At 40.5% G+C, this 144,179-nt stretch overlaps 4 protein-coding genes across 5 annotated transcripts; all 4 read left to right on the top strand.

The window, feature by feature from the left end:
* The first annotated feature begins 12,287 nt into the window (after positions 1–12,287).
* LOC117376458 (transducin-like enhancer protein 4) lies at positions 12,288–36,841 on the top strand. 2 transcript variants are annotated; one of them, XM_033972952.2, is made up of 20 exons: positions 12,288–12,695; positions 13,345–13,442; positions 15,254–15,317; positions 15,408–15,452; positions 22,512–22,574; positions 25,688–25,762; positions 26,297–26,495; positions 28,062–28,078; positions 30,633–30,749; positions 30,836–30,889; positions 30,974–31,126; positions 31,195–31,327; positions 31,409–31,596; positions 32,490–32,566; positions 32,653–32,902; positions 33,287–33,534; positions 33,885–34,032; positions 34,789–34,939; positions 35,426–35,502; positions 36,219–36,841. In XM_033972952.2, exons 1-20 carry the CDS (start codon positions 12,651–12,653, stop codon positions 36,324–36,326), a joined length of 2,310 nt encoding a protein of 769 aa, XP_033828843.1. In that variant the 5' UTR covers positions 12,288–12,650; the 3' UTR covers positions 36,327–36,841. The 2 variants fall into 2 exon arrangements, with proteins under 2 accessions (XP_033828843.1, XP_033828842.1); XM_033972951.2 differs by having other exon boundaries at positions 26,294–26,495.
* Positions 36,842–44,314: 7,473 nt separating this feature from the next.
* Positions 44,315–50,191, top strand: mccc2 (methylcrotonyl-CoA carboxylase subunit 2). The gene is made up of 17 exons (XM_033973090.2): positions 44,315–44,778; positions 45,080–45,146; positions 45,266–45,350; positions 45,440–45,541; positions 45,623–45,750; positions 45,862–45,974; positions 46,047–46,160; positions 46,238–46,302; positions 46,401–46,500; positions 46,568–46,663; positions 46,920–46,992; positions 47,067–47,143; positions 48,130–48,196; positions 48,449–48,605; positions 48,680–48,794; positions 49,141–49,226; positions 49,866–50,191. The coding sequence occupies exons 1-17, from the start codon at positions 44,587–44,589 to the stop codon at positions 49,981–49,983; spliced, it is 1,755 nt and encodes a 584-aa protein (XP_033828981.1). The 5' UTR covers positions 44,315–44,586; the 3' UTR covers positions 49,984–50,191.
* A 2,425-nt stretch (positions 50,192–52,616) lies between these two features.
* tmem8b (transmembrane protein 8B) lies at positions 52,617–94,182 on the top strand. Its single transcript, XM_033973404.2, has 13 exons — positions 52,617–52,802; positions 57,330–57,519; positions 58,075–58,282; positions 63,435–63,568; positions 64,174–64,442; positions 67,855–68,237; positions 76,867–76,963; positions 77,085–77,208; positions 81,256–81,398; positions 83,317–83,495; positions 84,186–84,332; positions 90,143–90,259; positions 92,461–94,182. The coding sequence occupies exons 1-13, from the start codon at positions 52,718–52,720 to the stop codon at positions 92,794–92,796; spliced, it is 2,412 nt and encodes an 803-aa protein (XP_033829295.1). The 5' UTR covers positions 52,617–52,717; the 3' UTR covers positions 92,797–94,182.
* A 25,851-nt stretch (positions 94,183–120,033) lies between these two features.
* Positions 120,034–133,372, top strand: tars1 (threonyl-tRNA synthetase 1). Its single transcript, XM_033972693.2, has 19 exons — positions 120,034–120,212; positions 121,605–121,667; positions 122,088–122,278; positions 122,376–122,499; positions 122,862–122,983; positions 123,678–123,795; positions 123,868–123,932; positions 124,008–124,086; positions 124,281–124,427; positions 125,175–125,273; positions 125,957–126,123; positions 126,927–127,089; positions 128,123–128,260; positions 130,336–130,413; positions 130,490–130,590; positions 130,670–130,774; positions 130,906–130,978; positions 132,286–132,400; positions 132,492–133,372. Exons 1-19 carry the CDS (start codon positions 120,153–120,155, stop codon positions 132,638–132,640), a joined length of 2,157 nt encoding a protein of 718 aa, XP_033828584.1. The 5' UTR covers positions 120,034–120,152; the 3' UTR covers positions 132,641–133,372.
* The last annotated feature ends 10,807 nt before the right edge of the window (positions 133,373–144,179 follow it).

The raw sequence follows: 144,179 nt of genomic DNA, 5'->3' as shown, positions 1-144,179 counted from the left end.
AAGATGTTAAAACTGTGGAACATTCCTGACAAAGTGAGAACATCTACACAGAAACGAGAAAACTGCAAACCGCTCACGAAAAACCCTTAAAATCTTCGCGAAAAGGGTTAAAATCTAGCAACAAAAACAACATCAACTCACAAACCAGTTCCAATTTAGTTAAACAGGTTATATTTAATTGCGGTTCTTCCAATTGAAAATCAAATGAGAGACATTTGAGACTAATTACATAGATTCATGTGATGCAAAACATGAGTTGCTTGGTGCTGCTTCCATCAACGTGCCTTCTCATTTTACCACATGATAAACCGCAACATTTGGAGCAAAGAAAACTAAATAAATCTATTGACCGGTGCATGCTTGCTGTTATAATCACCATCACAATAGTTTACCCAATTAGTCACCGACTCACCGTTCTGCAAAACAGGCCAGAAATCGTCTGGAAGAGCGAAAGTAAATAGGGTTTTTCATGGCGTATTGTGTTATTAGGCGCTTGATTCAACATTTATGATCGAATGATACCAGAGTTGTTTAGACAGTTGCTATTGCTGGACGGGACGGGCCACACACAGGCAGCTGGTTGCATAAGTACAAAGCTGGCAGTGCGACTTACAAAGCCACCTTTATTCACACATGGAAATATACAGAACCAATTGAATACTGATTGGATGGAAAACCAACAACTTCCCATGAAAGTTGTAAAATAGGAAAAAAAAAAACTGAACTTTAGAGTTGGTAGAGCTGGATGGAAAAATATTGTCATTTTTCAGACACATAATTGCGATTACCGGTCGATTTGGAAGTTACGTCGTTAAAAAAAAATCAAGATTCACCACAAAGAGCACTTTTTAAACTTGGACAGGCGCAGTAAGATTTGAGAAAAGAGCGAAAAGAAACTGCTAAACTAATACAATAATCAGACGCTTGGAGATATATTTAGCTGTTTGCAGACGATATTATGTAACAGGAAAAATTGCAGCCTTAAAATAATTATCTTCAGACATTTATATTGTGTTGTGTTTGTGATTTTTTATTTTTTAGCATTTTTTATTCATTGTTGAGGGTGAAATTTCAGCATCGCGACAATATTAGCCGTAATTATTTAATAAAGAACTGTATAAATATTTTTAAAAATCTGTGTTTGACAATGTTTAAATACAGTTTTTTTTAGCTGTGCATGTGACTAAAACGTTTTTATTCTGCGCTTTTCTCTTTTAAAGTACATTTTATTATGATTATCTATGTTTTGATTTGTTGTATCATGGTTTTAATGTCTTTCTTATTCCGTGAACCACTTTGAATTACGAATATGCTCTAATTGCGCCTCCTTTGCCTTTCCTCTAAAACACTTTTACCTACATAACAAACAGCTCGAGTTATTTGTTATGGTCCACCTCTACTTCAAATCTATACTTGTAATTGACTAGAAAATGCATCTCTCTCTCCCCGACGGCATCTCAGGAAAAGTTAAAACATAAATAAAAATAGACAAGTTGAACAATTTCTCTACAAACCCTTTTTTCTATAGCTTACTTTGATCCAGTCCTTGAAGTCTGACTCAGGTGCACGCTGTGTCTATTCCCAGAGCACATCCCTTATAGGTGTCACAGCTGATATTAACCTCTCCCCGTCATCTTATTTCCTCATATTTTATCCCACCGCAGAATAATCACACGCCCGCATTTACACAGCGTCGCTCAACTTTGATTCACTTGAAATGATTCTGAAATGACATTACCGCTGACAGCCCAGGCAATAACAAAAGTACAAAAACTTCTTTGGAAAACAATAAATCAATAAGCCTTGCCAACACATCCTGTTACATTCCCGACTCCATGACACCTTGAAGCTCATTAAACACAGCCTAACGTCAACTTTCCACGAGCAGAGTACACACAACGCTCGCCTTCTCGCCACCTATCACAATAAGAGCTACTGAGCAACCTTGATATATTGTATATACTAGAAATAAATATGATTGTCCTTTAATCTGATTTTATTATACTGGGGAGTCCCGCCGGCAAATCTACTGAGGTCTGATAGGAGGTAATCTTATTGCAGGGGGCGCGCTGTGTTTCATATCCCCTTCCTGATGGTGTTTTATCATGTCACGGCTATTATTGTTCCTATTTGGTATATGTGTTTCTTCATTGATATGCACTGGTGTATATAACCTAATAATAAATCGAGTTATTGCACATGCAGCGTGGGGTGTGCTTGTCTGTGTTTGCATGGGCCTATGTGTGCTTTTGCGTTAGTGGAGCACCCTAAGGTCCTAACAGCTTGCTCTTGGGTGCTAATTCATCCCCATTCAAGGGATTTTCTGTGTTTATAAATCAGGTGCGTTGTCTCTATTCTGGCTTAGATTCACTGTAGTTTGAGCGTGTTGTGTGACTCATGGAGGATTTGTTTGATTAATATGTACGCTAATTGAGCAAAGGCTTTTCACTCTTCATGGATTTCAGCTTCAGCAACATTTTGAAGAATTTTTTCTGTTGAAAACATCATATTTTGCTTTAAATCATTGATCGTTATGAGAATTTTCCATCATTCTGAAACCCATGGATAGAATTCTTAACATTAAATCATGTTTTTACACAGAAATTAACTTTGATCGTACATTTCCGGGTTAAAATACTCTTTATGTCAGAGATATAAAAATGTAAAACTACTGGTTTCGTCAAAGGGAGTCAGTGTATTACTAAAAACTATAACATACTATATTTATCCCATTTATCTCCCACTTTCAGATCCGCTTGTTAAAGAGTTTTTTTCCGAGCTAAACACAGTGTGGACATATATATATTTGTCACTGTGTATTTTGTTTTAAATTTGATTTGATGCAGTTTCAAATAAAATCAATGTGTCTGTCTGAAGTATCATTGTATCAGTATACTTAAACCCTCCCACTCCTCTCTCCTCCGTCCTCTTCCAGACACATTACACCCCTCTTGAAAAGTGCTGCAGAAACTCCAGTCCAGTTTTGAGTTGGGTTTGTTCATGTGGACGTTGCGCTACTTACTGTTGTCCCTGTGATTGTATGTGATTTGTGTAGATGTGTCCCAGGTATTGCCTGGTTGTGCATTTTGTGCACACTAGTATCTGGCCAGTACAGATCTGGCTGTCCTGCTGAATGGTGGCTGATTGAGACACATGGACTGCCTTTGTGCGCTGATCTAGTTGCCATTGATTACCTATCAGGGTTTTTGATTGCATCCTGGAAGTAATTCTTTTAAACAGGCCCTAATGGCCTCCAATCTGGGCTGATGACGACCTCAGAGAGTCCAATCGCAGATCCATTTAGGCCCTTTCAGACCCCTACACGCACACTTGGAGACTGCCGCTCGTCACTCACCCCCCCCCCCCCACCCCCCTCCTTCACGTCTCCACCTCGCATTGTGTCAGATTACTGTGCTCTGGAACTGGGCAAAAAACACAATGACACAAAAAGTCTTCTTCAAAGTACAGGCTGAACAAGCACAGAGCTAAATACTCACAAATTGTTGGTATTAAGTCATAGGAGGAAGGACCCACAGTGATGGCCGGGTCAGAACAGGTCAATTTTTTATTGTCAATAGAATAAATACATATATTGAACTGAATAATTTTGTTCCCCTTCAGCTTTCTATTGAACAGCACCTTTTTTTTTTTAACCTTTGCTTGTAACTATTATTTTTGTACAAGCGCTAACGGTTTAGTAACAGCGGCGGCAGCAGAGATCGGCTAAATTTGTCGTTGTTAGGTCCTGGTTCGATGCCGGTTTAGTCCTGATGTAGATTCGGTTTGGTCCTGTTCTAGTCCTGGTCTAGTCCTTGTTTAGTTTAGTCACAGTATAGATATAATGTGTGTGTGCGGAGCTAATAAGGTTAGCGTGAGGTCAAAGCATCACGTTATCTCAAACGTGTAAACTCTATATTAAGTTATTCATACAAACTTCAAATGCTCCACTTTTCCCCCAAAAAATATAAAAAATAAATAAATAAAAAGACCTAATTATCACCTGAATTGTACGTGTTACAACTTCTTCCCATGGAGCTGTGTTTTTGTAAATTAATTAATTAGCAGAAAATGAAAATGAAGTAACAGGTGTCATTTTACGCATGCATTTATAACAAACTGCACATGTGGACACTGAAATGAGCAGTGATGAGCGTAATATTCGTAGTCTGCAACATGGATAGTACTGCAGTTACAAAGGATGCCTGTTCTTTTTTGGGATGGGGGTCGTCACTGTGTCAGTCTGTATTATTTGGTGAGCGCCGGACAGAAGCATGAGAAACAGGAACAGAACAGGGGAGGAGCACTGAAGTAGACAGGAAGAGGGCTAGCCGTCTAATCCTCCAATTTTCGTACATTACAACCCCCTCCACCCCCCCTTTCTCTTTTTCTCTCTCTCTGTCAATGAAACTAGAGATAAACAAGCTTCAGACACACCGACTGCACCGTAATGTGACTTTTACTAGAACCTCACCCACAAAACAACATCGTTATAACAGATGCATTGTTATATATCGTATATGTGTTCAAAATTGATACAAAAACACTTTATAATTAGACGTAGACAGGGCGCAGTGGTCTCATTTGACTTTATCGCATGAAACTAATTGGGTACAGCCCCTTTAAATCAATTTTATGAACGCAGACCTCTTAATTTACCAGGGTTTGGGACTGGGACAGTACAATAGCTGACCTCAAGTAAGCAAAACAATAATTAAATGATCAAATAAACTGATATACAAGCAAATATATATAAAAATGTATATATATTTTAACACGGGACCCCTATAAACTTGCACAGAGGACGTCATCACACCGAGATTAAGTGTTACACAGGGAAATCATATTAGCAACATGGATGAGACCCAATAACAGACCACGCAGCCTCGTCTATAGGTTTCTACACGTGTGTTTCACTAGTGTCAGCACGCTCATAAATCTCAGCTGTTTGGGAGAGCTGGGCCATGTAAATGCACAGATAAAATGCAGCCGTGCATGTTGTAAAAGCAGCCTCGAGCACAATCAATAACTTCCTGCTGATGAAGAAGAAAACCTGATGACAGAATATTAAATTAAAGAGATTGTTTTACACTGAGAATGTATTAACAGCTCACTTAGCAGAATTACTGAGCAATGATGACAAACAAGGCTTTCTCTGCCAGGCATTGCTGCTTGTTAGCATGAGAATCTGTATCAATAGATTTAGCTGAACACTTACTGTACCTGACCAGATTTGATTAAGGGTGGCGGTGGATTAAATAAAGCTAAAGGCAATAGACCCTACAGCTTTTAGGGGAATTAAAGTCGCAAATTCAAACAGCGTCTCCGCAGTTCACAGGCAATTTCCTCCCAGGGCTAATCAAAGTCATATGCTACAGCTACAGGCTCTGCCCTTGAAGGTTCGGTCTGTTGTGGGGACGTGACAACATATCATCACTGTTTACAAGCCAGAACCAAAGACTGCGTGTAGCATCATACTTAACATGCTCAGTAGGATGAAATAATATATATGCAATAGAGCGACTGGACAAACAGGACAATGGAACAGTGCAAAATGTATTTAAATGCATTTGTTTTACTTCTAGGGGTGATTCAGGTGCAGTCTGTGGGATAAAGGTTAGTTAGTTTGCTAGTTACGTAGTTAGCATTTACAATTATTCCCCATCAGTATGCAGGAATTTTAGCTAACCACTCTGCCACACACTGATTGATAGATTTTACATTCCCCAAAAAAATGAATAAAAACCACGTAAAAAATAAGGGGAAAATGTAAAAAAAAAAGCATTACATACCTAAGCCTATTCATGTGTCTCAGCACAGAACAATTAGCACAATTTCCATGGCAACTACCAATTTAAAACAAAAATATGGCATCTTTTGAATAGTGAAAGTCCTCAAAATGTCGCCTATAAACAGGATGCTGAAGCCCAATAAGATTTCATCTATTGTTTCGATTCACTGCCCATTGTGCATATAACCCACACATCCTCAAATTGGCTCAACGTTGCCCTTTCCCTGCCTTTGTGTTCAATTTTTTTGCACTAACAAGCACACTGTATTGTTATGAGCTCCAAAATAAAAGTTTATGCAATATAATTATTCCTCCCTCTTCAGCACAATGTAATGATTTTGATGTCCCCGCCCTCTTGATTGATTTGCATTCCAATCACTTTTTATTGGACGAGGCAGAACCCTGACTGAGTGGGACTAATTTGCCATGCTAATGAGATGGCTCCGACAACACAGCCAGCTGGAGACCAGAGTAAATGATCCTGTCATCAGTCAAGAACACAAACACGGCTAACAGCTAATTAGCTCGCGGCAGTTTGTAGAGGTGACATTCTATCTGATCTCTGCTGTGCGAGAAAAGAAGGAAGAAAGGAGCAGGGGACAATAATGGGCAAGAAAGCAACATTTGGCTTTCCGAAAATGCACACTTGTGGTATGTCTGCACACACACAGACACACACACACCGCCATCAATCCAGCCTTTCTGTTCCCTGTGCACAGCACCATGCAATAAAGATAAGAGTGAATACGTGCCATCTGAGGGGAAAGAATATGCTAAGCAGACAATCAGAGGTGTACCCCCCAGCGCTAAACAGCCAATCACGGCTGTCTCAGTGTGTGCCACCAGCCAGCAGGAGGCAGAATTAGTCCTGGTTAGCGGCCAGAGCCCTGCCGAGTGCTTGATTAGTCTTTTACACTGAAGAGGAGACAGAATGTTAAGTCCATCCGCCCATCCCACTATGGTCTGCACACCACACACTGAGAAGACTGTACCCAAAAAAGTTAGCTGCTCTATTGTAGACTAGAAACTGGGGCCCTGAATCCCTTTGAAAATGTGGCATTAACTTCACTATTACCACAGTTTGAACAGATTTGATTAAATTATTTGTACAGGACAAGTCAGGTGAAACAAAGGTCTTAGAAGAGTATGAGAAGTGTTCAACTCTCCAACCACCAGCAAACACACAGTCAAACTAGCAGGATGGGGATCATTTCTGTAACAGAATTTTAAATGGGTCTAGCAATGGAGCTAATGATGCAGGGAACGCATGTAATGCCATATGCCATATGAAAACACAATCCCCAAACAGACAGCCTAACAGACCGATGGCTAAAACATTGAATCCCTTCTGTGTTGTATAATGGTGAAGCAAATGTTTTTTGAGCTAAAGCAGAAACTCGTGTTATATTTAAAAGTCCTTGGACTACAAGTGCACGCTATAGTGAGAAGGTAGAGCGAATTAGTGTCATTTACTCGGCATTATCCTTTTTAGCTCTCTCCAGTCTCCAAACCCAGAGGAATACTTTTCTTGTACAGTTTCTGGATGTCACCACTTCACTGATAATTAATTGTTCCTCATAGGTCTGTCTGCCTCTTTTGTACTGTGAGGAATTGTCATTTGGTCGTTACATGCTGTTCTGGTTTTACCCGAGCAAATACTTCATGCTTCTCTCTCATTTGTAATCTAATATAGAAATGGCAGCAATTTGTACTTTCCATTTTTGGGCAGGGGGACTAGATGACTTTGAACACCAGATGCTGATGCTGTAGCCCTGAAGTCATTATGGTGACGGAGCCCATTCTTAACTGTCTCCCGTAATGCCACACACACAAACACACACATACACACACGCTGAGAGTCCACGCTTTGTGGGGACATTACATTGACTTTCATTCATTACCTGGAGACGGATCCTTAAACGATACAGGACTAAAGTCATACCACACTCACAATAACTCACCTTTATAATGTTACGCCGTGGCAAACCAACCATTTTAATCTTGCATTGTTTCTCCTTAACCCACCACTCTTTATAGATATATTTTATAATCATAATATCTATTTTTTTCTTCTTATACATACACAAATCCATATATTTGTGTCTTATTTGCATTTTTTACTACTTTATTTCGATTACCATTTATGTTTTGCTCTTTGTTGTTATATTACTAAGTGTGTTTAAGTATTTTCCCTTGTGGATCAATAAGGTTTGTCTAAGTCGCATGTGTCAAACTCAAGGCCCGTGGGCCAAATACAGCCCGCCATGTCATTTTATGTGGCCCGCGACAGAGTAAATTAAAAAGTTTGACTGTCTTAAAATGTCAGTTTTTCAGGAGATACACAGTTAAACAACAATTTTTTCATGTCTACGCAAATCCATACGCAATATTTGTAACTTGAGTAAGTAATAAATAGAAACTAGATTAAAACGTAGTATTGATGTGGCCCTTTGTGAAAATGAGTTTGACGCCCCTGGTCTAAGTCTAATCTTGCTTAACCTTAACCTAAAATCACAGTCTTAACCAATTTTAACCCACATCTGAAGTTTAAACCACGTCGTTGATCTAATACTGAAGCATTTACATCACGGGGGACCTGTTTTTCGTCCCATTAACGGAGCCAAGTCCCCGTGAACCGAGCGTACAGATTTTAGCCCCAGCGATGCGATAAATACCAGCTCACATAAACACACACAAACTGCCTCACGGTGCCTGGCCCAGCGTGAAGTCCGGATTAACCTGCTGCGAGCCGACTCAATCCAGCTGCCTTTGCCGTGTATTGCAGTGTGAGGAGGTTGCTTATCCCCTGATGCCGCTCCCCATTGAAAAAGGCCAGGCCGCTGGGGGATTAATGATGTGTTAAAGGGGAGATCACGGGGGATTGACGCGCCGCTTGCTGTAAGGACAGGAGATTTGAGGGAACACGGGCCAGTGGTTAGAGCTCAGTGGAGGATGATTAGTTAGACATCAAGATGACGGACAGGTGCTATATTGTTATCGCAGACAGGGGAAGAGGGGAATTCTCGTGTTAGATAAACAGTCTATGTGCGTGTCCATCCCCGGTTGACCAGCAGGACACGAGCACAAACAGGCTCCGTCATTGTCACTGGACTGGAGTTTGTGTCAGCGGCGACGGCAGTGAGTGACAAGGCGCGAAAGTCACATAAAATACTAGCTGTATATATTTTTACTTCTACTGCAGACAGGTACTCAGTGAACGCGTTGAAATGATTTGCCCTGCACTGAAATGTGAGTTTGCTCCTGGGCAGAAGTGCTAACTGCTTTAGCATCAGTCATGCACAGTTTTGTTTTATAAAATCTGTTTCAATATTGTTTTAATTAAGGGGTTCAATTAAAGATGCACTAGGTAACTTTCAGCAGAGGGTCTATACCACGTGTTTATAGAGATAGTTATTGATTTGTTGAAATGTTCCACAGTATGGCATTAAAATGATCTCTCTGTACAAATAAGTGACGCCATCAGGCCAAGTTACAGTTACAGGTCTGATCTGTGGAGCGGCACGCACACTTTCAGTAAAAATGCTTGTCTTATAAGGTATTTTAGGTGATAAACATCTGTAATTTGGAAAAAGAAAAATGCAAAGTAGATTAGGTTTAATGCCACACTGTGAAACATTCCAGGCAAAGTGGAAAAGTTCCACAGAGCACATTTAAAGAAGAGCTTTGTGACTTAGAATATGTTAAAAACAAACAAATATAAACATATATATTAGTTTCATCGTGATGTATGTTGTATTGCCTTTTTGTATTATTACACAGTAGATCACTGTGTGCTCTGAAAATACTATTATACTTTTACTAGTATGTTTTAGATTTTCTTGGACAGAGTCTGTATTTTCTGGGGCATTACAGTTACAGCCTTTATTAAGCCGCTTGTTTAACTTGTGCAGCAATGTGTGAGGCTGTTGAAAATAATGGATTTTGTTGTTGCTACAGTGTTACAATCTCATTAAAATCTAAAATGCTCCGGGTGTCTTGTTCAGACTGATGGGGGTTTTCTTGCTTGATCAAGACTGCTTTCAGGGTTTCACTGTTCAGATATGGACCAGCCAAGTCCAAATACTGTGCTACTGTGAATAATGGACTTGAAAAGAAGAGCAGGAGATGTGTAAGATGGAGAGAATATGGCGGAGAGTAGTGTGAAGGACAGACTGAGAATAGCAGAAGAGCGGTGGGCTGAGGTGAGATTAGGAGACATATGTACAGGTGATGGCTGCTCGGGATCAAATGTTAAGGCCGGCTCTGGTCCCTGCCTCCTCCCCTTAATCCCCCTCCCTTGATAAGCCACTCCACTCTTCATACTCACATCCAGCCAGCTACAATCTCCCATCAAAATCTGCTCGGGCGCAATCTCCTGTGCATCAGCTGCCAAATGAAGTTCCTCTCTAGGAAAGAAAAAAAGAACTTGGTTGTTGAATGGTGTGAGGCCTGGCGGGCAGCGAGCATCGGCGGGCGGCCCTTGTGTTGAAGCCAATAATCCGGCGTCGGGCTTCAGGTGCGCACGGGGCCATGATTGACAGCGCTTGATATGAGGCCCTCGCCTCACTTGACATTTGGGTTTCATAAGGTCTGGAACAAAAGGCAGGGGCAAAATAATCAGAGAGGGGCGCAGGCAAATAAATCTGTTTATTCCTCTTCACCTGCCCCCCTTCGCTACGCCCCGCTCGCCTACACCACTGCTCAACCCTTGGAGGCGAACGAGGGAGGGCACGATATTACCTTTTCGGAGCCTTAGTGGATTCACGCTCCACGACAGCAGGTCACTTTTGGCCCTGTGCTTACCTGAGATATTAGTTTGTATGTGTGCCTCACAGAAATGTGTATTTGGAAGGCTGGAGCTGTACGTGCAGTTCCTTGTATGTATGGGGTAGAAGCTGGGACAACAGTAAAGAGAGACAGACAAGCAGAGACGTGGAGCCGTATAGAGCAGAGATAACCATTTGTGTGTGTGCCGAGGTCTGAAGGAAAATATGAAAGATACATAAAACAAAGACAGAAGCGGCGTCGATGTACAGAAATACAATATAAGGGAAGAAAACAAAGGGACGGAAAATTGAGACGATCTATAGAGGGTAAAGTAGCACAAGCACATCATTAGTATTATAGGAGCAGTCAGTTAGAGCAGTAGATGACTGAATGTGGTGATTAGACCGACCAACAGTGTGTTTCATCTGCCCACACTAAACATGGCCACAGTGGTAGATACAGCCTGGCACACTTGCTCCCTTCAACTCCATCAGCGTGAGTCTGCAGGGACATAAAGAGAAAGCTGACTCCTAAACTGTGAGCTTAGTTTAATGACTGCTATCATTAAAATCAACAAAGAATATAACTTATTTAATCTGTGCAAATACAACAAAAATATGGATTGATCTGGATTCATTTGCTTGGGCTTTAAAATGTAACAAAAATTGATAAGAAAATCAACTTTCTGACCTGCTGTTTTGATGCAGAAGTAACTACCAGCCAAAGATAACAGTCTGTGCAAACAACGAATACAGAGCATATATAAAAAGTTTACTGCACTACATCCACTTCCAAGTTGCACTTTGAAAGCCCCTGATAATTGCTTCCTTCCTGCATCCTCATTTTGGTAATTGTCTATCCTACATACCAGGATATGGATACTTCCTGAAGTACTAAAAAGTATTCATTAATAATGTTAATGTGGATGTACTATGTTATACACACTTAAAGGGGAATCATGGGAATAAGAGTGTAACTTTACCTCACCGGCAGTAGATTGTCGATTCAATTATCGTCATGGTGTATCCTTGAGTAAAACTATTTAAACCCGTTGGCCGCTCCAGTCAGTGTGATGTGGACGGTGAGGAGCAGCATCTGGAGTAAATATCTGCCCTGTCACTACAACTAGTTTGCTACACCTGAAAAATAAGCAGCCAAATGATTCAAACATGTCACACAGTGTAGATATGAAAGACATTTATGAATTACTGACCAATCACACATTTAAACCTTTTCAGTCAATAAATGGAAGCAATTATGTCATCTCATTTGTAGGATACATGCTAACAATGTACAGCTGAATGAGCACATATCTTTGCACTATAAATGTAAATGTTTTCAAAGGTTTCAATTAAAAACGTGTAAACCCAGTGCACCTGGGAGCTGTGTAGTCTCTGGAAATCTCTATAAAACACGGGAGGCAACAGATATTACATTAATCCTGGTGACATCTTTTAGCAGCAGTCTCCTCTGGACCCCACGTGGGGCCAGTGCATAAATTGCATCCTGGCGTCAGTGATTGGACCAGGGGAACAGCGTTGGAGCGCACCTTGTCCCGTGCATTGGCTGCCTTTAATGGGCGCTCCTCCTCGAGACCACACTCCATTGGTTTCTGGGGGCATCGTGGGAGCAACCGGGAAGTTGTAGTTCTTTGGAGCAGACGCGAGTCGGCGGCGCTTATTATCGACTAATATGAATTAAACTACACGTCCCGACGTCACGCCAGCGCGCGCGTAATCGTCGTGGATGTGTAATTGCGTTCGCTCGACTGGTTGCTTCTAAATTTGGCGTAGCAGGGGCTGGACGCTCCAGTGTGCGAGGTGCTCTGCTGCTGCTGCTGGGATGTGCAGGAAAATGAGCAGAGTCACCTATGCATAAGGACGGAACTCACTGGAAAGGATCGAGAACAAGGCTGATGTGACAGGGGACACTCTTTTACATGGCATTTGCTGAAGATTATCGAGGAAAAATGAACTAACTCGCACTTCTATGAAGAATGGAGTTTGAGGATGTTTTTCCAAATGGCCACTGACTGACCCGCCGTCGCGTCTGGTGCTTTTGTTTCCACACAGAGGAACTTTGATATTGCTTTTTAATGATTCGAGATCTGAGTAAGATGTACCCCCCTGCGCGGCATCCGGTAAGTGCTCAGCTCGTGCCTCCCCAGACAGTGCGCAGATGAACAGCCGCGCGCATTATCACTTTGAGTCAGTTCTCGTGCCACCGCGCGCTCGCACGGACAATCGCGCCCATTGTCGCTGCTGCAGCTGTGTGTGTGCCGTCTGTGTGAGAGGAATCCAAGGCAAACCCAAAGGCCATCTGAAGCACAGGCGCGTATTGTCACCCTCGACTGTGCTCCGTGTGTGCGCGCTCTCTCCTGCGTAAAAAGGGCCAAAGAAGTGAGCGGCTGTTTCCCTCAGAGTGAAGTCATCTCTGAACCACGCACCTTTTTCTTCCTTTAAAATTGGATCAATACCAGCCTAGGGTCACGTCAGGGCTACAGTTTAGTTGCTCTTATTAGGAATCAAGGTTATTCACTGCTGAGGTATAACCAGAGGATGACCATGAACTTGGGGCAGGTGCAGGAGCTTTAAATCACGAGCTCATGTCTTGTAATTGCCTAAATTGTTTTATTTTGTATTCTGCCCAGTATCTAATTTACCAATTTTCCTCCTATAATGATATAAATCCTGCTGTATATGAAAGCTCCACAGCATGTATTGTGTCATAAATCCTCCAGTCTTACATTTCTCCTCTCTTCTCTCCTGTGGGTTGGGCTCATTGTGGAGGTCCCGCACCAGCCGGGTCAGCCGTTCAAATTCACTGTCACAGAGTCGTGTGACCGCATCAAGGAGGAGTTTCAGTTTCTGCAAGCCCAGTACCACAGGTAAGCACAGCCAGTATCAACAACAGCTCAGCAGTGAAGATGCTCTGTGTACAAAGGCCTGTGCGTTCAGATTGTTTAGGAGTGAGACTCAATGGCACATGATTATTATACATCCCGTTTGACCATGACTGGAGATACACAGGACAATGGTGGGCTGGAAATGCCGTTCAAGTCTCCTATGCACAGAGAAAATACTGATTCATGTCATTATACACCTCATTTTTACATATGATAATACAGTATTCTCTTACAGGCTAAATTCTCATTTTGAGTTTATTACACAATTACAAACAACACAGACATTGATCCTGTGTTGCCAGATTCCGACCAAAACCACTGCACATGAATCATCTTCTGTGACAATAATTTTCTGGGAAATGCGTGACACAGTGACACGAAATCAAAAGGCAAACACAGATGTTTGCCCAGAAATTAAATTTGCATACTGTGAATGAATTCCTTGAGGAAGACTGCGCTTGTTTGAGGTCATCTATCACCAGCGCACTGTCGGCAGGTGAACCCATCAACCTTGGTATTCACGTCTCTCTCCTAGTGCAAGTGCTGTGAAATACTTTTAGCCAACATGATGAAGTGTGAAATACATTGCTCAGGGCAGAACCAAAAACATGATACCAATGCATAATAATGGCCCACCTCTGGCCAACCCATAATTATAGCCCAATGGCCTTGTGAGATGAGGCAGGCTGGTGGTGTTCTCGCCTGTCCCGAGGATGAATGGACTCCATAGGGCAAGTTGATTTACAAGCAAACGTATGGAGGGAATGTGTGTCTTGACAAATGTGTGAAATCTCTTTATCTCAAAAACATATCTGGACAGGAAATAGGTTTATATTTTTTATGTTCCATATAGAGACGTGTTGGTCCCCACACAAACTCAGAACATTTTAGCTAATTAATTGTTTTGTATTTCCAAATATTTACAGTATATTTTTGAGTGAAATAACGATGTTCGCTACATAACAGCACAATTTATATTTAAAACAGATCCAGTATGAAACTATATAATACATTTGCAGTATTTTATCTCTGCCCAGAATATGTTGTCGTACCTAAAAACAACTGAGCCTCTAAGTCAGTGGGCTACATTTCTCCACATTGTCAAATATTTGATTGTGTTAAGGTTTTTATTTGTGTTTGTTGAATTTTCGCACCGTGATTTAAAAATAGACCACTCCAGCTTTAATTTTCCGAAATGACTTGCTCTTTTTGTTGTTTTGTTGATTTGTTTGGTTACAAAGGCTTCATCAGACTCATTTTTGTTTCATTCAAATCACTCCAGAGAGGGATAACGTTCTTGTGTGTGTCCTGACATCACCTGCATCGCCCACCTGGCCATTGTCCTAAGTAGCAGATGCTTAAGCTTTTTTCCTGTAATAAGCAACATTTGAAGCTTAAGTGTAACCACTGTTAAGATGGATCCTCATTATCCTCCTGCTTTTTGCCTATGGTGCAGTTTGTGTATCCTCTTCGCACTGTAAAAAATATATGATGAGGTTTGTGTGGTCACCTATTGATCCATTAATTACTGCTCCGTACCTGCTGAGTAAGTGTCTGCCTCTCAAGGGGAATCTGGTCTAGTTTTTTGTCTTTGTCTTAGTTGTAAGCAAATTTAGAAATGCAAATGTAAGGAAACAGGATGTTGCTCTGCCTACTTAGTTTTTTTTGTAGTCTGTTACTGCAAATGGCTTCAGAGATTTAGAGTCATGCCTTTGTGATATGTTGGTGTAATGATTTATAACACATTTTTCAAGGCTGGTGACAATGACTAAAATTTTCTTTTCGCCTCGCAGTCTCAAGCTGGAGTGTGAGAAGCTGGCCAGTGAGAAAACGGAGATGCAAAGACACTATGTCATGGTGAGTCTGCGCTCAGATGTTAAAATTATGCTAAAAAGGAACAAGACAGAATACATTTGCTTGATTTGGCTTTGATCTGTGCCTCCTCAGTACTACGAAATGTCGTACGGGCTCAACATAGAGATGCACAAGCAGGTAAGATGCACTGCCACATGTATCTGCATCAGCTTTTCCCTTACTTATTTTATAACAACATATTTTTCCTTTATCGAGCTGAAATTAAATTGACTTCTCTAACTTTATTGCCCCTTTTTTTTTTTTTTTTTTTAAAGTAATTTCATATATTTTGTGTGTGTTGAGTCACAAGCTGCAAAAAGTATTGTCAGTTTTGTTGCAAAGTGATTTTTTAGCACATTATTGCATTAGTACTATGTGTTAAAATGAGCAGTAGTGATGGTAATAGTCGTAGCAGAACAATAATAATAGTCTGTTACTTATCAGACCTATGTTCCCAGGTGTTATTTTTGACTCAGTCTAGTAACTGTTGAATTATATGTTAATTTCTGTCTTAATTATCCTTATAATACTATGTTCTGTTTTGTTCTATTGTGTTTTTGCATGTTTTATTCTATAAGATTGCGCTTTATATTGCATTTTTAAAGCATTTTGGGCAGCGGTGGATGTTTTTAAATGTGCTTTGACTTGACTACTATGTTAAAATTATAAAACACACATTTCCACCACTGTCTTTATACCTTTTTCAGTCTTATTCACACTGATTTAGTCTTTCCGTATTACAAGACTCATTGTTTTTCCCTGCTCATGTTTGTTTCCATTCGATATTCATCACCCATAAACACTTTCAGTCTCAAGGTTGTTTTATTCCAGCTAATCCATCCCACATTTATACTGTATTTCATATCTTGTACCGGGTCCAAAATGGCCACCCTGAAAAAGCCAGTGCCATTTGTCATCTCAACTGTTCTAGCTTAGCTCTGGTGTGAAGCTAAGGAGAAATTCATCAGTGTTAGCAAATGAGGAAATGGTGTGAAAAATGAGTGCAGTGAATGAGGATTTCACCTTTACATTACCGCTGCCTCCTTTAAACAGGGCCAGTCATTAGCATAAATGTCTCTGTTAACCACACATCAGCTGCCAGGTTAAATGGGCCAGGGAAACGGTGTGTGCGAGAGCGGTGATAAATGGCCCTCCTTGTCTTTGTTTCTTCTGCATGTGTGTCTTTGGCCTATATATATTCTACGCGTGTTTATTCAGATTGTATGCATAGGCCGTAGCAGACATTTACTCAGAGCTGTTTGCCGGTTGTCAGTGTGTGAAGGTAGCAGCTCCTCGCACTCGCACTAATCACACTTGTCTGGTGAATGTGGGAGTAGGCTATAAACGCACTGTCTAAGTGTTTGTGTTTGTGCTGCTGTTGTGGAGATTGTGGTTCCTCTGTCAAGCCTGTGTGGAAGACATTAAGGCGGCCAGTCTGCTTTAGTAACTGTTTACTATTTATGAGCGCGAGAGGAAATGCACCGTGGTTTATTTGGCACAACTTTGGTCTTGAGGTGGGAACAGTGGAGCTTGTATTCGTAATTTATCTCATGCATGCCATTTGTGGGACTTTTGACAGTTGCAAAGATCAATATTTGGTTTTGAATTGTTTATTCTATGGTGTTTGGAAGCTTTAGTACAGGGGGGTCAAACTCATTTTCACAAAGGGCCACATCAACAAAATGGTCGCTCCCAAAGGGCTAAATGTAACTTTAAAACAGTATAAATGCAACTAAATGTAACCAAATGTACTGCAAAATAAATGCAACTACTTTTTAGTCTCATTAATTAACCGTTTCTGTATTTATTTCACATTTGCACATGTATTTCTATTATTTATTACTTATTCAAGTTCCAAATATTGCATATGGATTTGCATACATATGAAAAAATGGCTGTGTAACTGTATTTATTGATAAACTGATATTTTAAGACAATCATACCTTTTAATTTACCTTGTCGCGGGCCACATAAAACGACGTGGCGGACCAGATTTGGCCCACACGCCTTGAGTTTGACACATAGCCTTAGCAGAACGATTGTCCGCTATTAACAGCGCACTGAGTAACTTTTCTAAGAGATGTCATCGCTTTGTCTACATAGTGCTGGGTCAAATCTGTGGAGCGGCAAGCTGTACGAATGCTAGCTTTTCAATGTATTTTGCACAATAAGTTGGAAGTAAGTTTAATGCCATAGGGTGGAACAATAAGTCTCTCCGTAGACACAACCAGGTGGTGAACCTCCCAGCCAGAAACATAACAAAGTGCAGAAACATTTAAGATGATTGTTTCACTAATGCAAGCAGATATTATAACGTGTGGGAGGAAAATTGGTAACACAAGACAAATATCGCCACGGCATCATGATCAAATCCACAATATTGTTGCTTAGAGGCACCGTACACTCTTTAAACTGCTGCATTTCACGTTTGGCTTTGGCTGGTCGTTTATAGCCGCACGTTTATGCCTGCTCTACAGTTGGGGGCAATTGAGATAAAAGTTTTATATAATCCCGACTTGACACTGTATATATATCAATAATGTAGAGATCAGGACAGTAACAGTATATGGCTATTGCAGAGTGCATGTGGAGACTGAAAGCACGGCAGATAGATCTACTGTGCCATTAGGAGCTGGGGCCTCCACTTCCAGGCGAATTGCTAATATTGCTTGTTTAGCATTTTCTGGGGGTAATAGGCCCATTGATTTCTGGCTCGGCTCTCTGTTTTATTTACACAGAAGGGCCCGGGTGCCTGGGGAGTGAAATGTAGCGCTCGTTAAAGAGAAATTGACTCGTCGACAGAGCAGGGGTGGGAGGAGAGAGGAGGCGAATGAGGGAGGAGGAGGGCAGAGGAGCGAGTTGCTGGAGGACAGATAATCAATTGCAAATTAGCAGGACGATGGGAGGAATAAGGCAAAGCGGGGATAGGGAGAGCGCGCAGCTGAAAGTGCTGAAAAAAGGAAGCAATAAGACAATGTGATACTGAAGAGTGGCAGTGGTTTCAATCAGGTCTGACAGCTCATTTTACTGCAGCAGACATGGGGCTGTTTGGCTGATTTGGCAGATTCGGTCCCACTATAATATATACAGTATAATCTATGGCCATATTCCTTGTCTAATAATGTGAACTACATGTTATGTGGGAATTCATGCATTAATTTTCCCAAAAAAGGTTAACACTGATCCCCAAAACACACTAGAGCTCATGTTCATAATTTATTTCATGCATGATATTTGATGTTTGACAATTGCAAAGATCAATATTTGGTTTTGAATTTTTTATTCTATGGCACTTGGAAGATTTACTACTATTATTATTACTATTGTCCACTATTAAGGGTGCACTAAGTAAGTTTTCTGGTCTCAGGGGATGCCACAAAGTTGAATGATGGGTCAAATCCGCACGTATTTTCTGTCACCAATAAAAGAAGCAGCAGTTAAGAAAATCGACTTGTTATGTTAAGATTAGGTCAATGTTTAACACACTGATCCAAGTGAACTGTCGTGATAAATACTATATCGACTTATCGTTCAATAAATAACAGATGGGATAATAATATTTGAGGTCAATATTTATCGTAGAGACTTTTTCTTTGCATTAGTAGCAAAATTGTCTGTTATTTTTCTGTTCTACGATGAGATTTAAGCTGCAGAAAGTTGAATTATGAACTTCTACGCCTCATTACAGACACAAACTAACTACTAAGTGTTGCATCCTGCTGTTTATTTATTTATTAATTTATTGCAGCTCATATTTTTAACAATACTGTACATGTAGAGTACCTTTTTGGGATATTTCTGCTTTATGTTTTGGTTTCAATATTATCGTTTATCGTCTGTATTTACTTCAGCGATATATCGTACTTCAGAATGCTGTAATTGTATTAAAGGTCTCACTGTGTTGTCGTGATACTGAAGTTTCACTCTTCATTTTGATCAAAACAAAACAAAAATACCTTGTAGATAATAGAATGTAATTTTCAATCAAAGTATTATAATAGTAGTAAATAACTCGGAAAAGCCCAATTCTGTCCTTTTTTTGGTATTTTTAAGTTTTCCAGTATGGTACTTTTCCAAGTTTTGACCCTAGTTTTAGTATTGGTTAGTATCTGGCTATTTTTGACAACCCTTAAACATAAATAAAATAAAATAACTAAAACATCACTGACAGCTGATTATTTACTCATCCAATGCTTTACACTTTGGTTCACTGTTTGTTTGTGTTCGTCTTTCTCATAATCCATCTTTTGTCTTTTAAACCAGCTCCGTCTGGGTGAACGTGGATGTGCGTCTCACACTTCCTGTCTAACCTCAGGTCTCAGGGGAGGGCAGCCTGTGTGCGCTGGGGTCCATTAGATGTATTAGCTGCTGGTGAAAAGTGGTGCTGCTGATGTGGTGCTTACAAAGCTCTGTGGGGGAGATGGACATTTGATCTTGTATCTGACCCAATCTGACTCCAGGGCCACAGTCTCACCTCACTTTAATGTGTGTGTATGTGTGTGTGTGTTTGTGTGTGTTTGTTGGGATGCGGGGGTAAGGGTGGGGTCTGTTCTTTCTCCCCTGGGCAACCTCTGATGGTAACCGCTTGGTACTTTAATGTTTCTGAACTTCTCAACATTATAATCAGTAGTCTGACTGAAGAGCCTAAAGCCTAAAGTGAGAGCAATAAGTACTCCTCTGACTGGTCTGTACTTCAAAGTATTGAATGTACAAAGTAGTACTAACACCGCGACCTCTGCAACTTCAAACACTGCCAAAAATACTCTTAAAACTAAACTATCCATGTTTTATTTACTCTAGTATCTATGTTATTTCTCATCACAAAAAAAACCTCAAAGCGACACGTGTACCTGGCATAAAAACTCCGTGATGGTGACGTCAAACTTAAATAATTAACATTTTAAAGATCCACTTCTAAATGAGCCGTAATACATCGTGACAACTAAGATTTGAAGTGATCTGATCCCTGCGACGATGCTATTTTGGCGACATCATTACGCCTCGATTCACAGTTTCACAGTTTGATGCAGCTCTTTGTACAAACACTCAGCGTACGTCAGGTTCTGAGTGAGTGACAGGTGGATTTAACCAATCACAGCGACATTTGACCTCCCAGGAGACGCAGACAGTTGTAGCTGCAATGAACTGGGATCAAATTGAAGTCTCGGCTTTAAAAAACGTCAAAGTGATATGAATTTTTTAGTGTTTCGCCCACCCATTTTCTCCATATTGTCCATGACTTAGATCTTCGGTCAAAGTTGAGTTCAGTCCGCTCTCGTGTCTCGGAGGTTACCTGGTATTTTGTGACCACACAGCGCTCACACCAAACCATCAAAACTCCACTATCGACTCACCAGCTTTTTTTTCTAACCTTGGAGTTTACTGGTGTGTCCCATTCCTATTATTTATCCACTGACAGGACGATGATATGTCTGGGTTAAAGACAGGGCTGGCTCACCAAAGAAACAAATCCCAGTTGCTCGCGGTTTGTACATAACCCAGGGCAATTTGACAGGACACAGAGAGGAGACTTTTCCTCTGGTCTTTGGTGTGAACAGACAGGTTGGTCAAACACACACAAAACACAGAGGCCAGTGTCAAAAGTTACCTGAAACTGTCAGTGCGACCTCAAGGAATGGAGTCTGGTTTACCAAAGCCTTTTTCTTTCAGCGTTGTATGTACTTCGTGATAACATTCTTTTTGACGTTATTAAGTTTGAGAATTGATTTGATTTCGGAACATTGTATACTGTGTACTGTTCAGAAACAAAAAAAGAGTTCAGTTTGACCAACATAAAACATTTGAAACAATAACTTCAACTCAGGTTTGGAATCTCAGGCTGTGAATCTAGACTTGATTTTGAATGAAACTTAAAATGCCAGATTTGTATTTCTTGCGTAGTGACCTTTAACAAGATGTTTCGTAGCTCTTTTACGTTGATTACATTCATTCCAGCACAATTAATTCTAATATTTGTACGTACATAGCATCAGATTGTGGTGTTTCCCCCAATCAGAGCGTTTCTTGTGTTGTTTGTGCGTGTTGTGGATTGAAGCTGCACTGCTAGCACTCCCTTTGGGCCAGTGGATCAGGAAATGTGGTGTTAAACCCCACCTGAAGGCAGCAGAGACAGGCCCGTATAATCTTTAAAGGCAGCCCAGGGGTGGTGGAGACATCAGATGAATACAGAGCAGGCTACCCAGATGTGTGTGTATGCATGTAGTTCGTGTGTTTGGCCTCCGGGGGCGTCTGTTAGCCCTGATATCGAGGGGAAGATCAGCCCTCACAAGGTTACATGAAACACCTCACCACTGGGACCTGCTACCAGTTCATTTGCCACAAATGAAATGCTTTGACTTCATGGTACGAGTCTCCTCTTGAAGATTTTATTCAAAACTCAAATTACTTTCTTCTGTTTTTATTGATTGATAGAAACATTTTTGGATGCCCCATAAATTACCACAGAGTAGAACCATAGAAACAACTTCCAAACTTAAAGAGGTCACTACTTGTGGATTCTCAGTGACTCTGTGTAGATTAATGGACAATGCATTACCCCAAACTTGAAATGCATTATTATCACATTAGCATAAACCAGATTGAGAAGTCTGTGCTTTGAGCTTTTACATTTTTATTGAATTGCTCTGGAAGAGGTTTATTATCCGAGAATGTAGTGGCAAATGACGTCTCAAAATCCATTATATCTTATCGTGCTTTCTCTTTTTAATTGATTTATAATTAGCAGAAACAATCTCTTCTTCTTACTGGATCATATCCTCATGGTGTTAATATCAGCAATAAAAGCTAGATGCTCATAATTTCCTGCAGATTTTTTATGTAACTTGTTATGGACAAAACCTCACCACCCACCACTATTTTACTTTGACATTAAACCAACATAATTAAAATAAATTAATTCATAGCTTAATGTTTTTCTGTTTTATTGACCAATCACAGTCCTCGTTACCATGATCGCCTGTTATATTTGACTTTATTTTATTAAAACAAACATGAACAGGTTGTACAAATGCCACGTTTGTTTATTTATCTCTGTCAGGACACATATGTACGCATGTATCAACAAAATGGATCCTAATGTAAAGACTAAACCTCATATCTACAAGCGCACACAGCTAAAGTACTGTAAATAGGTGTGTTGGTACTAATTGCACTTTCTCTCCTCTCTCTCTCTTACAGGCAGAGATTGTCAAACGTCTGAATGCAATCTGCGCCCAAGTCATCCCCTTCCTCTCTCAGGAGGTAAGCCCCCCATGGCTGTCAGTGCTGGTTAAACGCAGGTGGGAGGAGAGGGAGGACACGTACTGTAGAAAGAGCAGAAGAAGAAGAAGTGTGCTGCGGATTGTGCGCCCAAAAGCCTCACGCAGACATACACATCCCCAGAGATTATCCTGAGCTAATCCTCTCTGCGCGGGATAGCCAGATATGCAGTAAACTTATTAAATGTCTCCCACTAACATATGCACAGGCTGGCAGTGCGCGTGTGAGGAGGAGCTTTGAGTTTGTTTAGCACCACTGTTTGTCCACCTGCACAGGCATATTGTGCTAAGGCGCTGCAATATGTTGTGGTACAGTGGAAGGTGTGAGGCGCGTTTGATTTTTACACTTTGTTTATTGCAGACGGCAGAGCTGTGTGTTTGGGCCTGATAAATGGGTTCTCTGGAGGAGTGGAGCGTGTTTGTGTGAGGGGTCGGAACAGCAGGGAAAAGTGTGTGTGGGACTCCAAAGCTCTCCTCCAGATTAGCCATGGATTAGGAGGGTTTAGGGTGGATTAGGAATAATGGCATTAGACTGTAGTGCTGCTACACAGGCCCCGGGCCCACAGAGAGGGAGGCAGCTTCTCACCAAGCAGCTTTCACTGCATTGTTTTGATGCCTCAGACGCTGCAAGTCAATATAAGGCAGAACGCAGTTGTATTATTAAGCACCAAATTGAGTGTATGTGCGAATACGTGAGAGTGTGTTTATTTTTAGACTATTGTATGCAGATTAGACATGGTGGTTAGCATGGGTAGAGCTCTTAACTGTCAGTGAGGAGTTTGTGGGTTGGATTCTCCATTTATTATTACACTGTCCAATGACATTGAAATCCACCCACTATAGTGTATTATATTATCGTACAGTTATTCTATATCGCCCACCTGCATGCTAAATAGTGTGTATATGTTGATTAATGAATAAATTCTTGGTTTTGGCATGAAATTAGTCGACTTACAAAGTGTATAGGGGTTGAATCTGGTGGACATTTGGGACCTTGCACTAATTTAAAGGTGTTTCATGGATCCGTGTGAGAGTTTAGTGTATAGGAAGAGTAAATTCTCCTTATGAAGCGTTTGCTAATGTGAGTTTTTAGTTGGTGTGGTTTTCCTCTGTACCAGGCGTGTCTCTGAACCTGGTGGTCCGGTTCATTTCCACACCTGATAAGCTCTTTCATCTCGGGCCCACTTTGATGTGTGCTGCAGGTGAATCTTCTGCCTTCTGTGTACCCTCTGGATGACTTTGCCCTGTAACCGCCTGTCCCCGCGTATATTCATTTCTTTGTACTGGTGGGAAACAGTCCAGTGGTATTTTGGAGGAAGAGAATCGCTAAGGGAGAAGACACAAAGCAATAACAAGGGCTGGAGTTTTCTGTTGCATAGCCTTTTAGATCTCTCAAATTGGATTTTGAAATGGCCAATCAGACTGTCATTTTTTACATGCAGGTGCATAGAATGAGAACAACAAATATAATTATGTAAAAAAACACACAAAAATGCATACTCACTTTATGTAAACATATATGAAGACTGTGGATATCCAATTTTGGTTGTGATTTTTTCCGTTTATCCTTCATTTTTAGTGCATACGCTTTGAATAATCATGATTTCATTAAAACCCTGAGTCTTTTCTGTTATAATTCAGCTTTTTTTTCCTCAAATAAGGGACTCTAATGTGTTACGATCTGGATCTACAACAACAAATACATGTGAGAAAAGAACCCCCCTTGACCAATTACTAAGCACCAGTTTATAGTTTATTTAAAGTCTTATTAAAGCTCAGATGAATGTATTTTATCTTCTCTAGAACATTTGAACTGTGGTACACATAAAGTCTATCCCTTCTTTTAGTCACTGCATTTCTTTTAATAGCTTCATTGAAATATGCGTAATATAATTATTTTCTGCATTCCTTTCTGTTACTGCGCTGTGGCTAATGTTATCAGTGCTACGTGTGGCTGCTTTTACAAGACAAAGTGTGTGTAGAGGGAAAGGTCAGTGGTGAGTACATTGAGCGCGAGGGCATTTGTGTAAATGGTAAAGAGACAGAGATGACTCAGAGGTGTCTCCGGTGCCTTTTAAATCACACTTGCTCAGACTCAGGTGCACGGCTGTTTAAACTGGGGAGAAAAAAAGATTGGCCACTCATTTACTCATGATTTCTCAGCTCTTAAAATCAAGCTTTGAGAATAGTAGGTTGGGCTACGTTTGCTGAGGGTGTTATTGTTTTTTTAATTGGGAACGGTTCCATTTTTAAGCTTGTAATGCACGATTTAGTGATTTTACTTAACACAATTATAACGTAACAGGAGTTTATGAGAATTTTGAGAAGATTGTAGTGAATACGATTGTTTCAGGTCAGTTTTTTCTCATTTTACCAGTGGACATGCTGTCTGTCCAAACATGCCTTCTAAGGAAATTAGGACATTGACTAATATTTTATATAAGCATGACATGCCTTCATTATAATCCGCTGTCTCATATGACCTCGTCTGAGGACTCCCCGGGGACGAGGAGAATCATTTGGGAATTAAAATAGTAACTTACAGTCTAATAGGATTGTTTTATCTTAAATGATAACACACTACTATTGATTCAATGAGCATATGGAATGATATGTTTATGTTGTTTTGTTCATTATCGACATTGTCGTTTTGTTTCAGCACATTTCCAGAAATGTTTTTTTTCTGTAGTAGTTGAATAGTACGTGCAGCTACAGCGCGATCCATTTATTGTTGTCTTTGTGTCCCCCAAAGCTTGAAATACCCTTTTTCAAATCATTTTTAATATTTGTCCTCTGGTTGGTAAAAAAAAAAAAACTGAAGTTATCTAAAAGTACTGAGAAGTGAAGGAGTGCTCCTACTCCCATTAACTCAAAATACATTAAAATGCACAGCTTGTGATTCGCAGGTGTGCAGGACTTTTTTGATCGTGTCCTGTGGTCCTGCGGAGGAGGTGTGATGATGTTTCTGTAGTGTCCATGAGGTCGGGGGCATCTCGAGCCTCTCCCAAACCTCACACACGTGCGCTCTGTAGCAAGGACTAATATGTGCGTGTGTGTGTGTCTGTGTGTGTCTGTGTGTGTCTGTGTGTGTTTCAGCATCAGCAGCAGGTGGTGCAGGCAGTGGAGAGAGCCAAGCAGGTCACCATGGCTGAACTCAACGCCATCATCGGAGTGGGTGGACTGCACACACACACACACACACACACACACACATACACACGTAAAACAGAATCAAGACTCACGAGGACAAAATAACATGCAAAAAGTATTTATTAGCTAAATTAAATAAATATAAAATGCTATCTTTAATCTTTATGTCATTTATGTCACGTGTAATTCATTTATTACACGATACTTTATGATGTTTCTTATGGCAAACTGTAAACAACATGTAAAAAGGGAATCAGGACACCTCGTTTTATTTATGCAAAGATATTTACGTAAAGAAGAACAGCAGAACAGTTTGTTTATCACCACAAAATCAACATGATGGAATTCGTTTTGCCCATTTACGCTATATTTGCCTAAAAACCTGATTAATAATGTGTCTTTTAATAATGACATTGTGCTAATTATACCAATATTTCACTGTATTTCACTGTAGGGACGTGTTGAAAACTGTACAGAGTCAGATCTTAGTCTAGTCTCACCCTGCTTCACCACATTAAACTATCTCCTTAATGATGCGCTTGTGTGTTCTAGCAGCAGCAGCTCCAGGCACAGCACCTCTCCCACGGTCATGCCATCCCCGTTCCCCTGACACCCCACCCGGCCGGCCTGCAGCCCCCTTTACCCCCCGGGGCCAGCGCTGCCAGCCTGCTCGCCCTGTCCTCCGCCCTCAGCCACCAGCTGCCACTCAAAGACGAAAGGAAGCACCACGATAACAGCTCTGAGCACCAGAGAGGTACAGCCACCCAGAATTATGATATGACGCAGAGAAAAATCATTACAGACTCACCAATCCAGCTTTTTCAGTTCTCGTACAGATACAGATACATGTACTTTGACTTTAAGTATCTGCAGAAAGGCTACCTGATGAGTTGATACCAGTGCAGAGGCTGAAAACATCATTTATTTTCTTAAAACGCAAAGAACATACAACAAAACAGACCCAAATGTGTGACGATATTGTCCTAAACGATATCCTGTAAGTCTCGTACTACTTACTTCTTATTATTGATCAGAAAGTCAAATATAAACCTATTCTTAAATGAAATAACTTTATAATTTCACCTCTGACACATGAATTGTACTGGTGTTGTTCTGCACATTTCACATTTCTATATCAAAGTTTATTATATTTGCCTTATTTTAATGCATGCCCTTATTTTTATTTTTTTATTTTATATTATTATTACACCAGAACGTTGAAGCAAGTTAGTAGTTTGTTAATTTTTTGCACAGACAATGGCAAAAAAAAAAAAAAAAAAAATCAAATTAAAAATAGAAAAGTAGTTTGAAGTAAAACAAGGAAGAAGGAGTTGTAAAATGGTTATTAGCAAGTTAGAATCACACCAAAACCTCGGTATAATTTGCCATCTTACAAATTTACACTTAGTAAATATAAAAGGCACAACAGGGGTCACGCGTTTTATAGTCCCCAGTTCATTCATAGTTAAAGTAAATGATTTATTTATACAGGGGAACACGATGAACTCTCTGTTTTTATGGGTGTCCTGTTCAAAATACAATGCAAAACAAAACACAAACGAAACAAATAAGCGTGTAAGTCCATATAAAACATTTTAAAACAGTTGCAGGAGCGTGTTTAAAAGTTACAGGATTATTAAATTGCGATTGTGGCACTGGAGTATCCAATTTTGCGTCAGTAGAGGAACAAACACTCGAAAACTCATAGTACTCGAATGACCCGAAGTACAGGATTATTACACCGTGTACTGACAGGTGTCTAATTGTTGCTGCTCTGAATGAACAGTCTTCAAAGCAATTAACAGCTGATTTGTCATTATGCCGTTTTAATTGGCCTAATAGGGAGTGAGACAAGAGCTCCACATTGCCTCTTTTCTCTGGTAAACATGGACTGATCTTACTACAGCTGACTTTGAGCCGGTGTGTTTAATTAGCTTGTGGAGGTGTGTGTGTGTGCAGCAGAAACGCACTCCGCTCTTAATTACTGCGTGGAACTGCGGCTGGGACTGTTTCGTACAGTGCACCGGAGCAGTTAACCCTGCCCTTTAGCAACAGAAACGCGAGCTATTGATAATTCACATAAAACATACACAAGACCCATTAAGAGTGCAATCAATAACAATGAGATTTGCTCCCTCAGCTGACTTCCTTCCTGGGCTAAAAGTGGATTAGTTTGGGGTTATTTTTATATTTCCCAGCCTTCTCTATTTACAGTTTTCCTAGATTTTTCCTTTTATTGGCAGAATAAAGGTAGCGTTCACCTTGAATTAATAATACTTTACTTTAAATGTCTAACGATTGTGTTGCTGTGTTTTTACAGATCGAGATTCTGTGAAGGTATGTCACTTTAAAACATCTTTATGCCTCCAAAGAAAACACATTTTATATTGATTTTAATTGATTTCTGTCTGTCTCCATCTTTCAGTGTTGTTATCTCTAAACTAATAAGACGAGATCAGTGAAATGTATCTTTGTTGTGCGTTATTGTGTTGAAATAATTTAGTTTTAAGACATTTCTAACTTCCTAACTGCACCTGTTTGGGTCTGAATACTCCCAGTTGAAAGTAACTCAAGAGGAACAGTCTTTTTTTAGTAAATGCATTTATTTATTTATTAAAAACTCTGGCCATTTTGTCATTCGTGGCACCAAGTCTAGAAGATAATTGGTGAATGTTGTGTCTTGTAAAAAGTCAGATTTAAAAACAATCAATATTCAGCAGCCTGTTATTTAGTTTAAAACCACGTCTCCTTTACAGTTTTATTAACTGCGAGTAATATATAATAGTCCTGTGTCAATTTGAGATTATGTTCTTAAAAGTGTATAGCCTTAAGCAGCATATTGCAGTCATTTCCATTTACCAGTTTGCCTTTGATATGATGTATGTGAATGAAGACAAAGGGCTGATACAAAAAGCTTTGATAAGCAGAATAAACTGTGCGTCTATGGCAGGCAGCAGAGAGTGGAGTCAGGCGCTGCTCTACATCCCCTGCTTGTAGTAATTAGTCCCTTAAGCACAGCCTTTCTCCCAAGGCAAACATTTGGTTTGTTGAATACTCAATGAGGAGATTAGCATTTCTTTACTCCAGCAGCCTCAGCTCTGTGACACTCTGGCATCCGTTTAGCGGCTGGTGTTTTCTCTGCTGTTTCAGAGTCTGGGAGACAAGAGAGTGTTTAATATGTAATCTGCCGCCTCGTGCCTCGTGCGTATATATATGCTTGTGACGCGGTGATTAGCAGTTTGTGAGAGGTCAGAATGCAGAGGTTAAGATGGGGATGGATGATGAATGGTGTTCATTAGCACACATGCTGATGCCTGCCTGCGCACACACATTCAGAGCTGCTCTTTGACACAGCGGCCAACAGTCACTTCATGAAACCAATAAGCCCCTCGTCAGTGGTCCACAGTTGCCCTGGCAACAGTCCACTGGGTACAAGTGTGTGTGAATAGCATGAACATCTGTGCCTAATGTCCTTGGTGTTAGCACCTTGTGAGGGCTGAAGGTGTGGCGGTGTGGGACGGGGATGTGTGTCGGCTTCTTGTTGTCATGTTCAAGGTCTGCTGGAGGAATCAGTGCATCTGTTACAGTCATCATATCACTGCCGTTCATATCAAACCCAAGTTCACACCATGTCAAGACAATCTGCTGACATTTTCCAGAAAGGGCTTTTTTTGGCTATTAGATAATGTTCTTATGAACAACCACTAAAAGCAGAAAATGTGAACAGGATGCTTTTGATGGTTTAGACAAAGATAGAGAGGCTTAACAAGCACAGTGTGCCAGGAAACTAAGTAATGCACCAGAAAATATATTTTTTTCATTTTAAGAACTTGACATTCAAGAACATTCATCTAGTAGCTTCATTATCTAAAACAGGAACAGAAATATGTTGTTTGTTGTGCAAATCAAGATACTAGATGTCTCTATTTTTTATTAATAATATAAAAGGAAGGAACAATAAAACATTTAAAGAAATGTTCTACATTCACTTCACATCATGCGGCGGTGCTGGATTGTGTTATGTATGATGTGGTTGTGTCATCTTGGGGCAGATTTGTAGAAAGGGACAGAGATATCATTATTAGCACTTGTGAAATCAATTGAAATTAGAAGCAAATATAATTATATGTGGTAAATGAATAGTTTTATCCAGATGTGTTTAGTCATGCTCTCAATGCGCCCTGAGCCAACAGAGCCTCCGTTTGTCTCTGCAGCCAAATTAATTTGTCTTGATGTTTTTGAGAAAGCTAATTTTCAGGCTAATTAATCTAATCAGTGTGGGAAGAAGAGGAGACAAGGTGAGGCTGTGACCTGCTCTGTCTCTCTCACTCACTGTTTGTCCTGGCGCTACACTAAATGCAAACAGATACTAGTGACCTGAGCTGCAGACACACACGCACTGACTCCTCCCTCATACAATCTGTGTCATCAACACTTGCAGCACGCCAAAGGGCAGCCGAAAGGTTACAGGCGTGAGTTAGTAGAAAGGTCGACTTAAAGGTCCTGCTTTATTTTTCTTCTGTGAGCTGAGGAAGACAGGGACGCACTGCTCAGGAGGGACAGGCAGAGAGAGACGTGTTCTGATGACCTTATTTTGAAGATTAATCCCTCACTAATGGTATTTAAAAGAGGACATGTTTGATTACTGACTTCCTTTAGTGTGCTAATCTCCACTGCCCTCAAAGTAATTGTCATCAGACAAAGTCATGATGGTATAATTAACTGTAATGAATACAGCACTGGCGTTGCCTGGTTGAAAGTGAAATGATTTAATAGTCTTTTAATTGGCAAGTTTAAATGAGATAATCTTACTTCTTGAATGGTGAATCCATTGTGAGCTGTGACAATGGATCTATTGAATTTGCTGTAAAAGATATTTTATTTTTTTTAGAGCTCTTCCGTGTCACCATCAGCCAGTTTTCGGACTGGAGAGAAGCACCGGAGTTCTGCTGACTACAGCTCAGACTCCAAGAAACAAAAGACAGAAGACAAGGAGTCCACACGATATGTAGGTGTAGCACTGACGCTGGAGCTGTGACTTTTTCAAATGGTACATGCAGGGTCTCTATTAAAGTGTGTGTTTCCTGCTCTCAGGAAAGTGATGGAGAAAAAAGTGATGAAAACCTTGTAGTAGATGTCTCCAATGAGGTAAACAGTTCTTCATAGTTCTGTTCATTCTTTCAATGATTTCCTTTGGTGAAAGTAATAACTTTATCTGCATTTGTCCTACAGGAACCAGGCTCTCCAAGAGGAAGTCCAGCCCACTCTCCTCGGGAAAATGGGATTGACAAGAGCCGTCTTTTGAAAAAGGATGCCCCTCTCAGTCCTTCCTCTATTGCTTCGTCAAGCAGCACACCTTCATCCAAATCCAAAGAAATCACTTTGGTGAGCCCTTATGCTGTGGTATACACTTTATACATGAATCATTGTACTTATGTTGTTTTGTGTTTTAGAATGAAAAGTCCACAACACCAGTGTCTAAGTCCAGTAGTCCAGTATCTCGCACAGATGCCCCGACCCCGAGCAGCACCTCCACTCCCGGTCTGAGAACAGCAGCTGGCAAACCTACAGGCATCGAAACTCTCGGTGCTTATACTTTTAATTGTTTATTCTTAAATCTAAAGACTAAATACATAAATGAAGCCTTTTATTCTTTTCACTGTATAGCCCCTGGCCTGCGGACCCCCCTGGCAGTGCCCTGCTCTTATCCTGGCCCATTCGGGATGGTTCCTCACCCGGGCATGAACGGAGAACTGAGCGGAGCGGGAGCGGCCTACCCCGGCCTGCACAACATCTCTCCTCAGATGAGCGCGGTGGCGGCTGCAGCTGTAGCTGCCTATGGACGCACTCAAGTGGTATGGAAACACTCATGTATTTATCATGTACTACGCTAAATAATTAAACTGATTACAACAAAGGCTAGTAATCAGTGAAAACACATCAACCTTACACATTTCTCAATTCCAGTACATTTACAGACACTCACTATATGAGTCACATACAATACAGTCAATGGAGGACTTGAAATACAAAAGGTATAAGAGATGTTTTATTTTTTGGCTCTCACGCCTACAGCACAATTTTGAGTGGCGGAGGTATTTTATGTGAAAAAAAGTATTTCTTCTGTAGTAGTGTTTTAACCACACAATGTTTATGCAGTGAACTTCTCCACAGCTAAAAACTCTTTCATGTTTGTTATGTCCATTCACCCGACTCACACTGATCATTTCAACCCTCAGTTTGAATAAATTAATGAGATGGATAAGCTGCATCTGGGTTTTGAAGGTAGCAGCTCCTGTTTAAGTCTAATTTAAATCTTATATGGTCAGATTTATATTGCACTTTTCTACACTGGGGCGAGGGGGGGTTAAGTGTCTTGACCAAGGACACAATACCAACGATGTTTATGGGATTTGAATGGCCAACCTTCAAATCAGAGGGTGAACACTCTACCAACTGAGCCACTCCTGCCTCAAACCCTTATAGCACAAGAAGATGGCAACAGTGGTGTTCTACTTTTACCAATTATTAAATTCTTAAGACTTTTTGTACCTAACTGACACAGATGCCACGCACAGCTGTTGTTTACCAAAAAAAACCCCAAAACAAACAATATTTCTCCTTATGTTTTATTAATTCCTTACATGCCTACATGATTACGTTTGGGAGTGTGTCAAAAACATCACAAATAGAATCTGCTTTTAGGCTCATATATGATGTTTTTATGCTTCAAATGTCTTTTCTGCAGGTGGGATTCGACCCTCATCATCACATACGAGTTCCAGGCCTTCCTCCAAACCTGTCAGGCATCCCTGGAGGAAAACCGTAAGTGTCTACAAATAGAACGATTACTGTACAGTTAAAATGTACATGAAATCATAATGCCTTTAATATCTCCATGTGTTGTTTAGGGCCTACTCCTTCCACGTGAGCGCCGATGGACAGATGCAGCCTGTTCCTTTCCCTCCGGACGCTCTGATTGGTCCCGGAATCCCGCGTCACGCTCGACAGATAAATACCCTCAGCCACGGAGAGGTGGTGTGCGCTGTCACCATCAGTAACCCCACCCGTCATGTCTACACTGGGGGGAAGGGCTGCGTCAAGGTGTGGGACATCAGTCATCCAGGAAACAAAACCCCAGTGTCTCAACTCGACTGCCTTGTAAGTACACACCAGTTTGATGTGAGGTGCGTTTGGAAACATTTAGAGGAAAACACTTGATGCACAAATGCCATTTCACTGAGTTTTATCATCAAAATGACAATGTGTAAAGCAAATGACCTCTCAATCTATGCAGCGTAAGTGTTTTTATGCAGTGTTGCTTGAGATCCAGGCAATAATTAGAATAATACAGCTCATATATCTTCAGCTAAAATGCTTCTTTCTTAAGTTAATGCCAAATGCACCTCCTACTCAGCTTCATTTGTTTGAATTTAAAGGTTGTTTGGTTTATTGTGACAAAATATGATGCTATTTTTATTTCATTTTATACAGCAGTACCAGTATTTTTGTGTTGGTATGTGAGTGAGTTGCGTGTTGTAACAGAACAGGGATAACTACATCCGCTCCTGTCGCCTCCTCCCTGATGGACGGACTCTGATTGTGGGGGGCGAGGCCAGTACTTTGTCCATCTGGGATCTGGCTGCTCCCACTCCGCGCATCAAGGCAGAGCTGACCTCGTCTGCACCTGCCTGCTACGCTCTGGCCATCAGCCCAGACTCCAAGGTCTGTTTCTCCTGCTGCTCCGACGGGAACATCGCAGTGTGGGATCTGCACAACCAGACACTGGTCAGGTATGAAGCATCAGGTCACAGTATGGCCCCTTCTGCCAATTATGAGTTGGATTTGCTCCACTGAACAAAGTTACAACTCTCCATTAAATGTTTTACTCAAATGAACTCACAAATGATTGATGATATAGTTGGTTATGTTCATAGTAAAGTTCATAGTTTTGTTCTTTTGTATTTATATCAATTTAAAGCTCAAATTATTCTTTGAGACAATTAGTTTAAAAAGACAATCATCACTTTATTAGTCTCATACATTTTTACTTAATTACAGACCAAAATCTCGGCTCTATAAACATTGTTATATGACTTTTCAGTCTGTTTCTCTTTATGTGAATCACCTGTTTTTTGTACAGGCAGTTTCAAGGTCACACTGACGGGGCCAGTTGTATAGACATCTCTAATGATGGCACTAAGCTGTGGACCGGCGGTCTGGACAACACTGTACGCTCCTGGGACCTGAGAGAAGGTCGACAACTCCAGCAGCACGACTTCACCTCACAGGTGAATACGACAAATACAAGCTCCTAACGTACGCCTTTGTCTCAGAGCATCCTGCTCTAGTTTAAGATAGTTAAATATCAGATTTACTCCCTCTTTATGGCTGTTACATTTACAAGTCTGTTCTCACAAATGTTCCCTTTGCGACATTTGTGATGGAAAGTAAAATGGCCCAGATTGGGGTAAATGGTGCATTGCGAGACCAGTCACACACTTTTGTGATTACACACGCCTGGGCTGTGATTTATTGCAGTCATTCAGTGGCTCAGCTCACAGCGTTTAGCTGACAATAAAGGCCGAGCTCAACACTGGCTTTCCAGCTTCAACTCACATACCATAATAATAGTGAATTTTGATTTTTTTTTTCTCGATAAGGAGAAGAGCAGCAATAATAGACTATTATAGCAATTTTCCTGAAAAGCCCATTTCGTAAGCTCAATGTGCACAGGAGGAGGCCAGTGTGTACTGTATTTAAGAAAGCTTACAGTGCCAAGGTCTCTGAGAACAACTCATCAAATGGAATATCAGCTATTTACCGCGGCTCTGCATTCTGTTGTATAACATCTTACTAAATGTCTGTTTTTTTAAGTAACTTGCTGTGTTTTATAGTAGGTAAATATAGATCAATTCTGCTCACGTTTATAATTAGATGAATAGAGTTAGATATTTGTCAGTAATAATTGAAGTGAGTATTTGGGTTACATAAAGTAAATATTTTGGACCGTGTATTTACTGTAATGTTTCCATATTGTGCCGCAGATCTTTTCCCTGGGCTACTGTCCGACTGGAGAGTGGCTGGCTGTGGGGATGGAGAACAGTAATGTGGAGGTTCTACACGTGACCAAACCCGACAAGTACCAGCTCCACCTGCACGAGAGCTGCGTGCTGTCTCTGCGATTCGCTCACTGCGGTAAGAACAGACAAGATGTTGGTATTTTTTTACTGCTTTTAGATATTTTATTGCAGCTGAGGATCTTTGCGGTTTAATACTGTGTCTGATGCTACTACATACTTGGTGGTATGACCTCTACCTACTACTGCTACTATTAATATTTTAATTTGTGCCATTCAACATGCAATTAAATCTCATTTCTTTCTCCAAAATGTGACCTCTGCTCCAAACTCTATACTTTTACTGACAGAGGAACGGTTCTAGACTTCTTAAATTAAATGAAATGCCCAACTTTAATTATTTAAGTTTTGTTTTATAAAAGAGCGTTATTGTCCTGGGTACCTAAGTATTTTTATGTAGTTAGTATTGATCATTTCGCCTTTTAAAATGAACATATTATTGCAGTATTAGTAATGCAGTGATTATATAACCTCACTCATAACAATAGATGGTTTATGGCACTTAATGGTAGATTATAGATCATGACCTTTTTATCTCCTTCAGGAAAATGGTTCGTGAGCACCGGAAAGGACAATCTTCTCAACGCCTGGAGAACACCTTATGGGGCCAGCATTTTTCAGGTAAAACTTGAAGAAAAATAGGTTTGTATTTATATTTATCGCTGTCCAGAAGCATTTTGCGGTGCGTGGGCTGCAGCTTCCTGATATATGCAACGTTTTGAGGATTTTTTCCATTCAAAAGGACATATACGATTTTGTTTTAATTGGTTAATCGCTCTGGCAATGGTCCTACTTCTTCATCATCCTGAAACCCATGGACAGACTTTCATTTTACCGGTAGAATGTGCATAAACGTCATTGTCCATTAAGAAAAATAAGTCTTGTCGCATAACACATAAGACAACATGCATTCAGTAACAGCAAAGAGTCTTTAAAAATAGATTAAGATGCAATAAAAGTATAGAATCTGTATGAAACAACAAAAGAGGAAACACAAAAGGACTGCACTACATTATTTAACTCAATAGCTGACGTACAATAGCAGACGTACTCACAAACATAATGGATTCAGTGTTTGGTTGAGGGTTTTTTTTTGTCTTTTTAACCAAGGACAAATAAAAACAAAACAAAACAAAAACCCTGCTGCGTTTTGTCTTTGTTATTACATATGAAATAAGCAGAAAATCGATTAATAGAAAGAAGCAGGTCATTACAAACAGGTCTAGTACCCGCGCATCTATCTGAGACTAACAGCCTTCGCTCCTCGTGTGGGTTTCGTGTTCGTGCGAGCGAAGAGTGCTCCAGTCATTGTTAACCACCTTTTATTCTCATTGCAGTCAAAGGAGTCTTCATCAGTGCTGAGCTGCGACATCTCCATAGACGATAAGTACATTGTGACAGGATCCGGAGATAAGAAAGCCACTGTCTACGAGGTCATTTATTAGGAGCCAATGTATGACACGTCCTCCCCCGCCCCCTGTACAGTTTACAATGTGTTTCAGTGGACGTGAACGCGCTGGGACAAAGTGGACCTTCACGTGTAAACTCCTGTTGTATGATGGACTAAAACCGGAAAGCAGATCTAAGCACAGACTTCTTCTTTTCCATTCTTTACTTTGAGTGTTTGTAATGATGACTGAATGTTCAAATGCACTGAGAAGAGGATACTTATCTCATAGCACTACCCAGTATTTCTTCAGTTTTATTCTAAGGCAAAGCTACATTTTGTACAATGTTTAATAAGTTGTGCTTTATTTTTTAAGTGTGTCATATTGCCTTTGTATGTTGTACCTCACACCGAGATTGTCTTATCTGTTTACACTTAAGGTTTTTGATTATTCGTTTGATCGCTTCTTGGGCAGGTCGGGTTAATATTACAAAATGACAGCTACATATTGGATCAACTGCCTCTATAGAGTAAAATGCACTTGCTCTTACTACAGTAGCTTAGGTTTTTACCGTAAAGCTGTAGTTTTCACATCAAGTATCGTCTAAAGGAATATTTAGGCCCGTAAGTACCACCAAATCTAAAACAGGTTTAAAACAGGATCATTCTACGTCTGATCTAACATAGAATTAACGTATTTTCTGGACTATACATTGCTCTGGAGTATAAGTCGCACCAAAAAAATGCAAAATAATGAAGAAAAAAACATATAAGCCGCATTTTTTGGGAAATTTCTTTTACAAAATCCAAGACGCAGACCAGACATTTTATCTTTAAAGGAAAGTTATAATAAAAAGAATAAAATAGAGAACAACAGGCTGAATATCAGTACATCACGCAAACGTAACACATTTATATTTATTCAGCTCCATGAAGCACAGACAGAACTGAACACGTGTCTGGTTTGTTAACGTAAGATATTAACAGTTAATCAGATAAATAAAGCAGAAAAAACAAGCAATAGGTTTACTCTGGATCTCACTCCAAATCAATAAATCCATTGAATAACCAAGATGTGAAATTATATATCTTAATAATTTCACATAGAAGTTGCATCTGAGTATAAGTCGCACCCCCAGACAAACTAAAAGTGCCACGTATAGTCTGGAAAATACGGTAAACTATTTCTCTAAGAGTTCTAAACAACCCAAACTAACCCAAAAAAGACAAAAAATGTGGATTAAAACACTGCAGTGGAGTGCGTGCACCATCTAAAATAAATCTTATACCACCTAAAGAAGCTCATGAACCACATTTTGAGAAACACTGCCTTAAAAACCATTAATGAATCAACCTTTTATTCAGGCCTTGGACCAAGAGTAAACACACGAGTGAACAGTGGCCCGGTATTATTTTTTAAAAAGCCATGTAAACATTTCGTGAATGATCAAATATAAGGTATTAAGTCGACTGTGGACTTCATAAAACTCAAATTACCAACCAGCTAAGTTTGTTTATGTCAAAATATTCTGTAGAAAGGTACAAAAATAGCCTTTATCTCCCATTACACAAGAACATTCCAAGCATTGCTATATTTTAACAATGCAAAACTTAACCTGAACTTAACTTAACTCCAAGCAAATTATTATAACTTTATTTTGCACTTACACTTGTCAATTAATTTGTGTGTGTTTTTTTTAAAGTTGTGTCTTTTACCTGCTTGTCTGTTTTTGTATTTATTGTAGAGGTTTTTTAACTGCTCTGTTGACGTGTACAAACTGAACCTGGACTACCTTCTGAACGACGACTACTGATTGATTCAACATTGCTCTGCCCACAGTTTTTATTGTCGATGCTTTCTCTACACGACTGTCAGACTGGCTTTGAGAGGTCAACCATTCCTCCCTTTCTGAAATTTCAGTTGAAAAGACAAAAAATGGACTCTCGGATTTCCTGGTGTTGTACAAGTAACACAGTGCCTTTTATTCTGCGCGCTTCTGCCTCCATTTTAGCCACACAAACAGGAAATGCGTTGGACTTTGTTGTCGAAATGGTTTTACAATTACCGTTTTCAGTGTACATTTTGAAACTTTGGGAATGGATTCATTGAATAGCCCCATTATGAGCAGATGAACATAAAACAGTGTCACATTTTCTGGTCCGGTTTGTAACTATCTCTGTGGTCCACTTTGATGTTAGCAGGACCAAAGCGCTCTTTGTTTTGCTGTGTTCTACACTTGCACGTTAATCCTCATGGCTACAGTTATGCTGTAAGATGCATGGCACTGGTAAAACTGTATTTTCTTTACTGTGCTATTTTTACATGAAAAACTATCATCTAGAGCTGCACAATAATTGACAATACATTTTATTTTGCAATAGTTGTGTTGAATTTTCACTCTGCTGCAGGAAATTAATTGGCATAATGATGTGTTTATTTAAAAAAAAACAGTTTAAAATATTGTTTATAGGCTTCAACACTATTGCAAAATGTCTGTTTTTGCACCACATTACGGTGTCATTTAGTTTTTTTAAAATTCTGTCCCTGTGTTGTAGAATAAGTCGCCCTCGCTGGATGGATTCAGCGAGTCCTGGTGATCTAACGTCTCTACTGAGTTCACGTGAGACTGAATATTTGGCTGTGCTGTTGCTATTAAACAATGAGATATTGTGTTTCCCTTATATAACAAAAACGTACATTTTCAATATATTGTGCAGTCCTACATCATTATCATCCATTCGAAAGGACACTTCCATTTGACACAGATCTAGAAGAGTGTATTTGAGTTGCTTCGCTGTCTCTTATAATTGGCTCCCGTCAGCTTTAATGCGTTTTCATTTAAAAGCGGTCGTTGACTCCGCTCCCATTGACGCTGTGCAATCTGCTTGTACATGATCAACTCACCCTGACACCACCTTTTGTATGTAATAGAATCTCTGCAACCTTCAGCCATAGTAATATGAAGTACACGATGGTATTAATGTTAAGAGTCTCTCAATCAGATAGTTGACAAGAGCAGATATACATGATGTGAATAACATTACCTTACCTGGCTCATAAGGTGTAACAAACATGTGATATTTGGAGCTTACAGTCAAAGACACTTCCTGTTGCTATAGTTGAGCTTCAATACAAATGCCTCTGCTACCTTTTCTAGTCTGTGGTGATTTTATTAAATGATCATGCAAAAGATTTGGGCTGAGACTCTTGTCATTGCTTGGACAAAAGTGGTTTGGAAGTAAATATTTAGGCAGAAGATGTAAAGAAGATGAAAAAATGTACAATGCATCGGACAAAACACAGACTTAATGATGCAATTTGAGGAATATTTAAAAAACTATATAATGTCTACTACTATTTTAACATTTGATTATTACTAAAAATGGAAAATAACAACCCAGGGACGGCAGTTAACTTGTCACTCGCAGAATTGTGAATGCATTGTGCAGTTTTAACATTTTATTTAAGCCCTTATCGTCATTTCTATGGCAGTTTCACTCTAATTATTACACCAAATATAAAACTAAACTGCATTCAAAGGCAACTATTAACAGTGTGCATAGTATCAATGTGAGAAAACTATATTTACAAAGGATAATAAGTAAAACAACTGTAAAAATATGCAATTAGCTGCAAAAAGACACATTTCCACTGTACTGGTGAGTAGTACTGCGTGGTACTTCAGTTCAACTTATTGTGCTGTATCCAGGACTGCACTGGACTGGTGAAGATGAAGAGATCCAAGTGAGAGTTGTGGAGGAGTCTAGTGAATGATAGTGCACATAGACACTGCGGAGAGGAGGTGATGCAAAGAGGGACCCTACTTCAACATTTTATATGAAGTGCACTTAGCTCTTGCAAATTACCCACTTTTCAGCTAGACGTGGTTTAAACAAACAGACCGCACAATAGCAGTGAGGTGTGTGCGACTCGGTGCATTGCTTTAATGAGAATAATGTTGGCAGTTTGTTTGTCCTTGGCCACCGCTGCCACATGAAATTTTAATGGGAGGACCTGTGTGGCTGTGTCAGTGACCCGGGAGCTGGCTGACGCTGTATCTGTGAAGAGCCACTTTGTAGAGCCATTACCACTCTGTGCCAACACAAGAGCACTTTGGAGACTGTTCTGAAATTATTCTGCAAAGATTTTTTACATAGTTTAGGCAGGTTAACATTTAGAAAACATAGATCATAAATATAAACTCATTTTTTTTCTTTAAATGCTTTTCGAGAGTGGAGAAACTATACATTTTGCTTTATTAACATGCAAATTAAACATCTTTTTATAATGTTACTGAAGCTAAAGTTGCTCTTCTCATTGCAGGAAAAACTAAACAGACCAACTTCTTAAAATGGCTCAAACTTAGGCTTCAATGAGAAAGATGGGATTTGAAGTTTCCATTTCTTTTTCTGCTTTTTAAACCGAGAAAGTGTCAGTCAAATGAGTTTATAAAGCAGGAAACTTCTATCTCTTTAGGAAATCCCTTGTTTCTTAAAGTTTGGCAACTGCAAATATCGGCAGTGCTGCTTATCCAAAATACAGAAGCGATAATAATAAATTGAAGCATTGAGTTTCCTGAAGCAGAAGCAGTAGAATTAGCTCAGTTTAGTCTCAAGTGTAAAGTATAGATGTATGCGACTTCACTATAACACAACACAAAACTGGACATGTACGCTTGAATCTGACTGGTTTGCCATCTGTTTCCTTTGTGGGACTTTTATGCATAACTTCAAATCATATGGGGCAGTGGGGGTGCAGGCTTTATGGCAGCTCCAGCACTTTGAGTACTAAAGTTCAAACAGACTTAAATGATGGACCGTTCTTTTGATGGGAAACATGGAAACAGAGAAGACCATGGCTGAAACAGTATACGCTGCTGTGCATGTAAAGAAAGACAGAACCTTTGATGAATACTGCACAGAGTGAACAATTACTGACTATGTTACGATCTCTCAGTTATATAAGACTGCAATTTTGTCATTTTGAGCTGTGTTTATTGTTTATTAGTGACAAAAATGAAGGTGCAGTATGTATTTTTTCTGTCTCTTGTCTCCATAGAGATGTTATTGCCTGGTTATACGTTGGTTATACATTATTATCTCGCCCAAATACAGTGTAAACTGTGCACGATCTGACACGTTAGCATGGCCTGGATGACAAAACCACCTTGTATTCATGGGGATAGATAAGTTTAATGCCATAGTGTGGGATATTCTCGACTTACAGTAGCATTAAACACTGGAAAACTGCACAATGACGGACGGTCCATCACAAAAGCTGCATATTTCCTTTAATAATTTTGAATTTCCTTATTTCTTATGTGTTATTTGATTCAAGAGTGAGTAAATAAATGCAGAAACATTAAATGAAATGCTGAAAGCTGCAAGAATCCTGTCATGTAACCTGCATAAACAACAAACAATGGGTCCTGGGCTGCACATTGGACATATTTGATCTTTTACCTTTTGCAGCAGTGCAGTTCTGTTAACCGACCTGTTGCTAAGATCAAACCTTACGAACCATTATCAGAGCGATGATAGTGTGAAGGCAATATTTCTTTTTGAATCTGAGGATCAAAACAAGGGGACAGCTGCAGCTTATATTGTTATTATTGTGAAGGATTGCGAAGGCAGCCGACGTGATTGTACAATAGGCTATATGAGTCCTCTCTTTTCATAATTTCTATTGTACTTGACCTCACACGACGCGCCCTCGTTCATTTTGCTTATCACATCTGCCTCTGTGATATCCATCTCCTCCCATTTTTCACCTTGCCACTCTCATCATATCCGTGCAAGAGATTGGGAGATTGGGCGAGGGCGCGTGGGGAGGCGGCGTGTCCGTCATTTTATCTGCCGGAGTAAATTTGGCACTGATCCTACAACGAGATGAAAGATTTGTAAGGATTTTTTTTTTTTTTATACAGTCTGAAGGGATTCAAAAGCAACATTTTTTTTTCCTTCCCAACATCTGATGCCTCTGCTGCTGACAGTCTGGCGGCGAGTTACAGGTCGACCATGATGTTTAATTCATGTTTGTCTTAACAAGGCGGTGCAGTTAGTGGGCGGGACGGGGGCGCACTCGCAAAAGCTTTGATATGCTACATTCAAGGCTGTGTCACACATTAATGACTTCTTTGAGCCTGGAAACGAGGATCATTATCTCCATCCAAAAAAAGAGGATGAGAGATTTTTTCCTCCTTTTTTTTAGCACAGCTGGCATGAAAACATTTAGATGCGCTGGAATGTGTCTGAGCAGTTAGTGGTATTTTTTAAAAAGGGCTATTTTCGATGTTTGGACCCGTAAATGAACAGATAAAACTTGAAAGTGAAAGCATTTTTGTTTGGAGTGGTAAAGGATAGGATGCAGTATGTGGAGTGCACAGATCTATGTTGTATTTATTCTGTTATGAGTGTTTTAATTGCCTTGAAAAGCATAACTAGTAACTTCATTTGCTTGTCTATGTGGAGGTAGAAGTTTAATACGACGCTGTGTAAAGCATCAAATCCATGGAGACAAGCAGGTGACGGACTTTTGCACCAGAAAAGTTATTTATTGCACCTTTAAATAGCTTATACATCACTACAACCATCTTAACAGACATTCTACCTCACATTACTACTACTGCTGCTGCTACTATCACTACAAAAGAGGGCCAGACACAGCACATTTATAGTTTAGATGCCATGTTGCAGGACTAGTCTAACAAACTAGGGTACATTTTGATCTATCTCTGAATTACCATCATCACCACTCATCACTACTTTAGGTATAAACAAGTGACACTGAGCCCAACACATATAAATAAATGCATTAAGGATAAAAATACAAATCAACAATAGACTCTCTCCATTCTGCAGCCTCACCTGGTCCATTTTTTATTTAATTCATTTCTTTTTTTTCCCTCTCCACTAAGAGGCTTTTCATGCCTCTACATTTATTCCCTCTCTTCACGGCAGCCGCAGTGAGAAGGTCAGGGGCCACGCTAAAGTAGAGAGAGCGCTATGAGTGAGAGGGGGCAGGTTCAGCACAGAGTGGAGGATTGTATATTTCCTAAGAAAACAGGAGCAGTCATTTGAGTGGGGGGTCATGGCTGCCTCTGTGTATGCTGATAGAATCGGTGGGAGTGTTGGAGGAGAAAAGGCCTCTTACAACTAAATGAACTAAAAGCTCTTGGTTTGAATGCTCTTCAGTTTGGACTCTGCCCAATGCACCTGGAATAAAGCGTGCAGGTCAGAAGGTGTGGATTTTTAAAGCTTTTAGGCTAACTCTTTAAAACAGATCCACATACTCTTCAAAAGCGTTTATCAACAATTTTGGCTTTATTATATTATAAAGTGGAAGAGAGATATAGCTGCCAGAGGTGCTACACAAGTATCAAGAAAATACATATTCTGTGCAGCCTATTATAGTCGCAGGTAATGCTCTTGGCTTCTAAATTAACTATAAACCTGACATTGTTTAGCTACGCTCTGTGTCTATACCCCTCATTAATATCATCATTTATTGCCACACGAGGTCAAGAGACAGTGCTCGTAATGAGCGGCTGGTGCCAGGGGCATTTTAGTATCCTCAGGAGTCTGTGTCATACACTGTGTTGAAGTAAATAAGTCTATTTGGTAAATCAGATCAAACCTAAATATGAGGTGACCTCTGACTGAGGGAAGCTGTGGGTTTATGCTGTTGGTTAATATCAGTTTAATCCACTAGATGGCAGTCTAGAGCTTCAACCATATCCAAAATGGGCTCTTTTAAAAACATGTAGGATGCATTTTTACTTCAGTTATTAATATCTTACAATGACACTGTTGGTGGAACCTTCAAAGATAAATTTTGAGCTAGAACATGTCTTATCATGAATCACTGGAATGTAAATGTTTATAATATGATAAAGACACACAGCAGCAAGATTAAACAGGAATACAAATAATATGTGGGTCTTAAAGGCTGAAGTTGCACATTTGTCCTGTTAGACCTGTGGAAAACGGTAATGTTTGTGTCCAGTGTGAGATTCATAATTTCTGTAATGCACTAACGTGACCAACAGGTGGCGCTGTGGTACAAGGCGTCCTGTTTGACTTTAACAATAACCCGTCTCTGCCAGAAGGACTTTGTTTTTAAGACAAAAACCTCTCAGATTCATATTTAATGAAAGCAGCGGGCTCGTACTGCGTCCAGCTTTACCCAGGAGCTGTAAACTGAAGTCCAGACTCCACAAATCTTTATTTAAATGTGTGTTTTTAATGTGTTGTCAATGCTACTTTAGCCTGTAAGCTAGCCGCTCGCACTCACCTCACGCGGACACGTTTACGTTAAAATGTTGGTCCGCGCGCTCAGGCCGTGGGTCAGACCCGGACTGCTCCACTGCAGGACACTGTCCGTGACTCTGTCTGTGTGTCCCGTGTCTCCTGTGTCTCTTGTGTCTCCTGTGTCTTCTGTCCGGCCTTATCACGCAGATCAAGTGGCTCGACTGGGATCACAGCCTGATAAACAGTCCTCTGACTATCAGGTAAGTTAGCTACAGGCTAAGAGCAGCTACAGCATCTGCATTATCATTATTGTACTATTATTTATGTGACAGCTGCAGTAAAGCCACTCTGATGTTACAATACATATTTAGTTTTAGCCTAATGTCATTTTGTGTGAAGCTCCATCCAAATATACCCTGAACTATGATGTCATTATAGTGTAAACATGGATCAGTGTTTATACTGGTTTGTATTAGTCATGAATCTGTCATACTGTCACTGATGATGTTTGATTAACTGTCTGCACTGTGTCATACTCTGCATTTGTCTTTTATTCCACAGGAAAACTATCAGCGCATGAAAGTTCTTGTTGATGAATTAAAAACACGGACAGAGAAGATCAAACTGGGTATGTACAACGTGCCAAATAATCTTTCAAAATAAACGTGTTTAATGAACACAGTGAATCAAAGATACACACAAATGAGGTATTTTTACTTAGGAACTCTATGCAACTTTTCCATTTAGGTGGCGGTGAAAAGGCTCGAAAACTTCACACATCGAGAGGGAAGCTCTTGCCCAGAGAACGCATAGACCGACTGTTAGACCCAGGGTACTGTATTATATATTATACCCTATACGATTTTACATGTCACACTCTCAGTTTACAATAATGTGCTGTACGTTTACCTTCTTTCACAGGAGTCCGTTCCTAGAGTTCTCTCAGTTTGCTGCATATGAACTCTATGGGAAAGAGGAGGTTCCTGCTGGTGGCATCATCACTGGGATCGGTCGAGTTTCAGGGTAAGTTCAAACCGCAAATCGACGTTAATTCATTGTGAAATAGTTTTTAAACACTACCAGTCATGTCCGTTTCTCCCTCAGAGTGGAGTGTGTCATTGTTGCAAATGATGCTACTGTCAAAGGGGGCACATATTATCCAATCACAGTGAAGAAACACCTTCGTGCCCAAGAAATAGCTCAACAGAATCACTTACCATGCATTTACCTGGGTGAGTAAATATCATAGACATAGTTGTACTTTAAATTATATCAGTGTTAATAATAATAATAAGGGAAATATGTTTATTTTTGTTTTTTATTATTATTATTTTCTTCTCTAGTGGACTCTGGTGGTGCGAATCTGCCCAGACAGGCTGATGTTTTCCCAGACAGAGATCACTTTGGCCGCATCTTTTTTAACCAGGCGAATCTGTCGTCACAAGGGATAGCACAGGTACATACAGTCCAAAATGAATGTGCATTTTCTCGAAGTGAAGACGTCTCACGATTTCATTTCCTGCGGCAGATTGCGGTCGTCATGGGGTCCTGTACTGCCGGAGGAGCGTATGTACCAGCCATGGCAGACGAAAGTGTCATTGTAAGGAAGCAAGGGACTATTTTTCTCGGAGGACCACCTTTGGTATGTTAAAATTATAGTCAACAGATTTCTAACCTTTTGTTTATTGCAGTAATTCAGTGTTGACTAATGAATTTTAGGTAAAAGCTGCAACTGGGGAAGAAGTATCTGCTGAGGATCTTGGAGGAGCTGATCTACACTGCAAGTAAGACAAGCTAGTAATAATTAATCAGTAAGACAAAATAGCTTATAATTTGTTTTAGTTTGTTGTTCGTCGTACAATACTCTCACAATTCTTTATAGAAAATCAGGTGTAACGGACCACTACGCTTTAGATGACAACCACGCACTCCATTTAGCAAGAAAAGCAGTTCGAAGTCTCAACTACAGGAAGATTGTGGATGTAAGCTCATATTTTTACTGTTTCAGTGTTAGCCTCCAGTGGAAAATGATTGACGTGTTTATTTTAGGTCACCACAGAACCAACTGAGGTGCCTCTGTTCCCTGCAGATGAGCTCTATGGCATTGTGGGAGATAACCTAAAACGCAACTTTGATGTCAGAGAGGTATTAAAATTCACTTGTCTTTGCTGTCACTTTTATTAGGAAATTAACAAAAATGCCGTTTCTATACATATTTCAGACTTCAGTGTAAATTAAAGATAAAGTTAATACTCCATTGAGCCACATATCTGTCAAATTTCTGTACGCTGGTTAGCTATAGCGTCCCCGGGTCAAGAAGGAATTTGCCTAATGAAGAGAAAGAGAAAAAGACTAAAATAAGCGTCACTTTATTAATAAAATCTGCATCTTTTCATCCCAGGTCATTGCCAGAGTAGTGGATGGCAGCAAATTTGATGAGTTCAAGGCTTTTTACGGAGATACACTAGTTACAGGTAAAACAATAAACAAACAAAAGCTGAAAATATTAATACAATAATGAAATGACTTGTATTATCTGCCCAAAAAGGCTTTGCGAGAGTTTTTGGCTACCCTGTTGGTATTATTGGCAACAACGGAGTCTTGTTTTCAGAATCTGCCAAAAAGGTAAGTTTTACGGCGTTGCACACACAGCAGCTCACTGTGTCACTTTTATTAAAATCAGAAAACATGAAATAAACAACCTGCTAAAACTCTAATTAAAATAAAGACTGCCCAGTTATTTTCATATGTAGAATAAGGAGTTTGCGCTGTTGTTTTAGTTTTATTAAGCCTCTAAATTAGCATTAGCATTACCCTTGAGACAAACATCCCTCTTTCTAAATACAGAAGAGTCCTCTGGTGAGTCGTCTGGGAAATGTTTTTAGTGACATCCACCTGCAGCTCCCTGTCCGCTTCCTTAGCTTTAAATATTTATACATTTTAGAGTGAATTGGCAACAACCTCAGAGAGATAAAATTGGACAGGAAGTAGTGACGCTAACAGCATTCACTGAGCGTACATGATTGAGTTTGATGAGTTTCACAATTTGTATGTACAGGATGTATACGTTCTGTTTGCACTATAACCTAAATTCTAAAAAGAATACGAACAAAAGACAAAATGTATTTATAAACTGGCGATTGACTGAACTGAACGTAACACTGGCACCGAGGCAACACAAGAATCTATTTGTCATTACAGACTTGTACGGCTTCAAACTGGTTCAATTAGATTACAAGCCTGCCTGAATATATTTTTTTACTTTCATTTTTCTCTGGGACCTCAATTTGATGGTTTGAGCAGTGATTATCCCGTCAGCAGCATCACTGTTGTTGTGTAGGGCACTGTGTTCACATGGACACCGCCATGCTCTGAAAGCTAATCCACAAAAATCAATACAGCACACACATTTTATGACACCATTTCATCGCGTGCTGGAGTTTTTATTCTGCTAAACTGTTGAAAGCTTTCCCAAGTGTCTATGTTGTAGGCTGAAATTTGATCTTATGCTATCTAAATGACATAGTCTTATTGTACACGACCCTTGTCTTTATCATGTCTCGCTCCGGTTAGAGGAAACAATCAAATAAAACAGATTTGTGTCTTTGTAGGGAACACATTTCATTGAACTGTGCTGTCAACGAAACATTCCTTTAATTTTTCTACAAAACATCACAGGTTAGTGATCATGAGTATATTTTATTTGACAGCCCTTTGTAATAACTACACTATTTTTAGCCTTAATAAAGCGTTTTAATTCATTATGAACAAATCGTTTTTTAAGAATGGTTCAGGCTTAACGCTAACTCTTAACCCTATACTCTGAATGAAGTAGTCACGCTTTAAGGCTAATTAAGGTGTAGTTAGTATAAAGTTTACTATATGCTCTAATAAATAAAAAAAAAATAGTTTAAAACGTCCACTTCTTAGGCTTCATGGTTGGCAGAGAGTACGAAGCAGGCGGTATTGCCAAGGACGGAGCCAAAATGGTGACCGCAGTTGCCTGTGCCAATGTGCCTAAGATCACTGTCATTATTGGAGGTTCTTACGGTGCTGGAAACTACGGCATGTGTGGTAGAGCTTACAGGTAACACTTACTTTAGCTTTATAATTATGTAATGTATTATAGATTCTTGAGTTTATGTCCGTTTTGTTTTCCAGCCCCCGTTTTTTGTACATGTGGCCCAACTCTCGTATTTCAGTGATGGGTGGGGAGCAGGCTGCCACTGTGCTGGCTACCATCACCAAGGATCAGAGGGCACGCGAGGGAAAGGAGGTGATCATTCATATTAATTATCACAGCTAAAATTAGTCAGAGGAATCGCTGCCAAAAGCATAAACATTATGAACCACACTTGTCCTCGTCAAATGGTTTTAACTCGATTATAGAATAAAATCAAGTGGGTGTAATTGGACTGCTTCAGAAAAGCTGTTATGGGTTTATTGAGAATGCATTAGCGGCTTTATTAGATGGGGCATTAGACATTGGTAGCATTTAATTCACTTCAATCAAGGACTTACTGATATCGACGTCAGTCAGAATGCACAGATATGATCGATATTAATTGTCAATATAACATAATCGTTGTTTTATCTAATTGTTCTTTTGTCTTTATCATCAGTTCACAGCAGAAATGGAAGCCGCCATGAAGGAACCAATCGTGCGTCGGTTTGAGGAGGAAGGCAGCCCGTATTATTCCAGCGCGAGGTGAGGCTGTTTTTAATTGTTTTGAATAATGTTAGTAGTGCATAGGGGGTGAAAATTACTTCCATGGTTGAGGAGATTAGAAAAATATCTAATCAGATTCTGTGATTGCAAATTGTGATTTATGTTTTATAATAAAAAACAGAGCAGAATGAGAACATTTTGAGCACATCCCAGAGTTTTAACACTTCAAAACGACAACCGCTAAACAAATATCATGTGTACAAGAACATGTGTGTGGAAGTAATATAAATATCTTGGTTTTCATGATGGTTTAAGTAAATTTTTTGGCAATTTTTTTATTGGTATTACTTGGAAACGCTAATAACTTCATTCCTCAAATTTGAACCTAGCACTTTTATTTGTGATTATTGCTTTAAATCGTCTGAAAAAAAGCCAACATACTGCTTCTGTATCTAAGACTTATAGCTGAGCGTAGGCTTTGGCTGTGACCTTGAGAGCAGAGCAGAGAAGAGGAAACAGACAGTGCTTGATTAAGACGTGAGGGCATTAAAACAGGAAGATGAGTGTCACAGCATCTTGATTAAAGTCTCCCATTATAGAGCAGTGCTAACGTGCTACAGGAAGCCTCGCATGAATCAGGCATAATGTGCATCTAATAATGTGATGGCTTTTTTGCAGGCTGTGGGATGATGGAATTATCGATCCGGCTGATACACGGCTGGTCCTTGGGCTTAGTCTCAGTGCTGCGCTCAATGCACCAACCAAAAAGACACATTTTGGAGTTTTTAGGATGTAACTAGACTAATTTACAATTTGTAAAAACATACGCTTATCATGTACTTTTAGCACAAACTTGAAATAATAATAACTAATAATATAAATCCAGATTTGTTTGCGGGTCTGAGTGGTATTTCTTTGTGCCTTACTGGTTTCTCTTCTACTGTAAATTTTCTGTATAGTGTTTCAACTAGTGGTGTAAAATAAAAACGAGTGCTGTCACAATTCCTGTTATCTATTTGTGCTTTTTTCAGAAACATTTGTCACTAAGGCCATGATTCTTGTTCCTAGGGGGCGCCATTAAGCCATCTTAGATCTCAGCGACAAGCAAAATCAGGCAGGTAACAAGAATTGAAGGCAGTCTACTGTATTTTATTTGAGTTCAGTTACATTTTCCAGTCAGTTATGAAATGAGATCTCTAGTCTGGTCCCACAGATACTTATTTAGCATCACAGATTCTTTAACAAATATGTTCCGCAATTATGAGTACAAAGAAGTCTGTTATGAAAGCGTAAGCATTTTTTCGCACGCACTGTATGTGTGAATAACAAGACAGGATTTTTGCTTTTTTCGGTGCTTTTGTCAGAGCAGAAATAATACTGGCCATGATATAGCCTATGAGGGTTTATGCCGCCCACACACATCCTCCTCAAACTCTATTCCAAATTTTGATATGTAGTTATTGGAATAGTTTGCCCTTTTGAAAGTCCTGGGGTGTTAATGTGAAGTTACTTGTTTACTTTGGTTTTACTCCGTGCTACTAATGACCTCTGTTTCTTAATGAAGCTTAATGTTTCATGGGAGGAAACTAATGATAAGAAAATGGTCATACAAGACTAAAATCTCACGTGGAAATACAATCGTGTTATAAAGTCTCATTACCGCTTACACATACCCAGTTTAATGCCACAGAGGGACATTGAGGAGATCTGGTTTTAAAAGGACTGTAAATGTTAGCTGTATTGATTAGGAAATTCTGTCCAGTGGCAAACCGGTTAAATATAAGTATTAAAGAGCATTTGTATTCTGTAAAGCCCAGTGTCATTTAAACAATATTGACCCATTTAGGCTTCTTCTTTTAGCATTTTTAACATTACAAGAGAGCATTAAATCATATCTACGTGCACATTATTCACCATCAGTACAGTTGGAATGGCAAAAGAGGTTGAGTTTGGTTGGCTGGACAAAGTATTTTAGCCTGAATACAGTCCAGAACCTTTACTTTGGATCCTACGTGGACGACTGAGGGATTGGACAGAGACAATATATTTGGGATTTTTGATAGATGCCCATCTACGTTGTCATAAGAAGTTGGTATAAACATCATTACTGCAGTAGAATTTAGTACAAAGTGATGTTAAAACCTAATACTGTTCTGCTGTTCATTTTCTTTCTCCGCTCCATGCATTTCCCTCACACAAAAGTATTGTCGTGTACAGCAAGCTCTTATCTCAGTACAAAGACACTTCACTCCCGTAGATGTCTGTTTTTGTCAATACTAATGAAAGACAATGCAAAGTGCTTGTTAAAGATCTTCTTAACATATCCAATGAAATCAATGGCCACTGGGTAATAAACAAAGACTGTTCACAAAGGCTGAATGTGGAATCAAAACATGTGTGGAGAGTCGTATATATAAGAAGCAACTAGCCACCGATCAAGAAATGTCTTCGTGTTCTTTTAAGTTCAGCGCTAACACTTGAGTTTAATGGCTCATTAAGTCATAAATTAGAGCCGCTGTGATTTAGGAGCTCATTCTCTGCTTGATGAATTAGTTTGGACAGATATGAGTCATGCTCTAGTCCCCCACAACCTAAAATAATCCTCACAAAGACTTCGGCCTTGTGTCTGCACTGCCTGGTGCTAACCCGATCATTACAAAACTACCATGAGTCACTGAGTGAATCTTCACATTTACTTTGAATACTGATGTGCAAACAAATCTGCTACTGTCCTTCACAGTGATTAAGAAACTGGGTTTATTTGAACTGTGATTATTATTATTATTACAAATTATGGTGGGATACAGAATAACACAGAATAATTGCAGATTTTTAATTGTTCCTCGGGTGTAAACACACACAAACAATAATAAAAATGTGTTTTCTTCATCATGTATTACAGTTTTCTCCAGTATAGAGCCCCATACAGTCAGTGCACTGATGTACACGTAACACATTTGCATATTTGGTCTTATATTAGACTCCACACTGCTCCTGTCAGTGTGAGGACATTAGTGGAGCTGTTCAAATAATGAGCCAACACGTGACTTGTTTCATTATTTAAATGGACTCAATTGATTTCTTGTGATTGGTCTGCAGGTCAAATACACTGCATTGCAGACTTTGCTGCAACACACATTAAATGTATTTTATCCAAGGGGAGATGCTGGTGGAACAGCCCGGGCCAGATGCTCCTGGTCCCGGTCTGGGGGAGCAGCCTCGGGGGGTAGAGTGTGTGCGCCGTGTGCGCTGTGTGCGCCGTGTGCGCTGTGGAGACCTGCACGCCGGAGCGACGAGCTGCTGCTGCAATCTACGTGCGCACTGCGGCCAGACTGACAGCGCCTCGTGTCCAATGAGCTGCTCCGACATATTGAGGCTGTCAAATCAAAGCCAACGAGGAGGACGTCGTCTTCATTACGTCATGGACAAACAGCTGGTCGTTGGCAAAAGAGCTGAAGAAATGTAGAGCAGCAGAGCGTCTGAGAACCGCAGCCGGGCTGTCGCCCCTCGCTCACACGGCGCTCGGAAAGATGTGGCAGCTGGCGCGCTCGGCCCGGGGATGTATCCGCGCTCGGCTGCTGGTGCTGGGGTGCGCCTGTCTCTGTGCGCTCGGAGGTGAGTGCGCTGCGCTCGCGCTGCGCTCGCGCTCCGCTCTGCGCGCGGCTTCACGGGAGCTGTTCCTTTGTCGTGGTGCTGAAATCCAGCAGTAACAACAACAAGCGTCGCGTCCCGCTTCATCCTCCACTCACACCGACATAAAGCTCAGTGTGACAGCGGAGGACACGCGGACAATCCCGGGCTGACAGTCTGTGGTCTGGAGATGACTGATGTGATGTTAGCAGCGGACTGTAGACTCCGGCTCTTTAGACGCTCTTGTCGGTGTCAGCCGTGGCTTAAGATCAGATAAGAAGTTTTGGGGAGTTTGGAGGATTTGATACAACACATTTTTTAACTAATAATCTCATTTAACATAAAACTAGAGCTGTTCTTTTGACACCATGTCTCCAGTGTTTCCATCCACTGAGCTGTGTGACAGGAGCATAAGAGGAACATAAAGCTCTGTGCTGCTTTATGGGATGTATCCAGCTCATATCTGAGGCGTGTGGGAAGATGTGGTCATTTTAACTTACTTGTTGCTGTTGACGTGGCTTTTGGGAAGCACTGTGTCACCGGGCAGCTCAGTTTACACATGAACAGCATCATCTGAGTTTGGTTAAATCAGTGTTTGTGATTTATGTTATTGCTTTGTAGACTTGGACGTATGGAACAAGTCCTTTGTTTTGGGTGTGAACAAAAAGACAATAGCTCGACTGTAGACTTTATTCAAGCGTAATAACAACTTGTGCTGTCTCAACTATCTTTCACTTATAAGTATAGTGTTATGAGTACGTGAAATCCCAGTAGTGCGTTAACTGCCCAGTGTCTTCAGTAATGATCATTTTGTGGCTGTTGTTAAACCGTGGGAGGATGTTGCAGTTCCTCTCTGACTTGTTGCTGTTTATTTGTCTATGGGGAAATACTTAATGTGAGCTGTGATTCTTACATAAGCAAGTGGAATAAAACATATAGCTAGACGGCTTCGATATAAAAGGAAATATAATAACTACAGACCCTGGGATGTCCTCACAAATGGCATGTCATTATTTTTGCGATATTCAGTCTTCCACTTGAAGCACTGGACTATTTTCACAGCATCACTTACACGCACTTCTCAAAAAATTAGGTTTAATTAAGCAGCGTCTTCAAAGGACTCTGAGTAAATCTATAGCGCTGATGACAAAAAAGTGGGATTACGTCTATATTAAGCCTGTAACTGAATAAAACAGTGGTTGGGGAGGCGCTCATTGAAGAGATTAGCGCATTCCCAAACATGCTGCAGAGGAAGCCTTTGTGCTTCGAACGTGATGTCTGTATTAGCTTGCTGTCAGGGTTACACAGTTGGATATGTCACCTTTTTTTTGGTTATTATTATTATTATTATGGTAATATGTGGAGATGCGGTTACCTGGAGACAGTTGTCATAAGTACATGTGGATATAGTGAGGTTAATTACCCATGTGGCTCTCGTTAAAGCGCTTTCATTGAGGAGAGCTTTCAAATGCGAGGTTTTTTCTTTAAATCAGTGTGCATATGCGATGTCCTTGTGGGCTTAGGTAGCTAATGATTTCTTATATGATGCTCACAAAAGGGAAATTGTGTAATTAAGGGGTGATTTTTCTCGAGGTTGTAGGTTCAAAGCCAGAGCTAGTTCCTCAAGATTTCTCAGCATACATTAAAAATATTCTATCATTTATTAGTTTCTTTATATTTTTGTTTGCATTGACATTAGTTGTAGCAGATAAACCTGAATCTTCTTGTTCTTGTTGTTCTTGTGACAGTCCCATGCGCAGATAAATGAAGTGGTTGGCTGAAAGAACATGCAGTTGTTAAACCAACACCAAATCAAAATCCAAATCATTTCACGCCAGGAGGTTGGTCAAAACCCAAACGAGACATGTCAAAAAGTGTGTATCCAATTATCAGCCCTTTATGACTCAATCTCTGGCTTAAAAATAGACCAAAACGCAAACACGGTGAGGCACAGATGAAAAAAAGAATGTTAAAAACTCACTTACTTACATTTTAAAGACTTAAACAGTTGCAGACGAGTATGAACAAAAAGTATCCTATTGTTGAGTCACCAGTTTCTCCTTCAAATTAACCCTCTTTGACATCTTCTCACACACAGGATTGTTCTGCGTTCTCTCCTTTTCGCTCTGAATTATCTCCAATCTGAGGCTCTTTGTAGATGTAACAAACAGCATTTATCACAAAAATATTCCAACAAGGCGACTATAGTAATAAGAAATGGGAAACATGCAGCGTAGTCGTGTTAGTTTGGGTGAAAACCAACATGACTATAATTAAATCATTGAGGAAATACAGTCTAATTGAGATAACTGAAAAATTTAAGGATCGGGGTCAGCATGGGTAATAATTACAAACTCCTCATAATTACCCTTCAGATCATGGCGTAATATTCAGCGGTTGTATCATTGTTTAACTTGTGAATAACATAAAACATGGTACTATTTTTTGTACTAATGAAGGCAAAGCAAGTTTATTTGTATAGCACGATTAGTACACAAAGTATTTCAAAGTGCTTTACAGAAAATGAAAGACATAAACATCACAATACAAAACAAAACATAAATAATCATTGTAAAATTAACATTAAAAGAGAAGAGTGTAGAATAAAAATCATTCAGTCATATCCACAGCTAAACAGAACCATTTTGAGCCTCGATAAAACACAATACAATCAGAAAAAACACCAACATTTACAAAAAAACTAATAATACATGACCAAATCTGCGTAGTGAACATGAACTCACAGCCTTCAGTGAGCATTTGCGACATGTATTTTGCGTGTATAGGCGAACGTGTAATAAAAAGCGAGTTCATATATCTTCAAGTGCAATAGACGCCCTTGACCAGAGAGAAATAGGCCCTGCGAGCTTTGTCTGGGATTAGACTTCAGCTGTTGACACCCAGATAGCTTCATCCGTCTGCGTTTGCACCTCCTTACTGTGCCTTTTAGTATTCCACTCTGCTCCTATAGGTGCTAGGCCTGGCGATATAGTGCAGGAGACATACATTAGAACTGGGAGCCCATTGGAAAAGCTGATCTTTACTCGTGCCTCTGCGCTTGGATCATCGTCAAGGCAATGGACGAGCGTGCAGGCACAAATCACAGCATTAGTACAGTGGGCTCACTTACTGTCTCGCTATTAACTCGCGGCAAATTGGTGTCATGCTGTTTTAGAGGCGCTCTCTTTTCATTGCACACTCTGGTAATATGGCTCTTTTTGTACACATTACAGGTGGGCAGTCTGTGAGAATTATTCTGAAGAGACTGTAACTAAGATGTGCTGGTTTTCTGGGCAGAGAGAGCGGCAGAAGATTAGTCGTAGTGAGGACAAAATCTCATGCTACAACACTTTGCCAATCGTCCATCTGGAGAATGATCTTGTGATGTTTTGTTGCTTTTAATTTGCCACCAATTTGCAGCCAATATAGGTTAGATGACATTAGACAGCTCAAGAGTGAAATAACTATGATAATGAAAAATATGTTATGACAAAAAAGCACAACAAAAGAGAAATGCATATCAACCAAATGTATTCAATTATGCTTATCTTAGTTGTTTTATTTAATAAGACAAGGACGTTGTACAATATAAATTAACCTTAACACTATACCAGGTTGTTTCACGAGTGCTAATTTCCACCTGTAGTCTCTGTCTTATCTCATCTTGTCTTGTTTCCGTGGACCGAATATTGTGTCTTGTATCATCTCATGGGGGTTACATCTCATCCCACCCCTATTAGCAGTAGTAGCAGCAGCATGTCATATTCATTGATTTTTAGTAAAATTATAAACTGAGCCACAGCAGTGATGTCTGCATAATTTAGTATATTCCATACATAATCTCATGCACATTTCTTTGATCAGTGCTGCCACTTTTCTCCCCAGTGTGCCCTTGGTGTGTGCTGTTAGTTACCTGTAAAAATGTTAAACAAAACATCAGATCAAAGCTGTCAGTGCCTGCTCTTTACACAGACTGTAGACACCTTCTTCAGTGACACATGACTGCTCCATCACCCACACCGCTGCAGCCATGTCTCACTGTTTAACTGTCTTATCTGAGATGTGCCATAGTAATTACGGGGCTCACTTGGTTCCTCTCAGATGGGCCCACCCAAGGGGCGGGCTGCTGCCTGATGGCTCACGTAGGTAATACATGTAGGTAATATGGCAGATTACACCTGTCACTTGTCCTGTGCTTTTATATGCAGCGCCTTCAGTGGATGTAATCCCAGGATTTGACATTATGCGGGCTGAGAGTGTGTGTGCATACAGACACCCTTCTCGGCTGCTTATAAAAGTGTTTAAGTGTCTGATCACATATTGAGATGATCTAGCCTTGTCCAGGCTGTTTGCCAGGTTCAAGGAGAAGCTTGTCATTACACTGAAGATGAGGTAGTGATCCTTTTGTAGACAGTGTGGCCTTACAGTATTAATCTTAATTTTCTTTTTAATCTGGCTTCTGAGCTGTGCCTTATACTTTTCCTCAACCCCCTCTGTTTTCTCCTCCCTCAGACTGCCTCTTTGTCACCGAGTACTTCACACGAACGCCTCGCAAGCTCAATGCTTTCAACTCCTTCGCCAGTGTGGAATTGTTCCACTTCAATGTGCCTGATGACACCATGATGGCCGTTTGGAACCTCATCACCTTCAAGGAGCAAGGGGGCACTTTCGGAGACAACTGCCCGAACCGCAACGTGACTGTGTAAGACCAGACTACTGCACAAGAAAATGTAGTGCATGAAATGGATCGTGGGCTGAGTTGTTTTCTCTTTGAGTGAATAGGAATCTGCGGTTCTCTTCCTGTCTTCCTGTGTGGTATAAAAATAGGAGGTACCGCACAGTTTTATATAAGCGAGGTGACAGAGCCTAATTAAACAGTGTATGCGATTACTCTGGGCGTCTGCGTGAGGATCTTGTGCAGAAGTATTAGCGATATTCTGCATTAATCAGGCCTATTTTTATCTACAGCCATACAGTGCGTCATAAGGAGAGGTGACTTATACTAGTTTGATTGACACCAGGGTGGTTAGGATGACAGATTTGAATTTCTCTCTTCTTAAAGGTCCACTGTGTACGTTTTCTGGTGGAGGGTCTGATGCAATGAAGAATGCTCCATAGTATGGGATTAAATGTATATATGTCCAGGGGGATCACGCCTCCATGAAGACAAGCAGACAGTGGACCCTCTAACAGAAGAGCTACATAGTACACATTTAAAGGGAAGAGCCTAATATTTATTACGTTTTGTGATTGACAGGTACTTCCGGTCTGGGGCTCCACCTGTAATAAACCCCCTGTACACCAGATTCCCTCGGGACACGGTGGTCCCAGGATCTTTTGCGGTGACACTGACCTGGACACTTCCAAACCGGACGACTGGAGCGTTTAATGTCACCAGCCCACTCCCCGGAGACTGGTTCCTGGCGGCACATCTGCCCAAAGATGAAGGCAAGATCTCAGTCAAGGTAAAGCTGCTCTGTGATGGCAAATATTGCATAGATACAAGAAGGAAATATCATAAAAACAAATGTAATCTCAGTTTTCCATCTTCCATCCAAATCATCCAAATCATTGTTTGAGCATTTATTTTCATATATTCTGGACTCTGGAATAAATATAATTTTCACTTCTGAAGAATACAAGCGGTCGAAATGGGTTTCCTCCACAGGGTGGCTGGACCTTAGAGATAGGGTGAGGAGCTCGGTCACATGGGAGGAGCTCGGAGTAGAGCTGCTGCTCCTCCACATTGAGAGGAGCAGCTGAGGTGGCTCGGGCATCTGCTCCGGATGCCTCCTGGATGCCTCCTTAGGGAGGTTTAGTGGAGGTTTAGCTTAGTGGAGCATCAGGCCTATTTTTTTGCTCAGTCACCAGGAACTAAAGGACCAGAGCTGAACACTACACCAACTTTTGTTATCGCTCAGTAGTTTTGTGACTGATCACAGTTTGAACATGGCTCATAGCACTTTTCATTATAGCTGGGTAATTGCATTAACACTATTGTAAATACAATTGCTTATCAAGCTGTGAAATGACTATTAATGTGCTCTGCAATTATTTCATAATCAAGCCACAAGCTGCTGAGCTTACATTTTGCAGATCTGTGGTTATAAGAATCAAGAGTCTAGAAGTAATGTTTAGGGGGAATGCTTCACGTGTATGCATGTAAATATGTACATTTATAATGAACAAATAGTTTGTTCATAGTTTAAGAATTATTCAGTGACTAATTAATGGCTTGTGGTTTGGAGTTGGGGTATTAATGGTGTAGTTACTGAGCCTAAATCATTCTTAATAAAGTATTTGTTCATTATGAGGTCTTTCTTCACGCTTTAATACGGCTAATTAGGTGAATTTATTTTAAAGTGTTACCAATTAGTTTTATCTGATCCAATTGCAATGACAACATAACCACAAAAAGTGCCTTTGACGTGCAGAACTTACTTGATGAAACTAATGTCCCCTTTTTAAAATACAGTTGTTGTTTTTTTTTATGTAGGAGGTAAATGATGGGTTTACAGGACTTTTATTTTATTTTCTAGTCAATAGTCACTGAGGAATATTGCTCGTGATGACATCCTCTATTATTGCGCTGGCTTTTCAATCAGCGAAGTGCTAACAAGTGTTATGTAATTTCACCTTGATGAAATCTACATCTCGCGTTCTCCCTTCACGGTTACTTAGCTCTCGCTTACAACACAAGAATGTAAAAAAGCTATATACACGTTGACTGTGTAATGTGTGACTGAGCTCAGAGCTGCAGAACAGTGGCACGACGTTTTTGGTTCTATTACTCTCTATTTGACCACCTAAACTCCTGCTGATTCCCTTTCAGCCAATTTATTTACCACCGGTACAGCATTTGCTTTGTGGATTTTTTTACCGTCTGGCAAAAGTGCACCTGCAACAAACAATCAAAAATATCATCAAAAGTTGCCATCCGTGCAGCGTGTCCAGAAAAATTGGTTTTCTTTCGAGCGCCATGAGAATAGGAAGAACCGCGGTGAATGTGACCAGTTTCTATTGAATGGTGAAGAATAACACACCTATTGCAAATTGTGCTTAGAAAGGCAGTCTCATAGCAGTCACAATGAGACGTGTCCTCTGAAAGCAAAGAAAGCAGAACAGAGATTACACACCACATTGGTAATAATAACACTATAGACCGGGATTGAAGGCTTTAGCAAAGAAAATATGCTTGGTGTTTTCCTCATTGTCAATAGAAAAAGATATTTTTCTCATTTCAGTCAATGGACTCTTTTCCACAACACATTTTGAAGACGGAGAGGTTGAGGAGGCTTTAACTTTTTAGTGCTGCGTCTAAGAGTTTGGGTTCTAGCAGAAACACACAGATTAAATTGGTGTTTTTTTAAGCTTCACATTAAGTGCAACTATATTTTATTAAACCAGGACTAAACGATGACTAAACCAGCTCTTACCATGAGTTTGTTAAGTTCTAATCAAGGACTAACCCCAAGACTAACCCCAAGAAGACACAGTTCAGAGCCGGATCTAACCTTCTGGGAGTCCTAAGCAAAACCGGGCTTGGGGAGCCTCCAACTTCAGTGCCCCTCGGGCTAAACTATTGATTATTCACATTCCACAGCGTGATGCACAGCTCAGCATCTGCACTAAATGTATCTGTAAAACCCACATCGCCCCAACAGCGAAGCACAGAGGCATTTATAGAAGCTGAGGACAACAACGGCAGCAACAAATAAGCTAGAATAGAATGATTATCAGTGAGTGGGCAGAAGATTTTGAATATTGTAAGCCTTTTCGCTGTTTTCTTGTGCGTTTTAATTTATTACATTTGGCTAAAGCGTGATTACATTTATGGAGTCTGTATTATAAATGATGTGGCACAACAGGCCTCTAAACAAGCTCTGAGATGGTCTACAAATGAATACTTCACCATAACACTTTGATTTACTCATTATAAATATTCTAGGCGCACCATCTCTTTATCATAATGTGATTAGGACTTAAGCAATGCCACTTTCACTTTGGTTTCACATGGTCACTTTATTTTTGTTCAAATAAATGCAGGAAACGTCAGATAAATGCATACGGGTGATTAAAGATATGCACGCAAATGTACACACAAATAGCGCAACTCATTAATTATTCACAATTTGCTCGTTTGTGGCTCGTTCAAGGGTCGTTCACTCGTCCAGTAAAGGCCAAAGAAGCTTCTCTCATTATTAACGCCAACCCACCGCAGCCTAAAGTTCTGCAAACTTCTTGGCATGTGGCAAAGTCAAGAGACACACGTGTGGCCACCTTACATCATGCTGTTTTCATGCTGTCACTGAGATGTGTTTACGAGCGAGGGAGGAAGGACGGAGGGGTCGAGGCCTGGCTTGAACCAATCAGAAAGTGATATTTTTGCGGAGAAGCAAACCAGGGCGTCGTTTTGTCATAACTATCCGACGTGTAGACAGGCAGATAATAACGATTAAACTATTGAGACTCGGGAGCTCTTCACAGCTGCGAGGCCATATGCAACTTGCGTACTCTGCGTTTAGGAAGATCCGGCTTTACTACAAACTATCCTGAGCCCACGAGACGCAGCGAGTCGTTCATCTATCACAGTTTGAGAAACACTGATTAGTCCTTTATTATTCATGATTTCAGAATAGCGAAACAATGAGGAGCATTACCAAGATTAAACTAAATATTAAATCAAAATGTTGCTTATAACAGGAAGTAGTAGACATGAATACGTGAATACTACTTTAGAGACAAAGTAGTAGTAATAGCGTTGGGTAAAAGTGTCAGACAATCAAACAAGGAAAGGACAAATAATTCTTCCAGGATGAAAACAGCATAAATATTAATACGTCTGAATGTTCTTCTGTTTTCTCTGCTTTATCTGTCAGAACAGCCAGTATACGTGGGTTTATGTCTTCATTCAAAGTACTGGCCCATCTTTTATCAGCCTTTAATCTTCACCTTATTTAACTGCTCATTCAAAATGCATGCTCCGCTGTGACATTTGTGAGTGAGAGGATTTACATGATGAAACAGGGAACCGGAAAACCAAAGGTAAACTGTAGTTCACATTGTCAGATTGCAGAGCTGTTACTGCGTGTTGCGTTAGATAAATTCCGGTATCTCCTTCAGACTGAAAACTTCACCAGCACCTCTGAGTTTTTGTCTCTCTAAAAGTGAATATTCTCTGCGGGTCGGTCTGAGTGAAGGAGCTAACAGAATCCAATTAGTCAAGGTTTCAACCGGGACTTCGTCTGTTCTATGGCCTAAATGCACTTTCTCTGGCTTTAAAAAGAAAAAGTCACGAATTCGAATAGACAAAGCAAATTAAACACATACTCTAGCAAAAAGTGGAAGCCTAAAAGCTGCTGTTGTGCTATTTTGGACCTATTTTATTGCTTAGTTTGGACATATTTTATTGCTTTGCCCAAAATATTCCACAATAAGGCGTTGAGTATTTATCGAATTACAGGTCACACCTTAAAAAGAGATGCTTTTACTGTGCGCTTGCTCACATTTCCACAAATCTGACCTGTAACTTGACCTGGTGGCATCACGTACTGGCCTCACGATTATATTAATACCATACTCTGAAACATTCTAGGCAGAACAATAGCATTAACAAGATGACAAGCAGGTAGAACCCCCTTAAATTTGCAAGATCGATACTATTCTGAGCATTAATAACAATTCCTCAACTTTCTTTATCATAAATTCAATAAAATATCATGACATTTTCTACGTTTCTCGCTGTAAAAATGCACTGTAACTCCGGATCCTATAGCAACACAAGCTCTTTGTTCTGTGCTGCGCCTTATTTAAAACACAGCTCCACACATGCTGCTCGCTCTGACAGGCTGCAATAAATCAAAGGGTCACCCAGCAGCACCTCTCCAACTAATCACATGTCAGGGTAATTGTGGCTGGAGCAAGAGGGGTTAGCCATCAGATGACAGGATAAATGACCTTATTGCGCATTCACACCTGTCCTTTTTCAATGAGATGGAGAACGCGCTGTTCCCCCCAAAACGCTTTTTAACACCGGATCATGCACAGCCCGCTGTATGTACGCCGCCTCAGTTTATCAGCCAAGCACATAAATGTTATTGTGAAGGGGAATCGTGTGGCAGAGCATAGGACAGAGCTATTATTAGAAAGATAACAGTTTCCCGTGCAGGATTCAGAGGCGTTCTCCTTTTTCTAACTCTGACGCATCACTGGAGACTTGTAAAGAAATACTTGAAGTGCCCGAGCCTACACGTTTCACACAAATACATCATTTTACAGCTTTTACCAGCAATTTTACACATTGTGGTGTATAATTTTCTCACTACGTAATTCCAGCTGTTATGCTCTAAACAGTACGCTGGGCCAAAGCTTTGTATTTTCGTCGTATTTTTTTTATAGTAAGATAATAAGTTAAGTTGTTTATCAGTGTGTAATGGATCAAATGCATTCTCCCTATACATTTTAGAAAGTATTGAGTCTCTCTCCAGTGTAATGCCATCGATATGCTTAAAAACTCAGTGATACGTCCTGTAATTTCCAACTTTTCTTCATAAACTGCCACTTCACAGGTGTAAAAAGCCACCTTACACATGTTAAAGTTGTATTTTGTGTTTGCAGGGCCTGTCTGAAGAGTGCCAATACTTGTTCCAGCCTCAACTCATTGTCCAAAGGCTCATCGGGATCTCCGTGCTATACCCCGGATACTTCATAGACCAGATGATACCCGCCCACAACAGATCTGCGCTTTACAAGTACGCTTCAGTACACTGTTTTTCAGACAGATTCCACGGCACACAACCTACTGAAATACCACCAAATTACACCGTTTAGACAAAAATGCAAATATTACCTTCCTCGTCCCTGTGTCTGGTGATGATTGCTTTGCTTTCTCATTTGCTTCAGAACTTGCTCAGGACACTCCAAAATAGTAAATTGTTCAATTATGTGTGTTGACTATACAGAAATTGGATTTCTTTTTCCCAAAGCACACCCACAATACTTCAAAGCCGCTAGTGTTATCCGGCACACTGGTTGATTTATTAAACTAATGAGGGATTACACCGAAGAGTGACACGGACCATATTAGCCAATAATTATGTGTTTTTAATGAAAATAAAGAATGATTTTGAATGTGGTAAAAGATGAATGGGTGGATGAATAAATGTATTAACAGAAAAAACTAAAAACGCTGAAAAATAACCGTTAAAAATACATCTTTGCACTGGTGATTTTACTGTATACAAAGAGTAAATGCCCAGATATAGGTCTATCTTATGTGCTTTGTAACAGCACCACTCTCCTCCAGGAGCACATTTGTATTCTGACCACTTCTTTGTGTGTGTCTGGGCTTTTGCAGAGTGTTCATCCCCAATTATGTATCAAAGGTCAAAGTTCAGCTGGTAAACTGCAGCACGAAGAACAAGAGCAGCGACAGTTGTCCCGTGGTGCTGAAGATAAGAGCCCGGGCGCCTCCAGTGCATAACTCAAGTGCCCTGGACTGTCGGGAGTGGAATCCCTGTGAACTGGCCTCTGCTGCCCCTGCCTGGGAGCAGTGGTACTACATCCTGGTGGAGCGCTACCTCAGTAACGCCGATGTCTACTTCCGCATTGGGGTCCAGATCACAGGTGAGTGCTTGGTTTCAGCGTGATGGAAAGGTACAGTGAGCCCAAAGATACTGATTTCAACCAAAGGGAGTCATTAAAGATACTATTTTTTTTTGCTTTAGTATAAGATTTTGTTGTCTTGAATTAAATAACGTCAAGTTCAAGTCGAGGTTTGGCACAGTTTCTACTGTCATTCTCTGTCATTGAGAAATAGGTTTAATCTTTTGGTGGAGGTCACTACTGCAAGTGACTGTGACTAGATTTATAATTATTTGAGCATCCATCATGTGAGCCACATTTAATTTATGAAAGATATATTTTTTACTTGTGGTTGTGGCCGGTCTCCCTGGATTAGAGGATAAAAGTGATTTGAAGCGATCTGAAGTGTGAATGAGCTCCAGTTCTCCTTTCGCTCGTTGTATTAATTCGAAAATGAGTTGCAGAGTCGGAGGAGCTGCTTCCTTTGAGGTTTTCAAACTGTGAGCGCCTTGCTGTTGTATAAATAAGAGTGTTTTACCAAATTTTCCAATTAGCCTAATTTACTGAATAACATCTTGGAGGTACTGTTGATTTCCATCTTCTTGTCATTGTTTTCAAATGAATTGTGATCTATTCCCTGTGACTGTGGGCTGCTGGCTTCCTGTTGGTTCATTATTTTTCACCCTGCTGCTTCTGGAGTGGTGCTATTGTATGAGTCATAAATTAGGCCAAACAAATCCCTGTGGTAGAGCTGTTATATAGCATAATCTAATACAAATGATCACTGCACAACATGTAAACCTACCAAATCATAATTATTCTATTAAAATAAGCTCTACAATGTTCATTCCAATTAAAAAAAACATAATATTTTTAATTGATTTTTGAGATTCTTTCTTCAGTAAGTCACAGTTCAAATGCATTTCAGTCTCTTTTGAAAGCTCCTGTTCTTTTCAGCGGCACATATTTTTATTTATTTATTTATTTATTTATTTTAATTAGGACAGTGCATATTAATCAACATGTCAACAAATAGCATCAATGTAAATATGCCGGAATTAGCACAATAGCTACTTTACACTTTATATTGAGTCTTGGACATGTGTTTTGATTGAAAACCCCAGACTGTCTCTATGGGACCATTAGGAGTCTTGTTGAAGGAAGACTGAAGCCCAAATAGCTCACATTCTTGTGGGATTGCTAAGAGGCAAGTGATCGCATGGCTAAGTGCTACATGCTGTTTTTTTGGATATGGACAGCTCCTGTATTCTTTAGACTTGCTCCACAGGGATGGCCCTGATATCTGTAGGAAGTCCTCTCTCCCATGCAGTGCTGCCCTCCCCATGCACTGCTCTGCACTTTGTCGCCATGGCAACACCCACACTAATTATTCACACTCTGTCTTTTTTCCCCGTGGCTGGCAGGCGGATCTTGGCGTGACCTTTTGTGGATTTAAATTGAGAAAGGGCTCAGGTTGGAGTCAGCACCTCCTGAGATGTTGTGGGCTCTCGTTGTTAGGAGCTGTCTCACAAGTGTGGCCCTCTCGTGTCACTCTGCACCAATTTACAGGTATCAGAGTCACGGCCGCCGACTGTCAACCCGGGATCCACTGACACTTAAAGGTTTTTCTCTTGCTAAAATACTAGCTTTGCTGCTTGTGTCTGGATTTCCCTTTAAAGCAATATACGACCTCAAGTGTAAATACCAGCACTTTATCGACATATTTTTTTTACTATTATGTTAACTTTTCTACTTTACATGCAAACAGACGTCCCACCCAGTGACCCTATCAGATCCTTAAAACTACAGACACCGGGAGAAAATTACTGATTAAATCTTTAGATGATTATTATTTAGACAACAGAAAATAAAAACAGTGTCCTAACTGCATATTTATCAAGCTTCAGAGGCAGCATTTTTTAACCTGACACTGACTTTAATTGCAGTGTGTTTGGTAATATCTTGATAATAAATTGAATTAGATCGTGTGAGGAAAAATGTCCTTTGAAAACATAATCTGCCATAAACCACACCTTAATTAGCTCTAATAAAACAGGAAGAAAGAGTTAATCAATAATGAACTAATTGTTTTTTATTGTTTATTAAGAAGTTAATTAAGATTCAGGTTTAGTAACGACTTAATTAAGAGGTTAGGGTCATGGTTAAGCCCTGGTATCTGTACTTTTACTTTGCAAAATTGAGTACTTCTTTCAACACTGATATTTAATAATGCAGCGTAAAAGCAATCTCCAGAACTACATGGACATCAAAACTCTTCAAATGGTCAGGGGATAAAACAGCAGAGTCTGCAGAGCTATAACGCCGCCTTTGAATATCACTCCGTGCTCGTACACCATGTTGTTGTTCTGCGGTTTGTGTTTGATGCTACTTTCCCGATGACCATTTCTTCTGCGAGCTGTTTATGCCGAATGAGGGCTTATACTGTTCGCAATTACTGTGCATCTTTGTCTCGTTAAAAGGCAGTATACAGCAGCTCTGAACCTCGCTGTTTACATTGTGGCAGCCAGCCGACGGGGATCATTTCAAACATTTGCAAAAGCCCTTGGTTGCTCAGTGTGCTTAACGATGGCAGTGAAAGAAGTGACTCGTTGCAGCCTGTCTGTTTGAGAGTTCCCTGTGAGCGGTTGTTTGATTTTATGATGGTGATTATTATATTACACAGCTGTCAGAATGTGAAGGGCAAAAAGCTTCTGTGTCAAAGATGTGAGGATGTACAACGGTTCACAAACTTTCATTTCAAGAACAAAAAATACCCATAAGGGTTTTTTTGTAATACCATCGGTGATCGTTCAAAACCTATTCAAACTTAAACTGTGACTCAACCTAAATGTCAGCCTTTAACGTGGATAACAAAGCGTGACGTACTAATTATAGTCAAAAGCAGAACAGTGATATGCAAAATTAATAGAAAGTCATATGCAAAATTGATAAAAGACATGTATTTATTTATTTATTTTTTAAATGAATGCGTTACTCCCTGTAGTACTGTGCGCATCCATTCTATCCGTTGTGCTTCTCCGGTTGTATCAAATAATTTATAACATGTGTACCATCTGGCCATTTATAATTAACCAGAAAATACATTATATGGACACGCAAAAAGGGTCTTTTTAATTATAAATGTTTGTATCAGCGGTGTTAATATACACCTTGGGAACTAATGTGAAATCTATCAGGCTATAATACATCAAAACAATGACTGAAATCCTAAACCAGACCTAAATTGTAGATCAATCTGGAATTAAATCATGACGAGTGCAGAAAGAAATGTTTATAATAGGCAAAAAGCAACTAGGAATGCATTAACCAAACCTGCTGAACGAGTCACATTACAGGCAAATGAGTGTAAACTAACTAGGATTGAACCAAGAATAAAACAATCTTGTGTGTGTAACTGTCTGATGTATAAAGTCTTATATCTTCTCCTCCACAGATTGCTCTAAACCGAACTTATCCAAGGAGCAAGCCCAGCCCAGCTCCTCCATGAACATGCCCCAGTCTTTTGGGACCCCCATGGGCTTCTCACTGTCTGAAACTATGTCTCTGGCCACTGTCCCCAATCTGTCTCAAAACGCCAGCCTCCACCCCCCCTCGGAGAACAATGTGGTTTACCTTGCCCCCACCTCGGACCCTAACAAGTGCTGGCCCATCCGTCCCACTCTGAGGAACGAGCTGGACACCTTCTCAGTGCATTTCTATGTGTTCTTTGGACCAAATATCTCCGTCCCGCCTGACAGAGCTGCAGTGTTCGCCATCAACCTCATGCCAGTTTTGGACAGTGGAGGAGTCCTCAACATGGAGCTCAAACTTAACATGGTGAGTTCTCTTAATTATATAAATATGTGTTTAAAGACGTAGCTATATATACTGTACATATTCAGCAAAATGACGAACTTTCTTGGCAGAGTAATAACATCTCCATGGTGACAAGCTAGTAGCGTAGTGCACCTTAAATTTTATGGCCATGTTTTATGTTTATGTTTCATTGCCAAGACTCATACTCATGCACACAATACACAAAATTATAGTTTAGCTGTCATGGGTTGATATAGGACCAAAAAGCAGAACACAGGAGCGCACACAAAATTATTTATTTACAGTAAATAAAGTGGTTGGGCTGGCACGACAGGCAGGTGAGCAGGCAGGTGAGCAGGCAGGTGAGCAGGCAGGTGAGCAGACAGGTGAGCAGACAGTCACGTAAACAGACAGGTGAGCAGACAGGTGAGCAGGCAGGTGAGCAGGCAGGTGAGCAGACAGGTGAGCAGACAGGTAAACAGACAGGTGAGCAGACAGGTGAGCAGGCAGGTGAGCAGGCAGGTGAGCAGGCAGGTGAGCAGGCAGTCCGGTAAACAGACAGGTGAGCAGACAGGTGAGCAGACAGGTGAGCAGGCAGGTGAGCAGACAGGTGAGCAGCTAGTGAGCAGACAGGTGAGCAGACAGGTGAGCAGACAGGTGAGCAGACAGGTGAGCAGACAGGCAGGTGAGCAGACGAGTGAGGAGACAGGTGAGCAGGCAGGTGAGCAGGCATGCACATGAACAGGCAGGCAGGTGAGCAGGCAGGCAGGTGAGCAGCTGGCGAGCAGACAGGGGAGCAGATAAGTGAGCAGGCAGGCATCATCTGAGTGCAAGAAAAACACTTTCATCTGAAAACCTAAAACATAAAAAAAAACGCTAGATGAAGAACTTCTAAGTAGATCAAACAAACTGTTGACGAGTGGCTGTGGGGCTGTTCTTCTTATACTGAGTTGGACTGTAGATGGAAGCCAGGTGTGCAGCAGCCACACCTAGACCAGAGGAGACAGATGACACATCAGGTCAGGGGTAAACAACTGGAAAAACAGCACTGGACCAGAGCAGACTGTGACACCGCTCCAGTAATGCTGTTAGTACTTTTGAAATGCACTGGATACATAGAATTAGCACAGTGGCAGAGTAGTTAATCCAAAAAACATGCTTGTAAACGTGATAGGTGGCTCCAAATGTGAGTGTGACTTGTTTCTTTTAAACCTGTGCCACTGTGTCAGCTTTGCAACAAACAGGGCGCTGTCCATGGTGCTAGTCCATCTATCAGCCCTTAGCTCTTTGGATATACTTTAGCCATCAGCAGGCCTATAGAAAGACATGTTTAGTATTTGTTTTGTATTAAATATTTGGCTCCTACAAGATTGTTTGCCTCCACAATCAATTATCTGGACCCAAATTATATTACAGTTCCACCAGTGTCGTACAATGCAATACTTCTGCCAGACAAAGTGGCTTGTAGTTTGGAAATAAATATTCAGCATTTGCTGTAGGGAAAGGACTGAAAGTGAAGTGGGCTGCTAAATATGGATGCTCAGATGGGCAGAGTGAGGAGTTCACAGAGAGACAGAAGCCAGTGTTTGGGCTGGTGACATATGGCTCTAATTGAAAACGAATGAAATGCCCAAATTCAGGCGAGCTTCTGAAATGTTTTGTTAAGCTGCCCCTTGAACACAATCTCATTAAAAATTCACCATCAGTGTCTCTGGGGATGAACTGCAAACTGCCGTCAAGTGGTGTGCAGCTTGATAAGAGTAAAGGCGTAAATGTGCTGAGAAAATAGCACTGAAAATAACAATAACACATTTAATAACAAAATGAAATGGAATTATTTATCTGAGTTGCATTTTATTACTGGAAAATACTACATTTTACGATGTTTTGTGCGTTGAGCTTGTTCAACTAAACTGATTTGATTATTGTATAGTCTCACCACATTTTTAATTTCTCTTAAAATTAGCCAAAATCACAAATTATATCATATATTTTATTCATTATAAAGTAAACACTACTTAGTTTGTCCAGCTAATTTCACTATTTTTGCACAATTCTTTCCAACAATATTATTTATTGTGACCTGGCAAGAGCTTACCAATACATAAAAGATAAAAAACCTTCTAAAATGCATCCTAGACTACACTTTTTTAATATATGCAGCCTTAACCCTTGTGAAATTAAAGTGGCGTTCGATCTCCCCGGCTCTAATGAAAGCTAACAGTCACACACAATGGAAGCTATATTGTTAATGTTGTGGGAAATGAGAATAATTGGCCTGATAAATAACTGTGAGGTTTATTGACTGATTCCTGGCGCAATTACGTCTCCGCTGCAGCCACAGCCCTCTAAGGACCCGGCAACAGGAAGCTATGTGATATGACCATAATGCCACACTTCAATAGGTCATTTCTATACAACATCCATCATCATCATTATATAGGTCACCTCATGTTCCCAAGACCATCAATTCAACGTAAAGACCATTTCAGTCTTCATATAATGTATATCTGCATAGGGCGTTCAGGACATTACTGGATCGTAAGCAAAACATGACGTACGACATAGAGCGACCGATACCAATAAACTCATACAGTCATCCACAACGTCATCTTTAGGGTAGATGTAAGTGTCCCGTTGTTGCGGATTTATGGACAGTTTAAAATGGCGTCATCAAAACATTGGGCCTCATTCACTAATGTTTACCTAAAAACAGTTTGTAACTTTAAATTTAAGAAGATCCTGAGAGAACTCTGCACCAGATTCACAACAAACTCTTAAGCAAATTTCTTCTTAAATTAGAGCGGTGCCTAATTTTCCAACATCCAGATACGAACACAAGACTCATTTACATTTAATTTACATAAAAATAACACATATTTACTAAGAAACACCCTCTAAACTTCCATATATGGCCAATACAGGCTTGGTATTATGACATGTGAAAGCGTGAGAGAGTGAACGAGGACGTCAGGTGGAGCGCGTCTACAGTGTCAGGTGGAGCAGGTTTACCATGAGGACGGTGAGGGAATATTTAACTTAACTAACACCAGCTTATTGGAATAAACAAGGGCTTTCATCATATTTATCAGCTTTCTGTGAGTAGTGGACCTGTGATAAATAGTGAGGGAGGGTGGTTAGGGTGCATACGAGTGCGCTCTGGTCCTGGGGGGAGGGTCCTCGGGGGTCATAAGGGGGTCATGGGGATGTTGATTCCAGTGCAGTGACCAGGCACAGGGCTGTAACAGTGGCCCATATGAAGAGCACTGAGGCTGGGACACTGCAGCCTGTAAAGTTTGTTAGAGCAAACAGACCACACGCTCTATAAAACTCCTCATAAATGTTATTGCAGCACAGAGTCATATTTTTATAGGAAATTATTTAAGAAAATCTATCATGGAGGAATTAGACTTTTGTGTTATATTATCAAAGTAATAATAGTCTAAAACAGCAGAATTTTTTGTTCTCACGAGTGCTCCCGATTGTTCGTAGGATTTGTTCTTCCAAAAGAACATTTTCAGTTAAGAACACATTTTGTGATTTGCCAAAAATGTTCATAAGAAGGTCTTACGTACAAATTTGTTCATGAGAGCACTTCACGAATGAGGCTCATTATTATAACTTACACGTCATAGAACTTTTAACAGATTGACGTTACATGAAATATTATCACTTGAACAACATATTTGGTGATTGAAATGTTGGCATGATAAAAACTCAAAAACACAAGAGGGAACACGTGGTACAAAACGCGAATAAAACCTATAACTGACATGGTAATACTCTGTACTTGTGATGTCATTACTCAAGTAAATTTTTGTTTAATTGCAAAATGACAACCTTCAGATTCAAAGACAAACACTGAGCCGCTCCCTGCCCTCAATAAAACAATAAATAAATCACATAAGTACACTTTAGTCAGCACTATTCATAAACTATTCATAAACAAAAAGAGATGGCAGTTAGATAGATACATAGATAGATGCGCAGATGGATAAGTATTAATCCCGAGGGAAATTACAGTGCACGTGATCCGCTGTATCTTTATTGCTCTCACGATGAAGTTATTTTTGTGTATTCTTAATGTTTATGTTATTTTTTTTTACTACCATTCACTTCACAGAGGGTCGTCTGGGGAGTCGCTGAACCATGGACAGTCTTTGTTGAGTTATGACCTGTTATGACCTCGCCCATTAAAACGCCTGTGGTCAATATATGTCTGGCAACCAAAGCACAAATCACACTTTCCAGAGCGTTCCTCCCAAAGATATCGTGCATCTCCTCTTTATTCTCAACACTATTGGTATTTTCAATGTTTGTTTAGTTTTTTTTTGTTAATTGGAGCCTGCAGTGGTTGCCGTGTTTGCCCACTAATCAAACGGTTGGCAGTTTGGTTCAATCCTCATTTAAATGTAATTCTTCTTTGCGCAAACAGCTGCCGATCCTAGGTTTCAGTTGTTAATAGCCTCCATTTTGAGGACTTATCACTACTTAAAAGATAGAATATTTAGTTGTGACAGTGTATTTGCTATGGCATATCGCTATTTTAATTGTTAGGTCTAGGTTTTGTAAGTGCTTGTCCATTGTTGCCATAGAAACTAACAATTCAAGTGCTCAAAAATATCAAAAAGTTCTAAAACAAAAGTTGAAACCCATGAAATCTCCACAGTGCTTCCTCCCAGACTCTCCAGCGTCATACAGTCTCCTCGTTTTACTCCTTAAACTCATGATTTGACCCTGGGCAGGAGTGTGTGTTTTTACATTTTCTGCACATGCTGTCGCACCGTTCCACTGACGCGTCTCTCCCTTTCGGCGATGTCGCTCAGTTGCGCTGTGTCTGTCTCCGTCTCTGCTCTAAAAGAATCTACAGCGCCGTTATGTGCTCTGAAACCACACAGTGTCATTTCACCACCAAGTTTTTAGTTGATAGGACCCACCTAAAAGTCAATGTGTTGTGCTGTTGCCTAGCAGCGATCGAGAGGTTCACACATGAAATCCATTTAAAGCTTCGTATTTGCTCAGGCTACTTGTCGTATGACGTTTTTCCACATCAGAAAATGGGGCCGCACAATCGAAATCAAAGCAAAATCGCAATTTGAATGGACGCAATTAGCAAATCGTAAAGGCTGCAATTTTTTTGAAGTGCTTTAATTGCTTCACACATAACAAAATATCTCATTAATGTCTTATTCTGCGTAAAAAAACGGCTAACCCTGTAGTTTCAAAATGTACAAACATACTCAGAAATGTAATTATTTTTGTCAATTCTTGTGGATATGTTAAAATATTATTACTAAAACATAAATCACAAAATTAATCACCATCGCAGCGCTTGTCAGAATATACCAGAGAGTGATATTTGACTGAATTAACTACAGTTTTTATTAATTAGTGCTACTGTTTTGGTGTTTTTTTTTGTTTTTTTTATCCTGTGTAAATGAGACGCTTGTAAGTTCAGCGAGTCAACAAATGATTTCTAATATATTCTTAAGTGTTGATCTAAAGTCTTTGCGTCTCTGTGTGCATTACAAATAGCTTTGCAAAATAAGATCAGTGCTTGGGTGGAGCGCTGGGGTTTCAAACTGCTATCAGCCTCGATATCCATTAGCTTCTGAATGATGAAACATTTGCACTGTTGCCATAGCAATTAACAATTAAGAACAAGACATTCTAATCTATATATCGTTGGATAGTAAAGTGTACTCAAAGTGGTGGTTATAAATAGTAAAGTGAAGCGTATGAATTGGGCTCTGAGCCAATGGGAAAATATATTTGACAGGGGACTTGTTAATTTAATACTAAGACTGATGCTTTGGTTTGTGAGTCCTGCCACTCACACAAAACACAAAACACAAATCACAGACAGATGCGATGACGACAACACATCGGTCAACATCTGGAAAACTGGAGCAGGTTTTAAATGGCAAAATTAGCGATGATTAATGGAACAATGTGTTTTGAACAATGCAACACAAGGGACAGCTGTAACGCAAACGCAAACAAATCATTAACACAAATATATCCATTACAAGTCGTTAAAAGGGGTTTGAACAGTTCATCCACTCATTAAAGGCTGTGGTTTTATAATTAGGACAATATTGTGTACAAAAATGAAATCAAATCAGAAATAGAAAATAAATAATCCAAACAGCTGCACAATTTAGATGTGATTTAACAAGTATTGTGATTGATGGGAAAAGACGACATTTAAATCTATCAACTGGACAAATCGTTGTAGGAGTGAAGATGTTTTGCTGCTTCTTGTGAGCGTTACATTGGAGAAACTAAACAACCATAAGAGGATGTACCAACACCGTCGTGAGAGCTGCTCAGGACCCCAGTCTGCCGTGTATCTGCATCTCAAAGACACTAACCAGTCGTTTGAAAAGAGTGAGGTTCAGATCTGAGCCAGAGAAAAGAAATGGTTTGAGAGGAGGAGTTAAAGAAGCCATTTTTGTTACAAAAAACAATCCTTAAACAGAAATGGAGGCCTGAGACATACTGTAATCTCTCACTGATCTACAACTCTATCCTCACACCCAAAACAAACAGGAACAAAGAGAACAATAGGCGGTTGAGTAGGGTTGAATAGAGTCGTTAAGGCTGAAACTGGAGACAAAAGCTGTTTATCGTTTCAGTGCGGTTAGCTCCTCCCTTCAGTCCAGCAGTAATCTGACCAGAACTGAAGGACGAGCAGCCAAATGTCTTCACTCCTACAACGATTTGTCCGATTGGCAGATTTAAATGTCGTCTTTTGCTGTGGATCAGACCTGGACGACTGAGGATTGCGACGTGTGATGTATGAATTATGTTCTGCTCAGAGAGGACATTGGAAACAACTCCTAACATTTGAGAGAAAACTGAAGTCTAAACTGATTGACTGATTTCAGAACGTGTTTGTGGAGGTCTAAACTACAACTATAAGATGTATTCTGTAAAAAATATATATATATAAAAAGATTGTTATTGCCACAGATTAAGTTACATTTTGGCAGTAGGTGAATAATCGTTTCAATTATAAGACAAAAGATTGCTTGTTATTCAGTATGATCTATTTATTTTAAGTGTACACACAACGTCGACAACATTTATTTTTCAAAAGTATAGTCATATTGCACTAGAAAAACACTGACACTGCTCCATCTCCCTGTGAATGAATCCACGTCCCTCAGTGAAAATATAGCTTGTTATTATAAGGTTGTTTAGCAAAGCCAGCATTCAGTGTCAGCGCTGCGTAAAGTTCTTTATAGAGCTGAGCAGCGCCGCAGTCTGATCTAGTCTCACTTCCCACGCACTCCGCGGTCCAGATGGTGAGTTTGGGGAGCCTGGAATCTCATATCTGCACCTGGCAACGCATTTGTAGTGTCATTCCATTAATCAACAACTTTGCCAACTCCCGGCGTATACATAGTACTATTTAGAGCATAAGGGCAAGTTTAGTTATAGCACGAGTGTGTAACAGTGGAACGAGGGTAATGCCTTGGCTCGTTTAAAGGCCTGTTGAAAAAAAGTGACTTCAATATGTTTTCTCTTCTGTTATTTTCTTTTTCAGTGGAAACATTTGGTCTAATGCTAAGTGGGATGTGACTTGTTCCAGGGGCAGTTTTGTTACACTTAATTTAAGCCATTTTAAGTCATTTCAGGTACTCCTTTTGAATGAAAAAACTGAGCACTTTTGGCTTTATTGTTGCCTCAGTGTCGTTTTACTGGATATAACACCCAAGGCCTATCCGTGATAACAGCCACCTTAACAACAGGATAGTAGTGAATTCTGTAGTGACTTAAACCCAATAACTTTGTTCATCAGATGTTTTATAGGCTGAAACTCGTATCCCTCCTTTTTTTTCCTCCATCTACTCTAAAAAATCCAATTAGAAAAACGAATACCAACTTCTTTTAGCCCGTCTGACTGGAATGACGACAACAATTTGGAAAATACTTCTCATAACTAACTGAATACGTAATAAGATTAATATGTATGAGTTTCCTTGCATTCATTTCATCTTTCATTACTTTAGTTATAATTTGTTATGAGCAAACTATGTTCCAAATTATTCTCAATATAGGAAATATTTGCTGTGCTTACTCGTGTGCAGTACTGCTAGTGATACATTCTCTTACTAAAGCTGTAAACTCTTCTCTGCTCCGTCTGGTAAGAGCAGAATAAATGAAGCCATTTAGAAACAGATAGTGCCACACATTTGTTTCTTTAGCCTCGTTCTAATAAACAAACCCACATTTCTCTCAGCTCATTATACTAATGCTGTTGTCCTGCTGTTAAAAAATTAGACGTGTTTTCTTCTACCCCTGCACACAACAAGCAAATGTGAATATGTTAATGCAATTCCCAATGGATTGAAATGTCCTCTGTGAAAATATTTTAAGAGCCTGCATATTTAATCCCTAACAAGTCTTTAAGGTGATAGAGTGTCGGCATCTTCATTGCGGTGCCTGGGGCGGACAGAGGGAGAGCACTTTTGGCTTGATTTGTTCCCTTTAAAGTGGAGCAGTGGCACAGCTGAGGGCAAATGAGGCCTAAGGTAATCATGAGCGGTGTTAGCATAGCACCGTGGCACTGGCAGATGGCTGAAAGTCTGCACCCGCTCTGACATTTGTGTGTGATTTCGCCTGTGTCTTCTCCTCCTCCCAGTCGACGCTGAAGGGTGCCAATGTCACGGTGTTCGGCTGCCTCAACCACGGCATGCCTCTGTTCCTGAGAGAGAACGGGACAGTCAAATGCGAATCAGGTACAGTGCGTTTCACATGTTGACAAAATCAAAAATCCTGATTATGTAGTGTTTTTAAAGTGGCATCTTAGGCACAAAATTGTCACCTCTCATTGCACCTGTGCGTCTTGTTGTGTTGTAGAGTCGGTCGCAGGGTTTTTTCTGTCTGTCAATGCATCCTCCAATATAACCAAACTGAGGATCCCCTACCCCCAAACAGGCACCTGGTACCTCAGCCTGCGCTCGCTCTGCGCCACTGAACACGGGTAAGTACCTCGTAACCCCTGTTTAACCTGTACACACACCAGTGCACCAGATAATAAGCACAACGACAGACACAAGGCACATGCACAGGACCAGGCAACTGTATAACCAAATAGCACAAGTATTATTTTTGTTGTGTGTTTATGCGCATAAGAAAAATCTGATAATAAAAACGTCTGGTGATGTGTCAGTTAATAAATGGATCTTTAAAGTCCTGCTGCATGTAAACACACCCACTTGGGCTGCTGCTGTCAAATCTTTTACTCTTTTCTCCTGTTATGTCCTTTTGAGTGACAACTTGTTGGACCACAGTCCCTAAAATCATCAATCGTCATCAGGCAGGCGCACATGTAGTCCTTTGTCTTTTCTATACTTTAGATTATTTGTCTTTCTTTGTTTAGTTCCCATTCTGTTTGGTCTAGATCAGGGGAGTCGAACACATTTTTAACGAGGGCCACATCAGCAAAATGGCTTCTCTCAAAGGGCCAGATGTAAAATAAATCTAACAACTTTTTAACATGTGAATAAACGTTTTTCTGCATTTATTACTTATTCAAGTTACAAATATTTCATATGCATTTGCCTAGATGTAAAAATCTGGCTGTGTAACTGCGTATCTTCTCATAAAATTACTTTTTAAGACCATCGTACTTTTAATTTACCCTGTCGAGGGACACATAAAATGATGTGGAGGGCCACATTTGGCACAAGGGCCTTGAGTTTGACATGTGTGGTCTAGATTAAGATACTTCATATTTTAGGTTGTAGATCTTTTATAAGACAAACGATCAAAGGTAAAAGACAATACAGCTCAAACTGTCTTGCTGCTGGCTGATATTTGCTTGTTAATATGTTTGTGTGCATTGAGAGAAGGATCACGAGAAAGTTTTCGTAGCTTTAAACTTTATCAACATGTATGACTTAAACAGTTGTGCCAACCATGTGTCAGCAAAACCTATCTCTATCTCATTATTTCTTAATGACAAGCGCAGATAACGTGCAGGGAGCACTGGTGACTGCTCTCATCGTCAACCAACATAATAGCGCGCTAATGTGCTTGTTTGAATAGAGCCCAAATGAGCCTTCTCCTGGCTCATTAACATGTAATAATAGCTGTGATAGAAAGCGGCAGAGTGTGGTATAGTGACACAATAATAGGCCATCATTTTACAGATGCAGCCTCCGAAATCACCGACTGGAGCTTTGTGAGGGGGCAGCGGTGCACAGGCAATGGTGTTGTGTGAATCATTAGAATTATTTCAGAACAAAAACATGTCACTGTGGCTTTTGTCTTTGCCCACGAGTTTCGCAGTCACGCAGCCCCGAAGAGCTGAGATAAAGTTGTGCTGTCCGTAGGAATACTTATGTTTGAGATGGACTGAAAGAAAACATAAATATGTTCTGTTGTATTAAGTTCAGTTGTAAGAAGTGCACAAACAGAATGTGTTACTCACCAACTTGTGTCTTCATGTTCTCAGTTCTGACATTTATAAAGTGTCAGAGTGGCACGTTTATTTGTACAGCACAAGTCGTGAACAATGTAATTCAAAGTGCTTTACAGAATAAAGACATTAAAATCACTCAAAACATAAATAATCACAAATAATCATCATCAAATTAACATTAAAACAGAAGAGAGTGGCAATATTTAAGGCACATTAAGTCAATTTTTTTCCAAATCCATCCATAAAATGTACTAGTTTGTTTACAAATACGTATAATGAATGTGAGTTTTGGAAACAGAGCTAAGTGTTGATTGAAAGAGAGCGGGCTGTCTCAGTGAGCCACATCTTGGCCCATCTGTTGCCTCCGTCCCACTGTGCTCACCTGAACAGTTCATTTACTGTCAGCATGCAGGAGGTTGGATCTCATCAGTCTAACATGGCACAACCAGTGAACTTTCTGCTGATGTCTACACTGTATTTTATAGAAATGTAGACCTGTTTACTTATGATATGAATAAAAATAACATCATGACTCATTTGCACACAAGCTGAGCGGGATTCTGTATCGTATTTGCTGTGTTTTATTGTATTTTTTGCATGTTTTGTTTTATTAGATAGCCGTTTATACTGTACAGCATTTTGGGCAGCAGTGGTTGCTTTTAAAAGTGCTTTATAAATAAATTTGACTTGACTTTACGTAAACATTTAACTAGTCTATTCCAGTAAGACTCTCTATTGTTTATATATTTCTATCACCTCATCTTTCAACAGAATACTTTAGATACTCACGATTCACACAAAAACATCAATCTTGACCGTTTACTGCCAGATATTTACTACTTAATACTAGGAGATTCACACAGCTACTGCAAAAACTTGTTAAAAGCAAACATTAATCTGTCAAAGTGTAATTTCATGAAGCATAACATCGAAAAAAAAACAACATTTTGCCATTTTTGCAAACACACATAAATTTCTCCAAACAATTAAAAAGTTCTTCCTCCTCTCCCACTTTCCCCGCACTTTTTGACACCCCTGTATTACCTATTCATTGAGCCGTTAAGACAAATATTAATGGCACCAAAATGTGAACAGACTGAAATGAGGCAGATTTTTCTCACACTTGGGACTTCCAATTGAATGCGAGTAACAGATATTAACAGATGGTGTGGGACACGAGCTCGTTCTCACATGAGTGCAGTGCTGAGGTCTAGGCATCCTCAGTAATATCTGTTAAAGCTCCACAACCACTTAGCGTTTGTGGGAAGTTTGGACGACGAGGTGACAGAGAGTGGCATAAATGACACTCATCTTTAAGGCGACAATTAAGTTGATGGATGTAACGTCACAATATAGAAGTGAGCAGATGTGTCCATTAAAACGTGTTCTGGTTCAAGCGAGCGGACGTGTTTATCGCCCCCCGCAGTTTCATTCTCTGTGACTGATTGTAAAACCTGGCAATTAGAGAAGGTACGAGCACCTACATACATGTTCTGTGTATAATATTCAGTTGACGTGTACTTTAGCTAATCTGACACTCAAATCACGTACGATTTTATCACAGTGTTATGCATTTCAGAATTGGAATATGAAGATTATTTGGTTAGTTGATCATTGTGATTATTCAGGTCATATCATTGTAGGAAGTGCACAGTTTGGTTATGCTAGTTTGATTCCATAACGCTGATTTCACACAAGAGGAATGTTTATGTGTTAGACGCATGCAAACAGAAGAAAATTGGGACCAAAAAGACAGAACTCGGGGAAGTTTAACAGTGTTTACTTACAACAGAAGTGCAAAACGACGGTAGATCAAACGGTGAATCGGAGAGAGTGCCGTGGTCCAAGGTGAGAGCGTGAGGAGCAGGGTCTGAGACAGGGCGGACAGTACTGGTGAGGAAGAGCAGGGTCAGAAACGAGAGGGCAGAGCAGGTCCAGGGAGCAGGATCTGGTGTGGAGCAAGAATATCCAGTAAGTAAAATCCAAAAGAGCGCACAAACAAGAACAGAGCCAAGCAAGGAGTACCACAAAGATGCACGGACGATCTGGCGCTGGGTGTCAGGTCCCGGCTCCTCTTATCCTTCCCAGGTGTGGTTGATTGGTGATTAGCCCCAGGTGTGCACAGGAGGAACCAAAAATCTCCACCCACCATCAGGCTCAGACACAGAAGGGAGTGGGGAGGTGCAAAAAGGGGGCAGGACCGGCAGGGATCATGACAAAAATTAAGGAATTCCCTGCTGTTTTTATGCCGTCTGTGATTGTGAATGATCCTTAAATCATGTTGTTTCTTCTCACAATTATCGCAACACAACGCTAACATTTTGGATAAGCTGACTTTACATGCATTCTTCAGTGTTTAACCCAATAAAAAATGGTTTAGAATTCCCAATGTACCGTCGAATAACACTATTTTCCTTTAGAGTTGCGTGAGAAACATGAGATTGTATAATATTCAGTAAAAAATGTATACAAGTGCAGAATATATCCATCTTTATAACACTCTTCATGTGTTAAATATTCATGCTGTCACCTTACCAGTAATGCGTCGCTTGTGTAGTCTCCACTCTCACCTCCATCTCACTCTATTTTATCTTCTATTTCCAGGTTTGAGCCTTGTACCAATGTCACGGCCGAGGTGTACATGCGATCCTACCTGACTCCCTGCATCAACGACTGCGGCACCTACGGCCAGTGCAAGCTCCTCCGCACCAACAACTACCTGTATGCAGCCTGCGAATGCAAAGCAGGTGACGAGCTTCAAAATACGCAGCTTTTTATTGAACTTTCAAACAACGGAGGTTTGTTTTTTTCCCTTGAAGAAGCTGACGTGTGACGAGTGGCTCTTGTCTTCTGTCATGGCAACTCTTTTCAGCAAATTACTCCTGCCTGATTTTAAGGAGTTTACAAGGACCCCCATTCTACGATAAAATATTTGTAAAATTTCATTCGCTATGGCAACGAAGGACTGTTGTCATAGCTTAAAACCCATTAAGAAGAATATTTATATACATTTACAGTATGTAGAGCTTCTTTAAACAATGAAGGACTGCACCGATGTCTAAGGGTTTTAGAGTAATGGAAAATTTGGACTGTTGCCATAGCTAATAATAACTCAAAACAAAACGGTCTGTCTTTGGAAAAATGAGAAGTCCTCAAAATGGAGTGTCCATAACAATTAACATTTATGCAACTGAAACCCATGAATAAGCAGGATGCAGTGCAGGGTGCAGTGGAGACTCGTGTAGCAAACTTGGCGGTCAGTGGGCGAACGGCTCTCCATGCTGCGCTACTGGAGTTGCTTCACTGACTATATTTGGTATTAGCTGGCTTTGCACATTTTTCTATCTGTTAGCAATTATTTGAGTTCATTATGCATGACTAAATTTCAAATAGCCTTTACACTTGTGATCTATTTCTCACACTATCCACGCTTGGCTTCTCCTTAAAAGCGCTTCCCAAATAACAATTAGACAAATCAATAATTGAATTTGCAAAAAAAATGACGGACGGAAAGCGCTTTTAGATTCAAAACGCATCATCAGGATCTAGATTAGATTAAAGTTTGTATGGAAAATGGGATCATTAGTTTTCCAAAGCTATTCTAATTTGTGCAAAAATATATCAAGTGTACGAGCGTGAGGCGGTGAACTGACAATACAGCGATTAAAGTGCATGGAGTTCAATGAGTCAGTGAGTGGCCTGCATTAATCTCCCCGTCTAAGCCGTTTGGAAAAGACAATAAAACCAACCCTTAATTAAGATCATCTATTCAATAAAACATAAGCTTGTGAATTCAAACAAAGCGTGTCCTTGGAGGCGTTTTCTGAATCCCCCCTTTGATCTGCCTTTTATCAGAGCCCCTCCGTTGGGTTCATTGTCAGCCTTCATATGTGTGAGTGCTTCCTGGCAGGCACTTCGCATTCTGCACTCGCCCTTGTCCTGTCTCACTCCGCAAAGCCTGTGTTTGCAAACCCTGGGCGTGCTAATATTTCATTCACACTGTCTTATCCAGTCCACTGCTCCGGCGCTATCTAACTCCTCTGAAGTGAGAGGGAGTCGAGCGCAGAGGGAGTTCACACCAAGAGCTGCTATTGTGGACTACAAACTTTATATTTTATTATTTTTTATTTTGGAGGAGCGTTAGTTTTATGCCGGAAGACGACCCAAATCTTATTCCACAATGAGACACAGCTAAAAGAAGTGCTTACTGTTAATACAATGACTTGAAATCACAATATTGAGCACTTTATTTACATATGTGCGTTATATAAGTAATTTAAGGTTAAAGTTGCACTACTGTAACTTCTGCCTTACATGTATTCAGTTATAGGTGTTTGTATTGCTAAAAATACCTTGAAAAACATGCATACTTATTGTGAGTTCTTGTCTAAATGAAGGTAAGTGACCAGGCAAAGCAATAACACCTTTAACGAGGATCATTTTTAGTGTGTTTTTTACTAGATGAAGTAAAGATGTTCAAATGTTCTTCTTTTAAAGTCCAATTTTTGCAGTTCATCAGCAAAATTTGATTAGCTGTGTGAAAGTCCACTATTCTTTTCCTACTTGCAGATAATTTTCTAAACTTGTTAAAAAATCAGAATTAATATTGTGAGTTTTGGAGTCTCATTAAGTTCTAAAGTCTTGTGTTGTTTGTGTTCTCGTCAGGCTGGGACGGCTGGGGCTGCACTGACAACACCGAGGCCTACTCCTATAGTTTCCAGCTCTTGTCCACTCTGCTGCTGTGTCTCTCCAACCTGATGTTTGTGCCGCCGGTGGCCATCGCTATCCGCAGCCACTACCTCCTGGAGGCTTCCGTCTACATCTTCACCATGTTCTTCTCCACTGTGAGTCAGATTCGCTTTCATACAAGTAAACAAAATGTTCCCGAGGTGTCAAAGCAGCACGCAGCATAGTGGACTCTCAACTTGTGACTACAGGGGCTGGAACAAGCACATAGTGAATAAACTACCCCTCAAGACACTGTCGTACTAGCAACAAGTGAATAAAAGACGATAAAAAAGAGATCTGATAAATAACCAAATTATTAGGTGTTCAATCTTGATTTTACTGCAACAACTATAACACATTTGCTCGGAAAAATGTCATTTCTCTCGACTGAAATGAAAGTTCAGATAAAAAAAAAAAGATAAAAACTAAAAACTCTGATACATTTTGATCTTTTAATTATTAACAGTCGTCTTATTCCTGCTCGGCTCTGCTTTGGTCACCTTAAATCTATTCAATTATAAAGTAACCCCTATGTCTAACCGAGAGGGCACAGTCTCAAATCTATTATTCCCCCAAACCAGACAGGTCTATATTTTATTCATAAAACAGCATGTCTACCGTGCCAGTATAATAGATAGGATAGGTTCAGCCGCTGTTGTGCCCAGTAGCAACTTGGGCATTCTTGTATATTACTAAAAAATGAAAAATAGCAGTGAGAAATGGTTTGAATTTTACTCAGACATATTTCTTTTTAAGTAAGAAAATACATAAGCACTGAGCTCTCATTCTTTTTTCCATGTTGGCAGTTCTACCACGCGTGCGACCAGCCGGGGATCGTGGTCTTCTGTATAATGGAGTATGACGTGCTGCAGTTCTGTGACTTCCTGGGCTCGCTCATGTCAGTGTGGGTCACTGTCATCGCCATGGCCAGACTCAAGTCCATCATCAAACAGGTGCAGCTTGAGCCACACCCCACAGAGACGTAGCAGTACTTCACAAATCGCATGCAGCTTAGACTTATTTAAATCTGTACATATATTTAGAACCTACCATCTGTTTTTGTTGGGTTTTTTTTTTGTTTTTTGTTTTTTACTAGTTTTTACCTCACCTGGCCTTTGTTCAGACTCACCTGTGCTCATCTGTGCTCTCTGGTCTTCTTCTGTCAAACCAAAGCAGGCGCATTGTCAGGCAGCAGTAACGTAGACACCCCTAGTGGTGATATGTGAGAATACAACAGGGCGACATCGGCTAATCTAATTACAAATGAAAGCTTTAAGGCAAGGCAAGGCAACTTTATTTGTGTAGCACAATTTGTAAGTAATTCAAAGTGGTTTAGGGACATTAACATCACAATAGAAACAAATCAAAATATTAATAAACATTATAAAATTAACATAAAACGTTGAATTAATCCATGAGAGAAATTGCTCAGACACAGAAGCATGAAAGATAAACCAATTGAAATGAATAACTACCGTAAATTTCGGACTACAGAGCGCACCTTGATATAAGCCGCACCAGCTAAATTTGAAGAGAAAATCAATTTTGTACATATATAAGCCGCACCTGAATAAAAGCCGCAGGTTTTCATATTGTAACATGAGACATTTACACAGAAAGACGGTGCACCGACACGCTTTTTTTAAACTGTGCCTGAAAATTGGCACCAACACGACATCAACACGGGATGAACACATCTGCAGGTTTAGAAAATAAAGCTGCACCAACACGGAAAATCTGCTTTTATTTCCTCTGAAAACATTTGTCGTCTTTTTACATTGACCAAGTTGGATTCATTGATGTCGAGCTTACGTGCAGTGGCTCTATTTCAGGGGTCGGCAACTCGCGGCTCCGGAGCCGTATGCGCCTCTTTCAGCCTTATACTGTGGCTCTGCGTGGCTTGGGAACTGACACAGACACAGCTCACAGTCCTGCGTAAAGAGCCCTGATTTTCAGACGTTGTGCGCACAGGGGTCAGGAGCAACTTTTGCCCGTCCCTAATGACACACTAATAAGCTCGTCCGTAGATGTATCATGAAAATCCTGCTGGAAATCGCCACAGAAATCTATTTGATGTAGTAGCAAGTTTATTATCTGCTCTTGTCTCCGCGGTGACGTATCACGTATAACACATCAGACACGACGCACAAAAGTAGAGCCACAAGCGAGTGAAAATGAGCCAAAACAAAAGTCTTTGGAGAGCTTTTTAACAAAGGGGAAAAGGACAACTGAGGAGCCAGAAGAGGAGACTACACCTCCAAGAAAAAGAAAGATAAATTTAACAGACAATGCCTACTTAAAATCTGGGTTTGTCGCTGCAGGTGACTCTCACGCACAGAGTCCGCTCTGCGTAACATACGGGAAAAGCAAATGAGGCAATGAAACCTTCAAAACTGCTTTGGCACATGGAGAATAAGCACCTGGGATTAAACGATACGCTACGAGTTTTTTTGTTGTTGTTTTTTTTAAGAAACTGCGGAGTAGAGTAGACATAATCACATAATCAGCGCGATGCATGATGCAGCAGTTTGGTGAGTTGTATTTTTTTAATGCACTTAAGTTGTTTTTGCCATATTTATCTGCCACGTGTAGAAGGCTTGTCCGTGAAAGTAAAACCTACATTATTCCGTTACATTATTGTTATTATACAGTGTTATCTTCATTTTAGATGTCAAAAAGTATTTGCGGCTCCCAGTGTTTTATTTTACGTGGAAAGTGGGTCCAAATGGCTCTTTGCGTGTTAAAGGCCGACCCCTGCTCTGTTTCCTTTCTGTTTCTTTATCTTAAAAACTGCATCATATCCATTTCATGATGCGCAAAATGATCGTTCAAAATCAAAACTAGTGAATTCTTCAGAGCAGAATCTTTCCCCACGTCTGTCTCACTTTTACGTTTACAGCTAGAGAGCGCCCCCCAGGGACCGTTATCCAGTAAAATTCCATATATAAGCCGCACTGCTGTAAAAGCCGCAGGGTTCAAAGCATGGAAAAAAAGTAGCGGCTTATAATCCGAAATTTACGGTAACAGAAAAATAAGTTTAAAAAGTAAAACATTTGAGTAATTGCAGACTTTTTGTGAGGAATAAAGGAGTTAATAGATGTGTACATACATGGTTATAACAAATATTGTATAAAAAACAAAGAAACTTGTAACTGCAAATCACTTTTTCCTGCAGTTACCACAAAGATACTACAGATTAGTTCAAATGATTCAACCAAACTACAATTCACTTTACATTTACGGTAATTTTAAGGCTGGACGACTGCGGAATTACACAGACAAGGCAGGTTAAGGGTACAATATTTTATTTAGCACAGTGTGTACTATACTGTATGTGTGGTTATCATTCAGTTATCTCTTTGTTGTAATAACTGTTAGACTTCTGCCCCTTTTTCCTCACCACAAATGTTACTTCCTCTCCTACGAAAACCCTTAATATTTTTTACATTTTGCATCATCAGCCACTTTTTTACCGCTGCCTTTTTGAGATCAACAAACAAAATCACCACTGGCAAAAACATAACCTCCGTGACCGAGGTGAAAAAGTTTTTGTGTGGATTTTTTTGAATTTTATTTTATTTTGGGTGCAGCACCGTAAGCAAGTTCACGTTAGATGGGTGACAAGTCGAGATAAGCCCTGAAGCGAAGAGCTATTTGTGCCTTCATGCCAAGGAGGGGGAACATCCATAGGTGACTGCTGCCTATGTGTCACTTTTTAACTCTCTCTTTAGGTTTGCTTTTATTGGGGCCAAGGCAGTGCTGCAGTTTATTCATGTTGAAATATTGTTGCTGGCTGTAATATTTAACAGCATAAACAGGTGCATGTTCTCAGTGGGTCACTATAGCTGCGCAGACACTTTGGACACTACGCTGGAAAAAATGTGTGGTTTAAATGTCTGAAATTCAACGTATTGTAGCGTTTTGGTGTAAGGAAACACGCCAGCTTTCCTCTGATGGTTTATTTTCTGAACACAAGGGCTAATGTAGGCTGTAAACCACGCCAAAACAAGAGCAAAACAACAGCAGTCTCAACTCACTAGAGCCAGTCTCCGAAAACAGAGCAGTAACGGATGAATAGAGCCTTCACAGCAAAGCAAAACAAGTGTCACATACAAAAGCAGTCACATTAACAGCAACATATAAACAGTTACAAAAACAAAAGGTGTCAACACTGAACTTAACGCAAAATATCAGATCATTAACATATTACTGGATTGGAGAAGTTTTGACATATTTATATATAGTTTCTTAGAGCTCAAGATCAGGATTGCTCATTACTTGCAAAGTCTGCTGTCTTTACGCATGGGAAAGCGTCCACAAAGTTAAATTAGACCAATAAAAAGTAGACAAAAGAGCAATGGAACAACCTCTTCAGCCGATTGGTCACTACTGGTTTATTTATCACTCCAGTGACACTACAATACTGTACTGACTTTGCGCTTTGAATGACTTTGAGTACAAATTCTGCTATACAAATACAAATACATCAGCCTTTTCTTGCGTACTGTTGGATAAACGCGAAGTCAAGTGTTACATCTTACAATCTTTATAGGTTTAACATGTGTTATTTCAGACTTCTATGATGTTTGACCACAACATCATGAACTTTTTAGAAACTTTTAGCAGCGAAATAATGTAATAATCTCTGTACTAAATATTCTGAAGCTCTCGTCCAATCCAAAACCCACGTTAATATTCAGAATGTCACTTTAGCCTTGCGTTTTCAGGTTCTTTAGTGTGCAGTCCATGTGTGTGTGTGTGTGTAAGTTTGACAAAGGGGAAAGGAGGAGGGGAAGAGGGGAAGAAGGCTACGAACATCTGCTGTCCTCCAGAGACTTCGCAGTTGCTTAGGCCAGCACTTCGCAGTCACTAATCAAATCGCACATGTCAGGACTGGCAAGTGGGGGAACAATGTGTGTGTGTTGGTGACTGTTTACATGTTTGTTTGTGTGTCTGTGACCGCAACAGCAAAACCGCAACCGCTACCTCCAGTCTGCAGGGTGCATTTGACCCCTTGACCTTCTACGTGCTAATATTTCAGCTAGAGTTGAGTTTGTAACCAAGGGCAACAGCGACTAGAGAAGCAGCGAAAGCCCATAACAACCTATGTTTTATTTTCTTGATTTGAAAAGATATATTTTAATGTATTCTCGCTTATGTGCTGTCAGGGTCAAAAGACGCTTTGATTTCTGCTCTGTGGGCGGTGATTGTCAGGTTTGATTGGCGGCTAACTCAGCACTGCCAGATCGACTGTATAAAAAGATATATTCTTCCTGACAGACAGTTATATATATATTTTTTTATACACCCAACATGTCAGTGTTTCATTTCAATCCAGTATATTGAAGTATTGGAAGCTATTGCTATTGTGTCATTATATTTTATATTCTGTGGAAAGCCCAAATGCCAAGAGTGCTTTGTCTGCTTGCCTCTCAGTAATATATTTGGGTAAAAACTATAAAGTGAAGTTGATTCCAGGTATTTGCATAGGATGTTTTGTTGTTGCAGCCTATCCAATTTATTTTTGTGGCCATTCAAAATGTGCTTTTGATTTGATTACAGCACTTGCTCAAATTGGATCCCATCTCAGAGCTACGTTATAAGGACTGACTGTAATATCTCGTCACGGAAAAACACAAACGCTAGATGGACAATTGCATGGATTTACATTGTGTTCAATAAATACAATGTTTTGATTCTCGATATACTGAGTGAGTACTACACTGGGAATAATATCATGGCTGCTTCTTCAAATTTCACTCCAGACTATTCCACAAAACTTGAGAACATGTTGAATTGTAAATAGCTGATTTGCCGGAGTCAGAGCGTCTGGGCAAATGGTTGTTTTGTTGTATTGCGCTGTACACCACCAGTACGCGGTATTACTGTAGGTAAAAATAGACGGCAGCAGCGAGTTTATTGCCCCTTCCGTCTCGGTGACACCTAATGATTCATTACAGAGGAAACGGTGGCATGCGAGCGTACAGTATGCAGCGCATGTTAGTTTGTCTGTGTTCTGTGGATGGGTATGACTGATGACTGCTGTTGCTCTGCGTCCTCCGGCTGCTCCTCACTGCCCCTCTCTGCTCTGCTCTTTGCCAATTAGCCATCCTTTCCTCCAGGCAGGTCATCCCTCCTCTGCTCCACCGGACCCATTCCTCTTGCGTTTTTTATACCAGACACAAGAACGCACACCTCAGGCTTTTTGGAGAGACTAGCCCTCCCAAATAACCAGAACCCCCCATACGATGCACTTTGGTCCTGTGCCAGATGTGGAGCTTCTGCAAGTTTCATCTGGTACATATGTGGATTTTATATCTGTTGTTTTGATACTGTTATTTTTTCATCTTTGGATCAAAACAACTGTCTGAACTAAAACGATTATTAGATGCATGTTAATAAATGCAGTGATAATATTAAGATCCAGGAGTTATAATTCGAAACACTAATGGATAAGTTTAATTTAGTTTTATCTGAACATAACATAAAACCACTTTAAGCACACACCGATAAATGTAGAGGAAAGGAAGGTCATCGCATGCATAAATAAATATATCACATTAAGGAGGTATTTGTGGCTGCCTTGGAGGTAATAATAGACTAGCTTTGAAATGCCCTCTCAATCTTATATTTATTTTGCCATATATAACCTTAGCTATATTCCTCGTTGTAAAACCAGGCTGTCAGTGTGAGTTATTAACCCCACACATCTCTGGTTTACTGTTGCTGAGGGCTTGTATTGATCTGTGGCGCTTGTGTCCAGGTGCTGTATCTGCTGGGGGCCATGTCTCTGTCCATGGCGCTGCAGTTGGACCGACACGGGCTCTGGAACCTGCTGGGACCCAGTCTGTTTGCTCTGGGCATCATGGCTGTAGCGTGGGTAAGGATTAACTAACTACACAATGCAATACAGTCTAAGCACGGTGACATTTTACACCGTTTGGTTATTATCAGCGCAAAATCATGTCTAGGTAATTATCAAGATAATTAGTTACAAGAAACAGGAGAGTTGGGAACGCCGAGGGATCTGATAAAATAGAAATTGATAAGGATTTGGTCAGTCATAGCTACAAATCTGCAGCTTTTAGGGTTTTCCTGGTTTATAGTAGTTATATTTAAGGTTGGATTAACTGTATAAACTGGCAATAAATGATATTCACCTAGGCATGTGCAGGTCGTGAACTGTACATAAAGAGGTTTATTCTTTTTGCTGAGCGTATTACGCAGAAAAAACATGTGAGATAACGATCAAATACTCATTTTACTGATGAAAATTATAGCTTGATGTGCTCACAAATATAGCCCTAAACATGATATAAAAGTTCTTTGTGTTTTCAAGCCAATTTTCTAATCAGAAAATAGTGTGAATTCCTTGCTTTGGGCTGTCAGATTCTACAGCCAAACCAACTTGTGTTAGTGTTCTCAGTATATCGTAGCTAATGGCATCGCAGCTTGTGATTGGAATAAAAAGTAATAAACAAATCAACTGGAGCATATGCTACGTACAGCTTATAACAAATTGGGAGTTGGATAAATTGGATATGCCGGGGTGCCGTGTCGTGTGGCTCTGTTCTGTACTTGAAACGAGTGCGTCGGAATACTTGATCGTCGAATTTCCCCCCACTTTACATCGTAAGCGCTTAACATTCATGGACAAGCTCCTCGAACATACTTACGAAAACTGAACCACAAGAAAAGCCTAATCCTTCATCCAAGGTTTGAACATGCAAATGGCCAAAACACATTTTATAACAATGAAGCTTGAGCCTGCTCTGTAAGGTTTTTTTTGCAGCCTTTGGGTATTAGTCATGGGCGTGTAGTTCCATTATAAGTCGCCTTGTACTTTCTCTCACTCTGCTTCAAGTCATAATGTGTTCCCTCGACTGCGAGTGAGATAAAAAAATAACAATCTTTTATGCGGGGTTTGAGAAAAGGTGGGGAAAAGTCTTAAATGGCACGCCTATTACATGAGTTTAGCCGCTTCGCTGGAGTGCTGGGTGTGGGAGTAATCTTACCAAAACATGACGCACTCGTAATTCCTACATAAAGCTCCCCAAGCTTTAGAAGAAGCCCGTATATTTCACCATATTGTGCCTCAGAGATTAACAACTAGCTTTTCCAATTTATGCACAATATCCCTCTAGCATTTCAGTCTTTTTTAGAGATTTACATAAAAAAAACACTGGCTGTGCGTTCATCTGTTTGCTTGGTTTCAGTCTATTTGTGATTCAATTATGTGTGCTATGTTGATAAGTATATGTAGCATGAAAATATCACCGTCACAGTCATGTAGATGCAGGAATCATGTACAGCAGTGTGGATCTGTCATGTCCGGCCCTTTATAGCAGCAGCAGTATCCCAGCAACTTCTCTATAAAAAGTCCTTTAGTTCTGATGGGGCATTTTTCAAAGCTGAGCTGCTATTGCTTCCTGACACTCAATAATGTATTTGTTGTTCAGCGGTGTGTGTGTGTGTTTTTTTTCTCAGCGCGGTTACACCTCTAAATTTCAGTGTCACCGTTTTCTCCGGGAGACCTTTCATTTGAGCTTGTCATGTTGCTGTGACGCCTGCCATAGCCAATGTTCCCAGACCAACTGAATTAGATCACTCAAATGGAGGACACACGGCTCTTATATCCGGAAAAGAAGAAGAAAAGAGACGACTGAAAACCTGTCACTGATAAATATGTCTGCTTTGACCGGTTAAAACTTGCAACATGACGCCCGAAGTCGTGATTTATTTTAGGAAGAATTTAACGCTCAAGCGGAAAGTCTGGTCTAGTCTATGTCTAGTCCAATTCTGTAAACAAAACAACAGATAAAAATAGATTTGTTTACGTTTGATGGAAGTTTATCAATATTTTGAACCATGAATTACTGTGTGTTAAGAAAAATAGTGAGAACATTTGTCATAAAAAAAAAGAAATTGTCTCTCATTCGTTGTTGAATCCCTGTCACTTCTCAACTAGGTCATCCACTGAAACAAGGAAAATGAAAAATAACTGTAGGTCTATTATTATTTATTTCTTGTTCCGAGTTATACAATGTGTCTGTATTATTTCGTTTGATCTTCCTCTTTCAGACGGTGCGCACCATCCGGAGGCGCCGCTGCTACCCGCCCACCTGGAAGCGCTGGGTCTTCTTCCTGTTCCCGGGCACCATGATCGCCACCTCTGCAGTGGCTCTGTACGCTTTTGTGGAGACAGAGGAGAACTACTTCTACATCCACAGTATCTGGCATATGCTGATCGCGGGCAGTGTGGGCTTTCTACTGCCGCCTCGTGCCAAACCAGACGCCAAGGTGACGCCTCTAAAACGGCGGCGCGGCTGCGGGTACCAGCTGTGCGTGAACGAGCACGAAGAGCTGGGCCTGGTGGACCCCAGCCTCATCTCCATCAACAGCATCTGCACCAGCTGATAGACCCGGCTGCTACAACTGACTCTCCATTGCCTTTTACTGGGAACTCCACTCTACTGGGAAATAAGCCACAGAACTCCTACAGCAATGTAAATACTTCAATGCCAATACAACAACACACTGGATTTGTTTTACTGTACTTATTGTTTTGATAATGACTAAACCCAGTGGTACTTTACAAAAACAAGGTTCAAAATAAAGCTATCGACAGTTTTTTATTGAAGCTAAGATGAAAAATTACATAACATACCTACAGGCATCTATATAAAGTGTATTTTCAGTGTTGTTTTCAGCAGGTTTGATGTGCTGGTGTGATGCAAACCAGCACTTCTAAGACCTCACCTGTACTTCTTTGAACACAGTATGAGTGAGCGGGTTTTTAAAAGTAAGAAAGCTCTATCTCATCTGATTTCAGAAGCGAAGCGAAACCTGGTTGGACCGGGTTAGTACTTGGATAAAAGACTCCAGGGAATATGTGCCACAGTGGGACAGCAGCGGCTCTTCTGTAAAACGGTCACTGTGTCCTTCGGCAAGACACTTCACCCAGCTTGCGTAGTGTGAATGTGGTGTGTGAGGGGGCAGATGACACAAAATGGCTGCCTTGCTTCTGTCAGTTTATCCCAGGGCAGCTGTGGCTTCAGAAACAGCCACCACTGAGTACGAAAAGAATGATTAATGCGATGAAATGCGCTCGAAAGGCTAAAAAAACATTGCATTATAATGATTTAATATTTGACGAAGACAACTAGTGTAAATAATATACAATTTTTAGGCGTATCTCATTTATAACAGGGAAAAGTCTTGAAAATGTTATGTAATTTTTCATATAACAAAATTCTGAATACAGTGTTTGATTCCTTGGTTTTCTGGACTCGCAGCATCCCGTTTTTATTTTGTTTTTCCAGAGGTTGGCTTGTATCTTCGGTAGTAAAAGTTGAATTGTGGGTGTACAGTGACACACTGTTCTTTGTGAATATGTATTTAAAGTCCGAGCTGAACCACTGCTGCTATCTGACGGTGACTGTAAACTGCTTGTGTGGGTTATTTATTAGTGGTCTTGTAAACGGACTACTTCGGATCACTTCTATTCGGGGGTGAGGGTTACACACGGGGGCGGTCATTAGCGAGGGCACATCTTTTCTGAACATTTCGAAAGGTTATCTTTTGCACTGAGACACACAATGTAATTCTGTACATTTTTATATTTACTAGAATTGTCACCAATGTAATCGTCATGTGGAATGTTATATCGACCGTTACTTTTTTTGCAAATGCATTGTACCGCTTTTACACGAATGTTGCCCAAAGCCCGGCTGCCTGCAGAAAGCAAAGGGGAGACCTCAAATCAAGACCTCAGCTCCCCGTCGCGCTCTGACAGGCCACACCAACACTCATAAACAATAAATGTTTTTCTTCTTTTCTGGCCTGGTTTCGACTCGTGCTTTTGTAGCGGCAAAGTAGCTGTAGTAAACCGTCCCAGAAAGACATCACAGTGCAATTCCCTCCTAATGGAAGCCAGGACTAGTCAGACAGTGAGATGAGAAGCTGTCAGTGTCTTTCTCCAGGGGATAGAGTAGAAATAAATAATTCCCCTGTCCTCCATATTGGGGTTATACAGGCAGGCAGCTTGAGCTCACTGTCAATACACTGGGTCTTTATGGAGGAAAAGCCCAGGTTTAGGATTCACTGCTCCGCTTCTTATTAGGTGTAATCCATCACTATCTGCTGCTCTGAATTTATCATCCCACACAAAGGAAGTCAGCTTCATCTAATTACTGAAGAAGAGATGAAAAAGTGGATTTCTCGAGGAAGGTGTTCGTATCAAATCGCACACAAAACAGAAGGAGCTCACGTTTAGACCATTTGAAAAATAACGATTATGGAATTATGTATGGTCCCGAGATTCCCAACGCAGATTTTTGGACACCATTAATATATTTTCTACTACGGTGCATACATGACTTGGAAATAAAACGCGTTCTTATCTTCTATTCTTCATTTGCAGCCACTATTATTCACCGTTAATACCGTCTGCAAGTGCCACATTAAAGTCTCCACACTTCTAGTGGAAAGTTTTTTACAAAGACGAGTCATTTTCGAAGTCCTTTTGGAATGTTTTAAGTGGATTCTTTACAGTGAAAGGGATGAAAGAATGAAAAACTACTATTTTTTACATGGTTTGATGATGTTTTAGTTTTTTTACGCTGGGATTGTGTTGTGTTAAAACCTGTAAAAACAAATTAAATGTTAAATTCCACTCTGAATCATACCCCAAAGAGTGAAATTGGCGAACAAAAAGCAGCACTATATGTTCACCTATACACCTCGCTTTATCAATCATGTAAGACACGCTTCTGCCAGGCTCGCTCCATAAATAGCAACAGTCTGTATCCAACCAAACGCAGATAAAATGTTTTTATACTGCTCTCCGCACCAGCATTTTATCCAAACCTTGCGTGCCAAACATCTATTTTTATTCCAATTAGGGCAAAGCTGAAATACACTGAAATATTGTGTGCGGAATTGCCAGTGCAGCAGCTAATTAGAGGACATTATGGGGAAGAGGTCAGCGGAGGCCAACAAAGGAAAACAAATACAACTGATCTGTAAATATATCGTGAATGATTGTGTGGTTAGTGGAGCTGGCCTTGTTCCGCAATATTCAAGGCTAAGTGTCCCATTCATTCATTTAAACCTTCGGGACATCTCACGAGAAGATTTTAATGGCTTCCACTCTATTCCCCATTAGATTTGATACATCCACAGGTGACAGGAGTGGATGTGATGGTGGCAGTTACCTTTGTTACACGCGCAGACTGTTTAAAGAAGTCGAATAAGTGAGTGTGACGTCACCGGTAGTGTTTTACTCCAGCCAAATGAAGCTCACCAAGGTTTGCAGTTAACTGGAGCTGAGTTGCATGTTTGGAATTCTCACCGGGAGTATCATAGCAACCGAAGAGCCAATCCGGAGTGAGGTTGTTGAAGGTGACGCCCATTTCCTGCCCGCACTGCTATTATTAATGTGCATATCTTAATTTACAGACAAAAATAGCAAAGAAAAAAACTAGAGTGAACATTTTAAGACCAAAATGACGAGTCTGACAGCAGCAGTTACGGAAAAAGGTGCGATAGTTTTTCAATAAAAAGTGAATTGGAGCCAGAGTTGAGCTGGATGCGCACATGCTCACTTCCAGCGTGGGACGTAGCGGCTAGCGGGTTAGCTATGTCCATTTATATTTACAGGTTAGCTTTGCATGTAACTACAGTGGTCCCTGTAGTTCTAAAAATAACCCACAATAAGCGAAATCCGTGAAGTATCAGCTTTATTTTTTACAGTTCTTCTATGTTTTTGTCTGTAAAACCCCTCACCACACACTATATACATTTTTCTCACACAGGCGTTAACATTTTCTCACATTTCTCTCTCGTTTAAACTCTCTCAAAGTTCAAATCTTCGTAGGCGCCTTTGTCGATGCAGAACGTTTCATTGACATTGTGGGTTTTGTCGGGGAGAAAACAAAGTGCAAACATACAGCACTTCAGAGTCACACTGCGATCCAACGTTTATGTAAATTTGTCTGAACACATTCTGTATTGTACAGGAGACATGGCACGGAGGAGACTGATGGACAATGGTCTACAGTCCAACAGCCAATCAGGACGCACAACACAATGGTCTACAGTCCAACAGCCAATCAGGATGCACGACACAATGGTCTACAGTCCAACAGCCAATCAGGACGCACAACACAATGGTCTACAGTCCAACAGCCAATCAGGACGCACAACACAATGGTCTACAGTCCAACAGCCAATCAGGATGCACAACACAATGGTCTACAGTCCAACAGCTAATCAGGACACAAAACACAATGGTCTACAGTCCAACAACCAATCAGGACGCAGAACACAATGGTCTACAGTCCCTTAGCCAATGAGGACGCACAACACAATGGTCTACAGTCCAACAGCCAATCAGGACGCACAACACAATGGTCTACAGTCCCTTAGCCAATCAGGGCGCAGAACACACTGCACGTTCATACACTGTAAAAACGCAGGTAAAATTGCGCTAAGTAAAACCGCAAAACAGCTAAACCACGAACCGCGATATAGTGAGGGACAACTGTTATGTGTTTTAAGTAAAATATGTAAATTTATGGTTTATGTCACAGTAGTTTATTTGTTGCAGTGTCATCAATACATGTTATAAAAGTAATGTTAAAGTTGCAGAGGCTACTGTGTAAAATCACTGTTCTGAACTGAAGTAATCGCCAGATAAATGATTGAAAAAAACAACTACACTATGTACAAAAAACGCTCTTATTCCCTTTAAAAACAGTAGGTCCTGTAACATATACTCAAGTGCTTGAAAACCCAAACAGAGTAGATTTGAGGTCCGGTCCTGTGGCTTCGGTAAAGGGCTCGGTAATAAAAGTGTGTGTAATGGCGGCGTCTATATCTCAAGTGTGGAGCTCGGCCCTCGCGCGAATAAAACGGCTTCTGACTGAACTTAATGATACCAATTAGGTTGAAATGACAGGGTCTCAGATATTGGAATTTCAAACACTGGATCTCCTTGTACTCGCGCTGCACACATGAAATCAAAGCAAGTACCTTCTTTGTATTCATGGATTCGGGTCTAACATGTCTAACAGGATTATTAGTGTGACACGCCATAAGCCCTCGGCTCTCCGGCTCCTGCCTCCTGCCTTCTTTTCACGCCTTTTTCTAAACATCATGGTCCCCAAACACACACAGAACGCCACTTTTGTTCGTGTTCCACTCAGCAACACAAATATGAAAGCGTTAAATAGAAGCGGTTGGCGAGCAAAGGCCAAACTCCTCCACAAAGGCACTGACCATGTGTTGCAATGTTGACAGTGTGTAGTGTGTAGTGCCCGTACGCAACACAAACTTACTACAGCAATATTTCTTTTCCTGTACTTAAAGTTTCACATGCAGACAACTTTTATATTGGTAAAGGGTGTGTATAATCATGCATTCTTCTAAACGTTTATTCCTTATACTTTTAAAACGGTTAAAAGACACACAAGAGCGATAAAAGAGCATGCAGGAAAACCTCTGACATATCAGACGACTGCAAGAAACACAACTACAATCTGGACCGGAACAACAGCGAAAGAAACCAACACCACCGCCGCCGCTGGATCGAAGAGGTCAACATGATCTGCAAGGGCAGTCCACGAAGTATAAACATCTTATCACACAGCAGCGGGCGTCAGACTGTAGGGGGCGCAAGCTTCTGTTTATTTCCAGTCACCGCTTCTTCTTCTTCTTTTAGCTTCAAAAAATGTTCAGTTGCAAATACGGGCGACAAATAGTGAGTCGCTAGAAACCTGAGAACATGGGTGTCCAAACTTTTTTACTGAGGGGCTGCATTTTGAAACATATTCAAAGCGGAGGGCCACAAAACGGTGCTCAATACTTTGATTTGATATAGTTTTGACACCACCACCGTACCTTTTAATAAAGCTTCAAATGTTAGTTTTAGGTCTGTTTCACAACAAAATGTGATATTATTGAGGTTATAGTGGTAGAAATACTTAAATTGCTGAAAAGACGTCTGTGTGATCAATTTGGCCAGTTCAGAAGGGCCAATAAAAATGGTCTGAGGGCCGCATTTGGCCCCTGGACCGTAGTTTGGACACCCCTGCCTTAGAACATAAATCCACAGAAAAACAGACTAAATATTAAATAAATTGTGTTTTTACTTATCACCTGTTCTTCCCCACTGCTCTGTATTGATTTCCGACTCTGTTTCTGTTCTAAAACATCTTTTCTTAACAATAAAAACAAGAAAATAAACATCTACCGTGTGCTATGGTGAAATGCTGCTATGAAGAGCCATTTTAGAACTAGAATCTGAGAAAAAAGTCACGTAAACACCATAAAAACCATAGTATTTCTCCTCTAAAGGTGTGATGAAGCGTCGTGAAGTGTGTGGTTAACCTGGCACATCTGCTGACCAGCGGTAACATGATGGCCGATCAGCGATGCTCCGAGCCTCCATCTGGACCGTGCTCATGCAGCAGGTGGGAGGTGGAAGGAGATTATACGGCAACAGAAAAATGAGCCAACGGGGAGCCATGGTACGATCGTAATTGAATCAGATACATCTCAGACAGTTTGATTAGTGCGAGAAGAAACACCGCGGCCATTTGTAACAAGGGACCAGCTCTTTTCTTTGGCACGTGGGACATTATTACTGCGACTTAATTATCAATGATTTAAATAAAAACTTTACAGAAACATGTAAAAAAACTATGAGCGGGTTAAGATCAGTGGTGGAAAGTAACGAAATACAAGTAGTAAAGTGCTGTACTACAATTTAATTCATGTTTATTCCAGATTCATGGTCCATTTTTCAAACAAACAAGGACAGTGACAACACAAACAGTGACATTTATGTTTTAAAAAGACGACCGTGACCCTTCACCGGTGTCTCACATCTTGGACTGAAGCGGATTTTCTGACTTATTCATCCTGCAAATAAAACTGTACATTAAAGTTCGTACAGCAAAGTGTTCACTCGTGCAGGGACAAACATCTCAGTCGCTCTAGTCCATCTTGTCCTCCTCAGTCGCCTCGTAAAGTGTCGTTATAATCTGCCTGCAGACATCAACTTTACATCATCGGAACAAGAACCAAACTTGAAAAACTTGGATTTGAACATAAGAGTGTCAGCTTGAACCACAGTGATGATACTCCCAAGATATTTTTACTTTTATTTGTAACAATCTACACAAAACTAGACAGACAAAAACTAGGATCTCTCATGTGCTTCTCCTCTTTGGTCCTACAGATCATGATCATACAGCACTTTTAGTTACATTATACTTCATCCATCCATGTTCTTCCTCTTTTCCAGGGCCGGGTCGCGGGGCAGCAGTTTAAGCAGAGACTCCCAGACTTCCCTCACCCCAGACATGTCCTCCAGCTCCTCCAAGGCGTTCCCAGGCCAGCCCAGAGACAGAGATCCTCCAATGTGTCCTGCGTCTCCCTCGGGGCCTCCTCCTGGTGGGACGTGCCCAGAACACGTCACTAGTTCAGGTGTGTTATACTTAATATCAAATCAAATTCTGGGTATCTATACTTTCTTTAAGTACGTTTTAAAATGGAGACTTTGTACTTTTACTTCACTACATTTGAGAGCAGGTATTTGTCCTTTCTTCTCCACCACATTTTTGAACAGGACTGAAACGTTTTATTATCGTTTGAGCCCTGCTAAAAAGACTAAAGGGTTTATTTTTAGCACTAAATCTGAGCAAAATACTTTTTTACTCTTTAATTACATTTTCAAACCGATACTTTAATCCTTTTACTTAAGTAGATTTTTGTCATGTGATACTTTTACTTTTACTTGAGTATTTTGTTGCTCCAGTATCTCTGCTTTTACTTACATAACAAAACCAGGTACTTCTTCCACCTCTGGCTCATACTCAGAAGTGCTACTTAAAGCTGCACAGTGTAACTTTTCTGCTCGTCGCCATGGAGATGTGATTGCTTTGCTTCGAATGTTCCTGTGTACTGCATTTTACTGATCTCTCCATCAGGAAAGGTTGTCTTTGACCAATAAATCAAACGTAAATGAACAAATGCAATGCAGAGGGAACATCTCCTTGGAGAGAGGAAGGCGCCAGACCTCAAACAGAAAAGTTACACAGTGCACCTTTAGAGTTTTCGTTGAATAAATAGTAAATGTGGCTCACGAGCAGTTCACTTTATTTCTAGGTCACTCTCCAATCCCCAAAGTTTGCCTTAAAGAAGCTTATTTTGCAGCTGAAATACACTTGAGCACAAACTTCTGCAGACATAAACGAGAGATTAGTGGATGTCCATGGGGGAGATTAGACCGGAAACCGCGTGGTGAGAGAGCGTCTTTATCAGCTGAGAGACAGGAACGAGAGAGAGAGTGTAGTCACAGGTTAAACACTGGAAAACAAACCCCAACAGCCAAACAGCGCGTCTGGAGAATCCGGTACAGCGCCGACTTGGAAACCAAAAACAATGGCGTTAGTTGAGGTAATCCACACCCCGGGAGCTTGTCGTATTGATTTTTGATTGGAACTCGCTTCACATCAATAGAAGATCCAGCTCAGCAGAACATTGTTTCGACAAAACCACGATGGGGTAACCTTAACTGGCCCCCTCCGCCAACTCCTCCGCCTTCCCCCCCGCGCAGGCAATCAATTTCACATATAGACATCCAAGGACCAAATCATATTCTCTGGATTTTCAACCACGCTGCAGTATTCATCTTTGTTTATTTGCCACAACGTCATATTTGCGTGCTGGATTTGATTTATTTATCGTGCCTTTAGACAGATTAAAGAGAATAAATATTGTGTTGAAACTGTAGATCACCGTCCGGGGGGGATATAGCGAGTGGTTTTGTGAGCGCGGTTGAAATTGAAGTGTAAATTTGGCCCGGGATGACAAACAGAGGAGTTGTGCTGTCTTTCTTTCCTCGAGAATACGCTCACTAAATTACATCTTTTGTGTAAACATTAATAATTCAGATGGACTGTAGATCGTGTTTATTAGAACTACAACGCTCTGCACGCTCGCTGCAAATATCATTACGTTATTATTATGCAGAAATCTGACACAACGGAACGTAAATTCATTTCGAGACGCAAACAATGTTTTTGCTATTTGTTTTTGTCACTTAGTTGTAAAGGCTTAATTAGGTTTGTATAGGTGATTTTCTGTCAGAGCACTGAGATACTAAAGGGAAATTAGATAAATTGGACATGCTTCGAAGTTTCGGCGTTCATCCATTACTGCGTCCGCACGAGGAAGCGCCGCACTAATGATGGAGTTGTAGAAATGTGCGTTGTCTCAATATAATGTCAAATAAGAGCTGTCTGCAGTTTGCCACATTCTCAGGAAATATGGGATTTTATTTTCTAAACCATAACACAACACAATAATAGGCCCAGATACAGAATATTCTCCACGTTTTTGAAGTGACTGCACAGAAAAGTAACAGTAAAATCACTCCTGGTTTAATGAGAAGCAACGTGAAGAAGCTGCTCAGTTTATGCATTTATAATCATTTATAATATGAGCAAGACGTCGGGCTAAAAGTGTCAAAAGTGTTTCATAAAGAGGGGCCTGGGTAGCGTGGGGGTCAAAGGAGGAACGGAGGGAGGGAGGAAGGAAGGGAGGGAGGGAGAAAGTAAGGAAGGAAGGAAGGAAGGAAGGAAGGAAGGAAGGAAGGGAGGGAGGGATGGAGGGAGAAAGTAAGGGAGAAAGTAAGGAATGAAGGGAGGGAGGGAGGGAGAAAGTAAGGGAGAAAGGAAGGAAGGAAGGAAGGAAGGAAGGGAGGGAGGGAGGGAAGAAGGGTGGAAGTAAGGGAGGAATTAAGTAAGTATCTCTAAGTAAGTAAAGAAGGAAGGAAGGAAGTAAAGATGGAAGGAAGGGAGGAAGTAAGGAAGGAGGGAGGGAGGGAGGGAGGGAAGGAGGTGAGGAATTAAGTAAGTATCTTTAAGTAAGTAAAGAAGGAAGGAAGTAAAGATGGAAGGAAGGGAGGAAGTAAGGAAGGAGGGAGGGAAGGAAGGAAAGAGGGAAGGAAGGGAGGGAGAAAGGAAGTAAAGAAGGAAGGAAGGAATTAAAAAGAAAGAAGAAAGGGAGGAAGGAGGGAAGGAATTAAATAAGTAAGTAAGGAAGGAAAGAAGGAATGAAGGAAGTAAATAAGTAAGGAAGTAAGAAAGGAAGCAAGCAAGCTTTATATAGAACTTTTCACACACAAAAATCACAAAGTACTTTACAGACAGCAGGTTCACTAAATAAACCACAATAAGTCAAAAAGGGTCATAGGGTCAAAGGGTCATTAGGTCATAGGGTGACAGAGTCAACCAAAATCAATGTTTCGAACATGTTTTATAGACATAACTTGACTGTATTGGACTTACTGACTAAAAGTTTCACTGTGTGTAGTATTATTTAGTCACACAACTATAACCTTTGACCTGTGATGTTGGGAATACAGTATTGTAGATGCCGTTTATACTGTTTATCTGGGCCCTGGATTTGGTTTGGGAGAAATCGTATAAAACACAGAATCATCAGACTTATTCTTTGTAAATGTCAAATAGACAAGCTGTCTCGCATGTCTTACCTGGTATTTACCTGGTCTTACCTGGTCTTACCTGGTCTTACCTGGTCTTACCTGGTCTTATTTGTCCGTGTGTGTTCCTCTTGGTGATTCCTGTCAGGACACACTGCTCCTCCTCACACACAGCACACAGCCCACCGGCGTCGCAAAGGTCAGTCTACAATTCCGAGATTGTCTTCGTGACGATCCTATCATTTTTATATTTTTTTTTTGGGGGGGGGAATGTGAGGTTTAATAATAAAGTTTGTTGTTGTGGGTATATAAAGCAGGCGTCTGTCACTGAGGAATAAATTACAAGTGGCTTCTGTGAGAGAATCTGTGGGTGTGAAGAGCGCTAATGATTTCAGAGACTTGTCCTTGTGGTTTAAACTCAAAATTTGGCTGCTGGTCAGAAGACTTCAGATATTCTTACGCGTCAATCTTGTTTAGTGTCAAGTGAGGCAATCGCTCGCTGCTCACCATAGATAATAAAACAGCAATAAAACAAATGTGAACATGGAACAATGAGAGTTACTGGTGCTTTTCAGACGCTACAATGTGATGTCATACTCTCAGATCGGGTGCAAGAGACAGTTTTCCCTATTGATAACATGGGATTCTTATAAAAAAAATCTGTAAAAGTTAAATCCACAAACGTTGAACCCATATTCTGTGTAAAGAAATGGACTGAGGGAGTGTGACGTCACCCACAGCGCTCGGTTCTAGTCAAATGAAGCTCCTCCAGGCTAGAATTTGGAGCTGAGTTTTATATTTGGAATTCTGACCATGAGCATCAGCAACCAAAGAGCCAATCCAGAGCGAGGATGTTGAAGGGCACTTAGCAATGCTGTAATCAAACCTTTTGCTAATGCTAACGAGAGCAAACTCAGGGAAAAAAGGCACCTGATTTGTTTAGCAAGACAAGGCAAGTTTATTTGTACAGCACAATTGGTACACAAAGTAATTCCAAGTGCTTTACAGAATAAGAAAGACATTAAAATCACAATATAACAAATCAAAACATAAATAATCATAAATAATCATCATAAAATTAACATTAAAACAGAAAAGTGCAGAATAAAACCCTTTCAGTCATATACACAGCCACAGGAGCCAGAGACCTGAGCACAGGACACATGTGTGAAGTACTTCCTGGTTCTAGACCTGAGCCACAGGACACATGTGTAAAGTACTTCCTGGTTCTAGTCCTGACCCGAGCAGCAGTGTTCTGGATGTACTGTTCTGTCTTAAGGCTCGTTTGGAGAGGCCAGTGAGCAGGACGTTACAGTCGTCTAACCTACTGGACACAAACGCAGGATAAGTCTCTCTAAGTCTGGTTTTGACAGTTTACCTTTGATTTTTGACATGTTTTTAGACGGTAAAAAGCTGCAGATGTTATTGATTTGATGTGGCTGTTAAAGTTCAAGTCTGAGTCCATTATTACCTCTAGACTTCTCACCTGATTTGAAGTTTTTAGAGAGTCTGGAGATGTTATTAATGTTCTTGATTTACAGCCAAAATAGCAAAATACAAACATCAGGATAGAGCAGGTTAATATGGACATTTAAGCCCAAAATGACGAGCCTGACAGCAGCAGTTATGGACAGATTTTCAATAGAAAGTGAATTGGAGCCGATGGAGCTGGAACACGCCTATGATCACTTCCTGTTTGGAACACAATGGCTAGCGGGTTAGCAATGTCTATTTATATAAACAGTGTGTGGTTGAACTTGATCATTTCGTTTAGCTACCCAAGAATTTGCAATATTACAACAGAAGAATATATTTTAACACTATTACTTTCACCTGCCTCCTCCATCTTTATTGTTTCCCTATAGAATATTCTGATTCCATCCAAACCCCAGCTATAGTTGCTTCTGTTTCTATCCGCAGTCATAATTTTAATCATTGGAAACATCTGGTCACTCGTGTTATTGTGCTCTACGATGCAAAACAGTAAATCCAATTCTCTGGCGCCAGGTGCTTTGAAATTATACATTGCGATAGATATTTGAAAAAACAACTTTTAACTGCTTTTAACTCCTGGAAACAGATGGGATTTTGTTACAGAAAAACCCGACAAAGCTCTGGCTCGCAGTTGCTTTTGTGATCGTGCTCGGGTGTGTCTGAAGTCGTTGTCCTGAAGATGAACGCTGATGACAATGTGTTGTTGTTCATCTTTCTCCAGTTTCTTTTGGACAGTTTTGGTCTGACCCGAGAGCTCTGGGCGGGTGTCACTCGTATCTAAAGTTCAGCTTCTCGCCCTGCGCTCGCTTCTCCCTCTTATCTGAGGTGTTTTTGGCTTATTTTTACTGGATCTGTTTGTATGACTTTTGAATGTTATTGTGAAGAATCAGTTTGGGGACATGCAGGATTGTGATAGTGATACTGAGTCATACTTTATTCCTGCTGTGCTCTTGTGTTTAGTAATGACACCTTGTAAGAAAGAAACAAAACAAAACTGGAAACTTTTGTGTCAAGACCCCAAGATTCGTAGGTTACAGAAGAACTATTGTGTTGTGTCAACTTTATATTTATAATCTATGACTTCCCTGGATCTTTGTGGTAGAATTTGCACATTTTAAATTGCAATACTTAATGTTAGGTTTGGTCACTTTACCCCTGTGTTAATCATTTTTCTATTTTATTTTTTTTTTTGTGTTTAAATCATAAGAAGTTATTCCAAATTTTTTCCCTGTATATTTTTGTTGATTTAACCTCCTGAGACCCGAGCTCTTGCAACTCTGAAAGCTCAATTTTGCTAAATAGATCTGCTTTAACTCTATAGCGTCGGATGCTGTCGCCGCCGTTAGACTCGCGGTTGTGGACTTTCCATCACCGTAACTTCGCAATCGATTGTGCTTCATGTAAATTCAAACGGCGTCTCAAAGCAGAGGGGCTCTTTAAATATGTGACTGTCATTACGGTAAAGTGCTTACGTCGCCCTCGAAGACGACCAATCAGAGCGCAGGAGCCAACGGGATTCACTCAGTTATTTGATACGTTAAAGGAAAAATCAGGATGGATACACGTGTAAAATAGAGGAAGTTTAGTGAAAAAAGGCAAAAGTACAGGCTGATACTTAATTTAACATGATTTTTATGGCTAAGTAAGAATAAACGGTTAAATAAAGGTGAGCTGTAATGTTCTATAATGAGCTCAGTCCTTAAAGGGTTTTATGGAACTTGGTAAGTCACGGTCGAGGTGCTCGGAGTAGAGCCACTGTTCCTCCATAACTGAGCGGAGCCAAATGAAATGAAACACTGGTGCATCTGTGTAGAATTAATAAAGCTCTGCCTGACATTTCAAGATTCAAGACTCAAAGCTTTTTTGTCATATGCACAGGAAAGAAATGACTTTGCTGCCCACACTGGATACCAAGATTGTATAAAAATAAATGGTATAAAATAGATAAATAACAAGACAAAGAGAAGCGTGTAAAATATAATCAAATAGAAACATCTTTACAGACTATGAAAAATATCAGCTTTATGCTATGTACACGTAACAAAAATAAAATAAATAAATGTGGAAATGCAGCTGACACGAGATTTTCAATTTACGTTTTTAGTCTTGCTGCAAGCCCAAACAACAACTTGACCGGCAAAAACAAATAAAACAAACAATATTGAAAAAAAATCAGCAGATCAAACCCAAAACAAAACTGTAAGTGCATCGATTACCACTGTGTTTGCGGCTTCATTTATCGAGCCAAAACAGAGCCTTATTTGTTGTTTGAATATTGTTGACATCCCCGTTGACGGCCCGCTTCAATTACCGCGTCAGACCAAATCCAAACCTGTTATTACCACCACTCTCATGTTTTTGCTGTCCCTGCGTGCGCTTAAAAAAAAAAAAAAAAAAAAAAAAACATGGCATTTTTAATTGACAGCACAATTAGACACAGCCAATGCATCTACCATCAAACTTTTTTATGTTTCATGTAGGTTTGTGTGTGCGCTTTGGCTCCCAAGATGCATTGCTGGGCTCTAATAAGCATCGACAACCAGCGTGCAGTTACAGTCCTGTGGAGAGGGAGACTTTCTGATTGGTCTGTAGCTTTCGGTGGGCTTTCGTTCCAATTAGAGGCTCCAAATATTGCTTTGGGGAGGCGAAGGACAGTAGTCTTGGGATCTCAGGTCAACCGCTGGGTCTGGGCTCGTCCGCGGTGAATGGTTTGCACCTCCCACAGCGACGAGGGAGGAGACGTTTCGAATGTATAGAGTTTAAGCCCTGACTGTTTTGTAGAGCGGATAGAAATACTGTTTTGCACAAGTGAAAATATGTCATCGCAGAGTGGGGGGGGGGGGGGGGGGGGGGGGGGGGGGGACTTGTTAAAGCAGGGTTATTTTGGGAATAAAAAGCGCTTATAAAAAAAAAAAAAAAAAACATTTAAAAAAACCTCGGCTTGTTCCACATTATAAGTCTGTTTGCATCGCCTCTGCTTGTTCACCTGGAACTGAACAGACAGGAACACAGAATTTGGGAGGCAGAGGGCAACGCGAGATGAAAATGATACAAAAATGTGTTGCACCTTATCAGATCCGTGGACTTCATGACTTCATCACCAGGTGACAGACATACGCTCTATCTGGGACAGGCTCAACCTGGCTGCTTTTCAATCTTTTTTAGCGCCACGGGTAACGTTAAATCTGTTATCCTTAAATTTGTCCGACTTTGGGTTTGTGGCGATGAGTTTTCAAAGGAACCTGGAAGGAAAATAAAAGGACTTTGATATCAAAATGATCCCGGTTGTCTCCGTTTTACGTTCTGTGTTCACATATTTTTGAAAGTAGGCTTCATTTATAAAGCTACACTATGTAATTCTTATAATGTAGTGTCTTTCTTCCTGCTCGTTTCTTTGGAAATGTGCCGTATTTTCCAGAGTATAAGCCCAAAAAATGCCATAATAGTGAAGAAAAAACACATATTTCACATATACTAATGTCACTTTCTGAGTATAAGTCGCACCCCCCGGACAAATTATGAAAAAAAGTGCGACTTATACTCACACAAAATACATTAATTCCTTTTCTCTGAGATGTTCCATAGTAGTAGCATTAAACTTATCTATCTACAGGTCAGATCTGTGGAGAAGCAAGCCCGCTCACAGTATTATCGCATGTATTTCAAGGGTGTTTTTCATGTAATACAAACACTCCAGATATTGAATAAATACACACAGGCTTGTGACAAAGTGTGGGTTTTGTCCCCTTTAATATCACCATAATTTTTTTTCTATTCACGCATCTTGTTCATTTCTTTTTTTCAAATATATAATTAATACACTAAACAGAACTATCCTGGGTTTGTTTTATTTAGTTCTTTTTAGTCGGTCGGACCTTTAAGTGAAACACCACACAACACCTGTTACTTTAAAGAGATTTTTATTTGGTTTAATTTATTTCAGTTACAGTAAATATGCATCTATTCTTACCGGAGTCGCCATGTTACTTGCTCCAGAGGTGGGGACACGCACCGAAATGACGTTAAAACTCAAGTGTAGAACAAAATGGGAGTGTGGAGATGTGGTAAAAAAAAAAAAAGGATAAATTCTTACAAAATAATCTCCAAAAGTGGATACAACTTTTGAAGATTAGGAGGAAATTTGCAGTTACTGTATAGAAAGAATTCAAACCTGGACAGGATTATTTTTATCTTTGTTATTTAACTTTTTACTTTTACTACTATTATTATTATTATTACTACATTGTATTGTTTTTATATGTTTATTTTGGATTTAATTTGTCACTATTATTATTATTACTATTAATTTTATCAACTAATTTATCTTCTTCTTCTTTTTTTTTTTTTTTGTCTGTATGCCCATCGGGGTGTGGGGTGGGAAAAAAAGAAGGGGGAAAAAGGTAATCAGATTCTAACCTGTATATTTGCACCTGAGACTGATACTTTAATACAATTTTGATGACAAAAAGTTTTGAAGATTAGCATGCCACTTTCCAACTAGATACAAAAGTAAACTAAATAACCAAATTCCCCAGTTTTAGCCACTCCAGGTGCAGATGGAGGCAAGGCCAAACAAACAGGACTGCTTCGTAACGCTCCCACATGGTCCAGACACAGAGGGGGCGTGTCCTGTGTCGGCCATTTTTAAAGCTTGGTGTGGTTGTGGGCCGGGACCATGTGGAGGGGAGAAGTGGGTTAAATTTTTGTTTTTTGTTTCAGTGTCTTTGTGGATTTGTCTCAAGGTTTAAGTGTTTATAGTTTTATTTTAAACACTTTTGGGGTTTAAAGGGATTTAGACCCTCATAAATCCACAGTGTTTGATGAGATTCTGCTAAAAGTACACCTGTCGTACCTGTGAAGTAAATGGAGTTTACCTGGAGGAGGTGCTTCTGGTTTGAGAGCGGATATAAACAGGACAACACAGGCTTTTTGGAGAATCAGGTAGCTGTGTGCAAGTGGGTTTTACTTATTTAATTCGGTGCTTTCTTTAGTTGAGCACGGTTTAAATTTGTATAACGTGTTATTTACACGGTGAGCTGCCGATACATTCATTAATGCAACATTATCTGCGTCTTGCCTCCTACTCGACCCCACAAGGCTGTCACATTCACGGTACATGCGAAGAAGGAAAATCTAGACTATTACATCTTTATATCAAAATATCACAGAACAACGAAGACACGACAAGAATCTAAAGATAAACTGTCAGAGCGAGGCCGTTACGAAAAGGTGTAAGCAGAAAAATGTAGTGTGAATGTGCTAAAGACAGGTGAGGAACGAGGTGTAAGTGAAGGAAGTTAACAAAAGTAACAATGTTCCTGTTATAAAACCAGCTATAGCCTTTGATTAAAAATGTTCACATCAAAAGCAGAGCCCAAGAGGTGGGAGTTGTTTTGAGTGCAGATAATTTCCCTCCTCACACAGTGGTAATGAACACAGGTGCACCCTAGAGGAGCGTCCTCACCTCACTCCCATTCACATTTCACCCATGACTGCGTGGCAAAATATGATCGAGACCGCATCATTAAATTTGCCAGCACCCAACAAGGAATTTGGAATAATGATGAGTCCTTTCACAGTGAGGCATTTGTCATTTACAGCGAACTGAACGGAGAAATAAAAGAGATTTAAAACGGCACCAAGATGAAACAAATCAATCAGCGAGAGAAGGCCGTCGCCGCGTTCAATACGGTATGTCCTAATGGTAAAGTCGATGGGCAATAGTCTAGCATGACCAAAGGAGTTTCAGTCTCATATTTGTGTAGTAAAGACATTAGGGGGCAAACTTGTGCATATGCTGCGGTCATCTGAGTGAAAGAGTCGCAGAGGTATGAGGACAGATCGCCCCGTGTCCCGTCAGACACAGTGTCGCATAAGAGCCATTCACACTCTGGCCCTAAGCGCTTTATTCAAATGAGCGTTTCTCTGCAGCTTCTGGTGGACGTGTAGCACCACTTTAGTGACGCTGACCTTTGCAGAGATCTGTGTTTTTGTTTTCTGGTTTATCAAGAGCAACTTCCAGTATGTTGAATATGAATTAACGTTAGTGACTGCCCACTACAAAAGCAATTTCCAAAAGGTCGGCACAGATCCGAGTGATATTTAAATACTTGTTTTATTTGTTATGCTTCAAATTGACGGCATCAACAAATGTATAAAGCCTTGTAGGGCACAGATGGGCTACTAAAGGTTATAAAAGGTTATGGTAAATGCAGCATGTTCGAGGATTAGAGCGTCCTCGGGATATGTTTTCTTTAAAGACGCACATTAGAAGCAGCTGGTTCTGAAAATCTCTGCATCAACGTAATGGAAAAACTCAGTCACAACATTAATGCAGCAGGAGCCCAGAATATAACTGGACTGAACTGGATTGAAAAGCTCATGTTATTCACAAACTATTGACAGCAGAGTAAACAGTAGAGGCCGTCCCACATCATATTGTTCCTATTTTTAAATGTCGATTTATCCGACACTACTTTCCATTTTAAATGGAAGGAGATGTGTTCTGCGATGTGCTGCTGTCTTTATATTAAACACTGGAGTGTTGGTAAATGCAAACGTAGAATGTGTGACATTTACAAAATGTCATGTATTAATAACACATCTTTATTTCACGAGGATAAAACTGAAGTGTGAAAAAAGCTTAAATCATCACGGTGATCACCAGGGATCACTTTTGCTGAGTGAAGAGATCTGGACAATGCTGCTAGAGCACATTTTTAATGTGTTTCTAGCCTCGAGTGCCAGACTGGTTATAAAAGCAGAGCTGTGGTCAGTCTGGTTCAGTCCCTTATTAGTCGTGTTACTCCTACCTGTCTACCTCCTCCCTCCAGCCACAGACAGGCAGTAAAACCAGATCTGAGCCTGGGGTCGTCTAGAAGTCACACCTAAGTAAAGATGTTTGCAGTTTCAGTGTTGTTAGCTCCTCCTTCAGACAGATATAAGACAGTGTCCAGCAGTAATCTGACCACAACCGAAGAAGCGGCTTGAATGAGCAGCAAAACGTCTTCAGTCCTACAACGATTTGTGCACTTGACAGATTTAAAGTTGACGGAAAGACGGAAATGAGTGAACCAGGGTCAAAGAAACAAGGTCAAAACGAACAGAAGCCGTGTGTCATAATTTCATCTCTTGATCCTGTTTAATACTGTTTAACACTGGAAAACTATTGAGCACTTTTCAATTTACCAAATACCAAATTAATTATGATTATACATGGCATGAAATTATGTGTAATAGTATGAAATTATGTGTAATTTTAGAACAGTTTGACATTGTTTCCACAGGCAGAACATTTAACCAAAGTTTCAAATGGTAATATTGCTCCAGATCTACACAAAACTTGTTGGCAAAACATTCCTGTTGGCTGGTACGGGCAATTATTCTGCTCCGGTGCAAACTTAAAGCCCCTATTAGCACACGTTAAACCCATGCAACATTTTAAAAGATAGTCCGAATGTCCTTGAAATGTATAGAATTATATGTATAAAGTTTAAAGTCAGTCTTCAGTGACGGGAGGAAAGTAGAAGATGATATTTCAAAGCCACTTAGCATGCTATGACTTTTGGACATTATAGGACCTGCTGCCTCAAAGCTCCAAAACACACTTCTAAACAGTCTCTGGAGAATCCATGTGTGGGAGTTGGACGGACTGAACTTTTTTTAGGTCAAGGAAAGTGAATTCTAAGAAAGCTTTTACTTAGAGCAACACGCATTTGCTTATCTGTAGTCGCCAAAGCCATAATCACATTGTCACTTTCCAAGGGTGCACTATTTAGGGACTTAACTTATAAACTGAAAATTACCACGAAAAGTCATCATCCCCCAATGTCATAAACCCAGCCAAGCCATTACCCTTGCTGCCAGCCTCCTTCACACGGAGTTACCTGCTTTTTGATAGCAGAATGTGGCTGGAATAATCATAGCCACTTTTACAACGTTTAAATTGCCCCATGTGGAATCTGTGGTTTGAGTATTTGCATATTTTAACTAGATGTGCATGGCCTTCGAATGTTTATCTGCGCTCCAAAAGTAGGCATGTCATTTGGACTAAAAGCATAATGTTGTCCCAATTGAAAGAGGAAAGGGAGGGCTCTTGTCTCCTCGCACAAAGACTGAATATATTGGGTCCATGCTGCACAGCTGGAGCTCAGAGCCCCGCCTGAGCTATACCAGTCTCACCTGTCATGTTAATTTGTGCTGAAATGCCAAATGTCTTCTTTGTTCACAGATTTTCTTTGTCTTTATAAAAGCAGAAACACCTCTCAGAAACGCCCAGACACATTTCTCTACAGCTCATTCACCGGTTTTAACATGGCAGTTGCATCATTACAGTGTGCCTCGCTGTCAAAAAGAATACATCTCAATAGAATCTGGAATATACAATCTGTCCCAAACGCTGTTATGAGCAAGTGTTTGTGAAGCTCACTGGGTTTATTTTTAGGCTAAGTCTGTGTGGAGTTTGACGTTCATTTATTTGCATATGTTTAGCATAAACTGGTGATATTAACATTTCACAGTGTAGTTCATGTTTTGTATAATACTTTGTTTGTCTTAATAACCAAATTGCTTTTCTTTTGAAGATTTAATAAAAAACTCTCCAAAAGTATTACTATTTATCAGCATAAAAATGTGCAAAAGCCTCATAGTTGCTGGGCAACATACCTGGAGACTCGATTAGAAAGAGTTTAATAAAGAAACACACAGAACTTGAATCGTGGGGTTCACCAAAGAAGGCAAAGTGAGTTATTACTTTTAGCAGACTTTTATAATACTTCTTTGAGTGTGCACTATTTGATTTGCATAATTTAATTGAAAACATTTATTTCACGACAGTTGATTAATGAGGTCTAATAATAATTTTACATAGCTCCAGTTTGTCTTTGTGGCCAAACGGGACAGATCACTGCGGCTTCTGGAGTTACTCATAGTTCTGTTCTATTTGTAAAAGAATCTGCACTAAATAACAACAAAGCAGAGGCCCTGCTCGACGTGAATGGACTGTAACCTTCTCCTATATTGGATTTTGTGAGTGCCGCTGTCAGGCATTAGCTTAAATGACTTCTATTTCCCCCAAAACCCTGTAAGAGTGTTTAAGAGCTTCTGCCCGCTAAAGGTCAGTGTCTGTCAAAGCCACTTCTAGTTAAATTAGAATCCCGCCATTCTTCCTCTCGCATGGCTGCGCGTGCGGGGCTCCCATCAGGTAGATTAGCCGAGTGCAGGGACAGAGCGGTCCTCAGGAGAACCGCACTTTCTAATAGCATTTTCTCCTCATTCACCAGGGGCCCAATTCTCAGACAAAGATTCTGACCTTGTCCCAAGCCACAGGAAAGTTGACTGTTAGAGGAATTTATGTCAAAAAGTTTCACCTCCCTTCAGGAGAACGCAGTGGTGCTATAATGTTCTTTATGTCAATGACCTTTGAAATATCCAAAATGAGGAGTTTTATAAAAGCGCAGGAGGTTGAGATTCAAGATGTTTAATTGGAGGCACATAAAACGAAACATCCAGATCCAAGAGCTCAAATTGGACAAACAGCGTCTCCCACATGGAGTCACGGTGTAATCGACACACACCTGATGTGAAAACAGTGACTCTAAGTGCACAGCTTGAACATCAACAGTGCGCTGCGTTACATAAAGGTGTTCTTTGATCTGCAGTGTCTGTCTCTCTTCTTATCACAGAATAGCGTGACAAGAGAGGAAAGCTCCGAGGTAATCTCATTCTGTTATTCTGCTAGAAGTAGTGTTGCCCACAGGGAAAGGAATCCCAGACTGTTTAATCAGCCATATTAATCATACATTATTTATTACAATTACAAGAGCTTCTCAATGTGCAGCAGTAGCCTAAACCCTGGAAGGCACTGGCATGAAAAAGCCAGAGTGAATAAATCAAGCTACTTTTGGCAAATCTCAAGGAACAAAATGTGTAGTTTGGACGCGGGTGAGAAAACCGCTTTAAATTGACATCATGTTTGTCCTCGGGCGAAAACCGTGTCATTTTACTGAACACGTTTCCGACCAGAAGTTAATTATCTCTGTTCAAACTAAGGGAGAAAATGAAATGATTGATAATATTGTTAAAGATTTTAGTCATCTACATCTGAATATCTCAAGTAAATGTAAATAAGGCTCATTCTACACTTTACACCAGTTACGTAAATGCTCAGACGTACGCCCAGATATGTTAGGTCACTTCTGTCCTGTCGACTCGTTCTGATCCTGAGGTGACGTCGCAGGTGTGTCTCTGGTCTCTCCTCGCCTCAACGCTCGGTGCTCCCTCCATCTGCATCCTTCCCACGCTCTCTGCTCCAGAACCTCAGCGCTGTGTTCTTCGTTTATCACCGTCCGTGTGAATGGTGCCCCTCTCTTTAACAGGCAGTCATTACCATTTTCTAGATATAAAGTCAAATCGTCTGTTGTTTTTGGTTCAAATGTGGAAATCAGTTCATTAATTTAACTCGTTTATTGACTTGTTTCGGTTATAAAACATAAATAAGTGAATAGATGACTGGGTAAGTAGAGAATTAATGATCTGAATAGGCTGAGAATGAGATATACTGTACGTTGCAATGATTTAATCTGTGCAGAGCTGTGTTTCTAAGTCAAGAATGCACAAAACAGAGCCTAAAATGCAACCTTGAGGAACGCACTGCCCAGAACAAGCTCTGTGGTCCATTTTGATCAATATTATGATGCCAAATTGTGATTGTGTTATAGATATATGTTGTTTTTTTTTTATTGAGATGCAGATGTGAGTCTGTATCACATTTCCAGAGTTGGTTACCCAGTTTTGTTGTAATTAGTGTCTCATAATAAGAGGTTTTGTCGCTGCGCTGATGAAGTAGGTAACTGATTACTAGAGTCTGCTCTGCGACAGCCTCTTAAAATGAGTGCTCTTATTGTTAGCATGCTAATTTAATGTGAATATACTAGATTCTTCAATGAACTCATGCAACCAACCCATGTTTTTATAGTTTTTGTGTTAAGCATCTGCAAATCAGTTCAATTAATTTTTGTAAAGCCCAAAACATGAACAAAATTTGAATTAATTTAACCAACAGAACGTTAAAGAATCAACAATGAAAGAGAAACAGACAAGCAAATTAATCAGAACATCCTTTGTCCTCAGACTTTTCTTCTCGACAAGGAAAAACTAAAAAAACCAACAAGTGGGACAAAGAGAAACCTCAAGGAAGCGTAACTTTACTTTGCCAGTTATGGGTTAAGTCTTCAGTCAGCCCGTGTCCTGTCCTGTTGAGAAAATGTAATTAAAAACAACCTTAATAAAAGTGACTAGCTCCTAAATAAAATCAGCTAATGCAGGGAGAAGAGAAAGTCTTTTCAATAATAGTTGTGTCTTGAAAGTCGTCTTACTTATATTTAATGTGTTTCTCCTACCACAGTTGTTACATTAAGAATAAAGGGATTGCACTGCCGGTAGCAGAGGTCATAAAGTGTAATCCTCTAATGACAGCGGGGCCCGGATAAGCTCACATTTTACTTTGAAGAGGCGGTGGCTACAGCCGATCCTGTTAGCTTCAATTTGCTTACTGCTGCTGAGGCGGCAGACTGAACTGAATGATAAGGACCAGGATGAGGCCTAATCTGTCTATTTCCCTCCCTCTTTGCATCTGTATCTCAGACTAACCACCACCGTTGATCTGCTATCGCCCCGAGCTCTACAAAGAAGCCAATAATGTGCTTATGGGTAAATCAGTGTACATTTTACGCCAACAGTCACGATTTTCTCCCAAAGACTCACTACAGTCTCGCAACCCCCGATTTTCACTTATTCTATCATTTTTGCCATTTCCAAAACACAGCCTCTCTTTGGTCTGGCTGACATTATGTGGTAAAGCAGAGATGGCAATCGGAGCGACACAATCTCTGCCTCCCACAAACTGCCTGAGATTGGAGTCGTACTGATGTTTTTGCTCACACAATCTGACTGTAGTTGCCCGTACAGCAGCAGCTATTTAGGAAACTACAAGAACAGGCATTAATGGGACAAGGCTTTTATATCTGAACACAGAGATAATGTTAAAGTGCCTTTGCCTCATAGTCTAGTCACTTTATTGTCACCTTGAGTAAAACTTCTTGTGAGCTTTTGAAAAAACTTTCCCTTGTTTATTGTTCTTCATTTGACGCTGCCAGTGCTGTTTCATGAGCGTCAGCAGCATCTGAGACGACTCAAAGCAGAACCTCTGTCTGAACCGGGAACACTGCAGGAGCAGAGGCAGGACGACCCAGATACACACCTACAACTGTGTGTGTGTGTGGGGGTGTGTGTGTGTGCGCGTGTGTGTGAGCCTGCAGAATCTATCAGGGGAGAATGCTGTTTATATGCACGCATTTCAAAACAAAACAGAGACTTTACGTGTGGGACTATTAGGGCAGAATTTGACCCAAATCTGTCTTTTCTTACAAACAACATTATACATGTAATCAACAAGAAACATTTTAAGATGCATCAACACCTTCGTATGAATTGTATTAATATCATTCTGGTATCAGACTTCCAACCTGCCGCTCATTCAAATGTGTTAGTGACTTATAGTGATTTTAACACCTTTGTTTAACACCATGTGCTGGAGATAGAAATAGTGTCTCCAGCACATGGTGATGTTTGACAAAACAGAGACAGAGGCGTAGAGTCCAGAGCTCACAGGGCAGCACCGTCCTACTGTCCTCGTCTTTAACCCAGCATCCCCCTCTCTGTGCTGAGGACAGCGTCCCTCTCTCTGTGCTGAGGACAGCGTCCCTCCCTCTGTGCTGAGGACAGCGTCCCTCTCTCTGTGCTGTGGACAGCGTCCCTCCCTCTGTGCTGTGGACAGCGTCCCTCCCTCTGTGCTGTGGACAGCGTCCCTCCCTCTGTGCTGTGGACAGCGTCCCTCTCTCTGTGTCCCTCTCTCTGTGCTGAGGACAGCGTCCCTCTCTCTGTGTCCCTCTCTCTGTGCTGAGGACAGCGTCCCTCTCTCTGTGTCCCTGTCTCTCTGTGCTGAGGAGAGCATCCCCCTCTCTGTGCTGAGGACAGCATCCCCCTCTCTGTGCTGAGGACAGCGTCCCCCTCTCTGTGCTGTGGACAGTGTCCCTCTCTCTGTGTCCCTCTCTCTGTGCTGAGGACAGCGTCCCTCTCTCTGTGTCCCTCTCTCTCTGTGCCGAGGACAGCGTCCCTCTCTCTGTGCTGAGGACAGCGTCCCTCTCTCTGTGTCCCTCTCTCTGTGCCGAGGACAGCGTCCCTCTCTCTGTGCTGAGGGCAGTGTCCTTCTCTCTTTGTGCTGAGGACAGTGTCCCTCTCCCTGTGCTGAGGACAGCGTCCCCCTCTCTGTGTCCTTCTCTCTGTGTCCCTCTCTTTGTGCTGAGGACAGCGTCCCTCTCTCTGTGCTGAGGACAGCGTCCTTCTCTCTTTGTGCTGAGGACAGTGTACCTCTCTCTGTGCTGAGGACAGCGTCCCTCTCTCTGTGTCCCTCTCTCTGTGTCCCTCTCTCTGTGTCCCTCTCCCTGTGCTAAGGACAGCGTCCCTCTCTCAAGGCTGAGGTTTTCATCATGGAGTGAGTCCTTGGACAGAGCCCCGGTGGACCCAGATGAGCTGCTCTCTGTCCGAGGGCAGAGCTCACTTTTATTATTGAATGGACTGAAAATATATTTTAAAACAAACAGAATTTGAGTAACACACATCAGCACAAAACAACTGATGTCAAATAGTTCCATTATTATGATTCTTATGATCATGATCCCTATTTGTTTGAGTGGAAATAAAACACATAACAGTTTTTAGAGATGACTTCCTTTAGATTCCAGTGAAATGATGCAGATGAAGATGAAATGATCAAAGTCCAGTCCTCAGAATAACAAAGTGTCTGAAGTGTGGGACAGTGATCTCATAGAGTCTCCTGAGGAAGAGAAGGATTTAACACAAATACTGAAGTATTTATGATCCACTTGGAGAATGTGCCATTGAGTAGAGCACTTTTGTTTGAATGTGGGGCAGAGGCTTGTGGTGTGTGAGACCTGTGGACTTTTACAGCGGGAACAGTAGATCTGTGGAGAGGAGCCGACTCCTTTAACAAAACACAACTTTAATCTGTTTGTGTCGAGCCGGGTGTCTCCTAATGTCCTAAACCAAAGGCAATTCACGTAAAACATAAACATATTCATGTAATGTATGTATTTATTTTCTATTAAAAATATTGTCTCTTATAGAATTAAGTTCATTGTATTCTCCTTTTTTCCTATGTTTGGTCTGTACATATGTCATGTAATATGCACAGCAACAAACTCCTATCAGTTAATCACAACTACACTGTTAACGGGAAAAGATGGACAGCGGAATAATGGATTTTTCATTATTATTAAGTTCAAAGTGAACTAAAACAAAATGCTATTACACTAATATTTCTCATATTGGGTCAAAGGATAAGAAATCATTTTCATTCTTTAATATGTAGAGTAAATTGTGATGTATGTAATCAAAATCACATTTAAATATCATACAGTGATTTGAGCCAGAGATAAAGAAAAAAACTGTCTGACTTTTTCAGCGTTTGAAGGTTAATTATTCAAGCTTCCTTCTTCACACAACAAGCGGAGAACAGCGGGGATCATGGGGCACTGCAGCTCCTCTTTATTCCCTCAGAGAGTGCGGCTGGAAGTTTAAAAACACTGTTGGATATATTTGAAATGCATATGTTCAAGCCGAGACTCTGCCTTTGAGCTGCAAGAGTAGAACAGGAACAGGCAATGCAAACAGTTAATACGAAGACTCATCTATAGTGATTATATCTGGGTCTTTAATAATTTTTATTATAATTATTAGGCTGTGGCTTATGTTTGCAAAAGGCTCTATCCTCATAACCACCCCCACATGGAAGAAGTCTACAGTACAGCTCATAAAAAGTGAAAGACTATAAAAGTGTAATATATGTGCTGACAGAAAATATTATTTATAGTCATTGTGGATAGATAGTTTTAACCATAAACCAGGTCAAAACATGACTTGAATTATCCATGAGGTGGATCAGCCCCTCCCCAAACCTAACAAAAGGTCTGTCTCCTGTTTATGCTTGTTATATGTTATGTTTATATATTATGTTATGTCTATATGTTATGTTCATATGTTATGTTATCTTCACATGTTATGTTTATATTTTATGTTATGTTTATATGTTTTGTTCATATGTTATGTTATCTTCAAATGTTATGTTTATATATTTTGTTATGTTTATATGTTATGCCTATATGTTATGTTTATATTTTATGTCTATATGTTATATTATGTTTATATGTTATGTTTATATGATATGTTTGTATGTTATGTTATGTCTATATGTGATGTTTTTATGTTATGTTACGTTTATGTGATGTTTAAATGTTATGTTATATTTATGTCGTTTTTTTTATGTCCAGCTGGATGGTGTTTCACTTTTTTTTTTTTTTTTTTTTTAATGCGCCCAGGATCAATTAGGCCTTTCAGCTGATCCTCTCCCTCCACATTATAGACTTCCCAGTTTGTGAGGACACTTCTCACATACAAACACCACATACAAACACAGATATGACACTTTTCTTTCTTTTTTCTCCTCATAATCTCGTAATATTAATAATTAAGTGCGTGTTTACTCCGCCCATTACGGTAATGTTGCATCAGACCCACTACTTCCGGGTACGTCATCACTCTCCGTCACCGGCGCTTTGACAGTCCTCGTTACACTTGGGTTCAGTTTTATCAAAGTTTCCTGTACAGCTCGTGTTTATTGGCGAATATTATGGCCGAAGAGGCAGTCGCTGACAAAATGAGTGAATTGAAAGTTAACGAAGGCAAAAAGGTGATCGTTTTTTCTCTTTTTTTAACTCATAGCGAGTGTTAGCTAGCGGCTAACTGTAGCTCAACTTCCATTCATGACACCAGCCGGCAGCATGTGTCCTGCTTTAGGGAGCTGTATTCTGCTTTATAGAGCTGTGTCCATGCTTTAGAGACCTGTGTCCTGCTTTAGAGAGCTGTGTCCATGCTTTAGAGAGCTGTGTCCTGCTTTAGAGACCTGTGTCCTGCTTTAGAGAGCTGTGTTCTGCTTTAGAGAGCTGTGTCCTGCTTTAGAGAGCTGTGTCCGTGCTTTAGAGAGCTGTGTCCGTGCTTTAGAGAGCTGTGTCCGTGCTTTAGAGAGCTGTGTCCGTGCTTTAGAGAGCTGTGTCCGTGCTTTAGAGAGCTGTGTCCGTGCTTTAGAGAGCTGTGTCCGTGCTTTAGAGAGCTGTGTCCGTGCTTTAGAGAGCTGTGTCCATGCTTTAGAGAGCTGTGTCCATGCTTTAGAGAGCTGTGTCCATGCTTTAGAGAGCTGTGATCATGCTTTAGAGCACAGGTGTCAAAGTCAAGGCCCGCGGGCCAAATGCGGCCCCCCACATCATTTTATGTGGCCCTCGACAGGGTAAATTAAAAGGTTTGATGGTCTTAAAATCTCAATTTATCAGGAGATACAGTTACACAGCCATATTTTTACATCTACACAAATGTATATGCAATATGTGTAACTTGAATAAGTCATAAATACATAAACAGTTAATTAACAAGTTGAAAAATTAGTTAGATTTATTTACATCTGGCCCTTTGAGAGCAGCCATTTTGCTTATGCGGCCCTCGGTGAAAATGTGTTCGACACCCCTGCTTTAGAGAGCTGTGTACATGCTTTAGAGATCTGTGTACATGCTTTAGAGATCTGTGAACATGCTTTAGAGATCTGTGAACATGCTTTAGAGATCTGTGAACATGCTTTAGAGAGCTGTGAACATGCTTTAGAGAGCTGTGAACATGCTTTAGAGAGCTGTGAACATGCTTTAGAGAGCTGTGAACATGCTTTAGAGAGCTGTGAACATGCTTTAGAGAGCTGTGAACATGCTTTAGAGAGCTGTGAACATGCTTTAGAGAGCTGTGAATGTTTCTATAATGAATTAATACACACACATTTGATCACTTTACATAACGCTTTTTAACTCAGGGACTACACATGGAAACTAGCTTCGGCTATAATCTGGTGCAAAGCATCTTTAATGTTTTTTGCACATTATCCCTACCAAATATAATAATAATAATAATAATAATAATAATAATAATAATAATAATAATAATAATAATAACATTTGAAGCTTTGGTGTTTACTGTTCAGCCTCATTTGTATTTAACATCTGGTTAATTTGTTGTCCTGATAAACAATGAACTATTTAAACAGGGGGGAGCTGAAGGCAAAAAGAAGAACAAAGGAGCAGCAGGAGAGACTGCAGGAAGAGCTGAGGTGTGTAAAGACATTTTAAGCAACTTGAAAGCATCCAGTTTGACCAGTACCTTTTGTATGTAGCCAGGATTATCTTGTTTATGTTGAAATATTACTAAACCAGGCTCCCGCCTCTTTAAAATCCAAATCAAATAGTTTGGATTCTATTGTTATAGTTCAGAATTCATAGTTTGGATTATAGTGTTTTAGATCAGAATTCATAGTTTGGATTATAGTGTTTTAGATCAGAATTCATAGTTTGGATTATAGTGTTTTAGATCAGAATTCATAGTTTGGATTATGGTGTTTTAGATCAGAATTCATTGTTTGGATTATAGTGTTTTAGATCAGAATTCATAGTTTGGATTATAGTGCTATAGATCAGAATGAATACTTTGGATTATAGTGTTATAAATTCAAATTCAAATTTTACTTTTTCAGCTCTCACCACCTCCCGAATACATTGAAGAGCGCCTGTCGTTATATGCCAAGTTAAAAGCCGAGCATGATGCCCTGATCGCACAGCGGGCTTCAAACGAGAGCAAGCCCATAAAGGTGACACTGCCTGATGGAAAGGTTGTTGATGCTGAATCCTGGAAAACTACTCCTTACCAGATTGCTTGTGGCATCAGGTATTGTTCCCAATAAAAAGTCATATTATATGTGTGACTACATTATTTATGTTAGAGTAATCTGCTGTAATTTGACATTGTATTTTTGTTCGTTCAGTCAAGGTCTTGCTGACAACACAGTGATTGCCAAAGTAAACAACGTTGTGTGGGACCTGGATAGACCTTTAGAAGAAGATTGCAGCCTACAGTTGCTCAAGTTTGATGATGAAGAGGCTCAAGCTGTAAGTTTCATTATTAAACCTTTGAATTGAGTAAGATCTCCATGATAAACACACATAGTTTGTATTAATTCATGTTTGTGCCTTTGATCTGAGTTGAAATTATACAGAATCTGAATCCCTTTTTTGAAAGGACACCAAATCTAACATCACAACGGTCGGGTTTAATCTTACTTTCACAGTATTGATGCAGGTTTTTCTGTGGCTGCAAGGTCACAGTGACAAATTTGAAGCACATAATCAATATGAAGCTCAGAGCTTTGTTTGAATATGTAGCATCATGAGAAGACCAAGGAATACAACACAAGGATATAATTTAAATAGCTGTAGACACTTTTCTTACAGCTGTTTGGTCATTGTTTTAGGTTTACTGGCATTCGAGTGCTCACATTTTGGGAGAAGCTATGGAGAGAGTGTATGGTGGCTGTCTCTGCTACGGGCCTCCTATTGAGAATGGCTTCTACTATGACATGTTCCTGGAAAACGAGTAAGTAATGAACACATGTGGGTTTCCTTTGATGTGCTTTCCAGAGCTGCTAAAGCAATCCAGTGTAGTAACAGTAATTATATTGTTTATTTAAGATCCAGTAACAGTAAGGCCTTTAGAATTTGCTCTTGAATCCTGGTATAAAGATTGTGTGGTCTGCCCTTGAACTGGCCTATGCACAGTTTGTTTTGGTGGCGTATGGCTGTTGTCTGGTTGAAAAAAGAAATGCCAACAAACCATTGTGGGGGGAAAAACAACACATTAGTGAATAATCTGAATGGAACAAACGCACACAAATTCTGAACAAATAATGACATAAAATCAGTTGCGTTTGAATTAAAAATCCTTTACAACTTTTACAATAAGTTTTTCCCCTGACCTTTTACTGAAATGGATGCACTTCTCCAGATTTCACGGTGCAGGAAAGCTCATACCGTGCGGTCTAATTAATTCTATAACCTCCATAATGAAGCCTTTTTATGCAAATCACGATTGTGGCGAATGCGTTGCAAGGATATTTCGACATTGCAGTTGTACCTCCAAAGCCAAGGACTTTGTGCCCATAAAACAAAATGCAATGGTTGTACTCACAGTGATTTCACAGCTCTTTAAACTTTGTGATTCATCGTTAGAATTACAATAAAAATATACTTTTTATAAGATATTGCAAATATTGTGTGTCTGTTCTGTGCAGAGGAGTATCAAGCAACGACTTCCCTGGGTTGGAAAACTTGTGCAAGAAAATCATTAAAGAGAAGCAGCCGTTTGAGCGACTGGAGATTAAGAAAGAGACATTACTGGAAATGTTTAAGGTATTTCAAAATCACAAAATCATAATACTTTGTACACAGTTTGGTGCTAACAACAACCATGTTTTTTAACAGTACAACAAGTTCAAGTGCCGCATCCTCAATGAGAAGGTCACCACACCTACTACCACAGTGTACAGGTGAATATGGGTTCTGACGGGACATTTTACATTATTTATTTATTAAAAAGTTACTAAACTGGCTTTTTATTTTAGGTGTGGCCCTTTGATTGACTTGTGCCGAGGACCCCATGTTAGACACACTGGGAAAATTAAAGCCCTCAAGATCCACAAGGTAAACATATTTTTTTAACTGATGGTTGTTCAATTCAGTTTATAGTCTGTGCCCTGGATATGTAAAAAGCTTGTTCCCATTTGTAGATCTTTTACCTTACACTACAATCCCGGGGGGGGTGGGGGGGGTGGGGGGGGGGGGGGGAAAAAGTGATGAAAAAGCAAATGTTTTTTTTTTCCTCCCTGGTCTGCTAGAATTCATCTACATACTGGGAAGGAAAGGCGGACATGGAAACTCTCCAGAGGATCTATGGCATATCGTTCCCTGACCCGAAAATGCTCAAAGAGTGGGAGAAGTTCCAGGAGGAAGCCAAGAACAGAGACCACCGCAAACTGGGCCGGGTAAGGACTCCTGTGTGGAATGAAGTGAGGGGGAGGGGGATTAGGAATAATGAGGAAAGGTCACTCGGCATTAAGTAAAACATAAAAAGATGCTGTTGTGTCCCTAAAGTAGGCTACAACAAAGTGCATGTCCTTGGTGAACAGTCTATTGTTCTAGGACAAATTGTCTTGGATATTTTTGTTCACTATGTTCTGGTCTTATGTGGTCCTTGGGAAAATGTTTTTCTGCGTTCAAAAATGCACATGCACTTCTGCTCAAGAATTCAGGAAGTCTGATCAAAATCTGTTGCCTGAGTTAAACTCTTGACATCACCTGCAGATACAGACTGAAGTGAAAATCATATTTGATATTTTCTAAAACAAACTTCCATCTTTTGTGAAGGCTACAACCACAAATACAAATGAGTTATTCCATAAAATCTACATTTATAGACCTCAATAAAATCAATAGATGTTTTGCCTGATTGGTTACAAATGTACATTGCTCCACACTGGATACACAGTGGTTTAAGCAATCACATTTTTCCACTAAATGCAATTTACTTCATTGCTATTGTCAGTATTTAAACTAATCTTTCTTTATTAAGGATTTTAAGATGAGGGTGTGTGCACCTTCTCCATTGACACATATAAAGGTGTGGAGATGATGATAGTCTGTATCCTGGTTATAAATAGTATTAATTAATACTACATTTTAAACTTGTCTGGGCGGTTTGCTCCACACTAAATGACCCGTGTGTTCTATAGGAGCAGGACCTGTTCTTCTTCCACGACCTGAGCCCTGGCAGCTGCTTTTTCCTGCCTAAAGGTGCCTACATCTACAACACCCTGGTTGAGTTCATCCGAGTAAGTCCACACTTCCATTGACCTGGAAACACAAAATGAAATCGGAATTTTAAATAATTTTCTTGGTGACTACAAAATCATGCTCTATTATTATTTAAAATACTTTTTGTTTATAATTGATACATATTGATAAAAGACATTTAAACCTCTCCAAAGTTTTAATATAATCTTGATCTTAAGGATGGATATAATTAAACAAACTTCATTTATTTGGATTTGCAATTTACTTTATATTTTTTTCACAATAATTGCTTTAAGGAGTTCATTGTGGTATTGAAATCAGTATCAAGCTTTTACCTTTTACTCTTATACCAGCAATACTGAAGAGTGACTCCTTCATTTCTTCCATTAAGAGTGAGAATTACAATATTTACAAAAGATTATGCAACTGTGTTTGGCTAGAATACATTAAAACTGAAAAAACAGTTTTTCTTTTCCAAACACAAAAACTTCTTTCAGCCTTTTATTCCTTGAGTAAGAATCAAAACCATGGGAAATTATTGGACTAATATGTTAAAATTGGTTTGTAGAAAAGTGCAGTGTAGTCATTTAATGAAATATCTTGTCACAATCACAATTACCTGTGAAGCAAAATCAAAAATAATTATAATTATAATCATTTTGGCACTTTGGCAGAGGACTTTTGGTTCTAACAGAATCTGGTTTTCTTTTTGTGCCTTTAGAGTGAATACAGAAAAAGAGGGTTCCAGGAGGTGGTGACCCCAAATATCTACAACAGTAAACTGTGGCAGACGTCTGGACACTGGCAGCACTACAGCGAGAACATGTTCTCCTTTGAGGTGGAAAAGGAGACGTTTGCTCTAAAACCCATGAACTGTCCTGGACACTGGTGAGCTACAACAATATTTACTGTAGTGTTTCCCTTTAGACTATAAGATTATTTACTGTGCAGCTTTTCCCTTTGGACTATGGTGGCACAGCAGTCCTTATTTGAGTAATCGTAATCGTTGAATATGATTTTTGGGGTAAATGTGCCACTTATTGGCCCTTATAATAAAAAAAAAAAAAAAACACTCATTCAAGATTAAATAAAGTTAAAGTCTGTATATTCATGATAATACAACAAGTAAAAGATATCAGTACCAGTATTAATTTATTGCTCCGCTTGTTCTTAACTGTGGAGATGAAAATGTGACTATGAGGACCACTGTAGTCTCCTTAATTGGAAACGCTGCTGTTCATGTTATTGGTTTGTAGATAGTAGCACAAAATGTCAGAAAACGAAGTCCAGTGATGAGGTTTTCTGTGAGAATGGATAGGATTATGAATTAGTACATTAAAACAACTGTACATGGTTGTTTTGGTGGTACGGGGCAAAGAGCTGGTGCTGTAGCTGTGTTTTTTGATATATTTCTGAGCAATAAATACATCTGTACTGGTATTTTAGCTGGATTAGTTCAATGTCTTACTGCGGAACATTCTGGACAAAGCAGTATCATCTCCATGCCTCCAAGCAGGTGGTGTACTCTCCCCTCAAAGTCCTACTGTGCGCCTTTAACCTTTTGAATATTTAGTCCGTAATGCCAGTACAGGGCAGGCTAATATCTGCCTCTTGTCACATATTGATATTCAAAGTTATTCTAACCCTCCGGCCTGAAGTTGACAGTTTTTCATTTCCTCTGCGCACCTCAGCCTGATGTTTGACCACCGGCCGCGCTCCTGGAGAGAGCTGCCTCTGCGCATGGCTGACTTCGGCGTGCTGCACAGAAACGAGCTGTCGGGGACGCTGACGGGTCTCACCAGAGTGCGCCGATTCCAACAGGACGACGCACACATCTTCTGCTCCATGGACCAGGTTAAAGAGCGGGCTTATGCACTGACTTTACTCGCCCTCACAGCTAGTCCCCCGTTGTGAAAATAAAAGTGCCAGAAAAGTGAATTCATCCCAAAACTTTAATTTTGTTCCTGCAAATTAATTTTACAGCAAAAGAAATTTATTTTTAGGGCTGCAAGATCTGATCATAATCAAATCAAATTTGAATAGACGCAATTAGCAAACCTCAAACCGCCCTGCCGTTACGTTTAATAACATAATTTCCTTTGAAAAGCCGAGTTATCTAAAAATAAAAAAGCTAAACTGCAGTGCAGACTTACACAAAAATGTTCTGTTAATGCTCGTCAGAAAAATTACAAGTCAATATTTTCCCAGAATCGTGCAGCCCTTGTCGTGAACCCTAAATATATGACTCAACAATAATAGCCAAACAGTTTATTTGAAGGATCAACCCACTAAGCACTCACACCCACTTGTCTGCAGCGAAATAAAAGGTTGATGCAATCTAGTGGTTATTATATGGTATAGTGTGCACCAGACCCACAACAGCAAACCCACTGATGCTCCAGATGTGTCCTGTCCAAGGTCACAGTAGTTGGCTGGTAGTTTCAACCCCTGGACACACTGGAATAGTGTTTTAGATGGCGATTTTACTTGCTAAATTCTATTACACAGTGGAAGTCTGTCATTACTGGCTGCAGATTCTGCCAACAGGAAGCACTGCTCTAATGGCTCTACATTTGGATGATATTTTCTAATTAATTTGTTGCAAAGCAGCATCTCGCAGTGTCCAAGTAATTTTAGCACTTCTCTTATCATTAACAGCAGTAGACTACATTTTCAAATATCCGTTGGGCTTTTGAACAGTTTCCCCCTTTGAGACCTCTTTTCTACATTTCTTTTCTTTTCTTCTATATTTTGTGCGAAGTGCAACTAATGAAAGAAACAACTCATGTCTTCGTTTTTATAATTATGTTTTTATTCATTGTCAGGGAGAAAAAGTCATTCTTCAGTGATTCAACAGGCATTCTTTAACATTTGGTTTCCTCCGCAGATTGAGGATGAGATCAAAGGCTGTCTGGACTTCCTGAGGACTGTGTATGACGTGTTTGGCTTCACTTTCAAACTCAATCTTTCTACGCGGCCAGAGAAGTTCCTGGGAGAGCCACAAATCTGGGACCAAGCAGAAAAGGTAATGATGGATGAGAACGCTCCGTGGTGAGCTGATCAGATTGGAAATGCAGGAGGGAGTCTGCTGACACGGACAGGCAGCAAATGGGGAGCATGTGATTTGAAGACACAAAGGGCGTTTAGATTGTAATGAACAAGTCTCATTCGGCTCTTTTTCTGAGGCTGAAATTGGTCCCCTGTCCTCCGAGAGTCTGCATCAGTGTTATTTGTGTCTGCTTTGGCTGTCAAATAGGAGTTCTCCGAGCACCAGCTTCTCTTTTATTATTATACTGTTACATCTTGCGCGCGATTAGAACGGCTTTAAAATGGCAGGTAATATTTAGAATGAATTCAAACAAAGTAATGAAGCGGGTAACGAAATTATACAGAACAATAAGCAGCCTTTATTGCTTTTGCCCCCAGCCTTAAATAAAACAGTAGTCTCATGAGTAAAAGTAATGAACGGGAGGGTGGAACAGTAATAGATGAAATGCAAGTTAAATAACGCTTTACATTTGTATTGCACTTCTCAAAGTGCAACGCCAGAGTCAATATTTGTGGTGGAATTCTGTCAGTCTCCTGGGGTAGACTGACAGAAGCAAGGTGCCGATCTGTGCCATCTGCCCCTTTTTATACGTCACTCACACTTTTGTACATGGGAAGGTGGGTGAAGTGTCTTAGAAGTGGATGAATCACACAGTTACAATCACTACGCAGTGTCTCGGTTTAGAGTTGGTGGATGAAAAGCTTTAACTAATACGCCACTGCCACAACATATGACCCTCTGTTTGGAAAAAGCTCAAATCTAAACTTATAATATTCACTGATCACAATACCCGCGGCGGTGGCTCAGGTGCTAGGACTGTCACTTTATAACCAGATCTATTTTTCTCGGGCCAGACCTGAAATAACATTTGTGCCTGTAAGAATTCAGCTGCAGTGGTGACGAATCAGTGATGAATGTTTGGTTCCACAAAAGTGCCAATTTAGACTCACAAAAATAAACTATAAATTCCAAACACTTGGCAGATTGGGACGTGTTGCTTTTCACCAGATTAACTCTCAAAAATCCAGAAAGTATTATTGAAATTCACACTTGACTGTTTGCGGACTTGTTGAAGATGGTAATTATTATTGAAGGTCTAATAATTAATGACGTTACATACTTTTTTTTTTTTAAGCTTTCTATTAGCTTTCAATCTATCTGCCTTCTCTCCACTGTACAGTCGTCACTAAAAATATTTGAAAATTAGGCCACGCTCCAGATCAGACATTATTTATGCTCTCTACTTTCAGTATAAATTTCTCATATAGTAGTTTTCATTGTTATTAATAATTCTCTAGTTTATTTAATATTACATCTCTGTTATACGCATTATTATAATAACAACCTTTATGATCTTTGCAATTTTTTATTATTATTGCTTTGATTTCTGGTCTGGAGTTTGACTTTCTTCCCCGTTTGAAATGTCAAAGGTCAATAAGGCGTCCCCATAAATCGTTATATAGGTCCGTCTTATGTTTTAAAGCATAAGTTTGATACTTTAAACGAGAAATATCTTGTAGCGGCTGCTTAAACCTGCCAAAAGTTGGAGGATTTCATACATCTACACTAAAGGTTCTATATTACACAAAATTGATTCAAGTAAAGTTTTGAGGAGGCAACAGCAAAGCTCACAACACAAAAAACAAAACACAAATCTGGGTATTACTCTGTCTACATCTCCAAAGCTGTAAATGTTCCACTTTGTGATGTCACGTTGTGGTAGATTTCAAGTTAACAGCTCCTTTTACCTTTTTGTTCAGTAGAGATTGGCAATTCTATCATCAAAATGATTCTAATGAAGGTGTATAGAGTTTAAAAATACATTTTAACACTTCCTGTATTACCAAATGACATCACAAGGTGGAGAGTGTTTTCACAAGAGTGTTTTCCCATTTCAGTCTAAATATGTAGGGTTTATTTGTTAAACATGTGAATGAAACAACAAAACACAACTCCAGGTCTGTCTGTGATGAGGAAACAACATTATAATAGATCAGAAATGGCATAACATGGGCCCTTTAATATTTACCAAAGTATCCTCTGATTTTTAGCAACTTGAAAACAGCCTGAACGAGTTTGGTGAAAAATGGGTGCTGAACCCCGGTGACGGAGCGTTCTATGGACCAAAGGTAAGCCATAAACTGCACGCTGAATTTATTTAAACAGTAGGCATTTTGGCTCCAAAACGCTGCCCTTTCTTTGTAGATTGACATTCAGATCAAGGACGCTATTGGCCGATACCATCAGTGCGCTACTATTCAGCTCGATTTCCAACTGCCGATCCGCTTCAATCTCACTTTCGTCAGGTTTGTTTGTCTGCAAAAAATGTCGAGTGCTCAGACAAATTGAGATGCCAGGTCCTAAATTTGTGTGTTTGTGTTGTAGTCATGATGGAGATGACAAGAAGAGGCCCGTGATTATCCACAGAGCTATCCTGGGGTCAGTGGAGAGGATGATTGCCATTCTGACGGAAAACTACGGAGGCAAATGGTGTGTGGCTCTGCAGAGGTTGAGCCCTGATAATAGTTTCCAGATCAGACCCAGAGCGCTGCAGTTCTGGAGGGGGAGAGTAAATATTAGCACAGGTCGCATGCTCTAAATACAGCCCTGCTCTGTTTCAGGCCTCTGTGGCTGTCTCCGCGCCAAGTGATGCTGGTGCCAGTGGGACCGACCTGCGAAGAGTACGCCCAGAAGGTACGCGCCCCAACTGCTGTTTATTTTCTGCTCTTTATCACTGCTCCTCGCTGCCACAGACTGTTCTATATTATTCACTACATGACGGCGGATATCTCTTCATTAAACTAGAAAAAATGCAGCGTATTCTTAGTGTTTTCTCTAGTATGACCGTGAAAATAAATGCCTTAACTGTGCCCTACTCTGTAATGGATGGAATTTAATAAGTTAAGTGGCAAGTGAACCTATCCTCAGGCAAGCATGAGAAATTTAGCAAGTTTGACAATCACTAAATTAGCTTAAAAAAAAAAAAAAAAAACTGGATCCAAGCACTGGCTCTTATGCATATGTAGAATGAATGCTGGCTTTGCTTGTGTCTTTGGATTAATCAAATCAGGAACCGTAGCCCAAATCTGCTGAGAAAGTATTCTAGTTCTTACAGATGGACCCTGGCTCACGTAATGTAAAAGTTTGACTATAAAGTTGTGTAGTAGGCGCTTGGTGAAACAAATGATTGTCCTCAAACTGTGGTGCATGATGTTGTTTAGTTGTTTTATTCTTTTTTTTGTTAAATCTGGTTCAGGCCTCAAATAAACTCGGATTTGCTTTTAACAAACAAATAAACTAATCTGATCTAAGCCGTTATCTAAGCTGTTATAAATGTAAAAAATGTTGCGTGTTACATAAGGCTGGGTATCATTAAGATTTTGACTATACGATAAATACCTCGATACATAGGTCACGATACGATACATGTCTTGATACAGTACTTTTTTGAGTTGATAGAATACAATACGATATATTTCAAATCAATTTGATGTGATTCAGTGAAAAATAAAGGCTTTCGTGACCCTTAACGATCAATTTTCACCCAAAAATAAATATTAATAGTCCATTAATGGTGCGTTTACTGAAGATGATGATTATGATGAACATAAAGTGCATTTTGTTTAGCGGATGTGGCTAACTACTGTAGAAAAACACATCAGACTGTTTCATTGGTCAGTATTCCTCATCCACAGCTTCTACGAGCTCCACATTTACATTTACGCAGACGTGCAGTTTAACGGCTCTGAAGAAGCGCAACATGTCGACTAAATCACAACTGTGGTACTAAAAGTTTTTGTTAAACCACTGTCTGTGCAAAGCTAATGTGAAATACAACTTTTTTAATCATCAAAACAGTGAATCTATGTAGTGCAAGTTTCTTTCCTCCAAACAAGCCACACAATTGTAGTGCTGGACAGATTAAGTTGGTGAAATAGACAAAAACATGTATCGATACTGTATTATTAAATTAAACTATACGATATATTGATATGCTCCAGGTCCGACAGGAGTTCCACAACGCAGGCTTCATGAGTGACGTGGACCTGGACCCCGGCTGCACGCTCAACAAGAAAATCAGGAACGCTCAGCTGGCCCAGTACAACTTCATCCTGGGTCAGTACTATCACACTTCTATCTTGACCACTACGTCCTGTATCGCCTGTACTCTGTGCTTGTACTTATCGATTTGTCCGACATGTACCAGTGGTGGGAGAGAAGGAGAAGACCAGCAACACGGTGAACGTCCGCACCCGGGACAACAAAGTGCATGGCGAGCGCAGCGTGGAGGAGTGCGTGGAGCGACTGAAGCAGCTCAAATCCTCCAGAAGTCGGAACGCCGAAGAAGAGTTTTGAATAGGCTGAATTTGTCTACGGTTATAGTAGGTCCGGTAACTATATTTGTCAGAATTCAAAATGGAGTCTGGATGTGCGATGGAGGAAAGCTCTATTTTTTCTTTTTTTTTTTTGTTCAATGTTGTGATATTTTTGTTGTTTTTACTCTTCTAAATGCAGTGCTGTAATATGCATTGTACATAATCATGCAGCGCTTAAAGGTGCACTGTGTAATTACTCGTTTCCATGGAGATGTTATTGCTTTGCCTGTAATGTACCATAGTGTGGAATTAACCTTTCATTCATTTATAGGTTGAAAAACATCCAATTTTACTATGTGCAGGATCGCTTCTCCACAGATGTGACCTTTATTTGAAGGTGTAACCTGCTCGTCTCCATGGAAATAGATGTTTAATACTATACACTGTGGAATATTCCAGGCAAAGCAATAGTATCTCCATGGAGACGAGCAGGTGGCAGACCGTCCACCAGAAAATTACACAGTGCACCTTTCAGAATAAGCAGATTCTCCAACGATAACTGTATGTTTTAGAATGTTAAAAGCGCAATGCAGCAAAGGGAACGGTCGTCGAAGCGTCTTAACGATTTTCTAATTTGAAACATCAGGGAATTGTTCATGATTTATAACGACTGAAAACTAAAATGTTTTTCAAGCGTCTTTTCAGATTCTGATTCTTGTGGTTTTGTGGTTTATCAGTTTAAATCTTCAGTCATTAAAATGCTTTCCAGTCATGTTGAATTGAGCATCAAATTTGAAGAGAAAGATGGAAAAATGAACGACTTGCTGGGATTATGATTGAGTAATGTTCAATTTGGGCTGCAGAGAGGACACCTGATCACCAGCTCCTCATCTCAGGGCTAATCAACAAACACTGTGCACTGCTCCAGTCCAAACCTGATGCACAAAAGAGGCCCGCACAATTTTATAATCCTGCTTGACTCTACTTTTTATACTCTTCATGATATTTTCTATAATTAGTTGGACAGACTGTAAATCAGCTGTAAACCCCCTGTCCGCCACTAGTGGGTGCTGTTTCTTTGCGCAAAACAAAAAGGTTCTAGAGAGGACTGAGAGTTTCTATAAGTTTCTCAGCTCAGTTACAGCAGCTTACACAACTTCTGGATTAATTTTTTTTAGGAAGGAACATGTTACAAAACTTAAATACAGAGGAAAACCATGAGAAAAACATTGTGCGAGGCCATATTAGGTTTAGATTTCATGATGTTTAAAGCCCTACATCACAGGAATACAAACAAATTATTAAATCAAAATGCGTATCAGCCAATTCAGATGGTTTTTTTTGTTATTTTTCATTATTAATTACTTTTTAACTGTCTTTTTTTTTTGTTGCAAATTCTTGTTCCATAATATACCTTATGAGCTCATGCGTCAGCCCTTTACCTTGAAAACATTAAACCTAGAAGACAATGACAATTTTTTATATTATAGAGTATTAAAGCTGCACTATGCCACCTGCTCGACTCTATAATGTTCCACAATATGATATTAAACTTAACCGTCTTACATTTATTGCTCAAAATCCCTTAATAAAGGCGCTTTCTTACTGTTCCACCAGAAAAGTTAGTCTACATAAACTTTAAGCTGTGTCATGATTGATTGTAAGTTTTAGTCAGGGGTTTAGAGCTGAAATAAGAGGATTGTCTGTGCGTAAAAAGCTCATTTTATCCATTACGACCAGTAGGTGGAACAGCTGCCCAGGGATTCTTGAGTTAAGCAGAGGCAGGGGAAAAGGAGGGCTGACGTTGTTAAAAGTGTGGGAGAGAAAAACATTTTGATAAGGGGTTAATGAAAGAGTCAATGGAGTGAGAGAGCTGCAACAGGCGGAAACAGGCTCGTGGGATCTGCAGCGCGCCTGAGTGCATCCTTCTGTGTGTGCTCCAGAGCAAACCTGCAGAAGAGAGGTCACCACGCTCCAGAGAAAACCTGCAGCTCCAGAGCAAACCTGCAGAAGAGAGGTCACCACGCTCCAGAGCACTTGGCAAAAACCCTCTTCAACTGGCCTAGAGTGCAGCCTTTTAAGTAAACTGTGCTGGAATAAGTACTGGGGTCATTAAAGTCACTGTCAGTAGCTTAATTTGCATTCATATTTCTTGCATTACAAATTTGATTTCCACAGCTGGGTGCGTGGTGGCTGTGCTGGTCCAGAGCTTTGTGTTTTCTTCTGTCCTGGTCCCATTTGTCTTGTTCTGATCAGTTATTGAGCAGTTCACTGAAGGTCCACCGGGATCAAATTTACTGGAGTGGACCCAGTTTTATAAAATGGTAGTAACTTTGTGTGTTTTTCATGATTAAAACTGTTGGGCAGCTATATTTGAAGTCACACTTTTCTGATAGTCTCTCCGTGCCTTGTCCACATATCACTTTGTCTGAAATATTCCACAGAACGGCTTTTAAACTTGAAAAACATTATGACCTTGAGCGGGGTCACGTCTCCACAAAGCTCTTATCTGGCACCAAGTCATGAGGGCACCAGTCTAAGCAGTGACTCCCAGACTTCCCTCACCCCAGACACGTCCTCCAGCTCCTCCGGTGGGACCCCAAGGCGTTCCCAGCTCCGCCAAATGACATAGTCCCTCCAGCGTGTCCTGGGTCTTCCCTCCTGCCTTCCTCCTGGTGGGACATGCCCAGAACACCTCCCCCGGTGTGTCTTGCTTAATTCCATAGAGATAAATAACTTAAATTGTTTGGTTTTACCTTTTTTGAATGTACTTAAGCTACTTTTCCTTCCTTTTTGAGAAACAGAAAAGCAGGTAGCCACTATCCAGCAACGCTTTAAGTTACTTTCTTAGAGTCCAGGTTGAAGTTGTGAAGGGAACAATTGTGGTAAAAGTACATATATTGTAGTACTAGAATATGTTTTAATGTATGCTCCATAGAGACACGTGGAGTTTGTCTGTATTAGGCGTTCATTTCTCTGTGATATGTGTCAATAGGTCCATTCCATTCCTTTTTTTCTTTTTTGCGGGTTGACAACACATTCCCGAGCTCTATTGTTTGTCCTGTTCCTTTTATTCCCTTTTTTATTTTCCTAATGTCTTTGGCACACGATAACACATCCATCTTCCAGATATCTCGAACACATAAAATCCAAAGCAGTTAAGTCAATTAAAGAATATATAATTGACTTTTCCCCACAAGGGTTTGATCACACATCGTACAGTAAAAGTTGTTTTTGTCATCATGTGTTTATTTTCCCTCGCCATGACGACCAGCAGTAGCCACCGTCGTCGTTCATGTGAAGCGTTTTTCCCTGACAGTTCCAGCCAAACGCCCCGCTCCTCCCTTTTTTTTTTTTGTATTTTTTTTTTTTTTTGCCTTTTCATCCCAGACTCGCGCTGTTTCTGAACCAAAGAAATGCATAATATTTGAAAGTGCACCAACCACTCTCCCCCTCTGTTCTTTCTGCTACAACCACCAGCATGCCAACAGAACTGCAGCCCCTCCTGGCCCATTACCCCGCACATAACTGCTACCGAACCCCAAATTATGGTGAGCCGCGTGCAAAGTTAGTTTTGCTTGGGAAAACCGAGCTGCCATCTTTAATATCATAATGTTACCAAATTATATGCTTCTAATTGAGAACTGTTTGATCGCACGTCTCCGGCATCTGGAAAGCTAGCGTGTGACCTTAGCATGCTTTTTTCTCATCTCCTAAAGTATGACCTTTCTTCTGACCCGGCATAAATTAAGGAAACCGCTTTGCTCTGAGGGGAGGGCCTCGCCACCAGTCACACCCTGCATGTAGCCAACGGTAACATTTGGATACGTTTCACGGCACACGGCGATGATGTAGGTCTGTAGGACGGGCAAATACGAGACAGCTGCATGTCAAAAGAGCAACACTTTTCAGAATTCAAGTATGAATCATCGGAAGAATAGTTTATCCATTTGGTACAATCGCAACAAATGGATAAATGCTTCAGTAAAATGTGTTTTTATGGTCAGATCGACTACTTATGTACACATCTTTAACAAGTAAAACTAATATTTACCAGTAGTTTCTTTCATTTTTGGTGATTTAAAACAAAAATTATTCACCTCAGCAGCCTCTTCTGAAATTATTTTAAACTATTTTCAATAAGTTTAGTATAGCGTATTTACGGAGCCCTGCAGATGACTGAATGGAGAAAAATTAAATATTATCTTGGAGGAGCGAGATATTATCCTGAGAAAATGACATAATTATCTTGATGGAACGACATAATTATCTGGAGGAAACGAGATATTATCCTGAGAAAATGACATAATTATCTTGATGGAGCGACTTTTATTATCTTGAGGGAATATAATAATTTCTATATATGTATTTTCGCCAGCGCACAAGATATTTACCTAAAAAAAAAAGTACAGTATATCTTGTTCTCTCATGATAATTAGCTTGTTCTCGTGATAATTAACTCATTCCCTCGTGATAATATCATGTGGGACTTATTATATTTTGCAAATGTCCTATGCCGGGCTCCGTACATATGTAAAAGCAGTATTTATGTTTTTTTTTTTTTAATGGATTGCTGACCCGGAGGAGTCGTAAGGCGTCGCTAGCACTGACTGTGCTTTGGCGGTCCGCCCGTTTCACTTTATCGTATGAAAAAAGCTGTTCTAAAGCCCTGAGAATTACTGCATGTGATACTAAATGTGCCAAAGAGTTTGCGATAGCTGGGGACCATTTAAATAGATTTAAAACCTGCTTATTCCACAGATGGAAAATCAGGTACGCCAGCTTTAAATAAACTACTAAAATACTCGTTTGCTCTTTACCTTTATCGCCACAGTAAAAGCGTTACCGTTTTAAGCACGTACGCGGTTGTGAAACGGTTAAAATTCTCAACTAAAGTGCATAAAGCTTTGTACATTTTAGTTGGAACCAGCCTTAAAAACAATATGCAGATTGCAAAAAGGAGTCCTGCCAACAAATGTGCGTTTATTTCCAAGTGTGTGGGAGATCCGAGCCTTGCCCTGATAAAACACTTTTCCTCCTAAATTCGGTCCGTTAGCACACCCTAACTCTGACAGTATTATTTAACAGGTGTAGAAAGTTCAACAGTGTCGGATTACTGCAGTAGTAGTAAAAACAAAATGGACTTTAATTAGCTCCTGACTTCTTAAAACCAGTGGTGTTTGCCCTTTGCTTTTCTCCATCATGAGCTGGAGTTGGTTTGTTGCTAATTCTCTTCTGGTTGATGTAAGTGTAAAACATCTTTAAACCGGTGGAGTTGATGCCAGAGTTTGTTGGGTTTGGCTCTGGTGAAACTCGCAGCTTCATTACAACATCACTAAAGCCTCTGTTCTGCCCACAGCAATAACACCTTTTTCTGCATTAATGGTGAATGAAGGGAGTTAACCGCACTTTCCATCCAAAGAAACAAACGCAAACAACTGTGTACAGGTACATACACCCTATACACACTCACACACACAAGTACACTCTCTATACACACACTCACACACATGTATACACTTTCTATACACACACTCATACAAATACACTCTCTATACACACATACACTCGATACACACTCTCACGCATGCATACACTCTATACACACACTCTCACACAAATATACTCTTTCTATACACACATACACTCTCTACACACACATACACTCACACACATACACTCTACACACGCTCTCGCACATATGCACATATACACACAAACACACACACACACACCCCCACATACACTCTACACACACACTCTCTCTACACACACACGCGCGCACACACCCCTACACTCTCTCTACACACACACACACACTCACACACCTACACACCTACACTCTACACACACAGACACTCTCTACACACATACACTCTACGCACACAAACACACATACTCTCTCTACACACACACACACTCTCTCTCTCTACACCCCCCCCACACACTCTCTCTACACACACACACACACACACACACACCCACCTCCCACTCTCTACACACACACACCCACACACACCCCCTCTACACACACACACACACACACCCCCACACACACACACACACACCCCCACCCTCTTTCTACACACACCCACTCTCTACACACACACACACCCTCTCCCTCTACACCCCCCCCCCCACCCCCCCCCCCCCCCCCTCCCCCCTCTCTACACACACACACACCCCCACACACTCTACATCTCCCCGTGAAACATTTTGTTAAATCAAACCTATTATACAAAATTGACTTTTGGGAGTTTTTCACGATGTTGTAGTTTTTTTCCCCCTTCTCTTTTTACACTTTTGAAGTTGTATTTAAACTGATTAATTTGGCGTGTTTATTCTCCTGAATCCAACACGTCTTTGGTCCGATCTCCCTCCGTTTACACCAACACTGGTATAAACTGACTGCTGTGTACTTATACTGTTCTCCAGTTTTAAAAATCTGCTATTTGCCGGCGTAAAGTGCAGCTATTCATAGGAGAAGAGTTTAAGATGACAATTTAAAATCTCCAAAGTAAAGATCCACGAGTGTCAAACATTATAAATATAGAGCAGCACCATATGTGTAGCAGCCAAAAACTGCACTCAACTCGACCTTTACGTCAAAAAATGAGACTTATAAGAGCTCACGAGTCCACAATACATGTTCAGAGTACTGCATATGATTCTGAATAGTTACTTTTACATTTAATTTGTTCTGCAGAGGCCAAAAACCAAACAAAAAAGTAACTGTAACTTGGACTTTTACTTTCTGAAAAAAATCATACCGAACAGCATGCTAAAGTAACTTCTCTCTAATCTTTATTCAACCACTGTAACCTCTTCTTAGGCTACTTTCTGACACATGATATATTTTATAATCGTTCGGCTCAGGCTAATTCCAGTGCATGTGTAGTTCTGTGAATTCCTGCTCTCTCCAGGCTTTAGTCTCTTCCATATAAGCAGAGACCAGATGTTTAGGCTGGAAGTTGTTCACAGGAAAGACTCTTTTTTACATGTACGTTTTCTATTGATCTAACTTTTTTCTCTTATATAGTAGGAGCGATTTCACGTCTTTATTCTTCCCGGTGGTAGTTTACTCAGCGGTATGGGCTTCTGTTACCCACAGTGCACTTCTGTCTGACGGACCTGACGGAGCTGAGTAAATCACCGGCCTGTGGTGCTAATAGGTAGCGGTACAAAATCAGAAGTGGGACCACCCAGGAGCGGGAGCATCAAGTCAGATGTAGCGTGCAGCACTGTAGAAGCGTCCTGGGACATTAGAGCTCCGTAAGCCCCACCCCCTCACACACACACACGCACACACAAACGCATACACACCATCTCCATCTCGCTCTCTAAGCAACCCAGGAAAGGCCCGTCTGGCATCCACCGCTCACTGATTCATATTTGGCACTTCCATAAAGGTTCCGAGCTCTTGCAGTTGTTTTGGGCGTTTTGTCGGCCGTTTTCGCTCCCCAATGGCCCTTTTGGAAAAACCTATAAACATTTCAGGCCAACAGGAGCATGTGCCTCTCTCCCACATAAGGATCTTTGGATGTCCTTGGAAGAAGTGAGTGAGAGAATTTGTTCCATGTACAAATAGGGAACATTGGAGAGTATTGAGCGGAGCTGCAAGGAGAGGTGTGAAGGTGGCAGCATGTGGGGCCTCTTTCTTTGTATAAACGCAGATGAAACACAAGCAGAGCCGGAGGAGCGAGAGAGGGGGGGGCGGACCCTCCGACGCACAATACATAACATATTGCTCAATAACAAGGTCCGAGTCCCTGTTGTAGCGTAACAACGGTGCACCTCAGCAGGAGGAGGAGGAGGAGGAGGAGGAGGAGGAGGCCCCAGAGATGTGCACACGCGGAAACCCAACAAACCCCCACTGCCGCTGCGTTTCCTGTTGGGAATATGAGGCATGAAATGGGAGCTGTGTGTTTTGGACTTGCTCATATACGACATTCAGTTTAAGTTCAGTGGGGGTATTGAGCAAAGTACAGTTTTGGAGCTTTCTATCAGTTACCAAAGTTGTTTCCTCATCCAGAACATCCCTGAAGAGGTTTTAGCAGTCATCCATGCATGTTTTAGTAATGTATCCATCTTTTTTGGGGCCCTATTTGAACCGTCTTTACGCTTAACTGTAAGATTCTGTGCGAGGCTCCGCCCACAAGCCAACGTCATTCACTCTCACGCATGACAATCCTCCACAAATATACAAAAACATGATACAAGACTGTGCAAAACAACTCGACAAACCTGATGTGATGCAGTAGTTTCATTAGCGAGATGCAGCTGATTGTTTTGTGATGGCGCTCTGAAGGGGGAGTGACTTAACGCAGAGAGCAAACAGAGAGGTGGGGACTTAGAGCGTCAAAAACAGAAGTGAAACTTAAAAAATATGTTATTATGTTGTTTTTGGCGACTGTCGGATTTTCAAAACAATAAAAGTAAACATGGTGATATAAATATGTTTGTGTTTGCAGTTAATGCCCCACAGAAGTAAATACTCCCTCTTTAATACCCCACAGAAGTAAATACTCCCTCTTTAATACCCCACAGAAGTAAATACTCCCTCTTTAATACCCCACAGAAGTAAAATACTCCCTCTTTAATACCCCGCAGAAGTAAATACTCCCTCTTTAATACCCCGCAGAAGTAAATACTCCCTCTTTAATACCCTGCAGAAGTAAATACTCCCTCTTTAATACCCCACACAAGTAAAATACTCCCTCTTTAATACCCTATAGAAATAAAATACTCCCTGTTTAATACCCCACAGAAGTAAATACTCCCTCTTTAATACCCCACAGGAGTAAAATACTCCCTCTTTAATACCCTATAGAAGTAAAATACTCCCTCTTTAATACCCTATAGAAGTAAAATACTCCCTCTTTAATACCCTATAGAAGTAAAATACTCCCTCTTTAATACCCCACAGAAGTAAAATACTCCCTCTTTAATACCCCACAGAAGTAAATACTCCCTCTTTAATACCCTATAGAAGTAAAATACTCCCTCTTTAATACCCCACACAAGTAAAATTCTCCCTCTTTAATACCTTATAGAAGTAAAATTCTCCCTCTTTAATACCCCACAGGAGTAAAATACTCCCTCTTTAATACCCCACAGAAGTAAATACTCCCTCTTTAATACCCCACAGAAGTAAATACTCCCTCTTTAATACCCCACAGAAGTAAAATACCTCCTCTTTAATACCCTATAGAAGTAAATACTCCCTCTTTAATACCCCACAGAAGTAAAATATCTCCTCTTTCATACCCTATAGAGGTAAAATATTCCCTTTTTAAGTATTTCATTTGCATTTTTTGCAGGTTTTAGATTTGTGTAGGCTCCAGTAGAGACAGAGGAAAATACTGCAGTGGAAGTAACTTATTACAAATTATTTACATTTGTATTATTTTGCTGTTACTCTTGCTTTTGCATCAGCTGCATCAGCACCTGTGTATACTTTACACTGGATCGTCAAAATAAGGAAGTATTTGTGTCAGATTCCATTTTTTTATTTGCAGTGTCATCTTAAAGCTTCTTGTTTTACGCTTTTGTTAATTTTACAAGTTAAAGATGATATTTGGGCCTTGTTTCTTTTTGTGTGTTGAAGGGTTTGCCATCTGATTGTCTCATGGAGGTGTTATTGTTCTAAGTATACAGTATTCTGCAGTACGTTTTGTGTGTTGCCGTGTACTTTTTGGCTGCGTCTGTCACGTATCGCCCGTAACATGTCTCATTTTCTACCTGCTTGACACTGTGCATTAGTGTGAGCCCGGAGCCCTCCCGCTGCCCTCCTCACATGGATCACACACAATGGCCGACCTGTGCGGACGCATGAATCACGGCGTTTGTGTCCGAGCGCAGGACGACGTTTGTGGTGCTTGTGGTGCCTGATGTGTTAGTAGAGAAAACAGCGCCGAAGCCAGGCCTGAGCACTGGGCTGACCACTGACCGCTGCAGAAGAGAGAGAGAGAAGGAGAGAGGAGGGAGAGGGAAAGAGAGAGAGAGAGTGGAGAGAGAAGCCAGGCCTGAGCACTGGGCTGACCACTGACCACTGCAGAAGAGAGAGAGAGAGAAGGAGAGAGGAGGGAGAGGGAAAGAGGAGGGAGAGTGGAGAGAGAAGCCAGGCCTGAGCACTGGGCTGACCACTGATCGCTGCAGAAGAGAGAGAGAGAGAAGGAGAGAGGAGGGAGAGGGAAAGAGGAGGGAGAGGGGGAAAGAGAGAGGGAGGGAGAGAGAAGCCAGGCCTGAGCACTGGGCTGACCACTGACCGCTGCAGAAGAGAGTGAGAGAGAAGGAGAGAGGAGGGAGAGGGAAAGAGGAGGGAGAGAGCGAGAGGGGAGAGGGAGAAAGAGAAAGGGAGAGAGGGGGTGGAGAGGGAAGCCAGGCCTGAACACTGGGCTGACCACTGACCCCTGCAGAAGAGAGAGAGAGAAGGAGCGAAGGAGAGAGGAGGGAGAGGGAAAGAGAGAGAGAGAGAAAGAGGAGGGAGAGAGCGAGAGGGGAGAGGGAGAAAGAGAGGGAGAGAGAGAGGGGGAGAGAGAAGCCAGGCCTGAGCACTGGGCTGACCACTGACCGCTGCAGAAGAGAGAGAGAGAGAAGGAGAGAGGGGGAAAGAGAGAGAGAGAGTGGAGAGAGAAGCCAGGCCTGAGCACTGGGCTGACCACTGACCGCTGCAGAAGAGAGAGAGAGAGAGGAGAGAAGGAGAGAGGAGGGAGAGGGGGAAAGAGAGAGAGAGAAAGGAGAGAGGAGGGAGAAGGGAAAGAGGAGGGAGAGGGAAAGAGGAGGGAGAGGGAAAGAGGAGGGAGAGGGAAAGAGGAGGGAGAGGGAAAGAGGAGGGAGAGGGAAAGAGGAGGGAGAGGGGGAAAGAGAGAGAGAGAGTGGAGAGAGAAGCCAGGCCTTAGCACTGGGCTGACCACTGACCGCTGCAGAAGAGAGAGAGAAGGAGAGAAGGAGAGAGGAGGGAGAGGGGGAAAGAGAGAGAAGCCAGGTCTGAGCACTGGGCTGACCGCTGCAGAGAGAGAGAGAGAGAGAAGGAGGAGGGAGAGGGGGGAGGGAGAGAGAGACAGAGGGAGAGAGAAGCCAGGCCTAAGCACTGGGCTGACCACTGACCACTGCAGAGAGAGAGAGAGAGAGGAGGGAGGGAGAGAGAGAGAAGCCAGGCCTGAGCACTGGGCTGACCACTGACCGCTGCAGAGAGAGAGAGAGGAGGGAGGGAGAGAGAGAGAAGCCAGGCCTGAGCACTGGGCTGACCGCTGCAGAGAGAGAGAGAGAGGAGGGAGGGAGAGAGAGAGAAGCCAGGCCTGAGCACTGGGCTGACCTCTGACCGCTGCTCAAGGAGAGAGAAAGAGAGAGAGAACAAGGGGGAGGGAGAGAGGGAGAGACAGGGGGGAGAGGGAGGGAGAGAATGGAGCGACAGAGAGAAAGTGAGAGAGAGAAAGGAAGGAAGAGGGGGTAGAGACATGGAGAGGGAGAGCAAGAGAGAGAGAAGGGAGAAAGGCAGATAGAGGGAGGGGGTGAAGACATGGAGAGAGAGAGCAAGAGAGAGAGAAGGGGGAGAGAGAGAGAAGGGAGAAAGGCAG

The sequence above is a fragment of the Periophthalmus magnuspinnatus genome, chromosome 9 (assembly GCF_009829125.3).
Source record: "Periophthalmus magnuspinnatus isolate fPerMag1 chromosome 9, fPerMag1.2.pri, whole genome shotgun sequence".
Classification (NCBI taxonomy): domain Eukaryota; kingdom Metazoa; phylum Chordata; class Actinopteri; order Gobiiformes; family Gobiidae; genus Periophthalmus; species Periophthalmus magnuspinnatus.
The sequence above is the reverse complement of the archived record's forward strand: the minus strand, read 5'-3'. Positions and strand labels throughout refer to the sequence as shown.

Bases quoted from the DNA above. Each gene is read 5' to 3' on its own strand.
- LOC117376458 (XM_033972951.2), top strand. From the start codon at position 12,651: ATGATTCGAGATCTGAGTAAGATGTACCCCCCTGCGCGGCATCCG. The intron at 13,443-15,253 runs GTAAGCACAGCC...TTCGCCTCGCAG, and splicing joins CTGCAAGCCCAGTACCACAG to TCTCAAGCTGGAGTGTGAGA. The intron at 15,453-22,511 runs GTAAGATGCACT...TCTCTCTTACAG, and splicing joins ACATAGAGATGCACAAGCAG to GCAGAGATTGTCAAACGTCT.
- mccc2 (XM_033973090.2), top strand. From the start codon at position 44,587: ATGTTGGTCCGCGCGCTCAGGCCGTGGGTCAGACCCGGACTGCTCCAC. The intron at 45,351-45,439 runs GTACTGTATTAT...CTTCTTTCACAG, and splicing joins GACCGACTGTTAGACCCAGG to GAGTCCGTTCCTAGAGTTCT. The intron at 46,161-46,237 runs GTATGTTAAAAT...AATGAATTTTAG, and splicing joins TTCTCGGAGGACCACCTTTG to GTAAAAGCTGCAACTGGGGA.
- tmem8b (XM_033973404.2), top strand. From the start codon at position 52,718: ATGTGGCAGCTGGCGCGCTCGGCCCGGGGATGTATCCGCGCTCGGCTG. The intron at 76,964-77,084 runs GTACAGTGCGTT...GTTGTGTTGTAG, and splicing joins GACAGTCAAATGCGAATCAG to AGTCGGTCGCAGGGTTTTTT. The intron at 90,260-92,460 runs GTAAGGATTAAC...TTCCTCTTTCAG, and splicing joins GCATCATGGCTGTAGCGTGG to ACGGTGCGCACCATCCGGAG.
- tars1 (XM_033972693.2), top strand. From the start codon at position 120,153: ATGGCCGAAGAGGCAGTCGCTGACAAAATGAGTGAATTGAAAGTTAAC. The intron at 124,428-125,174 runs GTAAGGACTCCT...TGTGTTCTATAG, and splicing joins ACCACCGCAAACTGGGCCGG to GAGCAGGACCTGTTCTTCTT. The intron at 125,274-125,956 runs GTAAGTCCACAC...TTGTGCCTTTAG, and splicing joins CCCTGGTTGAGTTCATCCGA to AGTGAATACAGAAAAAGAGG.